This window comes from Triturus cristatus, chromosome 5_2, assembly GCF_964204655.1.
Source record: "Triturus cristatus chromosome 5_2, aTriCri1.1, whole genome shotgun sequence".
In the NCBI taxonomy this organism is placed as follows: Eukaryota; Metazoa; Chordata; class Amphibia; order Caudata; family Salamandridae; genus Triturus; species Triturus cristatus.
In genome coordinates, this window is record NC_140588.1 from 287,550,020 (window position 1) to 287,694,198 (window position 144,179).

Here is a 144,179-nt window from a genome sequence, read left to right on the forward strand (position 1 = left end):
CAGTGCATTGGGGGCGCACGAGTTATAGTTAGCTCAACTAACTATAACTGGCGAATTGCTCTGGTTTTATATGAGTCAAATGTCCAACTAACTATAACATCCCTGAAACCTATGGTTTTTCAGTGAATATATATATATATATATATATATATATATATATATATATATATATATATATGTATATATATATATATATATATATATATATATATATATATATATATATATATCAAAAACATTCAAAATATACGCTAAGTAGAAAGAGTTACATCCGTTAAGAACACAGGCAGGACTTGTGATGGAGGGGAAGCATGTGTTGGCTTGTTGTGGCTGTTGTTGCATCTTCTCTATGTACGAAGAGATCTGTTTCAATATGTAGAAACAACAAAAGCTGGTTGTGTTTACCATTTCACTATATGTTTATGGGCTATATAGGACATTGGGTAATTAGGTGTGGTATAATCTGTGTGCAAACAGATGTCCGAATTCCAAACAAGTTGCATTTATACGGTGAGGGGTATGGCTTCTGCCCTCAAGGTGATACGCACAAACTCTAATGATGAGGACTAGGATCTGAAGACCCCTTGCTATACTTCTCAAAAACAAAACAGGTCCTATACACTTGATTTTGGAAAACTGCGTGCTGGTTGGCCATTGGAGAACAAAGTTATAAGGAGCGGGGTCACACAAGTTATATTTTCCAATTGAAATTCAAATATGGAAATTATTATAAAGACTATGTGCAATATGTATCAGGAGAAAGAATGATTTTATGGTGTGGGCAAAAGTCAGAACATGTGACTCGGGCCCGCCAGGCATGATCGATGGCTATGCCCACTGTGCAGTGAGCTTGGGTAGTGCATGGTTGTGCTCTCCAGGCATTGATGGAAGAATAACTTGTCATGATCAAACGTCACATCCTGTACTTGGTAGTATGGGGAAGATTGTACACAGGAAAGGCCAACTGCTCCGCTAGCACCTGTGGGGGAGAGGTACTGAACACAGGACAAATCTGAAGGCCATGCCCTGCATCCAGTACCTTTTTGGCATGGCTGATGGGTATGCCCAGTAGCTATTTAGAGTTATTGAGATTATACACAGAACCATGGAACCGGCATGGGCAAAATTCACACCTTATGCTCTAAGAAACAGGCTTTAGGACAGGGAAAATTGGTGCAAAATATGTGAGAATATATATGAAAAGGCAACATCCTGCACCTAGAGCTCATGGTACATTGCCGTATGCAGGCTCTAGAGCCCATGGCATTGAGCGCAGGGTGTGTGGTAGTTTTGCCCTGTCACCAAAACCAATGCACACAAGAATATGCTGTGTGCAGTGGGCTTTTGAGTCTGGGGCACTGAGTGCCTACAGCCTGCTGCTCATGGATAAAGACTATGTACAATGGTCTCTTGGAAAATAGGCGCTGTGCAAGGAATGTGGTCAAATGTCATATCCTGCACCCAAATACCAGATCCTTGACCTAGAACTCAAGGATACTTTCAACAGGTGGCAATGCATATAACAATACTCTGTAAAAATCACTGAAAAAACATCAGTGAAGAAAAGTTACAGTTCTTGACTCAGACTGGAAAAAAGGCTCTGTTATAAAACATATATATAGACATTTCTTTAGAAAGTTCAGTTGAATCAATGTTATGGTTGTTAACATAAACGTAAAAACTGCTTACATTTACCAGGTAAAGCTAACTGCGCAAAACCCTAACTCCTACTCAGGTCCAGCTTTAGGGCGGTGCAATCGGTGCCATCGCACCGGGTGCTGACTTGGGGTGGTGGTGCCATGTTTATTGTTTTAGAAGCAGCTGATGCCGCATTCCTAGTTCCAGCAATAAAAATGTCACGATAACTCATCTGATTAATGTTGTTCCTGGAGAGAGACCGGAGCTCTGTCTAAGAAATGTTAACTCATAGTGCAGAGGGTTAATATGTCTGCTGCAAATAACGTGTCCCATTCATTCACAAAGTGCATTAAATATAAATTGGTTTACCGCTTTTGTCAGAGAGATCCTGTTGTTACTTGTATAAGTTAAAATCCTAATATATTAACGGTCATCAAAGAGCCGCATGCAAACTGCTAGGAATGTGTTAGAGCTATGTGGTTTTTTTGCCAGTCTTTTGTTACCCTAATGCAAAAAGGGTTAATTTATGTAGAAATCAATTCATATTATTAAAGAAAAACCCTAACATTAGTGTACCATTTTAAATTCTGAATTTATATTTTTCCAGACCAAGGACTCTTAAAATATACTGCCTACCAGAATGGATGGCATTTTACACCTTGTAGGCCCCTGACCCTGCTTGCAGGCCAGGTCGCTCCCTGCTGCCGCACAGCTCCACCAGTGCGCCAGTGTCTCCTGTGCTGCCGCTGCCCCCTAGACCGCGAGTTCGGTCCTGCTGTCTGCTGTGCCCCGGTATTAGTTTTGTATTGCGCTCTGCTTGCTGCACTGTGTTCTGCTTTGTTTTGTATTGTTCTCTGCTTGCTGTACTGTGTTCTGCTTGTTGGCCGTCTCTGTACTTTGTACTTTTCCTGTTTCACCACCGCTGCCCGTTCCCCCCTCCCCCCTTTTTCCTTCTGTATCCCTGCTGCTGCTCCCCTGTGGCCCCGCCCCCTCGCCGCCCCGCTCCCGCCTCCCAGCTGCTCCTCCCTCCCTTCCCGCCTTAAATGGCGGCCGCTGCGCGGCAGCTGGAGTGACCCCTGACTCTGCTTGCAGGCCAGGTTGCTCCCCCGCCGCCGCACAGCTCCACCAGTGCGCCAGTGTCTCCTGTGCTGCCGCTGCCCCCTAGACCGCAAGTTCGGTCCTGCTGTCTGCTGTGCCCCGCTATTAGTTTTGTATTGCCCTCTGCTTGCTGCACTGTGGTCTGCTTTGTTTTGTATTGTGCTCTGCTTGCTGTACTGTCTTCTGCTTGTTGGCCATCTCTGTACTTTGTACTTTTCCTTTTTCGCCACTGCTGCCCGTTCCCCCCTCCCCCCTTTTTTCTTCGGTATCCCCACCTCTGCTCCCCTGCGGCCCTGCCCCCTCGCTGCACTGCTCCCACCTCCCAGCTGCTCCTCCCTCCCTTCCCGCCTTAAATGGCGGCCGCTGTGCGGCCGCGCTGCTGGCGTGCCAGAGACGTACCAGAGGCAAGCCCGTCTACGCCCGTCAGCGCCGAGACCGCGCCCAGCGCCAGAACCCCTGGACCCTGAGGCTGCCACAACACCAGACTGCACTACGACTCCAGCACCCTCCACGCACTCAACCCCGGACGAGACCATTCCTGCTACCGGGCCACCCCGAAGCGCACCCAAGGGCCCTTCACCTGCCGGAACTGCAGCTTCATCAGCATCTGGCCTGCCAAACCAGCAACAAGAGAACCCAACCACCTCCGTTGCATCCTGCTCAACACCCGCTCCGCTCGCAAGCACGCCATCGAACTCTGGGACCTCCTAGACTCAACCACCACCGACGTCGCCTTCCTGACGGAGACCTGGCTGAACGCCATCTCGGCACCCGACATCGCCATAGCCATCCCAGAGGGCTACAAGATCTCCCGCAGAGACCGCACCAACGGAGTGGGAGGGGGAATTGCCATGATCCACAAAGACACCCTCAGAGTCTCGACCAACACCGACGACACCCTCACCACCGCCGAGCACATGCACTTCCACATCCACACCGACCCCAACACCACCCTCAGAGGAACACTCGTCTACAGACCACCCGGACCCCGACCACAGTTCAGCGACACCATCGCCGACCTCATCAGCACCCACGCCCTCGCCTCCACGGACTACATCCTCCTCGGGGACCTGAACTTCCACCTTGAGAACAACAACGACGTCAACTCCACCGCCCTGATTGAAAGCCTCACCAACCTCGGACTCAAACAGCTCATGACGACACCCACCCACGCCACTGGCCACACACTGGACCCCATCTTCTCCGCAAATCCTCACGTCTCCTTCAACCACACTACCGAACCCCACTGGACAGACCACAGATGCGTCCACTTCACCTACAGGAAACCCACCACACACCACCACACCCAACAGTTGCCACGCCACCGCTGGAGCAAGATCACCAAGGACCAACTGACCACCACCCTCGCCCTGGAACCACCCGCAGACCCCACCGACCCCGACACCGCCACCATCAACCTCAAACAGTGGATCAATGACTGCGCCGACACCCTAGCCCCACTCAAGACCTCCGTAACCAATCACACTAACAAGAAAGCCGCATGGTTCACCGAAGACCTCCGGACCTCCTAGCGCACCTGTTGGAAGCTGGAGAAGAACTGGCTCCGCAACCGAACACAAGACAGCTACACTGCCCACAAGGACGCCACCCACAGACACCACCAACTCATCAAGACCGCCAAGAGGACCGCCTTCAAGGACCGCCTAGACAACAACGCACACAACAGCAAGGAGCTCTTCAACATCGTGAAAGAACGCTCCAACCCCAGCTCCAACTCCAACGACATTCCACCATCACAAGACCTGTGCGATTCACTGGCCACCTTCTTTCACCGCAAGATCACCGACATCCACGACAGTTTCAACACCGACACCCCCACCTCCGCCGCCGAGACCACCACCCCTGCAACTCCCACCCGCATCAGTCGTCGGACCGCCTGGGCCAACGTCAGCGACAAACACACCATCAAGACCATGAACTCCATCCACTCCGGATCCCCATCTGACCCATGCCCTCACCACATCTTCAATAAAGCCAGCACAGCCATCGCATACCATCTCCGGAAAACAATCAACATCTCCTTCGAGACAGAAACCTTTCTGAAGAGCTGGAAGCACGCCGAGATCAACGCCCTACTGAAGAAAGCCAAGGCGGACCCCAAAGACCTCAAGAACTTCCGGCCCATCTCCTTGCTCCCCTTCCCGGCGAAAGTCACGGAGAAGATCGTCAACAGACAGCTGACCCGCCACCTCGAAGACAACAACATCCTGGACCCATCCCAATCCAGCTTCTGCAGCAACCACAACACCGAGACTGCCCTCATCGCCGCCACCGACGACATCAGAATCCTCGTGGACAAAGGAGAAACAGCCGCCCTCATCCTCCTGGACCTATCAGCAGCCTTCGACACGGTCTGCCACCGCCTCCATGACGCCGGAATCCAAGAGAAGGCCCTTGCCTGGACCACATCCTTCCTCTCCGGCAGAACCCAGAGCGTCCGCCTCCCACCCTTCTGCTCCAAGACCACCGAGATCATCTGCGGCGTTCCACAGGGATCCTCCCTCAGCCCGACGCTGTTCAATATCTACATGGTTCCCCTCGCCCACGTCGCACGACAACACAGCCTGAACATCATCTCCTACGCCGACGACACCCAGCTGATCATATCCCTCACCGAAGACCCCCACACCACCAAAACCAACCTCTACAGAGGTATGAAGGCCGTCGCTGTATGGATGAAGGACAGCAGGCTGAAGCTGAATTCAGACAAGACAGAGGTCCTCATCCTCGGCCCCACCCCATCATCCTGGGACGACTCCTGGTGGCCTAATTTGCTAGGAACAGCCCCAGAACCCACCGACCACGCGCGTAACCTTGGGGTCATCCTCGACTCCGCACTCTCCATGACCAAGCAAGTCAAAGCCATCTCAGCGTCCTGCTTCAACACCCTCCGAATGCTCCGCAGGATTTTCAAATGGATCCCCTCCGACACAAGGAAAACCGTCACCCAGGCCCTCGTCACCAGCAGACTGGACTCCTGGAACGCCCTCTACGCAGGAACAACAACCAAGCTCCTGAGAAGGCTGCAACGCATCCAGAACGCCTCAGCACGACTGATCCTCGACGTCCCCCGACACAGCCACATCGCACCCCACCTAAGAGGCCTACACTGGCTCCCCGTCGACAAAAGGATCACCTTCAAACTCCTCATCCACGCACACAAAGCCATACACAACGCCGGACCAGCATACCTCAACGACCGACTCAGCTTCTAAACCCCCACCCGCAGCCTCCGATCTGCCAACCTCGCCCTCACCACAGTGCCTCGCATCCAGAAAACCACCGCTGGCGGCAGATCCTTCTCCTACCTCGCCGCCAAAACCTGGAACATGCTCCCCACCGTACTACGGCAGACCCAGGACCTGCTGGCCTTCAGAAAACTCCTCAAGACCTGGCTCTTTGATCAGTAGCAGCCCCCCCTCCCCCAGCGCCTTGAGACCCTCATGGGTATGTAGTGCGCTTTACAAATGTAATGATTGATTGATTGATAGGCCTTTGGCTTATGTAACATTTACTATCCACTCATTTACAATGTGTGTGTGATGTAAAGTGTTCTGACACCTTAAACTGTTATGGGTGGCGCTATAAAACTAAATTAATCTGAGAGACAGTGATGGTTGAGACTTGAGGAGCACTGTCAAATGGTGGTAGTGTGGGAATCTGTGTGGGAGGTGGGTATTGGGGGGCGCCAACAAACATTGCAGTACAGGGCGCCACCAGGACTAAAGCCGGCCCTGCTCCAACTCATTTACTATTCTTCACCTCAAACACAATACAACAGATCACCTGATAAACAACATCATTGGTGATGAAATTAGTAACAAGTATCAGGAGGAACTTCCTTGTATTATAATTATTTTAACTCGTCAGGATGAGAAATAGCTATTTATATCATAATTTTTCTTTCTGTATCGGGCGTAACACCTTTTATGTTTATCACTTTTAGTTTTTTTAACCACATCGTTCGTAAGGGATGGTCTGTTTGATTCGGAACGCCGGGTTAAGAGAAATCGACAACTCGAGTGGGGACTCACCAGTAATTCCACAGTGATAACTCCTCTAAGACTGCTGAAAGCAATTCTTCATCGGTTGCAATACTGGAAGATAATTCATTTATCCACTCCAGATTGCACTGAGCTTTCCATTTGGACGATCCATTTATATGTCTACCCGTTTTAATACAAGGCTCTCTAGTCTACATATGAACCTTTAGTGCTGAAGATGGTCTTCTAGATGCTACACAAGATAAGACCGAAACGTCAACATTTGTAATCCACTTTCATCTATATTTTTATACAAGAGTCAATCATTGTATTTTAGTGATGATTCCATGTGCTGAGCAGTACAAGAAATGGGTTTTCACAAAAGTGATCATGAGACAAGATTATTGTAAAGTGTATCGATCTCAGTAATTTTTGTTAATGTGAACTGTATTTTGTACCCTTTTCTATATTATTTATTTACATACATTTGTATAAAAAAAATGTATACACCCATTTGTTTGTTCTTTTTGATGTACTCTGTTGTGAAATTTTGTAATTGATTTTAATAATTCATATATTTTAGTCCACTAATTTGGGCCTTCATAATTTGTATGTCAAAAATCAAGCTGGATTGTATTTAAAAGAAATTCCTTGTAGGCACTGTTACTTTTAGAAAGTAGGCATTTTCTTGCTTTGCTATTCTGTGTGCCTCTGCCTGTTTGTGTATTCACCATCTGGTTTTGGAGTGACAGGAGCTGGGGATGTGAGTTCATTCTAGACAGTCACAAGGCCGGTTGAGGTGGGTCCATTCTTTCCTGGGTGACTCATAGCCAGGCTGAATAGAGCTTTCTGCATTTAGAGTGATAGGAGGAGTTTTCACTAGCACCTGAATAGTCTGTGTCTCCTTTCCACAATGCTCTCTCCATCCCCTGCAGTCAAGCTGTACCAGGGAGGACAGAACTGGTTTGTACTGAGCTCAGGAACTCTGAAACAAAGACTAAAATGAGAAAATGGGATAAAAGTATTGGAACTAAAACCCAAGAACTTCAGACTACTTCTGGAATCAAGAGAAACCTTTGCCAAGCAGAAGAGCTGTAAGGAGGAGTACTGCCCCTTTGCTGTGTGCTACTTTTCTGGGTTGGCCTGAAGTTGCTGCTTCTGCCAAGGAGAGGAAAAGGACTGGACTTTGCTGTTTTCCTGCTTCTGAAGTTTCTCCAAGGGCTTGTGTGTGCTTGCCTCCTGTTCTGAAGTCTCAGGGACACAAAGACTTCACCTACAGCTTCCTTGAACTACACTGCTGGGAGTTCTGACCTGCCAAGGGTGCCTATTCCAGTTCTGAGCCTCTGGAGGTTGGTCCTGCTACAGGAAGCTGCCACGTACTGAAGAGCTGAAGAAAATCGACGCTTCTCCCTCCTTGCGGATGGATTTTCCAACGCTGCACCGCAGTGTGTGCGAACTTTCTGACGCACAGTCCCGGGCTGTTGAAAAATCAACGCAGCATCTGCCAGAGGCCAGAGAAACCGCCGCACGCCGAGTCCTGTGCACTGATTTTCGATGTCGAAGATCACGCACCAACTTTGACTCAGGCCCTGGTTGGCAGCAAGAATAATCAATGCATCACCAGCTGGAGTGATCAGCGCGGCACCTGGTTTGCCATTGCCGCATCGCCTCTAATGCATCTGGATTTTCCACACATCGCACCTGTGCACCGCATCTACAACAACACAGGAGCTGCAGTAAGAAACCAACACATTACCTCCCTGCACAGTAAGAAGCCTACGCATCACCTCCTGGAGCAAGGAACCGGCTCATTACCTTCCCTGCGTGTAAGAAACCGACACATCATCTTCCCTGTGGCTGTTTATGCTTGTGACTTTGAGGCATCCCAGGTAGTTTGCAACAAAAGTAATGCATCCATAGTTTCCTACAGACAGAACTATTTTTACCTTCTAAAAATCCTATTTTGATATCTGTATATTGGATATTGGTCATTTTGGTCTTGTTTGGTTTCGATAGAAAATACTTTATTTTTCTAAACTGGTGTGTTGTCCATTTGTGGTGTTTTCACTGTGTTATTGTGGGCTATATACAAATGCTTTACATATTGCCTCTGTAGTTTAGCCTGACTGCTCTGTGCCAAGCTACCAGAGGGTGAGCACAGGCAAACTTAGAAGTGTATGTTACTCATCCTGACTTGAAGGAAGGGTCCATACTTAGACAGGGTGCATACCACTGCCAACTAGAGACCCCTTTTCTAACACTGGTGGCCAGCACTGAGGATAAGACTTGCATTTGTACTTGACCTACAGTGATTGTTGTGCACTACTGCATAGTGCAGACCATTACACAACCTCATACTGTTTTTTTATGTTCTCTGGTTGCCTTCTGGATTTTTGTTGATACTTCGATCACTGGTTAATTGTTGTACCTGTGAGGCCTTGACAGAATGGAAGTTAACCACTGGTACCTGCATATTTTTAGTATGAGTGAACTGAGGGTTTTCTCAAAGAGAAGGGGTTGCCTGTGAAGAGGAGATCAAGGAAGGATCTGGAGACAGTCCAGTTTATCTATGAGGATAACCTCTGGCGAACAACACTATCAGAGGATTCTAAGGGGTAGGGCTTCTCAGAACATGAGGGCAGTGGCCCTGAGAGGGAAACAGGGAACAAAGGATGGCTTCTAGCTTGTGATCGGAGGCTGAGAGAGCTTGATGAGGAGCTCGAGAAGGCTGAGGCCATAAGCGCCTTGGCCAAGCAAAAGGAAATGTGTGTAGCTTGTGAACTGAGCTTAGCTGGGCTGGAGGTAGAAGCCATGAGGGTGGAGTCAGATGGTGGCAGCAAAAATGTTATGACCATACAGAGGGAGAAGTAAACACACCCAGAGACTTGGTGCCTAACTTTAAGGAGGGGGTTGACATATACCGGGGGTTCAGGTTTATGAGGTAGGTCCAGTGGTGCACAGGGTTCCTGAGGTGGATTGGAGAACTAGCACGGGGAATCATGTTCCAAGTGGTAGGAAGGACACTCTACTTACTCTAGATGACCTCATACCAGGGCCTCTACCCCATGGTAGAGGCCCTGCTATTAGGGTATGGAGACTACCCAGAAGAGTGTGGGTTGAATGGCAGAAACAGTCAGACACTGTTCCACCAGTCTCTTGAAAGTAATGTGGTGTACGTTTGCAAGGCACTGGATGGTAAGAAGAAGGGTAGCTTGCCTAACACCCGTGTGGGGCTTTGTGATCTAGTTGATGGAGAGCATATGTTCAGTCCTTATTTTCCAGAGCTATACCAACACCCAGTGGAGTGTGAGTTCTCTGAACCCTGGGAGCTCACACTGGGGGATGACCTTTTCGCAGATTCCAGAGGGTCAGAAGGAGCTTTTGGAAGTGATCCTAAAGGAGGTGGCATAAGTTTTACCCAACCAAGTGAGGTAGGGAAGTTGGTAGTGGCCCAGCTAGGTCCCAGTGTAGTGGAGTGTGTGTGGGGTCCCATCTCTGAGTAGAGGGGGTGGGCTGAGTCTAAGGGTGCCTGAAACCCAGTCCCAGAACCTGGTAGGTTCCATGAGTGAGCACCAGGAGGGGGGCCTAGTCTGTACCGGGCGGCCATCGCCTGAGGGGATCCCAGGGTGCAAAATGAGATGGGGGTGGCTGTCAGAAGCATCTCACTGGTTCTGGTGTCTGGCAGCACCACTCCAAGTGGGAGGGTGCATGAGTCCAGAAGAAAGGGGTGAGGGGGATACAGTCCCCAGTGGAAGGACCAGTGGGTCTAGGATTGTCAGCTCTGATGGTCAGAGCACTCCAGGACTGACGATAGTGGGGTCACTTCTGGATTGGGGGTAGTTATGCACAGTTAGGTGGACAGTGAGCTGAAGACTTGCACACGGCAGAGCCTCACTCAACACATGAGGTATGTGTTCCTTTTGGGAAGGTAGGGTTACTTCCCCAGAAGTCTTAGCACAGGTTCAGGCTCAGCTTCAGACCCTGGGTTGGAGGGACAGGTTCAGGGTGCCCCCACTGACCTGGAGGGAGGGGCAACTGATAGCAGTGTCCCTACTGTATTGCCTTCTAGGGGTACTGCTCCGGGTGGGAGGGTGCAGAGCCCCAGGAGGGACCGTAAGGGGAGGAAAGCCTCGCTTCTGACTCCTGTCCAGCCTAAGGGTACAGACCCTGGGCTGGGAGACCAGTTACAGGATAACAACCCTGAACTGGTGGGGGAATTATGCAGGACACCTTGCCCAGGTGCCCTGGTAGTTCTTTAGTGTCGGGGTACCTCTCCACAATGGAGGATACAGGGCCCCAGAGAGGACAGGTTGTAGGAGAGTCCACCCCAGTCTCCTGTTCAGCCTCAGGGTACAGACCCTGGGCTGGTGGACCAGTGTCAGGATGCCATCCTCGGCCTTGCAGGAGGGAGAGTGGACAAAGGGTGGGAAGCACCTGTGGCTACTGCCCCACACTCTCAGATGCCACAGAGGTTTGAGAGCCCTGAAAGGCATGAGGTCCAGCTCTCATCACTGACAGCTGTAATTGGCCTTGTGAGTTGTTGTCCTGGTAGACAGAGGTACCCCTGAAAGGGGACCAAAGTCACACCCCAGGCATGGGTGTACTGTCTGACCAATTGGATACAGCTGTGAGCAAAGTAAGGTTAGGTGCTCCACAGATGGAATCCACAGGTGAGGCGAAGGGGTCCCCATGGGTTAGCTTAGTGGGCCCTGAAAGTATGGACATGGGATCCAACTGGGTTCAGAGAGGCGTAGAACCAGAACATGCTCCAGCTGTTTTGGGCCAGGTCTATGTTCTATTGCCCTAAGCAGGGAAGTGCATCATGGGATTGATTAATCTACCCTGGCTTTAGGATGTGAGGGGATTGTGTTAGACCTGGCATTTTTAGTGGGATTACCCCCAGACATTTTGCCCTCTTGTTTTTGACTGTTTTTTCATTGGCTTTAGAATTCTGGGTACTTTACCACTGCTAATCAGCACTAAAGTGCATATGCTCTCCATGTAAATTGAGTTATGGATTGATGTATCCATGATTGGCATATCTGATTTACTACTAAGTCCCTAGTAATGTGCACAGGTGTGCCAAGGACCCATAAATCAAATGTTGCTAGTCGGCTGGCAGCACTGGTTGTACAACCCACACAAGTTGCCTTGCAAAGGTGTCTCAGACCTGCCACTGCAGTGTCTGCCCGTGCAGTTTTTAACTGCCATGTTGACCTCGCAAGTGCACCCATTTGCCAGGCCCTAACCTTTCCATATATCGCTAATGAGTAACTCCTAAGGTAGGCCCAAGGTACCCCCATGGGCAGGGTGCAGTGTATGTGAAAGGTAGGATATGTACTGGTGTGTTTTACATGTCCTGATAGTGAAATACTGTGCATTTTGTTTTTCACATTTGCCAGGCCCTAACCTTTCCATATATCGCTAATGAGTAACTCCTAAGGTAGGCCCAAGGTACCCCCATGGGCAGGGTGCAGTGTATGTGAAAGGTAGGATATGTACTGGTGTGTTTTACATGTCCTGATAGTGAAATACTGTGCATTTTGTTTTTCACTATTGAAAAGCTGTCTTTCCCATAGGTTATCATTGGAGCTGCCTTGTAACATTTTACAAGTGTAACTTGAAAAAATTGGGAACAGATAGAAAAATGGAGTTTAGGTTCCCTAAGCTCAGTATTTAATAACACATCTTTTACTACAGGTGGTTTTTAAACCATGTTGTGTGCCTCTGCCTGTTTGTGTATTCACCATCTGGTTTTGGAGTGACTGGAGCTGGGGATGTGCATTCACTCTTGACAGTCACAAGGGTGGTTGCAGTGTGTCCTGCCTTTCCTGGGTAACTAATAGCCAGGCTGAATAGACCTTTCTGCATTTAGAGTGGTGGGAGGAGTTTTCACTAGCACCTGAATAGTCTGTGTCTCCTTTGCACAATGCTGCCTCCACCCCCTACAGGCAAGCTGGACCAAGGAGGACAGAACTGGCTTGTACTGAGCTCAGGGACTCTGAAACTAAGGGCATAAGTATTGGAACTAAAACCCCAGAACTTTAGACTACTTCTGGCATCAAGATAAACCTCTGCCACGGAGAAGAGCTGATGAGCTTTAAGGAGGAGTACTGCCCCTTTGCTGTGTGTTGTTCCACTTGGTTGGCCTACAGTTGCTTCTTCTGCCAAGGAGAGGACTAGGACTGGACTTTGCTGTTTCCTGCTTCTGAAGTTTCTCCGAGGGATTGTGTGTGCTTGCCTCCTGTTCTGAAGTCTCAGGGACACAAATACTTCACACACAGCATCCTTAAACTCCACTGCTGGGAGTTCTGACTTGCCAGGAGGTGCCTATTCCACTTCTGAGCCTCTGGAGGTTGTTCCTGCTACAGGAAGCTGCCAACACTAAAGATCGGAAGAAAATCAATGCTTTGCACTCCTTGCATCTGAATTTTCTGACACCGCACCGCAATGTGGGAGAAATTCTCGATGCATAGCCCCGCGCTGCTGAAAAATCGCGCAGCACCTGCCAGCTGCCTGAGAAACCGCTGCATGCCAAGTCTTGTGCACCGATTTCCGATGTCGAATGTCACTGCACTAACTTTGACGCAGGCCCGGCGTATCAGCAAGAAGAATCGATGCATTACCGGTCGGCAGCTGGAGAAATCGACGCAGCACGGTTCTCCACTGTCTCCAGCATGTCTGGATTTTCCACGCATTGCACCGGTGCACCGAATCTACAACAATAAGGGAGCTGCTGTAAGAAACTTACGCATCACCTACCCACACAGTAAGAAACCAATGCATCACCTCCTCTCCAGTAAGGAACTGATGCAACACCTCCCCTGCGTAGCAGTAAGGAATTGACGCTTCACCTGCCCTGATTCATGAAACTAACGCATCACCTTCCCTGCATGCAATGAACCGATGCATCACCTTCCCTATCGCTGTTTTTGCTTGTGACTTTGACACAACCCAGGTACTTTGCAACAAAAGTAACACACCCATAGTTTCCTTTGGACAGAACTGTTTACCTTCTAAAAATCATTTTTTGATATCTGTATGTTGGATTTTTGTCATTTTGGTCTTGTTTGGTTTTGATAAAAATACTTAATTTTTCTAAGCTGGTGTCAAGTTGTGGTGTTTCCACTGTGTTATTGTGGGTTGTATACAAATACTTTACACATTGCCTCTGAAGTTTGGCCTGACTGTTTTGTGCCAAGCTACCAAAGGGTGAGCACAGGCAGACGTAGATGTGTACTTTACTCACCCTGACTAGAAGGAAGGTTCCCTACTTGGACAGGGCGCATATCTCTGCCGACTAGAGACCCCCATTTCTAAGACCAGCCATGCCACATTCACTGAGCCTTATAACTCTTGCAACTCTCCCTTTAATTAACAGACAGTTTATTCATGTATTTATTTATTTATTTTCAGTCCTTATTTGCCATTATGTGTTAGGTATCAAATGTTCCAAGCAGCTGTGACTGAGTAGGAAGAACTCAGCCTCTCCTGATAAAGAAGATTTGTTTCTTTCTTTTTTACAAGAAAGAAACACATGCCGAATCTCACATTGTACTTCCAGCTCGGAAATCGATGCCTTTTAACAGGTGCTGGCCTCTCCAGCTACCTGCTTATTTTGGTGGTAATCATTGGACCTTTAAATAATACCAAAAACACATATCTAATATAACATAAAAGAAAAAAAGAAGAGAAAAAATAGAGGGGAAAAAACATAGAAAAGGAAACAAAAAAGAAGGTACCCGTCAATGCCATATATTCTTTGCCCAATTATCCCAGATATCCCATATCTTCATTCTTTTAGAATTGGCTGTGGCTCGATTCAGTGTCTTTCTTCTCTGTATTGACGTTACCCACTCTATATCTACCGGGGGAATGGGCATGATCCACTTTATACAGAGCTCTAGACACGCAAGAAGAATTAACATAATTACCAGGGCTCTGTGTGCTTTTGTTAATGTCTTATCCCCCTCTCTCTCTACCATTAACCCAAAAATAACCAACTCCAAGCTCACCTGTACTTCTTGTGCCAATATACCGGAAAGTGTTGTACCTACTTTCTGCCAGAAAATTTGAATCGAAGGGCACTGCCAAAACATGTGGGCTTTGTTTGTGTTGGCCTCCCCGCACTTAGGGCACCTCTTTTCCACCTGCGTCCCCAGTTTCGATAGCCTCTTGGGAGTCCAATAAGCCTTGTGAACTGTGAAAAGATGATTCTTCCTGAGTGGAGCAGACTTTGCATAAAACCATAGATAAGACATAGATACTTGCCATATCCGATCGAGGTCTCTATCTAGCAATTCCCTCCTCCAGATCGACACCGGTAGAGCTTGTTCCTCCTTTGTTACCTGAATCAGCATCCAGTACCACTCCAATACTTACTTTGGCGAAAGGGAATGGGAAACTATCTTTGACTGCCAAAATGAATTTCCTTTCCCGTCTTTGCCCAATGTTTTAGCCCAACTTGTTAATTGATAGTACTTGAATCTTGATACCGTCCCTTCCAACATTTCCTGTCTGCGGAGCCAAGAAACTAACTCTGTGTCGTTTAGAAGCTGGCCCCATATGTGGATGCTGCACTGCTTAAGAGGGATTGCTTGAGAGTCTTGAAGACAGGCAGGCGTACCCGGTGAGTTCCATAGGGAAGCCTTATAACTAAATACGGTATTTGTAAAGACCGTCTTATCTGATGCCAAACCTTGCATGCACTCAAAAGAATATTTAGCCTAACTTTTTTTTTTATTTGGTGCCCAAATTTAAATAAGAAAAAGCCATTAATATCTAGGGGACTATTTGTAAGGAGCTGAATAAGTGGTGACATCTCACAGGTATCTCTCAACATTTGCCTAAACTTTTTTACATGAAAAGCCCGGTAATATTGCAAAAGATCCGGGCTGGCTATCCCGCCTGAGGCCTTCTTCGCTCTAAGTTTTCTCCAAGCAATTCTAGGCTTTTTATTTTCCCAAATAAAACTAGTGAAGTCACCCTGGACCATCTTTATCCAATCTTTTCTAAATTCTAATGGTATAGAGTTAAATAAACAGGTAAATTTAGGGAGAATGGACATCTTTATCAAATTTGATCTACCCAAGAACGACAAAGGAAGTGAGCGCCAAGCCTGTAATTGCTTCCGTGCGCTTGATTCTATAATGTCGAAATTCACTTTTGCAATGTTGTCTAGGTTTTGTACAATTTGAATACCTAAATACCTCATACTTTGTTTAACTAAGTTAGTTTGGTAATGTGTATTCCACTGCATTATTTCGTTTTTTTGTTGATTTACGGCATAGCCCAAAACTTTCCCGAAAGCCCCCAATGTTTCCCAGATTGTAGGCCAAGACAAAGATAGATGACCTGTGACTATCATCAGATCGTCCACATCCAAGCTCATCTTTTTCTCCCACCCATTACATGCAAAAGAAAAGATGCTTCTATGTGTCCTTAATTTTATAGCTAGAGGCTCTATATATAGGTTGAACAGAAGTGGTGACAGGGGACATCCCTGTCTTGTCCCCCTATAAATATGTACAACTCTTGACAAATTACCATTAATTAACAATCTAGCTGACGGATTTTTATACAAGGCTTTAATAGCTGCCAAAAAAGTTTCTCCCAGATTAAATCTTTGAATCACTTCATACAGGAATGGCCAACTCGCCATGTCAAAGGCCTTTGTCGCATCTAAGGTCATGACCGTCAGGGGACTGTTGTACTCTTTGGCCAGGTCAATCGCCCCGATTAGCTCATAGGGTCAGTTCATGCAGCTGCCTGCCTTTTATAAATCCTTTCTGATCTGAGTGAATCAGAGTTCCAACTATTTTATCTAATCGTTTTGTCAATATTTGCAAATAAGTCTTATAATCGCTATTAAGTAATGAGATGGGACGATATGACTGACAAACCCTCTGATTTTTATTAGGTTTAAGTAAAATAGTAATGGTGGCAAAATCCCACGAAGAAGGAGGATCATGGTTAGAGACAAAGATGGAATTACAATTTGCAACAAAAAAGGTGCAAGATCTTCTTTTAATATTATATATATCTCATTTGGCAGAGCGCCCAGACCTGCGGCTTTCCCCTTTTTTAGACTATTTATAATTTTAATCACCTCTGCCAAGCAAATCGGACTGTTCAATTTTTCTCTCTCTGCCTCCTGGAGGTGTGGGAGGGTTATATTTTGAAAGAAAGCCTCCATTTGGGCCCTATTTGCAGTTATATCTTCCGAATATAATTACTGGTAAAAGTTTACGAAGGCACTTTCAATTTCAGAATCTTCCGTAATAATTTTTCCTGTATTTTGACATTTTAGGTCTTTTATGAAGTTTCTAGATTGATTAGATTTTATCTCCCATGATAATAATTTTCCACACCCCTCCACCTTTTTAATGAGATAGCCTACTGGCTTCCCATTTCCGCCTTATTTTAGCTTCTAAATAGTCGGCTAACTTCGATTGTGCTGTATGTAGATTCTGCCCAATTTGGTCTTAGCTGACCGGATTTATGGCTTGTATCATCTCCCCTTCTAAGGATTTTATGGAAGCTTCAAGAGAATTAATTTCCTACTTAGACTTCTTGTTATGTGCAGAGCTAGCACTAGAAAGTATACCTCAGAGAAAAGCTTTATATGTTTCCCAAACAATATTTAAGGAAGCAGACCCAAGATTGAAAGAGGGAAACTCCTTTGTAGCCATTTTCAGATTTTCCACAACCAAGGGGTCTAGAAGAAACGTGCGATTAAGAGTCCAACGTCGCGATGATGAAGTTTTGTCTCCGATCATGTTCTCCAATAATACGGCTGAATGATCAGATAAGTGTTTGGGAAGGTGTGAGACTTTCCTTATATTTTTACTGATACTGGAGTCTACTAGAAAAATATCTATCCTTGTCCGGTGTCCATGTTTTTTGTTGTGAAAAGTGAAGTTTCCTCCTTCAACCTCTTCTCCATCACTCATTTTCGTCCATACATCTACCAGACCTGCATCAGATATTAGTTGTTTAAGGGCCCTCCTCATATTGGGAGTTGACGTTGCTGCTCTTCTAGAAGTAGAGTCTAGCATTGGGTCCAGGCACACATTGAAATCTCTCATTATAACAGGGACAACAATAGCCACAAACTGCAGAAAAATTGTGTGGAGAGGTGCGGGGTCGTCTAGATTAGGGCTGTGGTATCACACAAAAGCCAGCCATTCATTATAAATCTTGGCCTTAACTATCACCCATCTGCCTCGTGGATCTACCACACAATCCCCCAGTATAGCCAGAATGGATTTTTTGATAAAATGGACCACCCCTTTCACCGTACCAGACTGGGAGGTGTAAATACAGTGTTCGATCCATTGCTGACTTTTTAAAATCTCAGGCCATTCTTCTTTAGCTAAGTGTGATTCTTGAATAATGAAGATATCTATATCTTTAATTTTCAGATACTGTAAAAAAATGTTCCTTCTTGCAGAGACCCTAAGACCGTTGATGTTCCAGGATAGAATCTTTAGCAACCTAGGTTTATTAGAGTTTGCCATATCGTGAACCACCAACTAACATGTTAATGCTATTTGGCCTAAATCTTCCCATCAGATTAAATCTGTTATAAATGTTTAACAAAATAAGGAATTCTGCTCCAAAAATAGCAAAAGAGGACATATTTTTTTCTTTTTCCCACATGCTCCCTCACCCAGTGTATGAATTATCTATTTACATGTCCATGTGAACTCCCCCCCCCTTACTGAAACCCTCCCTCCCTGGGGAACCCTCCCTATTCACTAGGGACAGAATTATGTTTTCTGTGTCATATGGGCCCTCTTGCTGTGCTGTAGAGAAAAATTAAGGATTACATTTGTTGTGCTTTTATCGGTCGATGAATTTTCTGACTTCAGCTTGGTCCCGAAAGTTATACATTTTATTATGTCGCATTACCCTCAGTGAGGCGGGAAATCTTATATTTGCAGTGCTGCCCATCTCCCTCAATTCTTGAATAAATTTGCCCAGTTCCCACTGCCTATCTTGGGTGGTACAAGAGATATCTGATCCAGTCATCCTTTTTGAAGACTCCCACTTTTAGGGCACTAGCAAAGATTTTTTCTTTTAACGTGTAGGATTTAAAGTTTACGAGAATCCTTCTTGGGTTTTTCCTTTCCTGTCACCTTGTGTTTGGGTCTCTGTACTCTTTGTATATCTTCCTCCAAACTGCTCTGCTCAATTTCCATATTAACAGACTGTTTATTGTTTCAATGTGTAGTGTGGTCCTTTGGCCAATGGGATGATAATGAAATGTGAGCTGTGCAAAGTAATTGACTGGAAGCCAATGCCAATCGAGTTTCAATCCACTAAACACCATTCAACTGTGCATTTGTTCTTATTTGTTGTAATATTGGTCAACATTGGCCTACGGATCACATGCTTCATAACTGTTGAAGATTTGGTGTGAGGGTAATTGTTCTTTGGGTTCATCACTCTTTCACCAGGACAGTAACTACTGTCGAAATATCATTATGGGAATATGGAAAACTCCCTACAAACAGACAGTGTGAGAGCAGTGCACATGCCTATGAAACCAAGCGTGCAAACAATACTGAAATAGTGTATTTTCAAAATGACAGAAGACGCATGTTTTCCAGTGTATGAAGTAGTTTTCTGATTATTTCAATGCTTTTTGGATGCAGTCCACAACTCCCCTTAGCTGCAAATACTGAGTTGTCTGTAAAGTAGAAGGAATGTCCTGTCATCATTCTCAAGGTTTAATGTGTCTGATCCCTTTACAGTGAAGAATTTCTGCATCAGGGTTTGCAGAGAGTAAGTTGAAAATGTAATCTTTTTTATTGCGTAGCCAGCATTATAAAAAAAAATAGAAAAATACGGAAAATCTCAACCTTTAATAGTTTTTTAGAGTAAGCCCAAGAGCCACAGCCTACAAATGTGGGCACATTTGCTCCTAATGTGGAGCTCCGTGTCTTTATTAAAACAAACCTGGCTTCAGCACACATCACATAAACACAGAAAAATGCACACTGAGATCCCATTGCATCCTTCATAAAAATTCATGAGGGCTCCAGCTGAAACATTATGGGCAAAACGAAATCTGTAAAACTGTTTCACGGAGAGGGGTTCTTTATGAGCGGTTGCTTATAGGATTTTTGTTGTACATTTGATGTGATTTGCAGTCTCAATGCAAATGCTGAACAAACAAGAGGCGGTTTCAGAGTTGGAGCGTAACCCACTTTATTGGTCCCCTAACATTATACAGACCTGGTCTGTGGCGGGTCTGTTATTTTAACATTGTTGGCTCCAGGTCTCCCCGGGTTCTTGTATAAATCCATGATTCAGCAGCAAAGTTTCTTAAAACTTTATACTTAGTGGAAAAGCCAGATCATGTTTGAAGGGGGCCGCCATCTTTTAATCTTACACATAAATATATTTGTTCAGCCATGCGTCTTATTCTCCAATTACTAACTAGTATATAATTAGCTAGGTATATAGTTACAGTCTGCTCCAAGGATACCAGAAGCACTGCCCTTTCTGGTGAAGCTCTATAAGAAATTAGGATTCCCATTAATGAAGCCTGAAACTGCAACATGCATGCCTCATTTAAATTCTGGAGAAAACTGCAAGCATGACTCTTCCAATAGGCCCTAAATGGGAATCCTCCCCAGGGCTGGACTGGCTGTAGCGTGCACTGGGCGTTTTCCCGGTGGGCTGGAAGAGTGGATGGGCGGTTTTGGACCGCTGGGGGGCGTTTTTGCTATAGGGGGCTGGTTTTGCAGGAGTGCTGCAATATCGGTCCCCTGTACAAAAGCAGCTGCAGTGTTTTTTCACGTGCACTGCCCTGACCCCCCCCCCCCACCCTCTGCGGCCGGTCCAACTCACTTGCCAGGGCTGGTTTGCGTACCCAGTACGGCCCTGCTCCTCACTCTTTTCTAAAGTGTAAGGATGCCTACCTGGGTGACATGCGCACTCTACAAATACACATAACAAAACATACTGTAAGATAACATAACATGGCACAGCACAACACAACACACCACAACACAACATAACATGACATAGCACAGCACAACACAACATAGCATAACGTAACAACACAACATAGCAATTCTTTTAGATGAAGGCAGATTTACTATTGAGTTGTATCAAATACTAACCAAAGGGATCAGAATAGGAGTGCTAGCCTGCTTGAGTAGGGAGCCACAACTCCATCACAGCACACGGCTTGAGGAGGTAGCAGCTAGGCCTCTGGCAGTAAGTGATGCAAATGCATGGGGTGCACCAATTAAGAATGGTTAACTAGTTTCACTTTAGGCACATGAAAACAACTAAATACAGGTGTTGGTTAGAATATTCTAGGTTTTAAATGTGGCTAATAAATATAGTAATTAGCATGAAGCACAAATGTGTATGCCATTAAGACTCTGCCAACTGTTTAATGCTTGAAGTGGTACACTCCTCTTACAGAATCTGTGCCAGGGAATGCCATAGTCAAGAAAGGCATTTTGTTGTCCATGCCTTGGAAGTATCTAATTCAGAGCATGTTCAGCATCTGTTAGATTCGATGCATTCCTTGTGTTATATGGGGACGAACAAAGCAAAAATGCCCAAAGGAATAGCACTTAAATCAATTTTGCGTCTAAAGGTATTCCGCGTGCCAACTGATGTTGTGCAAAGGGGGATTTTGCACTTTAAACCGGTGTGTGCTCCTAAACACCTTTCGACACTTTTGTTGATGCTGCATTAAATGCAGGTTTGCACCTCTTTGTGATTTAGCACCTAAGTGTGCTTTCACTTTGAAATGTGATACCACAATGCTGCTGAAACGATGATTTTGCACCTTTAGTTCATTTTTATTTCATTTAATCAGGAGAGTGTGCATTGCACAGCCTATTTATTTTGCATAACCTACAGAGTAATGCCTCGATCCCAGTGGAAGATGTAGAAAGGAAACAGTGCCAATCAAGGCAGTTTTTTATTCTGTTTTCGCAGTGGCAGCTGGGGATCTTTGAAAGTGGCATAGTGTAAAATGTGTATTATACTGTAGCGGGCAAGCAAAGAGAGTGAGCATAACCTGCTCTGGGAAGATTTGGGGGGTTTTCCTCCCCACCTTACAAAATTAGGTCAAAACGTGGATATTTAAAGCACAATTTTCATATAAATTTGCTAATAAAAAAAAGGCTCTGAAAGGGTACTCCTTACATATTTAATCCCTTTGATGGTGTGCCAAGCCAATAAAGTCAGACTGTCTCCATGAGTCGACCCTAATGTTTTAAAAATGTGCTATGGGTGCCAACGTATGCCAAAGATTACTTCGATTATTCCAGGGCCAGCATTGTGTCATGGTTGCCCACTCTGGTATGCAAGGATTGCCCTCCCTTATGTCAAAAACTTCCTTTAATGTGCCAGTGTCAGCCTTTTGTTATAGGTGCCCGACTTGACCACAATTTCCTTAATTATGCTTGCATCAGCATTTTTCCAGAGGCAACTTCTGCTAAGAATTAACTCAGTGTGCCAACACCAACAAGTTGCCGAGGGACCTATATGCCACGTATTACCGCCAATATGCCTGTATCATTATTTAGCCGTGGATGCCTCTAAATGTCAAGAATATCATTCAGCATGCAAGGGCCAATTTCAGACTCTCAGGTATAACACCACATTCTCACTCACATTCACTTACCTTCACTCCTTCACACTCATCATCACCCAGTCACACAGACTCTCATTCATCCATTCTTCGTTCTTTCCTCATTCATCATTACCACTGTCATGAACTCGCATGTAATCTTACTCATTCACGCTCACTCACTCTTACTCATGCCTTCTCACTCACTCACACTCACTAGCACTCACACATTTTCACTCACTGAGTCTCACTCACTCTTACTCACTTATTCTCGCTCAGCCACTCACACTCACTCTTTCACTAACATTCACTCTTACTCTCACTCACACCCACTTGCACTCACTTATTCTCTCTTTGAGTCACTCATTCTGACTCATCATTCATTCTCTCTGACACTCACCCTCCCTCACACTCTCTAACATTTCTTCACACTTACTCTTATTCATTCATTTGAACTCTTATGTTCACTCTTTCAAGGACTCATTCTCACTCTGACTCTCATTCTAATTTACTCTCACACACACCCATATACATGATCACACATACAGACACACGCTCACAAATGCACACACTCTTTCACACACACTCTCAGGTGATCACATGCATACAACATACATTTCAAAGCATTTTATTTTATTTGCCCCAGCTGCCAGCAAATGTCCTGTTCAGGCTCTGTGTGCTCCACAGTTTATTAAATTAATGGTGAATAACAGAATATTATCCACTATTAGTGTAATAAAAGTGGGCAGAAAACAAGGAAGGTGAAGCTTGATGTTCACCAAGGAAAGCTGCCCATGTGATCTTGGCACTGATTTTGCCACATTTGAGGTTAGTTGTCACAAAGACAGTACTAGGGCTCACAGGGGGCAAGCCATGGGCTGCAGCAGCATCCTCTGGCAACCCTTATCAGGATCCAGCACCAATTTATGTCCTGCTTTATGGTGCCCAAACTTATTTTCTCTACCCTGAGCAAGAGGTTATGCAGGTGGAAGGTGGAATGAGGATGATGCTCAGCCTATACTGGTGCAGCAGAGACACTCTAAAATTCTGCAAACCTTAAATACCTCGACTTTACACAAATCCGCTCCCTTGTTCATACAAATGTATTTGTGCTCATGTTGGTGCCAGGTTCAGCGAATGACAGACAAAGCTCTTGGGCAACTTAGTTGGGAACTGTGTATGACAAGATTTACCACAGCTGGGAATGAAAATAAAAAAGGGAATTTATAATAAAACGTAACCAGTATGTGGAATCCACCACGCTATATTGGATATGTAAGCACCTAAGTATTGACCTTTCAACAAAATATGAGGGGCCTTCTCCCCCAGCTCAAAGTGATGCACCCTGACAAAATTGAATAAACATGGGTGTTTCATGGGCTGGTGAATTTTCTTGCAGACTTTAGAATGGCTTCAACACAAAGAATGTTTCCAAAAATAGAAAACAGGAAGTCAAAGACCTAGATTGTTACATATTTAGAATAGCATATCAAGCCACAGAGTCTCTCTTTTATTCTAAAATTTTCTGATGGACCACTATTTTTCACTTAAAGGTCCCCCTGGGGATCTTCCACCGTAACCTGTGACTAGATCAGGGCATATACAGGTCTGATTTGCTGCATTTTCTCCCAATTCTTCTTAGGCTTGAAAAATTATGTCATTGGGATTGTTGCCACCATCTCATATGTCTAATGACTTTATCCATTTGGTCGGGGACATCAGTATCCTGGAGTTATCCACACCTCAGAAGAAATGGAATGACCTCCATGGGCCTCATTTATGAAAACTGTTGCAGCGCTGTGGCAAAACAGTGGTGCGACAGTTTTCATTACGCCCTCCTTGCAACACGATGGATGCGCCGTTTTTAATGTATGGCGCTCCATGTCGAATGGAAAGACAAATACGTCAGGAATCTTGACGTATCTGTCGGCTCAAAAGTCACACATTGCTGGTTTGTGTCACAAGCATAATGCAACTCCAGCAATGCATCGTGTAGGCCTATTCCCATTGCACTGCTTCACCATTACACCTGCCATGATGCAGGCATAAGGTTTTGACGCAGTGGAGTCCTAGAGGTGTCACAGTGAAATCTCATAGGTTTCACTGCACTACTCCTACGACCCTTTTTTTATGTGGGGACGCCCACCCTGCATACATTATACCTGACGCAGATTTAATGTGGCGCACGGTTATACAAGGTGACACATCTGCCTAGATGCATCACCTTGTAAATATGTCACAACGTGGCGCATTGTTTATGCCGCCGCTGCGTCACAAAAAGTGACGCAACGGGGCGCGAAAGTGTTGCAAGGCCTTCATAAATAAGACCCCATCTTTACCCCTTGCTTTGTCAAAAACGATAACTGAAGGTCCCGATGTAGCTTATGTATTGCCTTATTTAGATATAATAAAACATTATATGAGGAAAAGAAATCTCCCTATACAATCAACATTCCATTGCCGCAAAAACTTCATTAGCTCACCCTGGTCACGGCGCTGGGGGAATATTACAGCTGGGGCCGTAGAGCCCTAACGTTGCATGAAGCAATCAAAAATGCACACCATGGGTATTGTGAAAACAAAATGATCCTCCCTGGACGCGAGCTTCTGTCTCCAAATTCAGGCTAACTCTCAGCAGGGCAGCTGCTGAGAATAAGAAAAACAGTAATTGCTCGGAAACTAAAACATATTCAAACGATTTCGCTAAGTTTCGTGAATATTTCCATCAAGCGGGGCTCAAGTTCTCCCAACCAAGGATATGTTTACAAAACTATAGACCAAAGAGTTTCTGTGAAGTCTGAGAGTTTATTTTCCCAACAAACATGAGTTTAATAAAAAAAAAGTCCCTTCACAAACCCACACAACACTGCATGTTCTGTCTGCAGATTCCCCAAAGCTGTTCTCGCGCCTGAGCAGGAAGAAACTCCGGTTGTTTGGTATTGATTAAGCTTCTGCTCACCACAAATGTTTAGAAAACGCATTGATCTCAGGTAGTCAAACAAGCAACGAGGTAAAAGAGCAGGAGATTGTAATAGTCCTTCATCTCTGGTTCCTGTTCCATCCTGTGCAAACATTCGGTAACAGATGTTCAGTATTCCGGTGGTGCATGGACCTACGCGGGAGTTCGACAGTGTGGAACAGTTTTTTGAGCTTATGTTTGTGAATTAATAATGAAGCTTAATATGCCTGTTCTATACTTGATTTTACATAAAATCACTGAATTAACATGACTGCAATTGATATTAATTTCCTATGATGTGTAGAATTGTGTTTATTAATGTGTTTTCGTTACAGGGCCGGACTGGCAGTAGCAGGCTCCGGGTGTTTTCCCAGTCAGTCACCTAGGTGGGGGCTGGGTTTGGACCCCTGGGGTGGTGATTTTGTTTCCGGGGGCCGGTTTTATCACGCCATGTAACAAAAGCAGCTGCAGTGTTTTCCACAAGTAACCTCCACACGCCCCCCTGCAACTCCCCCCACCGCAGGCGGTCTGACTCAAATGCCAGGGCTGGTTTGTGCTTTCCCAGCACGACCCTGTTTAGTTATACCAATTTTTCTCTGTTAACCTCCATTTTAGACAAAAAGGATGTCAACTCTGTCACTCACACCAGCTTTCTGTCTGCGTATATCCTCTCCCCACAGGTTCCACAGCAGACAGTCAAACTGAACTCACATTAGTTTATTTTCATTGCTGCATTATTTTGCTCACAATGAACTTTCTAAGGTGTGGATGTATGATAGCAACCGGCATCTATCTCGTTTGTTCATTGAATCTATTCACTGAGAGATAGTCTGATTGTTAAATGTTTCCATTTGCTCGAACATCCCCAGATGACATTAACACAGAGGGCTTTGAATAACTTTTAAAAGAATTGGGTTGGTGCTTATGTGTTAAGGCAATGATGTGTATTATTATTGCATTCTTGTTGTGCTAAAGAAATGATACTTCTGCCCACACCATGATGATTTTGCAATATTGCTAATTTTCTATGCAAGAATTGTGTGTAAGAACTCTTTGATTTTGGGGGTAATCAGAGATTTTTCTGAGCTTTCCTATGCTGATAGGGATGCAGACCGATTTTCTTATGATTTTGCTGCCCACTGGAACTTAGAATATTTTCTGATTTCATATACTCTGTATAACTTTGCATCTGAGAGCCTTCAGGGCATTGACTTTGCAATGCTTATTTTGAATTTTCAAATAAAACAGTGTAGCTTTTTATTGATCTAGAAATCTATTATCGAGTGGACTCCATTACTTGTTGATCAGTTTTACTCTGCTAATTTGACGTTTGGGGAGGTGCCTTAATATAGGGACACAATGCCTCATGAAATTGAGGTTTAACACCATCTCCAATCCAGTAAACTGTCAGAGAGTCAAATGAAGTAAATTTTGGGGTGTCCAAATTTTGGGATATGGTTTTGCTCCTGCGACAGTCCAAGGGTGTGCCGGTGAGGAGAAAGTAAGAGAGGCAACAATTCAGTACTCGTTTTCTGACAATCTTGGCTGACGCATTCTTTATTTAATATCAGCGTTTAGTTTCCTTGGAGCAGGAAAGAGTTGATTTAATACGGAAGGGTTGAGGGGAAGCCGGTTTTGCGGTCCGCCCACAGGCTGTTTGGACACAGTGGTGAAATCCAGGGGATTTCGACATCCTATTGGTGGGTTTTCCCTTGGTAGGATGGTCTATCGGTTTAAATCAGGCTAGGAGCTGAGACGTATGTTACTGTGATGTGCACCTGCTTCATTACAGCGGTCTTTTCTTCACATCTAGGAGTTGAGAGTATTTTGTGACTCCACCATTTCGTCCAAATGAAGACCACGCAGCTGGTGAACACAGGACATTCCTGTTTCAACTTTGTCTGAAAATGGCCAGTCAGTTGTGTGACTATCCAATGAAAGGCAATGGCACAGCATAGCTGTTTGAGTACCAAATCTGCTATTCATAACTCTCGGCCAAACATTTCACTAAGCGTTCTAGAAGGGATACCAAGAGTGCACAATTCTATTTTCGGCTTCAATGCGTGGCTAGAAATTGACAATATTCTTTTTTTTATCACAGGTGTTTTAACAGGCGAATAGAAAAATGAAATAAAGTGACACAAGGTGCAACAAAAAAGTTTCACCGGACAGATTATTTCATATGAAATCAACTTTGATTGCATAAAGAACAGTTACAATTCTGCTGTGTACATTAAAAAAGAAAAAATGTAAGCAAATGCAGTGTACACATTGGCTGCAGATGGAGGCCTGTCCTGCCACTCCCATTGGATAGCCAGTAAATGCCTTTTGCAGTAGATAGCCTGCATGTGCTGGGTACCAGTTCCTTCATCCTTCAGGTTCTGCACTGTGCATGTTAAAATCAGTGTAAAGGGCCTGGAGGGTGACAATCTATCTGCGACAAGCGCGGTGCAACAGCCAGCATTCATCATACAAATGTATTTGTTCTGAACAACTGCACATCATTTGTCTTCATGGACACCTTGGCCTGCCACTCATCTGCCGCCACCTTGGATGTGGCAGAAAATGAGATTCTCTGTCATGGCCCTGCTATGTACAATAGGTGGGACATGGCTATGAAATATCAGTTGTAATCTTCATGTAATTTTCATCCAGTATTGCTCCACATTCGTCTGCCGTGTCACCGAAATGGAGAAAAAAATATGTTGACATCTTTGTGGGTCCTTCTATTTATGCCACAGGAGATGACAGTGCAGAGGCTTTTAAGGCAGAGCCTACTGACCTCTGTAATGGTACAGACAGTGGTACTGCATGTTTCAGCCCCGCGGTGCCTACAGTAGGACAGTAGCACAGCCTGGTCAGGAATATAGAATGTGCTGCCATAAAGTCGTCTGAGGTTTAATAAATCCTTTGAGGCAATGAGTTGGAAAGGCATGGGGGTAAGTAATCTGCACGTATTTCTTTGAGACAGAAAATGTTCAAGGGCAGATTCTGTATCGCGCACTAACAAGCATTGGCAAATAAGTCTCTAAAAGTCTTACCCATGAGAGAGCGCTTGGCTTTGTCAATGTTTTTTAGCCATGTTGTACAGCAGAATGGCTACTGTGCAGCATGGTTGAAAGTAAAAAAAAAGAATTTTAACACAGCCAGCACTGGCTGCATCATCGGACTTTTTTATTGCTGGTTTGGCAGAAGGGGGCCAACAGGGGGTAACAGAAAGAGGGTGTGTGTTTATTCGGGGACAGGATGGGAGGTAACATGAACGGAGTTGAGTGTCAAGCAACACTGAGGGAGGGTGGGCGAGCAGGTGGGGAACATGGACAATGGAAGGTGAGAGGGGCCAGGAGAAAGCACAAGAACAACAAAGGGTGGGAGGGAGGGGCTGTGGCCAAGGAGATGGACAGGGGTGGGTTGGTGGGGGGGAGGAACATGGAGGGAGCAAGTAAACAAGGGAGACAGGTCAAAAAGACTAACTCTAGTGGAATGCCTTAACACTAATAAAAAAAGTAGTGCCTAAAAAAATGAGCAGTGGAAGGACACAAGTAATGCATCCATGCTGGAAGGGTAGGACAAGCACACAAAGAGGAAGGAAGCATACAGCAGATGAAGTTAAATTTAATTATGTAAATTTTTATAGCACAACAAATGCCCAAAGGGGTCAAGGTGCTCATTGCTAATCCTGAAAGTAGCCTCAGCCCATTGCAAAAACCAATAATGAGGTATATAACCTTATTACAGAGAGAAAAGCCATGTTGTTAAGGCTTATCTGAAAGGGGTAGGCAGCTTCTTGCAGGTCAAATAGAGAGGGAGGGAGTTCAAGAGTCTAGCTGCCGTAACCGAAAAGGCTCTACCTCCCCATCTCTTTCTTTGAATTCTGTAAATGACAACTGAATTGTGGGCTGCCAAGCGAAGATGTCTACAAGGGGAATACCATTGAAACAAGGTTTTCCACTTGGACTGGTGCATTACAATGAGTTATGAACAATGCACATAGCTTTACCGGAAGCGAGTGAAGATCAAGCAATCCTCTTGATTCTGATGGATATTTGGGGATATCGAATGTCAGCCTCACTGCTGCATTTTGCATAAGTTACAGCTAGGCCAGCGTTTTCTTACTAGCATCAAGATAAAGTGCTTTGCAATAGTCGATCCTGGAGGAAATTCGTGCTGAGGCTTCGTGTTTCCATGCAGGGGAGCAGATAAATGGAAAAATCTTCCGCAAGGTTCTGATAATCCAGAAACCGGTTGCCACAGTACGATTGATATGGAGATCCAAGGCCAGATCAGTATCCAGGATGACTCCTAGACTTTTAGCTGAGTTCCTTGGGGTAGGTAGTGTCCCCAGACTGTCTGTCCACCAATTCTGGTTCCATATCAATGGTGGGCTCCCAAACATCAGCACCTCAGTCTTCTCACCGGTCAACTTTTGGCAATTCTTGCCCATCCACATGCTACCGCCTTCACACAGTTATTGAATAGCATCAGTGTCTTGTGAGATAGGCACGATAATATGTTTGTCATCAGCATACGATATGGACTGAAGCCGGAAGGAACGAATATGTTTGGCCAAGGGAAGACAGATAAGTTAAACAGCATAGGGCTCAGTGCAGAAGTCTATTGAGCCCTCAATTTAAAAAAAAAAACAGGGGAGACGCAAGCTGATGAATAACTTTAAAAATTCTCTCTTGACCCTTATGCCCCTTCCTAGCCTCAACATTTCTATAATTGTGAGCCTCTCACCACAATGCTTTGTAAGCTTGATTGTTTCGACTGCAATATTCAAAATGTTTGCCCCGCCCTTGAATATTATGCTTTGTTTGTTGTATCTGGTGGTATCGTCCATTCTTTTGAACCTTCCAGTCCTCTGCTACAAGACTGTGGTAATAATGCCCGTGTGCCTTTTGATTTGTATCCTTGTTTTGAAAATTGTTAGATAAAGTTTTTGAAAAATCTTTAAAAAGTTGTTTAGAGGAGTTTGCAGACTCAATGTTATTAGCAACAAAAGAGAGATTTTCTTCTCTAGTTGCTCTTTTGTACTCTCTGATAGCATTTTTGTGCATTATTTTCTCCTGCACTTTTACTGTTTCTTCTAGATTCTTTCCAGCTGTTGGCAGGCCTGTCTCAGTAGCCTTAACCTTTCAGTAATCCATTGTGCTGTAGGAAACTTTCTGCAAGTTCGATTGCCCTAATGGGCACAACCTTGTCCGAAGCTGAGCTCAACCAGGCTGTAAATTCAGCAGCTCCCATGTTCACATTCTCAAACTCAGTGCAATGCTAGTGTCTAAGGGCACTAGAGAAGGATCCCACCAAGACTCCCCTTCCAGTTCCTTTTAATTGCCATGGTGGTGTCAATAGTATCTTTAAGCTGAGTCCAAGAAATATCGAAAGAGAAGACTACTGCCTGGTGATCGGATCAATGTAAGGATAATACCTCTTGCACAGACTCCCAGGCATCATTGGAAAAATACCATCTAGGGGGTGACCTGCTGTATATGTGGGGGCTCTAACTAGTTGTGAGAGTCTGAGAGAGTCCATAGTATCAATCAGTATTCTTGAGTCATTACTCCAGATCTCCTCTAGAAGAAAACTAAAGTCACTCGTCAGAGTGACTTTGTTTTTATTTAGGTATGGTTAAATCAGATTTGCAAAATCAGTCAGAAACATGGACCTCAGGCCTGGAGGTCTATATAGAAGCTCTCCCTCCACAACAAGCAGCTATTAACCAGCTGTGGTAGACCAAAGAGATGGTGGCAATTTCAATTTTAAAAAGACTAATGAGGCGCAGAGCAAAAAATAAAAAATAATTAACCATGGAATTAAAAATGTTCTGTAGGTGCCGGGGGTTAGCTCAGGATTAGCTGCGCGTCCGCACCCTCATGTGACTTAAGCAGTTGTTTCTAATTGGGTAAAACAACTAGCCCACTAACTTCAAGATGGCATCTGTAATAGAAGACCAGGTAGTTGGCAGTAGTTGCACCAGCTCTCCCTATGCAGCAAGCAGCTAATATCCAGCCGACGCAGACCAAGGAGACGGTAGGCGATTTCAATTAAAAAGCAAAATTGTGGTGCAAAGCTAAGTAACTAACTTCCTAACAAAGGGCCGTTCCAAAGATATAGTAAGTGATCACAGCACACGCACAGCTCTCCCTCCCTCCACAACAAGCGGCTACTAACCAGAGGTAGACCGAGAAGGCTGTGTCGATTTAAATTTTTAAAAGACTAATGCGGCGCACAGCAAAAATTACAAATAATTATCCAAGGTAATAAAAATGTGCAGTAGGTACCTGGGGTTAGGTTACGATTAGCTGAGGAATAGCTGGCCATTAAGAAGCAAAGAAAGGAGAGTCACAATGAAGCCAACCAATTGTAAGTAATGGGGGGCTCTAAGCCCACTGTAAGCTGACATTACTTCTCAAAGCTGGACCTCGCTTTCTGCAGTGGAAAGTTGTACAATACGGTCCTAATCAACAAATACGCTCCGCTAATGCCCGTTTGCATGTCCTTCCAAATTTCAAAGGGTGTGGGCGGGTGGCAGAGCCTTCTCTATTCAGGCTGCACCTCTCTGGAACAGTCACCCATCTGCTCTACGTGCCATTGATGGACTCTTCACATTTATGAAATCACAAAAAACATGGCCCCATACCCTGTAATTCTTACCCAGATTTTATATAGCCTTTTGATCGATTTGCAGTTATCTTTAGCACCAAGACACTTTTCATGTATGTTTTAGAATGCGCTACAAATTTAATTCATAACAATGAAAATAATAATTACAATAGGCAAAACCTAAAAATGACCTATCTTTGGTAGGCTATACTAGTCTATTGGACGAGAAAGCAAAAGACACATAATTGATGGATGGAATGCAGAACAAATCAAAACATTCACCCCCAGTCAAGAGATCCGGGTTAAATCCATCATTCTTTTGCTTACCATGCCACCCCAGTTTAGACATGGCCATATGCAAATTAGTCTTGACCCTGTGCCTCATGGGAACAGTCTAGACCGAACTGCCAAGCCAGGTCCTCCCTGGACCGGAAACAAGCATCCTAGGACCGGTTTCAGGATTTCACCCCTCTTCAGCCAAGATAGCTTGTTTCCCGTGGTCCATAGTGAGCCCAGGACCCACGTCTGGGCATACCTGGCGCACTTAGGGCGGGAAAGCAAAAGTCACATAATTGATGGACGGAATGCAGAACAAATCAAAACATTCACCCCCAGTCAAGAGATCCGGGTTAAATCCATCATTCTTTTGCTCACCATGCCACCCCAGTTTAGACCTGGCCATATGCAAACCAGTCTTGACCCAGTGCCTCATGGGAACAGTCCAGCCCAAACTGCCAAGCCAGGTCTACCCTGGACCAGAAACAAGCATCCTAGTACCGGTTTCGGGGTTTCACCCCTCTTCAGCCAGGACCTGGCCTGGCAGTTCGGTCTGGACTGTTCCCGTGGGGCACAGGGTCAAGACTGATTTGCATATGGCTGGGTCCAGACTGGGGTGGCGTAGTGGGCAAAAGAACAATGGATTTAACCCAGATCTTTTGACTGGGGGAGAATGTTTGCATTGTCAGCATTCCGTCCATCATTTGTTTGCTGTAACACTTTTCGCCCTAAGTGGGATGGGTATGGCAAGACATGGGTCCCTTGCTCACTGTGCCACTGAATTCAAGCTAGCCTGGCTGAAGAACGGTGATATACCCTGAAACCAGTCACAGGATGCTTGTTTCCGGTCCAGGGAGGACCTGGCCAGGCAGTTTGGTCTGGACTGTTCCCATGGGGCACAGGATCAAGACTTATTTGCATATGGCTGGGTCCAAACTGGGTTGGCGTAATTTCGGTGCTTCATTTTAATAAGGCACGCGGGTGGGCCAGGTCCCAGAGGCATTGTCAGTAAATAATAGCAGGGGCTTGCGGGGGCCCCTGCAGCCCCGAGGACCACCACCTCCCCGGGGCTATGCTCATTATGTGTGGGGGGCACGCGGCCCCCCCACAGCTCCGGGGACCGCCACCTCCCCATGACTGTCAACACTAATTAGTGTGAAGGGACTCAAGCCCCCCCTCACTGCCCCAGGGACCACAACATCCCCGGGGCACTTTGAATTTAAATATGGGGGTCCACTACGGACCCCCGTGCCCCGGGACTACCACTTCCTCAGGGCTTTTCAAACATTGGGAGGAGGTCGCGCGTCCCCCCTCCTGGAGCCTTGATGGCCCTGGGGTCCTGCAGTGTCCCAGGGGTGCCCACCCCGGCACACTGCTGTTTGCTATGGCAGGGCAGGAGCCGTGCGGCTCCCGCCCTGCCATAGCAAACTCTGCTTTGCTTCATTGAAGCGAGAGCAGAAAAACCTGCTTTCGCTTCAATGAAGCAAAGCAGGATTGGGTTTCCACAAGGGGAGCTGTATGTCAGCAGCTCCCCTTGTGGAAAAGCCATGCTCCCGCAGTAGATGGGGAGATGGCAGGGACTGTGGGGGCATTGGGACTCCCCCCACAGTTCCCAAAGGAGCAGCCAGGCCCCAGGGGACCCCTTCCCGTTTATTTTTAAATAGGGGTCAGGCCCTGGGTGATGGGGTCCCCAGGGTCCCAAACATGGTAAAAGAAGAGGGGCCACACAGCCCCCCTTCAGAAAATAAAAAGCCAGCATCGGGCCAGAGACCTCACCCCCTCCCTGCAGCATTCTGCAAACGCACCCCCTGGCGCGTTTTAAGTTGGGGAATTAATTCCCCTTGAATACTGAGGGTCCCTGGGGGCCAACTAGCCCACCAGGTACCTCCAGTTTACGCCAGGGAGCTGCATTGCAGAGAGGTGGTCCAAGGCCACGCCCCCTTTTTACACCACTCTGCAATGCAGCTCTGTGGCACTTACTAGAGGTACCTGGTGGGCTAGTTGGCCCCAGGTACCCTCAGGATTCAAGAAGACTTAATCCCCCAACTTGCAACGAGCCAGGGGGCGCGTTTCAACAGTGGTGCATGGAGGGGGCGGGGCCTGATATTACAAGTGTGTAAACACACCCCCTGGTGCATTGTAAATTGGGGGATTAAATCCCCTTGAATCCTGAGGGTCCCTGGGGGCCAAGTAGCCCACCAGATACCTCCAGTAAGCGCCACAGAGCTGCATTGCAGAGAGGTGGTCCGAGGCCTCGCCCCTTTTTACACCACTCTGCAAACGCGGCTTATGGTGCACTGCTGCTCGATTTTAAGATAGGAGCTGAATCAATTGATGATGAAATAGAAATGGATTGTAAATAATTTAACAATGAAATTGAATTGTATTATAGCTTTAAAAAATGGAGGTGAAAAGTCTTGCTTTTCTGTCCATGAAAATGCTGCACGTAAAACGAACTGTACAGTGCGTCTAGGTGGCCAAAACGCGTAATAGCGGAAGGCAAAATAAACTGAACTGAAGCAAACCGCATTTGTGTCTGCTCCGTTTCTGCTCAAAGGAGAGCTAACCCTGGAGATATATATATATATATATATACATATATTACCTACTGGCAGTCGCCAGTAGGTAGTTATAGTTAGGACCTATTTTCCATAGGAAATCCGCAACATTCTATTTGGAATAATGTTGGCGCCGATTGACGAATCTTTACGAAATTTTCCAAACTTTTGGCCAGCTCCAGTCTGCTCCTATCCTGAAAATTTCACGTGATTCGTCAAGCAGGGGCCGAGAAAAAAGGAGGGTCCCAAAACGCGTTTTCCCCGTGCATTTTCCCTTAGGACCTATTGACGCAGCTACAGCCCGAACTACTGAACGGAATTACACCAAATTTGGCAAAGAGGTAGTCCTCAGTTCAGACTCGTGCCTTTTACTTAAATGGTGTAAATCCGTTCAGTAGTTCCTGAGAAAATTAGAGTTAAAAAGATAGATATATCTGGGCGGAGCCTAACCACACATCTCATCGTGAGATCTGATTGGCTGTCAGTACTTCATCCAAGAAGTGTTGGCAGCCATCTTTGGACCAATATACATGCTAGCACCTCATTAAAAAGCATTGCAGTTAATAGTAGTTTTTAAGACTTTAGTTAAATTATAAATCATTTGTTGATGGTACCATACTCATTTTAAGAATTGTGGTGTGTTCTAAGGTGATTTTACCATGTGAAAAAGCCTTCTGCTGTGATATCATGAATCATGTTTGAGAGAAAACTATTTTCTCATGCTTTTCCCACAGAGGTTTGGAAGGTGATCTATAGGCTAAACTGAGAGCATATTTTCTGTAAATTCACATTATCTTTCTCAGTCATGTGAGAATGAAGTCTGACATTCTCAGTAAAACATGTACATCCAACAAGGGCAGAGACTGTCAGTTGATTACTTTGTGTTCCCAGAGTGTTCTAAAGAACAACTAGAGCGCAAACGGTCCTACTTATGACAAACGTATTGCACACCTGAAGCCATCTTGATTGGAATAAAGTGGTAACTCTTAAAACATTTAATTTAAAAAGGAACAAAATGAGGGGGTTCATTTTGCCATAGAAAGTATGATTAGTGCTGCAGAAAGAAAAATTAGGGCACATTTTGACTTCTCCAATCCTCTTCTATTTCATAAAAAAATTCGGACATGCAGACTGAAACATGCACTTTGAATACCAGCAGCAGACTTCCCTGGTGAGCAGTAGCTTTACTACAGTGATCTAATAAGCAACTAGAGTGCTAACATTCTGAATTTATGGCAAATGTGTGACATATCTGAATGCCTTCTTGATGGAATCAAAGTAAAAAACTGAAAGTATTTCCTACTGAGGAGACTGTAGTAAATGAGGAAATTAGGAAACTTCATAACAAATAAGTCTCCCAAAATGGCCACCAGAGACAAAAGAGCCCAAATGTAGCACAAATATCACCCAGATGTAGCCCAAGTATAGCCCAATGACAGAATGTCCCAGAGTGTTCTAACGAACAACTAGAGTGCTAACAGTCTTACTTATGACAAAAGTATGGCACACCTGAAGCCATCTTGATTGGAATAAAGTGGTAACACTTAAAACACATAATTTACAAAGGAACAAAATGAGGGGGTTCATTTTGCCATAGAAATTATGATTAGTGCTGAAGAAAGAAAAATTAGGGCACATTTTGAGTGACTTCTCAAATCCTCTTCTATTTCATTAACAAATTCTGATATGCAGACTGAAACATGCACTTTTAATACCAGCAGCAGACTTCCGTGGTGAGCAGGAGCTTTACTACAGTGATCTAATGAGCAACTAGAGTGCTAACATTCAGAATCTATGGCAAATGTGTGACATATCTGAATACCTTCTTGATGGAATCAAAGTAAAAAACTGAAAGCATTTCCTACTGAGGAGACTGCAGTAAATGAGGAAATTAGGAAACTTCATAACAAATAAGTCTCCCAAGATGGCCACCAGAGACAAAAGAGCCCAAATGCAGCACAAATATCACCCAGATGTAGACCACATGTAGCCCAATGACAGAAGTGTGCAAAACACTTATTTTTTGTGTATTTGCAGTTTTATATAGTGCAGACTTGTCAGGTATTGGAGTGCTTTACATGAGCATTGGTTACACCACACAAGATCAAATTCATTTTGGTTGTAGACATGGGGAGATTAAGTGATTTGATCAGAATCACAGAATGTTGAGCTGAAGCAGAAACTCCAACCTGGTTCCCCAGTTGCAAAGTCTGCAGCTCTGGAAGTAACACCACATCCTCTCCCCTAGGTGCAACATTTAATCAAGTGGTCAACTGGATAAAAAAACATAAAGATTACAACTAATTTAAAAGTTCTTTGTCGCTATTTGAAAACTCAGAAAATATGTCCTCATTTTAGTTTTTTAGAGCACTAACCATAATTTTGATGCAAATAAGACCCTCTCATATATGTAATTTAGGAAATGCTCTAGGTATTACAGTTTTGATTACATCAAGATGACGTCAGGCGTTCCACACTTTTGTAATAAATATAGAATGTTAGCAATCTAGTTGTTCATTGGGATACAGTTGAGAGGCAGAGGCCAGGGGCACGGACTCTGAAAATTGAAGGCATGTAGGAGAGTGCAGAGGCAACAATTTGACCACACTGGGCAGGCAGGAAGGGCAGTGGCAGCACAACAGACTATGGAGGGCAGTGGAAAGGGGGGCAGGGGCAACAAACCAACAATACAGGACTGGTAAGAGAGGTTGTGGCAATATAATAGACCATTGTGGGCAGAAGTAAGAGGCAGGGGTAGTACAACCATACATGCCAACAGACCCGTTTCAGCCAGGAAACGTCCAATGTTTTTAAGCTCAAATGGGCTTTATTTGATCTGTCTCCTGTCTACAATCTCCTCTTTTTCAATGTAACTCAAAGGGGAAAATCAATACCCCAGTTTTTTTTCAAAATCTCCCTCTTACCAAGTTCAAAATGTTCGCAAGTATGGTACATTGGATCATGGTAGGCAGGAGGAATTGGGGTAGGGACATGGACTCGGATAACAGAGGACAGAAGGGACATGGAGAGGTGCACCAAACTGACCCTAGAGGGCAGGCATCAGGGTTTGCAGCAGCACAATACACCACACAGAGCATGCGGGACGGGAGTGCAGCACAACAATCCATAGAAAGCAATAGGGAGGGGCCAGGACCATGCATATGAACAACAGAGAACAGAGGGGAAAGAGGCAATAGTAGCTAGCTGACCATCATGGACAGACAAGAGAGAAAGCTGTAGCATAACAGACCATAAAGGGCAGGGAGGACGATCAGGGGCATTACAATGGAAGAGACAAGCCAGGAGGGAGGGAATAGGGGTCTGCACATGGAAACAGAGGGCTGGGGGCAAGGGGGCAGGGCAGGAGCAGCAAGATGACCATGGAGGTCAGGCAGGATGGGCACTAGAAACAAGAAACACCATGGAGAGCAACAGTGAGACTATGATGGCATACACACAGACCGTGGAGGGAAGGTGGGAGGGGGTCAGGGGCAGCTAGCTGACCACACAGGGAAGGTGGGAGGGGCCATGGCAGCACAGAAGACCATGCATGGCAAGCGGGAGGGTTAGTGGCAGCACAATGGCTATCATGGGCAAGAAGGAGGGTGCAGGGGCATGCACAAAGGACCATGGAGGATAGAAGGGAGGGTCAGGACCTGGGCACAGACAAGAGAGTTCAGGGGAAGGAGCCTCACAACAGACCGCACGGAGCAGGCAGGAAGAGCAGTTGCAGCACAACAGACCAGGGAGGGCAGAAGGGTGTGTCAGTAAAATGGACCATGGAGGACAGGAGGAAGGGGATAGGGGCATGGCATGTGAACAGGCAGGGTGGAGGTGGCAGGGACAGGTTACAGTCATCTGACAATGCTAGGCAGGTGGGAGGTGAGTGGCAGCTCAATAGAACACTAAGAGTAGATAGGAGTGGCAGGTCCATGGAACATGGTGGGCAAAAGGATGGAGCAGGAGCAAGCACAAAGACATCGGAGGGCAGGGGGAAGGAGAATAGCGGCAGCAAGCTAAGCACAGAGGCTAAGCAGGAGGTCAATGATAGGCCATAGAATTGGGCAATGGAGGGCAGGAGGAGTGGACTGGTACATCATGCTAAATGGAGGGCAGTGGCAGCACATCAGACCATGCATGGCAGGAGGGAGGAGGCTAGTCCATGGATTCAGACAACAGAGGATAGGGAGGAGGTGGATGGGGCAGCAAGCTAACTGTTCAGAGAAGGTGGGTATAAGGAACTTTATTGTTTTTAAAATGTGTGTCTGTGCGAACTACTTAAAATATGAACAAGTATGCAGCATAATCTCACTTTTATTCAGGAAGAAGAGGACGTTTGTGACTGTGACTCCGGGCTCACTTGGCAGAAACACCCCCTGACCCTCCACCCCCATCGCAAAATGTAATGCCCGTGAAAAGGGTAGGTGGACGCAGTGTTATATAGAACATAGTCCTGAGAACATGATTGAAAATGAAAACTAGATATAGTATATGGTATAAACTATGCCCCAAAAAGTGTGATATAAGATGAACCGGGGCGTGAAACATAATATGTAATACATTGTGCGCAATGACAGATTCATTGGAGAGCGCGAGATAGCACAGGCACTAGCGCGTGCTATGCGATATGCGCCTTGGAGTGTAATATGCACAGGGCAGGGTTGTGTAACCTAACTAGTCTCTAAAGTTGTAATATAAAATATGTGCTGGGGAGTGTAATGTTGCATATGCACTGTGACAAAGATATGGATCCCAGATTGTAATATGTATGGCATAGCGCTGTGCGTTATAACATAGGCATTGAGGAAGGCACGATGATGGGGCAATATAACCCATGCGAAGGCAAGTATGGCATGACATATTCACGGGGTGGTGTTACAGTGCACATGGGCTAGAGAGTGTCATAGCATACGCACTAGCTGGTGGAATACAACACAGAGGTGTGTGACATTCGGCGGGCACTGGTGGGTGTAACACAGCATTGGGCTCAGCCAGGAGCACGCTGTGACTCTCAAGTGAGGTTCGTCGTCTTTCCAGAGAGTAAAATAAAAAGTATTACACATCCGGCGGTGGATGTATGTTTTATTAACCGTGAGGGGGGTTTCTAGCATAGTTTGGTCGAATTTTTGTCGAATCCCCTTTGAATGGCTCGGTGTGCATGTGTATTAAATGTGCCCGTCAATAGCTACCCATGTTTGTATAAATAAACCAAGGAAGAAAATGTATTTAAGCAATGGCATGACGCGTTCGGACAAATGACTTTCTCAAATGCCTGCTGCAACAGTGTAGTTCCTGCCAGTCCTCTTTGAAATAGTTCTGGTCGCTCTATCATTGGCTAAAATCCAGGTGGGCCGGGTTGAGATTCTTCACAACACTATATAGATTACCTACTGGTGGTCGCCAGTAGGTAGTTATAGTTAGGACCTATTATCTATAGGAAAATCGTAACATTCTATTCCCAATAACTTTGGCGCCGGTTGACGAATCTCCGCAAAGTTTTCAAAACTAATGGCCCGTTCCGCTGTTCCAGGGACCGCCACCTCCTGGGGCTTTTAAAAAAATAAATAATAAACCTGTGTGAGGGGCTCAAGCCCCCACACACGCCCCGGGGACCGCCACCTCCCCGGGGCACTAATATGCAAATGCATGTCAGCAGCTCTCCATGTGGAAAAGCAATGCCCGCTCCCGCAGGAGGCGGGGAGCTGGCGGGATTGTGGGGGAATTGGGGTCTCCCCACCATCCCCAACAGATACGGCCGGCCCTGGCGGATGGGGTCCCTGGGGCCAGAAGTGGCCTGGGAGGGGGCCACGCGGCCCCTCTCACCTAGAAAAAAAAGGAAGGCAGGCTGGCCCCGGGGGATGGGGTCCCCTGGGCCATAATTGGCTTGAGGAGGGGGGCCACACGGCCCCTCTCCAAAAAATAAATTAAAAAAAGGATGGCCAGACCCCGGGGTTGGGGTCCCCGGGCCAAGAGAGGGCTCAAGATGGGTGTCACGCAGCCCCCCTCCATAAAAAATTAAATAAATGAGGCCATGCCCCGGGGATTGGGGTCCCCAGGGCCGGAATTGGCCATGGGAGGGGGGCCCACGCGGCCCCCTTCCTGTTCAGTTTTTTTTTTAAAAGGGTCAAGCCCTGGGGGATGGGGGTCCCCAGGGCCCCAAAAATGCAAAAAGAAGGGGGCCACACAACCACCTTCTAAAAAAAAGAAATAAAAAAAAAAGACCGGCATCGTGCTGGAGGCCCAGCCCCCTCCCAGCAACACTCTGCAAATTCGACCTGTGGCACGTTTTAAGTTGGGGAATTAATTCCCCTTCAAAATTGGGGGTACCCTCCAGTATGCGCTGCAGGGCTGCCTTGCAGAGACGTGGTCAGAGGCCACACCCCTTTTTACACCTCTCTGCAACGCAACTCTGTGGCGCTTACTGGAGGTACGTGGTGGGCTAGTTGGACCCCAGGGACCCTCAGGACTCAAGGGGATTTAATCCCCCAATTTACAATGCACCAGGGGGCGCATTTGCACATTGGTGCTGGGAGGGGGCGCAGCCTGATTTGACAAGTGTGAAAATGCGCCCTGTGGTGCGTTTTAAGTTGGAGGATTAAGTCCTCTTCAATCCTAAGGGTCCTTGGGGGCCAACTAGCCCACCAGGTACCTCCAGTAAGCACCAGGGAGCTACGTTGCAGACTGGTGGTCCAAGGTCAAGCCCCTTTTTACACCACTCTGCAAACGCGCCTTCTGGTGCACTGGAGGTGGGGCGGTAAGGTCCTCTTGTGTCCTGAGGACCTCAAGACACAAGTGGACTTCATCCTCTGAGCAGCAGTGTTCCAGAAGCGGCGTTTGCAGCGTGGTGTAAAAAAGGGGCATGGCCTCAGAACACCTCTCTGAAACGCAAGTCTGTGGCTCTTACTGAATGTACCTGGTAAGCTACTTGGCCACCAGGGACCTTCAGGATTCAAGGGGACTTAATCCAACATTTGCGATGCAAGTGTCTCACAATCTGCAGGAACTCCTTAAGCAACGACAAACTACAACACCCATAGAATTCAAAGGCATGCAAAAGTGTTTGAACTGTGTACACTGCAACAATGTTATAGTCGGAAATAAGTTCATCCACGCAAGGTCATACAATAGAATTGAAACATTCAAGCACATGTGACACAACCAATGTTGTTTATGCTTTGAAATGCCCCTGTGGCAAAATCTATGTTGGCAAAACTGAACGAAAAGTCAAAACTCGCATAGGAGAACACAAGAGCAATATCCGGAACCAGAATATGAAATCGACAGTTGCAGCACACTGGCTTGAAGCAAGACAAAATATCGCGCAACTCCATTTTACCATCTTAGAAGTCTTGAAGATGAGACAAGACATTGATCCTTCAAAAGCTCTAGCGAGATCGGAATTCTTTTGGATTAAAAAATTACATGCCCTACAGCCTCAAGAGATGAACGACATAATTGAACTCCAATGTTTTCTATAATACTCATAGGTTTTCACAACATCTATTGTGTTATTGCTTTTTATGCTTTGTCCAGTTGTTTTGTTTATTATTGATATATGCTCTTTGTGCCCGCATGTGAACTTTTTCCATAGCAATGCATCGTGTATCACCTAATTTTTTTTATTTGATTCTTAGTCATTAGCACTTATACGTCAGCAACATCTCTGGCCTTAGGTTTCTGATCATGTAATCACGTTTGTTTAAACTTTATTCATAACGGTTGTCCACCGTTTATTAACACATTCACATCGTTATGTTTTATTTTGGACGTAGTCAAGACGTTAAACGTTAAAATTCCATTCACGTAATGACGGCATAACACCATTTGTCGACGGCATCCCGCGGGAGCGGTTGAAGGTCCAGGTAAAAGCATTGATCCTAGATATCACTGACCTTTAACTTGTTAGCGCATTATTGCATGACAGCACCTTAATTTTGGGTTTCATTTTAACGCCGGAACTTTTTTACGACCACCGTGCATGTAATCGCTGAATCTATTAGCTTGGTTACCGTCACTACGAGCTGCATTTGTTTCGTTTGTAGTCACTTTATTCTCTCGTTCTTGGGTTATTATTGATTTTCACAATGTATATAATAACACGATGGGCTACTGTCTATTTTCGATACTTTCACCGAGCACTATTTCCTTATTCGTCGTCATTCGGCATGGTTCACTTTGTACACATATAGCAATATATGCCACTGAATGGCACCCTGGTCCATTTCTTCTAGAAACGCAGGATATGACCCCTGAAGAAGGGTGCTCCTATGACCCATAATGCATTGGGTTTAATGTTAAATTATGTATTTTCAGTTTGTGAAAGGATTACGTTGTGATGTGCATGATGGTTAATGCATCCCAGGAATAAAACAACGTCATATTGAAGAAGAAAAATTGTGATAAGACTGCTCTCTTTTTACTGGAGGATTAATACCCAGCGGTATAGTCAACAGTGCTTCCACCGGCACGAAGGTGCTTCCCTTCCTGCACTCTTATTCAGCATTGCTTTTGAGCACCAGTGGACATGACGCATGTGGTCAGCACTTTATGTTTTAGAACTTTGGTCTGATTTATACAATAGTGTGCACGTTGGCAACAACCTTTGTTGACTTAATAGGGATGTCATAGTTAGAAATTAGCATTTAAAAAACCATTGAAATTCACTGAACAAACCATTGGTTTCAGGTACGTTATAGTTAGCTGGACATTTCACTCTTACAAAACCATAGAAATTCCACTGTTATAGTTAGTTCAGCTAACTATAACTCACGACCCCGCAATGCACTGCTGATGATGTCACATATTACATTATTCATGACATGGTCAGTGACATCACTGATGACATCACTGATGACACCTCAAATGACATCACTGATGACATCATCCACGTGATAATCTGAAGCACCTCCTCATACCCCAATATGTCCTGTCATACACCTACTCTACAATACAGACTACCATTTCTGAAACCATTTTTGTGTCTGGACAAAGCTATACCTCTCTGAAGAGCTATAATGAGAGCGAAACAGACATCTGGGGTGAACAAATTTAGAGTGTCACTGGTGTTGAGGGTGTTCTATACAGGAGCTGCTTTTCACCTGAATTTGAGAACTATCCAGAGTTCTCTGCTTCTTTTTTGTGTATATATATATATATATATATATATATATATATATATATATATATATATATATATATATATATATATATATATATATCGTGCTCTCTCTCCGTCTTGGTTCCCTGCACTCTCGATCGGGTGCTCTCATGCACGGTGACAGAAACCGTGCGGATTACGAATCCCCAGCTCACGGCAAAATACCAGCACTCACAAGAACGTACCTTTCAAATTTTTATTTGAAAGGATTACACACACAATATTGTTTCGGCTTGCCGCCTTTGTCAATAGAGGCCGGCGCCAGTTTCTCACAGATTTAAATACCATCACATTATGAGACATCCACATAGGACACCTACACTTCCTTCAGTAAAGGTGTCGTCCATCTTTGAATGGGTTAGTAAATATACATTGTTCCTTATAAAAGTATAGCTATTTTGCCCTGAATGGGCTAAATCAAAGTTGCCAAATGTAAAGAACATAATATTGTCCTTAGGTACCTGAAAAACAGAAAACATTACAATCATGCCCTGTATGGGCTTGCATCCTGTTATGTATTTTCATTATGGCTAGCCCAATGATCTCTCATATTTTAAACAAAAAAACAAAAATTCACAAAGTAGAGAATATTACAAATGTACAGCCATTTCTTCCCCGCTATTGAGGCCACCTGGTCTTTTGGGCTGGTTGTCGATAATGTGCCGTGATTCCAGTCTGCGTAATTGCAGCAGTCTGTTACCACCCCTCACGTTATTGGGTACTTGGTCCATGCAAAAGAAACTTAAAAGGTCTCTATTACTTTGATGGAACACCTCAAAGTGCCGTGCCACTGGATAGGTGGGATCTTTATTTTGTATGGCCCTGAGATGCTCTAGAATTCTGATCTTTGTCGGATGAATTGTACTGCCAATGTACCGCAACCCACACGGACATACCAAACAGTATACCGTGTGGGTGGTATTGCAGTTCATCAGACTTTTAATTTTCTTAGGTTCCTTCATTCCTGGTACCTTATATTCCAGTGTTTTCTTGCTATTCTTGCATGCCCTACATCTAAGACATGGGTAGAACCCTGCAAGTTTGCCAAAATGTGGAACTTTACTTTCACTGTCACAGTGGCTTTGAACCAATGTATTGCATAGGGATTTAGCTCGTCTAAAAGTGAGTAAGGGAGCTTTTGGCAAATCCTTCCCTATTGTTGGGTCTGATCTCAGGATGTGCCAATGTTTAGCAAAAAATTTTCTAATTGCTCCCGCATCCCCAGAGTGATCTGTAATCATCCTCAAGGTGTTTTTGGTACCTTCCGTTTGTTTTTTTCTTTCTTTACTCACACTGTTCTCATCTAGCAAGTTTTTTCTGGATTTCTTTTCTGCTTTAAGCATGGCTTCTTCTAGAGTCTCTTGACGGTAACCTCTCATTTTGAATCTGTCCATGCTCTCCCTTGCTGCTACTGTATAGTCACATGGACGTGTACAGTTCCTTTTAATTCTCAACAGTTCCCCGTATGGGATACTTGTTATGGTTTTCCCCGGGTGACAGCTACTTGCGTGTAATACGGAGTTTCCTGCGGTTGGTTTCCTGTGCAACACAGTGCACAGTCTGCCTCCCTCAGGAAATACCTTGAGATCTAAAAATTCTACACTTTCTTTGCTCACCTCCCCTGTGAATTTCAGGTTTAGTGCATTCGTGTTGAGGATGTCAATGTAATCCCTAGCTGATTGTTCGGTGCCTCTATAGATGATGAATAAGTCATCTATGTATCTACTCCAGCTTACAATTCTATTGATCCATTCTGTATTGTCCGCTTCTGCCCAGGCCACCTGCTCCTCCCACCAGCCCACGAAAAGGTTCGCGTAGCTGGGGGCGAAGCAGGTGCCCATCGCAGTACCGCGTATCTGTTTGAAGAATTGGTCTTGGAAGAGGAATATGTTATTGCATAAACAGAATTCAACAAATTCAATGATCATACTATTGTGTTCAAATAGACTTATAGATTTTCTTCCTAGAAACCATTTGATTGCCTCTAGTCCTTGGAGGTGATCAATACTTGTGTATAGACTCGAGATATCAAGTGTTATCATGACCATGCTGTCATCCCAGATCAGATCATCAATTCGCTTTAAAAAGTCCTTAGTGTCTCTTGTGTACGAGGCCAGTTCTTTAACAAAATCAAAAAGAAAAAAGTCCACAAACCTTGACATATGTTCCGTCAAACTTCCTATCGATGAAACAATAGGGCGACAAGGTGGGCAAGTTGCATTCTTGTGTAGTTTCGGGAGATGGTAAAAAGTTGGTACGCGGGGATATTTGCACTCCAGATAGGTAAATTCCTCCTTGCTCAGCATTCCTCTATGATACCATCTGTTCAATAATGATCTGTATGTGTTCACACTTTCTTTGAACACTTTTCTTGTCACTCGAATGTAGCTTGTCCCATCATTTAATTGTGTCATCGCTTCTTTGATGTAATAGTCTTTGGTCAATAAAACCACGTTCCCTCCTTTGTCGGATGGTTTACACACAATGTTTCTGTCTTGTTTCAAATCCATAATTGCTCTTTTTTGTGATTCCGTAATATTTCCCCCACTTCTATTCCTTTTATGTGTATGGCGGAGCTTTAGGAGATCCTTCGTAATCACATCCGTGAAGACGTCGATGGCGTCAGCTGGCATCAATGGGCAGAATCTTGACTGCGGTTTGAAGGGACTTCCGGGATTGATTTGTTCTTCTCCTGCACATCTTATGGATGGTGGAATCAATGTTGTCGGGTTCCCTTCATCTGCCAAGTCCTGCAGAACTGCTAGAGTTTCCACATCACTCGCTGTCAGATTGTCTTCTCTCCGTGTATCGCATACATTTCTGTCCAGAGTGATGCGTTCTTTTCCTTTGAAGAACTTAAGCAGTTTAACTTTTCTGCAAAATTTAAAAACATCGATTTTTGTTTGTGTGTACTCTGATGTTTTCATAGGGCAGAAACTCAAACCCAATTGCAATGTTTCCTCTTCTACTTTACTTAATTTCCTTGGTGTGAGATTCACAACGGTAAGAGTTTCCGTATTCATCTCTTGTTCCATTGTTTTCTGCTCCGAGTTACTCTCGGCGATGCGTTGCTGCTGCTTGCGCCACCCTCCTCTCCTCGTCCGACGTTTGCTCTTCATTGTCTCTGTTGCGACTTCTCTGGTGGCTTGCCTCTTCCTCCTTTGCTCCACGTTTCCCTGATTACCTGAAATTCCTCTAAAAAAGGTGCCGATGTGGGGCCAGCACTGTGTGTTGGTTTTGAGGCTCTGCGTTCTCTCAATCCTTCGTCCTCACTTTGATCTGTGACTTCAGACTCCGAGGTCTCTCTATGTTCCACAGCAAGTTTGCTTTTATCGGTTAGTAACTGCTTTCTTGATTGCTCATATCGTTTCGCAAATGTCAGGATGCGACCTTGTGAATAGTCTCGCTCGTCTCTTTCGAATTTGTCCAGTTTTCGTTGTTTAATCTTCTGTTCGTAGACTTTCAAACGCTTCTTCATATCCTCGCGTAATTCATCTTGTTTGTTGGTGTCGGTGTTTTCAGTGATTCGTTTTTCCAGTTCCTCGATCTCCAACAGAATTTGCTCTCTGTCACTCCAAGCAAATTTAATAAGGATGATTAACATCCCTTTTGATGATTCCACCGTATGTTGTGCCCATTCCTCCAGTAATAGCGGGTTAGGATTTTCATACGCGGGGACCGTATAAATCCTGAGCCCCCTCGCTGAATCTATTAGCTTGGTTACCGTCACTACGAGCTGCATTTGTTTCGTTTGTAGTCACTTTATTCTCTCGTTCTTGGGTTATTATTGATTTTCACAATGTATATAATAACACGATGGGCTACTGTCTATTTTCGATACTTTCACCGAGCACTATTTCCTTATTCGTCGTCATTCGGCATGGTTCACTTTGTACGCATATAGCAATATATGCCACTGAATGGCACCCTGGTCCATTTCTTCTAGAAACGCAGGATATGACCCCTGAAGAAGGGTGCTCCTATGACCCATAATGCATTGGGTTTAATGTTAAATTATGTATTTTCAGTTTGTGAAAGGATTACGTTGTGATGTGCATGATGGTTAATGCATCCCAGGAATAAAACAACGTCATATTGAAGAAGAAAAATTGTGATAAGACTGCTCTCTTTTTACTGGAGGATTAATACCCAGCGGTATAGTCAACAGTGCTTCCACCGGCACGAAGGTGCTTCCCTTCCTGCACTCTTATTCAGCATTGCTTTTGAGCACCAGTGGACATGACGCAGGTGGTCAGCACTTTATGTTTTAGAACTTTGGTTTGATTTATACAATAGTGTGCACGTTGGCAACAACCTTTGTTGACTTAATAGGGATGTCATAGTTAGAAATTAGCATTTAAAAAACCATTGAAATTCACTGAACAAACCATTGGTTTCAGGTACGTTATAGTTAGCTGGACATTTCACTCTTACAAAACCATGGAAATTCCACTGTTATAGTTAGTTCAGCTAACTATAACTCATGCCCCCGCAATGCACTGCTGATGATGTCACATATTACATTATTCATGACATGGTCAGTGACATCACTGATGACATCACTGATGACACCTCAAATGACATCACTGATGACATCATCCACGTGATAATCTGAAGCACCCCCTCACACCCTAATATGTCCTGTCATACACCTACTCTACAATACAGACTACCATTTCTGAAACCATTTTTGTGTCTGGACAAAGCTATACCTCTCTGAAGAGCTATAATGAGAGCGAAACAGACATCTGGGGTGAACAAATTTAGAGTGTCACTGGTGTTGAGGGTGTTCTATACAGGAGCTGCTTTTCACCTGAATTTGAGAACTATCCAGAGTTCTCTGCTTCTTTTTTGTGTATATATATATATATATATATGTGTATATATATATATATATATATATATATATATATATATATATATATATATATATATATATACATACATATATATATGTTTACTTCGGAGTGAAGGAAATGTGAGGAAGATATATATGAATATATTTGTGTATATATATATATACAAAAATATCTGTGTGTTTGTGTGTGTAGTTAGGTATAGTAAGGTCTGTGCTTTCATAGGAAAAGCATTTTTTGGTTTATTTTTGCTTATAAGTTACTTTAACTGTTTTTGTCAGTAAATTTCACAGGTTTTTAAACATATATATTATGGTATTATGAGCAAAGCTAACCAAAACTTCACTTCAACCTTTGTTTTTGTCAGTGAATTTCTCAGATGTGTTTGATCATATTCCACATGCAATGGAATTTTAGAACTGATCCTCTGATATGGCTAACCCACACTGCACATGGACTTTGGTTGTATCCAGCTGGGAATAGCTTCTAGATCACTTCTCAATCTACTACAGATAGCCAACCCTTGCAGTGCATGTCTTTAAGCCATATGAAGCAGAGGTTGGCTATGGCCTATGGCCAGTTCCTACACCTCACTCTCCACAAGTGGCCAACCCCTCTGTGCACATCTTTAAGGGGCACACCATGATAGTTACCTTCACAACTGTCCAACGCTCCATGGAAGGCCATACCCCGCTGCACATGGCATTCGGTCACGTGCCCCATTGGTTCATCACAGGACTGCCCCAACCTCAATGTTCAACCGATGGCCACTGCGCATTAGCTTCAGCCTTGTGTATTGGGGGTTGACTGCAGGGCCTGGCCTCCACCCCAGTGCTGTGAACAACCCGCTACTAACAGCTAACCCATGCTGGACACAGCAGGGGTTGGCTGCAGGGCCAGGCCTCTGGCCAAGTCCTGTCTGTGTAAACCCACCACATGCAGCCTGTTTCCTCTGCACATGGCCTTTGCCTGTGTGGAGCATGGTTTGCATAACCTCCACTGCGCACATACTTCACATGTCTGCAGCAGAGGTTGACACTGGGCCTGGTGTCCGGTCAGAGCATGTTTTGTGTTTTTTTACATTCTTATAATGGAACCCTTTTTTACTTTTTTGCTTTTTATGCTTAGAAGCTTTTTATGTTGAGGGAAGTTTCCACAAGTCTCAGTGGCCAAATGCTGTAAATCTGATGATGGATGCATCATTACAGTGGACATCCTGAAGTATTATGGTGCTTGTCACCTCCTTGTCACTAATGAATGGATGTTTTGTTCCTAGGCAGATCCATCATTCATGACAGAAAGGCTGGCCCTGGCAGAGGATAGCTCATTGCAGTCTAGATATGGAGAAAAGCATCCAAGGCACACTCCTGCATCCTCTGAATGTAGATCAGTTAATGGGGGGACACTTTGTGCTATTCCGTCGAGTTACAATCTGACAGGAGAGACCCCTCTATTGGTCAGAAGGTGTCTTCTTGGGTGGTAGTGCTTCAAGATTTTTCAGAGTGGGGCACTATTGATATCCCATGGGTAAAGGAACTAGTACTCCAAGGTCATGTATGTTTTTCAGCTTGAACTCTATAGGACTCAATTTAGATATTTGAAGCTGAGACGTGAAATCCCCCTGTACCTGCAAGACTTAGAGGCAACAGTTTCAACTTGTGCATTAGGGGATCAGGTGATACCTTAACTCTACAAATCAGATGCTATTCCAGCTTTTTATGTGACTTGAGAGTTGGATATAGGGGTCATCAAAGGAAGAACGAAGGAACACTTTCGGCCCAGATTATCAATCATTTTGCTCTAGATTTGCATCACAAAAAATATGCAAACCAGTGCAAAATGTTTTGGGGGGATTTACTTTCCAGTGCAATACTTATTTTGTGTTAGAAAGTTGCCTGAAAGTAACACCAAGCATTGCAAAGTGCTGCTTTGCATTACTAGGCATCAATCGGGCATTCCATGTGTGGTACATAACATATAACATAACATAACACGTGTATTTGTAAAGCGCACGTTCACCACTACGGTATCTTGGCGCTGAATAACAGATGTTTATTGTTACCCAACTCAATGGTACTCATTTTATTGACCTCAGATGGATGAAAGGCTGAGTGGACCTGCTGGGATTTGAACCTGTGACCATGAGGTCGAACACAGGCCCCTGCAGCAGACGTATTAGTCCACTGAGCAACCAGACCCGGCCATTTGGCCAACCCGGCCAATTGGGTGTTCCAATGCAACCACACATGGTTTTCAATGCAAACCCTATCTACTAACAATAGTACACTGAGTTTTGCACCAATAAATAATGCCATTTGAAAGCAGATGTTAAAAAGGGAAAATGCATTTATTCCTCCTAACTTTTCCCAATTTTCATGTGTGCTTCATTGTACAGCTCACATCCGAAGTGGGAAAAGTGATAAAGTTTGTCTAGCCATAGTATTTTGCATAGGAAGGGCACCCTTGCAATACAAAATCACTATGCTAGACGTATGCAGACACCTTTGCACTATGGTGTACGTGTGTGTGGTGCTAGGCAGCCTAATTGTGCACCAGCGCTGGGGAGAGAGCAGGATAGTGCCATATCTCTGTAGATATGATGCTTTCCTGCTCTCTCCCTCTCACGCAACGCAGCGCAGCACAGCAACTTTCAGACATTCATTGTGGGTAAAGTGCTTGGAGAGCTTGTATCTCTTCCTCCTAAAATAACTCCACTTCACTCACTTGGATGCAGCTGATACTTGAAATGTATCCTTAATTTGGGCTCGCTAGTCGTGCAGCTAAATAAATTGCTCAACATTGGACGGCTGCAGATGCCTCCTGTCTGGAGGGTTAGATCCCAGGTATGAGCAGATGCAACATTCTGAAAAGACCTATCTGTGAAGCCTAGGAATAGACATATATTCACAAGAAGATTTGATGTCAGATAGTAGTGAGTGTTTTGCTGAAACTGTAAATTAATATACCTGGTCTGCAAATGGGTGGAAAAATGGCATGTACTAGTCTTCCTTCAGTGGTGCCAGCCATTGCCTTGTAATATGAAAAGGAAGGCGCTATTTTTTGTATGTGTAACATATCTTGGGGCATATTTTCAAGGACCGGCGATAAATATGGCAAAGCGCGCTTAGCGCTTGCATATTTATCGCCAGCTATCTCTGGAATTTATCGCCCGGTTAGCGCGTTATCAACAACGCGCATCGCCGAGGCGATAAAAACTCCAGAGATAGTTGGGATATCACCGTTTTCCATGGTGGAAAACAGCGATATCCTAGATGATATGGCCTGTGGTCTTAGCCACAAAATCCACCCCCCATGTTAGGTATGCCTTAGTCAGGAATTTAACAGACGTTAAATTCCTGCGTTAAGGCATACTTAACGCGGTTTTATATATCACTAACCCTCCTTTATAATATCGCGTACGCAGCTTCGCGATATTATCCCATGTTGTTTCCAAAGCCACGCCTCCTTTGCATCTCATTATCGATGCGAGGCGTGTGGAAAAGGGGCGATATGTCAAGGAATCACGCGCTAGCGTGCCCTTGATGATAATGCGATAATATTATTGCCGCTTTTCACCCGAAAACGGGCTCTAAAGCGGCGATAATATTATCGTCGCCCCTTGATTATATGCTCCCTTGTCTTTTCCATTGTAATGCATCACGAGTACGAAAGTCTGTCATACAGACTGAAACGTTTTCTTTTCTCCACAGAAATAGAGTAAGTGTGTGAAAATAATCATGGACATATTGTACATAAACGCATTTTACTTAACGTTATATGTTTGATCAAAAGTATAGGTTAATATATAAATGAATGAATTATGTATATCATTTTTTACTTCACTTGTATTTGTGTCATGTACTTTCAAGATGGCTGATTCCTAAAATGTATTTCTTTCTGCCTTGATGAAGTGACACAATGCTAATAGAAGCATATTATACTTGGGGAAATAGTATATAGACAGTGTATGCCATCTTCCAAGGGAAAGTCTCCGTTTCATATATTTCTAATGGGAGGAGTTACATTAGTGGCCTTCTCAGGTGACAGTTTAGTTATGGACCTCGCTGTTCTTAAGCATCTCCCATTGTCCCTCCAGTGAGCTGTGCACTGCACTACAGGAGCAAGGGCTGACTTGCACCTTAATGGCTGAGTAAATAAATGGCCCCATTCCAACATGGTGATCCCTCAGCTTCTTCTCAAGCATCCAGTTTAACATTTCCACCATTTTACTTTATGCAATACACAGATAGGGTTAACTTACAGGCGATCCGAGTGTTCAGCACTGTTAAGGACTAACTGCTGACACCCATCCTGAAACCAATTTAGCTTCACTGGGAATCACAGTAAAGAAGCATTTGCCATTCTGTACCTTTGAATTTGGGTTGCGGCCCATCCATTTTTGAGTTGCTGCACCTGTACCACCACATAGCAAATTAAGGCCAACCCCAAGTTGGCAGGATACCAACTGCCCCATGCAGGATAACAGGGTCACCGCTGTGTTCTCATGGCCCCTTACGGACCAAGGATAACATAGTTTGCAGCCCATCTTTTTTGGGTTATTATTCGCTTTTTTGCATTATGGTAGCCCAGTTACTCCGCTTGCAATGCTGCAGAGCAGCCGGTAGTTCTTAGGTGCATATTAACAACGAATAGCGATAAACATCGCTAAGCGCGTTTAGCGATGTTTATCTTATCGCCGGCTATCGATGGATTTCATCTCAGTGATAGCACTGTATCATCAATGCTTATCACAACGGCGATAAGAAATCCAGCGATAGCGGCTAATAACCCTATTAACTCTAGAAATCCGGAGATGAATTATCGGCGATAAGAGTAGAGCTCGCTGAAACTGAAGTGTGGTTTCAACTTTCTAATCCACCTCCCATATGACATAAGGCTAAATCTGCTTTTTTGCAGACATCAGAATCGGCGATAACGGGGGCTTAGCGCGAGTTTAGACATCACTTCGCGGGTCCGCTGCCGGCTTGTTAATATGACTAAGCCGTGTTAGCGCGTATTTCAATGCTGTTTTCCTCAGGAACACCTACCTTGCATCTAATTAGTGATGCGAGGCATTAGGAAAACTGCTGCTAACATGCGCTAATGCATGTTAGCAACACATTGTAAATATCGCAAATTTATAATCGCTGCTTTTCCGGCACATAGTGCCGGAAAAGCAGCGATATGTCTGTTGTTAATATGCCCCTTACTTCGTACAGTGCATGCTGGGTGGGTGGTTAATTCCTCTGCTACTGCACGAAAAAGGGGGAGCATGTACCTCCTACCTAAGCGAATAGGAATTCATTCACCCGGGTTTGGGGGCTGACCTCTTGTGCTGGCCGTGGCTTGCATGCTTAGCCTGGTGGCCACTATAAGTATTCTACTCCCATGCACTGGAGAAACACGAAAAAACAGACCACAATCTATTTATTGGGGAAAACTGTCACAAGTTTATTTAAACTTTGTGCAATACAGAGGGAGGGTTACCTAGCGGGCAATCTGAATGTTCAGTGCTGTTTAGGACTAACTGCTGACACCCATCCTGAAACCATACAAACCCACTGAGGATCCACAAAGTCTTGGTAGATCTAAAATTAACCTCTTCATGCACAGCCCAGAACATATTTTAAACGCCAATTTCTTGAAAAACTGCTGAATGGATTTACACCAAACCAAGCAAAAGCACTCCCTTGAGTAAAGTTCGACTTCTTTTTCCAGTTGAATGTAATTCCACTCAACTGTTTCTTCTGTATTGAGGATAAGAGAATCCTATGGGAGGTTAAAGGTGAAATGCCACTTCTGAACTCCTTTTGTTGGCCCCTTTGATGGATCTATAGGAAACTTTCCATGAAAAACCCAAAGTGGATTGAGTTTTTCATTAGAAAATTCCATGCAGATTTGGCATACAGTACCAAAAATATCAGCAAAACAAAAATGCCTTTTCAGTAAAATTTCTGTACTAACCGTAACTATACAGGAGTTCTCGACACTTATGTAATGTATGGATGAATTGCCTGTAGTATGAGCCAGAATCGTGTTTTTCGAAAACTGTCTTTGTGCAATGACTGGGTTTTCGCGAGATTAGCATACAGGATATTAACACTAAATATTATACAGGCCTCCATGTTGATATCACACACAGAGACATTCGAAAGTAATATTGTGGAGATTGCTGAATATTCATAATTCTTTCTGTTTCTTGAGCACATCTTTATAACTGCATATGCTGTTACATTAACTTAGCACTTCTGAAAGTGCTGTTTGATGATTACTCTTTCACATTACATACTTCACATTCAATATTTTTCACAGCGGTCTAGTGAGAAATCATTTAGTACAATTTGTGAATATTATACATGTTTGTGTTACTTATAGGGATATCGGGCTTAGGTAACAATTCACCTTCTCCAAGTTTCCATGGGCATTAAAGATGTGCAAGTTTTTGTTCCAATATTTAGAATCAAGCATTCTTCCTTTCCATTGTTTATTACTGAAGCAAAGAAAAAACGCATCAAATGGCAAGCTCCATTTTCCATAGCAACAGGCGAGTTTTATCTACTTGCTTTGTATTTGGTAATGATTTTCGTCAATTTAGGGTCCACCCTAATTTAGACACCACCCTTATATGTAACGAGTAAGTAACTATATATTCATAACTGGCATTTTATTCATTGTCTGGCACATGCATCAACAATGCCATTTGCGATTCCTTAATAGCGAAAAATAAGGATTCGCTAATAAGGAATAGCAAAAGGCTATGCATGTAGAAATCGCTTACAAAATAGCGATTTCTAAACATTCCTTAATTGCGACTCGCAAATTGCGAGTCGCAATTAAGGAATACCTCCCCATTGATTCCTATGGGCCTAGAGGCCCATAGGAATGAATGGGAGGACTTTCTCAATTTGCTAATCTCAATTAGAGAATCGCAAATTGCTCATGCTATTTCAAGGGTGCCAGGGCGTCAAAAAGACACCCTGTTGCACCCCTGAAATCTGCATATGAATACATCTTGCACACACACATGCCCCAGGGGCATGTGTGTGTGTAAAATGGAACTTTGAAAAATGCACTTTAGTGCATTTTTCAAAGTTTTTGCAAATTACCATGAAGTTCAACATCATGGTAATTTGCTCCCCCTATTAGCGAAATCGCAAATTTTTAAACTTTCATGCATTGCATTTAAGGAATCTCAATTTGGGATTCCTTAAATGCAATCGCAATTTAAGGAATCGCTATTTAGAGATTCCTTAAATAGCGATTTTTGCATTTGGGATGATGCATCCCAAATGCAAAAATACCGGTCGCAAAGGGGCAGATTCTGCTAATCTGCCCGTTTGCGAGCAGTTTTCTCGTTGATGCATGTGGCCCTGTGTGCCTTAACTTTATTAACATGTGTGAAGCATTTAAATGTATTATTGAAATGTAATCATTGTAGGGATTAGAGAGTTTTATATATGTATACAAACGTTGTGAGAAAGTGCCTCTTTTGCATGGTTAGCCCCCCTTTTTGCCTGGTTTTGATGCGGTTTCAATTGTAGCGCTGAGGCCTGCTGCCTTTGTAATGCGACCCCCAGCCTCTGCTGCTAGCAGTAGATGGCTGCCCCTGGGTTACACCCCCACTTTGGGTGGGAAAACTTAAGAAGAATAGAGGGGGTGCCCACCTCTGCTAATTCCACCCCTAAGGTGGGGGAGGCGAGGTGAAGCACATCTTTCAGTCTCCGCCATTGCACTCAGTGTTGGTCTGAGATGCCCGAAGAATCTACTAGAACTGTAAGTGGCACACTGCCTGGTACACCACCTAACTGTTTTCCTCCACTGGATAATATTGAACTGTTCTGAAATTGCACTGTCGACTTCCGACCTTGAAAAGTATTTTTAATTGAAAGTGTACTTACCTAATTGCGAAAACCTTGGTCTTGAAATAAAGTACAAACAAAGTATATATTTTTTTACTAAAATTGGTCTGGATCTCCTTCTTGACTCATGTGTCCATTAGTGATCACTGTTGTGCAATAAATGTCTTATACGCCTATTGCTGCTCGCCCACACTACCACTAATAGAGCACTTTGGGTTTTACATTGAGCCCTGTACACTTTTGGGGAACCCCTCAATCAATCAATCAATCAGGGTTGGTAAAGTACAACGACTCACTTGTGACAGTCTGAAGGCACTGGGAGGCAAGGGGGGGTGGCTTCATTGAGGGCTGGGGTCACCCGAAAAGCCAGGTCTTGAGGTCCTTTCTGAACTGGGGCAATGTGGGAGATTGCGGGAGGTGAAGTGGGAGGGTGTTCCAGGCTTAGGCTGCGGGATAGGAGAAGGAGAAGGACTTTCCTCCTGTTCTAGTCTTGCTGATACGTGGGACGGTGGCCAGTGAGAGCTGGGCTGATCTGAGGTGTCTTTAGGATGCGTGGAAGGAGAGGCGGCTGTTGAGGTATGCGGGTCCGATGTTGTGAAGGGTATTGTAGGCGTGGGTGAGGAGTTTGAAGGTTATTCTTCTTTCGACTGAAAGCCAGTGGAGATTGCGGAGGTGTTGTGACTGCGACGGGGGATGTCGAAGATCAGCCTGACTGCAGCATTCTAGATAGTATGGAGTATGCAAAGGATTTTCTTGTTGATTCCGGGGTAGAGAGCGTTGCTGTAGTCCAGTCTACTGCTGATGAGTGCGTGCATGACAGTTTTTCTAGATTCGGTTGGGATACATCTGAAGGCCTTTCGAAGCATGCAGAGGGTGTTGAAGCAGGTCAAGGAGACGGCGTTGATCAGTCGGTCCATTATGTTATGTTATGTTATTTAAATTTATAAGGCGCACAGCTACCCCAAGGGGCTTCCCGGGTTTCCTTGTGAGTGATAAGTCCAGTATGATGCCGAGGTTCCCTGCGTGCTCCATCGGGGTGGGGGAATTTCTGAGGATGGAGTGCCACCAGGAGTCGTTCCATGCGGAGAGGGTGGAGCCAAGGATGAGGACTTCTGTCTCTTCTGAGTTGAGTTTCAGGTAGTTGTTCTTCATCCAGGTGGTGAGGGCTTTCATCACTTCTTGGAAGTTGTGTCTGGTGATGTTGGGTTCGTTGGTGAGGGAGAGGATCAGCTGGGTGTTGTCAGCATATGAGACAATGTTGAGCCTGTTGTTCCTGACGATGGTTGCGAGGGGGGTCATGTAGATGTTGAAAAGGGTGACGCTGAGTGAGAAGCCCTGGGGCACTCCACAGTTGGTCTCTGTTGGTTCTGAAAGGTAAGGAGGGCATCTGACCCGCTGAGTTCTGCTGGTGAAGAAGGAGCCTAACTAGACATGGTGCATTGTAAAACCACCTAGTGGTAATTCTATATACAGAGCCAGCTTCCTACAAACGTTCAGATGAAACATGTGATAATGTACTTTCCTCAAATTTTACATTTGATCTTCCAGTTCCACATTGGTATGGACATTCATGTATTCGAGTTCATATTAAATGCTCAGTTTATTTACCCTGACTACAGTCCTCCATTGAAATGCGCTTTGCCTTGCCAGCATATTCTTTCTTTCTTTGCAGATGAATTATCATGATTCGCGTTAGTTAGAGAAAGGCTTATTGTTTGTATTAGACTGCTGATAGTGATGCTTGGAGGAAAGACCTTGACAGTGAACATTGAGAATTAATGGTCGAAAGAGGCCTTTTGTTCATCATGTACCAGGACGTAGAGATGTTCAAGGTTGAGAATGGCAGTACAATACGATGGGAAACTAGAGGAAAACGGCTGATGCTCTCTCGAGTAACAAGTTAGTTGGTTCCTAGTGGTGTGAAGGGAGCTAAGTATGCTCTTGATTCTCCTGTTACATCAATTGGTGTTTTTACAGTTAGAAGGCAGAGATTCCCTTTAGACTTAGAGCGGTACAGACCTCTCAGCTTGCATTATTCTTGCAAGTATGAAGCTCTATGTTAAGCATTTATTTCCCTTTTCCCAAGATTTCTAATGAAGTCTATTCATGCTGACACCTACTATGCTCCCTAAATAGAGACCCTAGGTAGATGATCCCATATCTGACTTATGTTTAGAAGAGAGAAGGGAGGTATGTTTATGGAACTCCTATTTGTTTTAATCTGTTTCTTTACAGATGTGGCTATCACAATTTTGTATCTCATGCTAGTGTGACTTAACTCACTGAGTTATTTCAGCTTATCTGTTGTTTTGCTGGACTTACTGAACTTGTTCTTTGTTTGCTTTTATACTGAGTTGATTGGTAATCTAAAATAAATCCCTTTAACCTTATTTGGTGATTCCTAGTCCTTATTGTGAGACACACTGGCTTCACAGGATAGAAATGTATTGTTGATGTCTTCTCCCTTACAGTGCTTGACGTCAACCAACAAAGGTCCATACGACCAGTGGGAAAAAATCTTTGATGACTTTACTAAGAGATTGAAGTGTGAGTACCAGTGCACTGTCACTACTTTAAACCTAAAATATTCAGGGAAGGGTTTGTAAATAAAGTATCAATTTCCCGAGTTTTAAGCTCAGTCTTACAATTTCCTACAAAATGTGTTATAAATTTCTACAAGGCTACAGACCTAATCTACGTAAATACCTTAATGTGTGTAAACAGAACCCTAAACTGGTAGAATATGCAGCTGGTCAGGGGGTGGGATATCAGATGGTTTCAAGTAGGGGTAAAGATTTGGTTCTTCACTTATTTCTTTTCCCCACATGAAAAATACATTTTTATCTGCAGAAATCCCTTCGTATTCACCACTTGAATATATGGAGGCAACTTTCCACACTAAATTTGAAAATTGTCGTGGGAGCGCAATTTGAGTGCAATAAACCTTTGGGAATGTTGATGTCTTCTCACAAAGTCGGGACATTTTGGATGTTCACAATATTTCCGATTGCCACCCAGATGCACCCTCTTGAAAAACTCTGTGTTTCCACACCTAACTCAAAAATTTGTGACGGCTGTAAATCTGCCTTACTTTTAGAGTTGGTGTGGTCCTATTCCATCTGTGAGCATATATTCAGATTATGATTTGATGAATCAGGATCTGACACTTGCACAACAACATTTGATAGAAATTTACATAGAAAGTAAGTGAAACATTTAGTTATTAAGAGGCATAACGACAATTAATCTCTTCTTTTGTGAAACATGAAACACAGGATTTGCATTTTGCAATTGAAGGTATGTTCAATTAAGCAATTTGAGGATCTCATGTACAAAGATGCAAAATTCGAAATTGTAAATTTTGACTGATCACGGTTTTGCAATTCGCAAATTCTTATTTGCAATGTACTAAAAGTGATTCTGTAACAACAGTCGCAATTTGCGCACCAAGTTCTACAGAGTGGATTTGTATTTTGTGAACCGGCCTATGTACTATGTATGTGTAGGTTTCCCTAGATGCCGGGGCCCAAAATCCACAGACACCCAAATTGCAAAATAAAGGGTTGGTTTTCAGTGGAAAAATGTGCTGTGTCCATGTTGGGTTTTAGGCCATTACCTGTTGAGGGTACTAGAACTATCCACCCAAGTGAGGCACCATTTTTATCAGGAAACTTTGGGGAATGCTGGGTGGTAGGAAATGTGTGGTTCCCCAGAGATTTCAGAACATTCTGTCACAGAAATGTGGGGAAAATGTGTGTGTTTAGCCAAATCTTGAGGATTGAAAAAGTTTTATGGTTAAAATGACCTGGTGAGAGCCACACAAGTAATGCCACCCTGGACTCTGCCGTTGTCTAGTTTTCTGGATTGGTTGGTCTCCCTAGGTATCGGCTCAGCTGGGGCCCAAAATCCACAGCTACCCAGATTGCAAAAAAAGGTAGGTTATCAGGGGAAAATGGTGATGTTTCCCTGTTGCATTTTAGGTCCATTCCTGGCGCAGAAGCTAGGTCCACCTACACAAGTGAGGTATCATTTTTATCGAAACACTTTAGGGAAAGCTGGGTGGTAGGAAATGTGTGACTCCCAGCAGAACTTTCCATCACAGAAATGTGAAGAAAATGTGTATTTTTATGTGTAACAGATAAGACATTTTGCAAAATGAATCACATAATAGTATGGGTACCCACAAATTCTGAGAGGTACAAATTCTACTACTTTTCAATTCAGCATCTAGCATAAATTTCAGAAATACATAGATTTCTTTCATAACCATTTTTTTCTATGACTAGGAAGGGGGGTGGGTGGATTGTTTCATCCCTTCCGTGGAATTGGCAGACTTTTGGCAATTCTGCATTACTCTTGTAACGTGGAATTCTGGCCAAATTCCGCCAATTTCCACGTGGCATATTTTTTTCCCGCGAGGCTCTAGAAATGCGAGTTGTCAACCACGAGCGAGATTTGGCATCTCCAAGTGAGATTTTCTAACGCGGGCAGTCACAAGTGGTCGCTGTCAGTGGGCTGTTTATTGAGCAGATGTGCTGCTGCTAAGGTAGATTTTTTATTAGAGCTGTAAGAAAATCAACTCGAATGGCCGCTCGCTCTTGCGCACAGGATGGTGCCATTTGTGCTGATTTTTCCGTGCTGCTCGTAGTACCAGCACTAAATTGCAGTACGAGTAGCGCAAGGTGTATCATTTCCTCCTGGTGGCGGAACTCCACAGACTCTCACAGAGTTTTAATGTAACTCTGCAGGATTCCACTGAGTACAACTTCGTGAGTTTCGCCCACCCCGGCTCAGAAAAGGAAGGCAAACCACCGAGCCATCAGATAAACACAGGTGTTGAAGGAACAAGAGCAGCAGAGGGATGATCAGAAATGACAATACAATCACTTTACAAGGAAGAATAAAATATATGCATAAATCTTTGTAAATAATATTTTTAAATGGTATTCATAAATATTATTTTTTTGACAGGATGAGGGTAAAAAATGAAGAAGCAGTGCAAAGATGTATAAATGCTCAACTGAAAATGTCAGGGGCTGTGGTGCAAAAGAGCAGAGGTACAGGTAGCACCACCCATTAGAAGCAGGTGCAATGGGGGCACTCATGTAAGAATATGGAGCACACAGGTCATCTACATGGGAGCAAGGCATCTGGAGGGCACCTCCCATTAGAGGCAGGGCATAGAGAGACCCCACTCGTAGACGGACATTGGAAGCCATAGTCAATTCCATGTCGCGGTTTTCCCACAACAATAAGAGAAAGGACACAAAGAAGAGCTTCTAGAGATTAAAAAGGTACACAGGGAAATGGGGGAGGGTGGTAGTGAAAATGACAGTGATGGAGAAATTACCTTGGGGATACACACCAGGGTATAGATGTTGTTGGTGAATTCCCACAGTGAAAGGGCCGTAAATTGTTTATACAGATTTACTATTTGAAAAATGATTCATTGCGGATAATTTCATTGCTCTGCACATGTACTACAATTATTCTAGTTGTGTGATACACAGCCATTGCATGACTGTTGATTACATCATTTGCATATACTGTATACAGCCTGAACTTTGTCCAGATATGTGAACATCTTCAGAGTGTGTAGAGTGTATGCCTCTCTTTGCAACTATACAATATTATGGGTGAAGGCCAGACATATCTGGGCCAGTTCCCAACAGCATTTATAAATATGGGAAGTTTTACTCCAGGAGTAGTCTTTTACATACTCTCATATGCCTTTATTAATAGGCCCAGAAATGTCCAAATACCATATTAGAAGACGTGCAAAGATGGCACAGTTCTCTCTATTTGTACTAAATGCATAAAATATTCCCCAAATATTTCCATTTTAAGAGCATGTGTAGGAGTACCTGAAAGAGTACTACAGGAGTATGTACTCCAAAATACTTTTCCGAAGAGACCCCATTATTTCTACAATTAAATGGATTCAGACATTTTTGGCTCTACTCATTTTTGGTCTTTCTTTCCATTCGTAGGTTTCTTTCCTTCTTGACCTGCTACACTGGCTACCTCTGCAAAGCATGCCATTTTAAAGCCTTTGCCTAGTTCACTGAGCCTTACAACCAGCCGCGGCCCGTGGAGGGAGTTCTGTGGGGCAGTAAGGCGGGGCGGGGGAGGGGAGGGGCAGGGTGGGGGGTTCTAAAAACCGGAATATGGATAATTACAGGTAAGTAAACAATTAAATAAATAAAACGAATTTCGTAGCGCCCGCTGCCTCGCATTTTGCGATGCAGCGCGCGCTACGAAATTCGTTTTATTTAGGTAATTGTTTACTTACCTGCAATTATCCATATTCCGGTTTTTAGAACCCCCCACCCTGCCCCTCCCCCACCCTGCCTTACCGCCCCACGGAACTCCCTCCACGGGCCGCGGCTGCTTACAACACACTAGCCCCAATTACCTTTAAATATATTTCCAACTCCATGATCTACAACTCTCCTTCAGATCTTCCTCTCTTTATCTTCTTAGACTCCCCCAAACAGAACAAATGCGGTTGAGAGGACACATTTATTCCTATATGGGACTCAAATACTGAAATGATCTCCCACTTATTCTTCGCATGATAGGTGATAATTTTGCATTTTGCACATTTTCAAAAACCTGGCTTTTTCCCACAGTCTGAAGTTAAATCCTAAATCTTCGAATTTTTCATTCAGTGCATTCCGCCATGGGCCAGGATACTCTGCTATCATGATCAGAAAGTTTGTTAAATTATTTCTAAAAAAGTATATTAGACTGTGTAAAATAGGTTTGGAACCGGCACGGTTCTGCAGAGTCTATTTCTGCCTCAAAATATGTCCTTGGTGCCAGATTCTCAAGAAAGACCTTCTAGGTTACAGGACACATGTATGTCCAGATTTGCCTCAGAAACATGCTGTGTAAGGAAGGCACTGGGCTATGGGAAAATGTGACATCATAGGGACATGCTATATGGTGACATGTTAAAACAAAATGCAAGAGTAGGGAGTTCATATGAGGGAAGACATAGAATGTCTTCTTATTGATCTTTCAGAAGGCAAGAGGAGAGGATTGGGAATGGTACCTGATGTAAGTGCCCTGTACTTTCTTATTTTAAGGGTGAGTTCCCAAGCCAACAATGGCATGCTGAGATTCACATGAGAAGGCCCTTGAACTGACATACCTTAGGGAAGGTTTTAGCATCCTTCAGACTCTTAACTCCAGGTCCTGTCCAGTGAAACCACCTCAGTGGAGCTCATCTTTCCATTTTGGAATTACAAAAATGTAGGTGACCACAGTGTGTATTTCTTAACAGCATTGTAATTACACACAGATTTCCCTAATCACTATGGGGCATCTTTATGGGAATGGTGGTGCAGGGCAGCGCAGCAAGTTACCTTGCTGAGCTGCTATGCATCACAGGGAAAAGGCGGTAATGCACAGTATTTATCTGATACGGTGCATTCCTGACCTCCCCCCCCCCCCCCTGCGCTCGTGCCATTTTAGCAGTCTAGCGCTAACGCAGGCACCCTTGCAAATGGTGCAAGAGTGCCTGTGTTGTAGGCAGGATTGTTTTTGTGCATGAAGGTGTACCTTTCTGCAAAAAATAAATCCATAGAGGAGTTTTCCTCTTTCTATGTGTGCTGCATAATGAAGCAGAACACATAGAAAGAGAAATAGACAAGGAGAAATACAGATATTTCTCTTTGTTATGCCTCCCTAGGGGAGTCGTAGCATTTTGACGCATACCCAGATCTACCAGTGGTGGTAAATCTGGGAAGGTGCCAAAATCAATGGGTGGATACGCGGGAACACACACGTTCCCCCCATGGAATGCCTCCATGGGGCGAAGTAATGCAATTTGCGTTGCGTTTCGTCAGTCTAAATTTATCAAGCCACGCAAGGTGGCCTTGCGTGGCTTAAAAAAACTGACTTAATAGTTGCATCACCCTTGTGCCCCATTGAAAAAGTGACATTACTCAATGATTATTATGTCCCTTACTGTCACATGAGAGGTGTTCCACATGGGAAATGGGCAGGTTTAGTGTGAGTGGATTTTTTCGCTTTACATTACGTTGGCAAAATGATCTGCCATGTTAACCCTCTTCTTAGACATCTGAAATAATATGGGGCCAGTAAAATGGGCAAAAGTAACAATGGCTACCCACAGCCCTGAGAAACAGCAGCGGTGGGGTAGAAACTAGTGTTCTATAAACCACGCTATTTCCTCGCTGTATATTCACTGACATTATAAATAATATTTTTTAAAGATCCATATGTGACTTGATCTGGAGTTACAGGGAATAGTGAAGTATACGAGATGGAGAGAGGACTGACGGCATGCAGTTGAAAGCAGGTTGAAGGCAATAATGTAAACACACTTGTCAAATTGAAATATCACATTCTGAAATGCCTTACTAAGTGCAGCTTCTCGGGAAGGAGGGAAATGTTCACATGTTATCAAAAATACATAATTGGTGAGTAACCGCCGCTTCCACTTACCGCCACCACCTCTGTGAACATGTATATTAAAATCAATACATAAATGGGAAATAAAATGTTGTCTGCACTCAGGAGGTGGAAAACAAGGTTGGAAATCTACATAATGCCGGAGAACAGCTCTCTAATTCCCGTCAGCTTTTATCATTCAATCAACGAGTGTGCATGCACCAAAATTTCATGCTAATTCCCCCCTAGCAACAGCTTTGCCCTATCAGGGCCCTCCACGCGCACAGTGCAGCTGCCAGCAAGCTACGAAAACGACTTAAGTAGGTCAGGCCTGTATTTCTAAAAATGTCACGGTCTAGTAACCCCACTGTCCCGTCTGTCTGCCCTGCCCCATAATAACCTCAATTGCCTGATGACACAATGACATACTACCCTGCTAGAAAGCAGTCAAATCATGCTGCATTTATTCTGCTGCGAGCGTCACTGCTGCAGGAAGGCTCCTTGGAGGGGCAGCATTAATCAGGCAGCCATTCATGTCCACTGGCACTCCACTCTGGAGATGGGTCTTGCATTAATGACCAGCTGTTTGAACTAACACAAACAAAATAACGTCCGCCCGCAGTCGGGGGGCAACGAGTATGCTTTTTTTTTTTTATCTGACAAAGGACATCAACTAAATTCGAAACATAAATAACAGCTAAATACGAAACATAAATAATAGCTGATAGGACCATATCGTTTTTGTGGCTTCCCTCAATTAAGTACAAATATAGTTATCTTTGTTTCACGCCATGGAAAACAGAGAGCTGTTGGCACGTACATGGCACGCGTCCCGCTCGCGCGCTTCATTTTGTATTCCTCGGCCGCGAGTTCAAGGGGCCTCGCGACCTTGTCTGGGAGATGAGGTGCTGCTGTTGAGTCTGGAACAGAAAAGGAAAACAGGACTTGTAGGGACGGCGCATGCATACAACGATTCAAAACGTGTAATGTTGTACCTTGAAAATGAATTTATGCAATCTCCATATCACGCACCAACCTGCACTCTTTTTAACATATTTCGTGCTAATATGCGGTACAGATGGGCCCTTAAATTCGGAACTCTTCCTTGTGGCACCCAGGGTCGGAATGGGCATCTAAGAGCGGCACCGGCAAAAATGTCGGAACCAGCACCACTCCCTTCGTCTTCTCACACTCTCTCCTTCTTCCCATCGATCCATTCTCTCTCTCTCCTTCTCTTCACCCTCTCTGGTCACTTTCTCTCTACCTTGCCCTTCCCCTCGTTCTGTCTCTCCTGCAGCCTTCCCCTGCCTGCTGCAATTAACCTCAAGAAGCTGAAGGAAGTGACAGAGGCGCCAGGAGAGGCCTCCAAGGGCTCCAGCCCACTGGGGAAATGCCCTGTGGAATAAAATGCCTGTCTGCCCTGCTAACACTCGACCATGTTGTTCCTCCATGCACGCCATCTGCCCCACCCCTTGACCCTCGTGCCCTCGTGTCCCTTCCCCAGCGCAGTGGAAGTACCAAGCTGTCCTCAGGAAACAATGTGTGGGATCAAGCGATCTCAGGACCAAATGGGTCTGCTGGAAAGGCAATTTATAAAAAAATAAAAAAAACTTGCAAATTGGTAGTTGTGCTGCAAATGGGCTAACTAGCTGTATTAATCTGTGCGTGCCATTACTTCCCATAATCAGAAGATGTAATGAGATCAATAACCAGGGTTGGTGGGAAAATCAAAGTGGCAACAGAGGGTGAGGTATGCTTCTCGTTTGGAGAATCCATGGACAGTGCCAAGGGCACTTCTGAGAGTGAGAAGAAACCTCAAGTCTGGCACCCATATAGGATGTAGTTAAAATACACCAGTGCAACAAACTGAGGAGCCACTGAGCTGTCTTTGATGTTTACACCTTTACAACAATGCTCCTGATCTTCTTCTACGCGGCGAGGGGGAGCCTTGAAATTGAATTTCCTGGGCCGTTGGCCCCTTTTAACCTCCCCCTTGCCTACCTCTCTCGCCCCCTGATTGGGGGGGGGGGGATCTTCCTTTGCTTGTGGGCCTATCATGCCCTCCCCGGCCTAGCCGGGTTTTCCTAATTGCGGGGGCGTGGCGTGGAGGGGTCCCGCCGCCGGCCGGCGTTCTACCCTAGGCCTCTATCGGGTCCGGCTTTGCCTTCCCCGGCCTGGGTCCTAACCCCGTCCAGGCGGCGAGCACTCCCTCCCCACTCCCCCCTGGTTGTTGCCATCTCTGCGCGCTTTTCCCTTAAGTACCACTTGACCACTTCTTGGTGCCTGAAAAGGTCGCAGTTTTATTTTTTTACAACAAACATTTTTGTAACATGAAATCTTCATATTTCAAATTTCAACATTCATGGTCTTACTATAGTCCTTCAACGACCATGTTTCACTTTTATCTATTGTTCATTCTTTTCTCTATTCCCATTCTGGACCCAGCCGCCCCAATTGCCTGGGAGAGGAGGGAGGGGCCCCAATCCCTGTGTTTCGGTTAACGGGTCTAGGCTTCAACTTGCTACCGATTTGGAGGGTGTCCCTTTCTGGGCATGCCCGGGCTGCAAGTGCCGTCCCGCTCGTCCTGTATCCTTTCGGGGCCCTCCCTTCTCCCAGGGGTCTCTGCCGTTTGGCATCCCAAGGACCTTACTTGAGCATCTACTCTATTTTCTTGTGGCTGGGTCCTTGTCATCTTCTCCGTCTGTACCCCTGCCGTAAGGCATCCCCGGGGTCCTGCAGGAGTGTCATCTCTGTTCTTTCTCTGGCGGCACGCCGCCCAATGGCTCCCCCAGTGCCCCTGGCGTGAGGCATCCAAGGACACTGTGTGAGCCTTTCATCTATCTCCTAGTACTTTCGTTCTCTACTAGGTTCCTCGTGTCAGCTCCGCCACGCTCTCTACGGTTTTTCGATCGGAGGGAGCTCCCCCCTTAGCTCGGCCTAACCTCGCTACCTACTCGCCACCTCCTAGCTCGAATATGCCCACGATGTACTGCATGAACTTGCCTCCTCCTGTCCCCGTGTGGTATGCCCTGACTAATACCAGTTCATGCGCCCGTGCTGCTTGACATCCGCCCCTGGGCCTTGTAAGCTTCGTCCCTGTTGGTCTTCAGCTCTCTTCAGGGTTTTTTTTTTTTTTTTTTTTTTTTTTTTTTTTTTTATATCCTCTGGCTTTGCCTCCTCTAACTATGCTTGCTGCGTGGCGCAGGTATACCGGGCTAAATTCTCGGAATTGACATTGGGGAAATTGGGGGGGGGGGGGGCCTCCCCTGGCCGAAAACGCGGATTCCCCAGGATCTTAACTTGACCATCTCCCTGACCACGGGTAGCTTTTGCACTGCCCTGTCCGGGTTGTGCTCATTTCGAAAAATTATAATCTGCAATATGACAACAACAATTGGGTTGTCCCACACCCCTCGGGGACCCATATCTATCATTTCGTTTATGCCCCAATATTAATGGTACCACCGCTATGCGTCTTTTTTTTTTTTTTTTTTTTAGTTTTTTCTTTACCAACACGCCTTTTAACTTCAGGGACCTGCAACTCACAGATCTTCGTTTCGTATCGAAAGTGCCGTTGCACACCACTGGACCCTATACATCTGGTTTGTTCTAGCTGGGAAAGGTCTCTCCAGAGCTAAATCTCCCTGTGTACTCCATGTAATTGCGTTTATCGCTGCTACTTGGGCCACCTAATATGGTGGTGCCGGTTGAGTCCTTACTGGATGGTACTTTGTAAGGTACTGGGACTTGTGAGGTACTTGGGTCGTTCGTCATGGCTGTGCTAAGCCAGCATGGGATTTGTTGTCAAGCCTCCCATCTCATATGCTTAAGGTTGGCCTTGCTAAGCCGGCCATCCTTTGAAACCTGCTATCTATCACTGGAGGTGGATGGATTGGTTTGGCATTGCGCCTCTGGTGGAGCGCAGCAGGGTGGGCACCTTGTAGCATCGTGCAGACATAACCACTCGTGCTTCTGGGAGCCCGCCTTTGACAAGCCAGACAGTTTTCCGTTTACGATCGCATTCCTGGCGCCTCTATGCTTGCACTTGCCAGGGAATGTTTGTCCCCACTCTGCCAAAAAACCGCTCCCGTCAGACGAATAAATCCTTGTCATCACCAAGCTTCAAGTGATTTCGACAATTAAAGCCGCCTCTGCATGCCCGAACCCTAGCCCGTCTATTGCGTCGCGGGGAGACTGCATGCTCTGCTCAGCGTCCCGAAAGTTGCCAACGCTGTATTTGTGGGCGGCCCCCCCCTCCTGGTTCGACCTATATCTGGCCTAAACGTCAATTCCCTGCCCTCGAAATCGCCCTGTACGCGTTTATCGCCTCAAGCGCGGATCTTTCTGACTGGGAGGAGACTGCCGCTGTCTCCGTGACTCTCGCGCGCCCGTTCACGGGGAGATTCGACGGTGTCTGCGCCCCTACCCTGGTTCCTCCGCACCCAATGCGACAGGGGGTGTACGCCCTGTTCTATCGAACTCCCGAAAAGAACAGCACACTCAGGCCAGTCAGCCCTCTCCGGTCTTTTAACCGATACAGTTCTCCCAACCTTCTACCGACCTTTTGAAGATGACTACTCTCCAAGTCTCCTATTCCAGTGCAGTGCCTTGGGAATAACATGGTGGCTCTCTAGCTCGAGGACACCTACTTCCACATTCTTCTGTACAGCACATTACCAATAGGTTACGCTTGGCTGGATATAGAGTGGAATCTGCTATTCACATTGTGTTCTGTTTTAACACGTTGACCTTGTTTTCTGTTAAAACACGTAAAATGCAGAATGATCGTTACGGGGAATAACGGCCAAAACAGGAGCGAAAATAATCCACTGGCGGTTAAATCTCCTTAAGCTACGCCGCCAAATGTTCCCTGTATTATCTTTCCAGGCAAATGCAGCCACGGTTTCTATGAAAGCAGCGCGCAAGGGTTGTGCCATTATTGTTGTCAAAATAATCATTGGGCATGACTAGCTCCGAGACACGGTCAACGCGACCATCTTGCTTTCTTAGTGAAATACATTTCTTATCGTAACGCTTTTATCACAATGGTGTACCTTAAATGAAATTACCGCTTTGGCAAAACCTCCTGCAGTCTCCCGGCTCCGAACTCCGCCCACACGGGACTAACATGGAAAATGTATCTCGCCGGAGCATGCCGCGCACAGATAACTGAAAATATTACTGCATCCAAAAGGGACATCTTTTGCCACTTGCGATTTATAACTTAAGTCCTATTATAGAATAGTGAGCTATTAACTTTCCTCCCAGAACTGCCTATACGCCGCAAAATATACTAGTCCCGTTCCCATTCACCCGGCCTCGCAAGAATGTCAAGAAACTGGGGGGCGACACCCAAATCGCAGTCACCACCAGCTGCAGAACTGCTGAGCATAACGGCTTAATTACAAAAATATGCACCCTGAGGCTTTTCCACAGTGAAAACAGAGTCGCCTTTAATGTGTGGGATTTGTAACAAGAAGCTGGGGACGGGTAAAGGGGGGAGGCCGACATAACTCGCCTATCATCTCCCAAAGTGTGTCTGATGAGTAAAATAAAGGGGGAACCACTTGTCAAACACTGATAAACACCGTTCAGAGCATCCAGGCGACCCAGTCAAGCATGATACGAATGCACCTGCGAGCGCAGGTAAAGAGGTCAGATCAGGAAACCGAAGGCACTGGGGACAGGCAACTACACGGATTAACAAAAGTCAAACACGAGGGAAAACAAATACTCCGAAGGTCAAGCCCATGTCCGTTCTTTATGTTTACACCCAAGTACTGAAAATGGGGGAACATCTATAACTTATGAAGAATAGAAGAGGCGCTCAACACAGACCAAATGCACGCGCACTCACCTGTAGTCACCGTTCCATGCCACCCTCGAGAGCGAATACCGACTGTTACGGTGTTCTCCAGTATAGCATGAACGCAGATAAACATGTACAATGCTGTACATTGTGCGAGGGAGTGGACACGCTCCGCTTCCATGGAAAAAGGCACAAACAATAGAGGGTCCGCGGCTCAACAAAGGTAGAGTGAGTGATGCGACGAGAAAACGGTCCAAAGAAACAACCCGAGGGTGTCCACGGCCGCCCGGCTATATGACTCTTGAAAAATACCGCCAACCTTTCAAATGCCCCAGGTTTCCGTTCTGCGCCCTATCCGGACTACAAACACGCCCCACCGGGGTGCTCCATGTGAAGGGATCCGGCCGGAAACACCACCAAGAACCCCAGATCACCCGAGACCACAAAGGAACGAGGGTTGGGGGGGGGGGGGGCAAAGGGAAATCAACCCTGACAGCACCGGCTCCGGCGCGGCCCCTTCACCGAACAGCAAACTGTGGCTGCAACCAAGTGAATCACCAAGTCGTCCTAGCAACTCCCTATGCAACCACACTCGCCTACAGTGCAACAAAACCTTGTTGCACGGGGCGCCGCCGGCACCAAAACCGGCCCTGTCTACTTCCCAGAGCAGTTTCGAGCTTGGACCCCAAGCCGGGAAGGCTCTGTACTGTTTACCCTTTCTTCCCAGATTGAGCCGGTCGTCCCCCTGCTTCGCTCAGCCCCGCTCCTTACCTTTTCTTCTTTTAATTTAAGCTTCCGGGCTCGCTGTGGGGGCACTGCCGCCCGCACCAGTCTTCCTCCGTTCGGGGGCACCGCCGCCCACACCGACCCCCGCGTGGTCCGTTTACTGCCGTGATTTTTCACCCTCGGCTTGTCTAAAATCTGCAAACCTCCCCTGGGTCCGTTCTTCGCAAACCACCGGCTGTTGATCCGAGCACCGCCGTATTGGCTCCAGGTGCCCGGGAGACCTGAATCTGTGGTGGACCCTGCCCGTATCCTCGACAACAGATGAGGCGGGGGTGAAGGCCGCATTTTGTCGTCCGCCCAAAGGCGCGAAATGCCCCAAAGCGTCCTTGCGTCGTCATCTGCTCCGGTCAGCATCCCCACAATCATTTCTTTCTCTGCCCTCTGTGCGATGGCGTGGCCTTCCTTCCCGTCTTCTCTGTTACGGCGCGAAAAACCCCCGCTGCCGTTGTTCCCTTCGTATTTCCTGCCTTAGGGATGTGCGGGTAACCGGGCACTTCTCTGAAGGCAGGCAGCGCCCGACGACACTTGTAGGTCACCACGTTTGCTCACGCTCCCCCGGTCTTCCGCCGCTCACGATCTCCCCCGTCGCTCCTGAAGCGTGGGATCCGAGTTTTTGAAGCGCTTGTTTCTTGGCGCCAAAAAAGGGGGATGTGATGGTCGCCTCCAGGTCTGCCCCCGTCTTCATTCCTTCCATTCTTCCTGCAGCTCAGCTCCAAACACGGCGGTTTCTTCTCTTCTTCTTCTACGCGGCGAGGGGGAGCCTTGAAATTGAATTTCCTGGGCCGTTGGCCCCTTTTAACCTCCCCCTTGCCTACCTCTCTCGCCCCCTGATTGGGGGGGGGGGGATCTTCCTTTGCTTGTGGGCCTATCATGCCCTCCCCGGCCTAGCCGGGTTTTCCTAATTGCGGGGGCGTGGCGTGGAGGGGTCCCGCCGCCGGCCGGCGTTCTACCCTAGGCCTCTATCGGGTCCGGCTTTGCCTTCCCCGGCCTGGGTCCTTTTATCTGACAAAGGACATCAACTAAATTCGAAACATAAATAACAGCTAAATACGAAACATAAATAATAGCTGATAGGACCATATCGTTTTTGTGGCTTCCCTCAATTAAGTACAAATATAGTTATCTTTGTTTCACGCCATGGAAAACAGAGAGCTGTTGGCACGTACATGGCACGCGTCCCGCTCGCGCGCTTCATTTTGTATTCCTCGGCCGCGAGTTCAAGGGGCCTCGCGACCTTGTCTGGGAGATGAGGTGCTGCTGTTGAGTCTGGAACAGAAAAGGAAAACAGGACTTGTAGGGACGGCGCATGCATACAACGATTCAAAACGTGTAATGTTGTACCTTGAAAATGAATTTATGCAATCTCCATATCACGCACCAACCTGCACTCTTTTTAACATATTTCGTGCTAATATGCGGTACAGATGGGCCCTTAAATTCGGAACTCTTCCTTGTGGCACCCAGGGTCGGAATGGGCATCTAAGAGCGGCACTGGCAAAAATGTCGGAACCAGCACCACTCCCTTCGTCTTCTCACACTCTCTCCTTCTTCCCATCGATCCATTCTCTCTCTCTCCTTCTCTTCACCCTCTCTGGTCACTTTCTCTCTACCTTGCCCTTCCCCTCGTTCTGTCTCTCCTGCAGCCTTCCCCTGCCTGCTGCAATTAACCTCAAGAAGCTGAAGGAAGTGACAGAGGCGCCAGGAGAGGCCTCCAAGGGCTCCAGCCCACTGGGGAAATGCCCTGTGGAATAAAATGCCTGTCTGCCCTGCTAACACTCGACCATGTTGTTCCTCCATGCACGCCATCTGCCCCACCCCTTGACCCTCGTGCCCTCGTGTCCCTTCCCCAGCGCAGTGGAAGTACCAAGCTGTCCTCAGGAAACAATGTGTGGGATCAAGCGATCTCAGGACCAAATGGGTCTGCTGGAAAGGCAATTTATAAAAAAATAAAAAAAACTTGCAAATTGGTAGTTGTGCTGCAAATGGGCTAACTAGCTGTATTAATCTGTGCGTGCCATTACTTCCCATAATCAGAAGATGTAATGAGATCAATAACCAGGGTTGGTGGGAAAATCAAAGTGGCAACAGAGGGTGAGGTATGCTTCTCGTTTGGAGAATCCATGGACAGTGCCAAGGGCACTTCTGAGAGTGAGAAGAAACCTCAAGTCTGGCACCCATATAGGATGTAGTTAAAATACACCAGTGCAACAAACTGAGGAGCCACTGAGCTGTCTTTGATGTTTACACCTTTACAACAATGCTCCTGATCCTCAAAATGACATCCTTGACCCATCTTGTGAAGCAGAACGTAAGTATCTTTGCATTTCAGTGTCATCACCTGCTCTGACAACTATCCTGACCGAAGAGCAGTGCTTAATTAGAACCGGTGGTTTGCGGTTCTCAGCACCAGCACTTAATTGTCTATACCAGTGCTTGTGACAGTCTGCCACAAGGTAGCACAGTCTAGCTAGTTTAGAGATGACCACAACAACAGTTAATTAATAATTCAATATACATTAAAAATTACTGTTACCTGCGGCAATGCCATTCTTATAGCTTTGGTGACATGAAATAGTCCAAATTGTCACACTTGTGGGAGTGTGACGGATAATAGTTGTGTTGTTACTATCACTGGCAGCTGCAATGTGTAGTGCAAGCTGCAGTGGCCTCCTGAAAAGTCCCCTGGCACTTAAACTTTTTACAAATTAAGCACTGCCAAAGAAACACCAAATCAAAGCAATAATGCCCATGCGCATGTGAAGTTTCTGTTTGTTTCCAGCCTGTAACACCTCTTTCCAGAATTGCCCATGACCAAGTCACACGGAACAACTGAACTCCTTGGCTGCATTTTGTGGGTCAACAGTTTCTGTGCATATGGGGGCATATCAGCAACAACCGGCGATAATTATCGCTAAGCGCACTTAGCGCTAGGATAATTATCGCCGGCTAGCGTGGATTTTTATCGCTGAGATAGCATGCTATTAGCAACAGTTATCTCAAAAGCGATAAAAATCCTCACGCTAACTGCCTAACGTGTGATTATCGCTGGAAACCCAGCGATAATCTCACGCAGTGGCGTTAGCTTGATGATAGGGACTAACAAACATAGCCATGATATCCACCTTCCATAGGATATCATGGCTAAGTCAGTCCCGAAGCAGGCGTAAGGAAAGTAGCGATAACAGGGGTTATCGCTACTTTTCTTGCCGCTATGCTTCATAGCGTGGGGCTTGATGATAGGAGAAATGTCGCTTAGCGACATTTCTCCTGTCATGTCAGGTCAGGAACGCCCACTTTGCATCTCATTAGAGATGCAAAGCTGGGCGTTAGGAGTTCCTACGCTAACGCAAATTTTCACGCATTAGCGTGAGCTAGCTAATTAGGCGATAAAATTATCGCCGCTTTTCGGCCGAAAACGGCCGTAAAAGCAGCAATAATTCTATCGCCTCGCCTTGCTGATATGCCCCATAGTTAGTGAACTTAGCATAAATGATCTGGGCTAATCCAACGACCAGAGCTGAACTGGGATACCTGACTTAGCATGATGGGACAGCTCGAGCACCCGACAGGATGGCCTCTTCCTCATGCAGCCCTGCAGTCTCCACATGCGCCGTGCAGGAAGTCCAGTGAGGGGTCTGCATGTGTTTACAAGTTGACTGGGGGTGAGGGACTGTAGCACAGAAACATGTTTTATCTTTAGAGATGTTAACCATGAGGAATGTGAACACCCAAAATGAAGAAGCCCTAAGGCAGCAAGTGACTGCCCCAAAAGCCTGTAATGCAGCCAGACCATCGGACTTTATCCAGATTGAGTTCATGATCAGTGTGCACCTCCAAGTGAAGTTTTCACTCTCGAAGTTCTGTTGGTTAAATACATTGTCACACAATAATAAGCCACATATATATCGCATGCACATATAAATAAATGTATAGTATAAACAGATAACAATCACCGCATGCCTGATGTCTGGCCATTGACCTACCTCTTGCTGTACTTGAAGACCTTACTTGGTCCATGGCCTTTCACCAGCTTCTACTTCCCCATGTGATTTTTAGATCGAGCCTTTTAGCCAGACTCTTCTTTTCCCCCAAATTTAATGCATAAAATACATACATACAGAGGATTTTGGTCATCAGGCTTCATGTTCAATTGTCATTCACATTTTACCTACCATAGCATACTGCATGGAGAATGGGTCAGCCCCCTATACCCGTTGGATCACTTAACTCTGAGTGGCTGAACAAACACTGTGCGCATTGGTCACGTCTAAAATACATCTGAATCATGGTGCAGCAGTGGTCCGCGCAGGTAAGGGCGGTGGGGCCGGTGGGGGGATTTCGACAGACAACGAGGGAAAATTAATTATTTATTTAGCTTTCCCTCATGGTTGTCTGTCGAATACCCCCACCACCCCTCCCCCCCCCCAACGGCCCACCACTCTTACCTGCACAAGCCGCTCCTATCAAAGTGTGCAATTTTTAATACATTTTTTATATTTCCTACAGATGCATGCAGCGTAGGCTGTGCTTAAGGGTGCCTGGGCCAAAATGGCTACTGAATTACAAGACTGTTTAATGCCAAGGCTGCATAGTCCTGATTTCACCTCTTGCTTCTTTAATACACGCCAGATACTCCCTGCCTTTTTGCCTGACTCTCTCAGGCTCTTTTAATCACTGCTTTCTTACTTTGTCACTGGTTTTCCTTCTTGCACTTCCTCCCTATTTCCCTGTGTGTTTTTCCCTCTCTTTCTTTGGATCAAAGTCTGATAAGGAAAAATAAGTGCCAGTTCCCAAAAATGAGTGCCAGTGGGCGCCATCTAGAGCCATCAGCTCAAATTAAGCACTGGCTTCAGGTGTCCAGTTGGATGCGCACTATATACGTGATTTTAATTACTTCGGCACACATTGATTTATTGACAATCCCTCATTAAGTACACATCTTTTAAATGCGAGGGAGAAGGAAGAATATAGTAGATGTCCTAAAACAGAAGTAAAACACAACAGCACCCTAATCATATCCTTTAAATATCAACCAAGTGAAAAATCTGCTGACTTGTATAATACACCATCTGCAATCTCTTAGGGAAATGAGATGGCAACCAGTGCTTAGCAACCAGTGCTTAATTTGTATAGGTGGTTGCAGATGGTGGCACAGGCACTAAGTTTTTTGAGACCAGAACTTATTTTTCAGCATTAGACTTTGACCCCAATCAAAGAGAAAGGAAGAATGGGGAGAAAAAGTAGAAAGATGAATATCAGAAAACAGTGACAAAGGAAAACAACAGGGAGGAACAGCGACAAGGACAATAAGTCTCACCAGCGGCGCCCCCACCCCCCATTACGGTGGAGGAACATTGGCATCCTGCTGACAGTGCAGCAAAAGTGAAAAATAAAATGGTAATAAAAAGAATTACCAATTTATTTTTCACTGGTCCCAGACCGAGCAGTGTTTGGGGGTGAGGCTGCTGCTGGCTGGCAGCAAGGATTCGTGCTCACTCCACCAGTTTACACTTCACAAGTCACTTTGGCCGGCTGTCTGGCGGCAGCCAGCCTAACGTGCGCACTAGAAACCACTCCACCCAGCTGTCTTAGACAACTGGGTGGAGAGCAGGCACGTGCCCCCAGTGCCTGTGGAGCATTGAGGCAGCCTGCTCCAGCCAATCCTGGTGCTGATCTTATGCTGCTCATCTGTAGCATGACAGTAGCATTGGGTTTTTGAGGGAGGAGCTGGCTGAGGCTCCAGGAGGATGTGCACTAACTACAATCAAGAGGAGGCAGTGTGGGTAAGGTAAGTACGCTTTTTATTTTATTTTTACCTTTTTGGCCCACTGTGAGAAACTCACACTGTCTTCAGCCTTTATCCCAGAGCTCTCAGTCACTGCCCGTTATAAAATCTGTTAATGAGCCATGATTGAGAGCTTTGGAATTTGAGCCTAAAGGCATTGTGATTTATTACGGTGCCTGCCACTGAATTTGGCACTCTGCTCTACGACCCTCCACTGTTGAGGGTCACTGCCTGCCACTGTATCTCACCTCTAAAAGGTGAGTACTGACCTACTGGCTTTGACAATACCCGTTTGCATTGGTATTCCCCCGCACTTTATTTTTAATTTGTAATTGACCCTTCTTTGTCATGTTTGAAGGGTTAATTAAAATGCTTTTTGAGTAAAAACATTCAAAGATGGCCACCATGTGTGTGCATGTGTGTGAATGCACTGTGATGCACCAATTTGCATGTGAGAGACAAAAAGAGGCAAGCACTCTGGTAGCGCATTGCAGCTATGTGGCACTCGAATCAGGTAAATAAATAAATGAACAAAAATCAGTGACATGGAGGGGCAAGCGAGGTGAGAAGCAGTGACCCTCAGGACAAAAAATGTAATAATTTTTTTTTAACAGGGCCTGTAATTGGGACCCACTGCAAGCAGGGGCAAAAACGTGGAGAGAATTTAAAGGCAAGGATAGTAGGGAGAAAAAGTGGTTGAAGAGATATCAAAAAACATAAGACCTGCTCCCATGTAGTGCTGAAAGAAAACTAAAAACATAATTGGCAAAGCCAGTATGCTTCGCCTATAAAGCCTTTTAGCTTTGCTAATGGTTTAGGCATTCTGTTCAGCTTTACAACACCTGACCAGCCTGACTAAAAAAAAAAAAATGCAATGATGGGGCCACTGCACCATTTTTTAGTTGCACATAAATGTTCAACACCTGGAAAAGGGCATTTTTGTTTTACTGATTCAAGATGAATTTGTATTAAAAAAGTAGCAAAAAAGCACTTTTAAAGCGTAGTGTGGAAAAAAAATAATGGATAAGTGGGTTGCGGTGTGTGTTGGGTTGGGGAGGGGGCGAGGGTGAAGGAACATGGAGGGTGGGGGAGAAGCAACACATCGTATAGGGGAGAAGCAACATGGCGGGCAGGCAGATGGAGAGCAACAAGCGGGAGAGAACATGAGCAAGAGAGAGGAATTTGTAGTATGAGGGGGCAGAAGCACACAAGAAAGAGAAAGCAACACAGGTGCGGTTGGGGGAGAAAATCACATGGGAATGTGAAAGAGAGGGCTAGATCACACAAGGGAGACAGCTGGAAAACACATGCACTCTCATGGAGTGCTTAAACATAAAGAAACAGGTAGTTTGTTAAAAGCGAGCAGAGGAAGCACAGAAGCTAGCCACTCAACGTGACGGTAAAGAGGCTACACTCCACGGAGAGACAAACACAAGATTGATAATAAAGCCATCAAATAGGAAGCAGCCAAATGAGAGTGAAAGGAAAGCCCACCAGTGTTAAGCAATAGGCGGACTCAAGCCGCTTTCTTTTCTTGGTAAGCTCACAATATGTATTTTGCAACTAGACAGCTTGTGCTGTCTATCAGGCTCAACCTAAAAAGAGCCCTCTTAAGTCAGCAGCAGGAAACAACTCATCCAAAAAGAAGCAAAGCAAAACAGCAATGCTCCAGTGGTGTGACAAACACAAGAATGGTAATGAAAACCATTTAATAAGGAACAGAGAGTTGAGGTAGACGAGGAAGCCATCCAATCATGACCAATACAAAGATACCTCTGTTTGTATTTTAGACAACTGAGCTTCAACCACAGTCTGCGAATGCCAAAAGCTGTCTCTGGGTGAGACCTAAAAAGAACCTTTAAGAGTATGATAAGCAGAGCAGGAAGTGTAGGGTGGTGGAAAAAAGAGGCATGAGGTGGAATCCAAACCAAGCTACCTGGGTATTAGGCAATCACAGCATTCAGCGGTGCCGATGGAGGACTCCTAAAGAAACGTTGGCCCCACTGCACTTATATATGCTACAAATTAAGCACACACCCAGCCTTCACCTCCGGCCATCCCTTCTTCATCTCTGTGCGGTCCAGCTTTTGCCAGCTCTCCTTGCAGTTGGAGGCGGGACGAGGGAGCACATGATCTGGTTGGCTGTGAATAATCGTATTGGTCTGACACTTTGCATCTGCCCTTTGCGTGAACGCATATACCGCGTGAAAGGGTTCTGATCGTCACATCCAGCAAGCTTTGAACCACCTGTATCCAGGATTTATTTGTAAAAGAATTGTTTGTGTTTATAGCTTTTGCGTCCCATTTTGCATCTCACTGTGCACTCCTATAGAACCTACATAGGTTGATCGCTGGACCACGCCGCAGCCCCGTTCCCCATCCCCCACTTTGTAAGACTGTTGCAAAATTAGAATGGAGGTGCTCGCTACATTGCTGGGGGTCTGCCCTTCACTGTGCTGCTGCTCCGCAGAGGCAGCAAAGGCGTTTTCTATGGTAATTTAATCTGCGTTTTCCAAGACGTTTGCATTTTTCAGTCAGTGACATGTGCCCTCTGACAAGTTGATAATTTTGCCTTCACTTATGCAAAATTGAGCACAGTCTTATGCATGTAATCTATCGTAGCATGATTTATGAACAGAGAAGCTCTATTAATCTGTTTGTCCTTGGCTGCGAGAGGCTCTCTGTCTCCAGCACGGCTACCTCCCTTCTGCTCTGTCTGCCAAGCGTCGCGCGCGGTTATTCTTGGAAAGATAGAGTCGCTGACGTAACCATGATTCCGCTGTAATTGCACGCTGTTGACATTTCGCCTATCTCTCCGCAGTTCTCAGGCTCCGCGAGTTAAAGCCTCTCGCCCTCCCCTTTGCTCGCAGCCCCCCTACTGGTTGGTGCCTTGCTTCGGTGATAAAGCATTGGACGGAGAGAGAGGGCGGCGGGAAAGTGTCACCCTCACAGACTTTTTTTTTCACTTGTTTATTCAGAGGGAAAACTGAGACCAGCATTAAACCACATTTTTTTGCCGGTGCAATGCTATCTATCGCCTTTGGAGGAATGCTTTTTTTTTCAACAGCTGTTCACGTGTATTTTAGACACACAGTGCAGCTTTTACCAGCAGCCCTGGAAAGGCCAACTCGACCTCTTGCAAGACAGAAATCCTTGGGTCGATGACAGATTACTCCATCCATATTTCAGGACAGTGCTGAAAGTGATCTTTTTTTAATTTTTTTATTTACATTAAAATAAATAAACGAAACAGTATATTACAGTGTCAGCGATCAGGCATTCAGACGTATTAGAGAAAATACTGTGTAGTGAGGGGTGAATAAGCGTGCAGAACACAGTGACTAATGGGAGGATGCAAGCGTATTTTAATTTGCATGTTTAACAGGGACCATGTACCTGATGTCTACTTGTTTTCAATGCATTAACATTAATCTGTTTCCTGACAAATGCCTTCCAGCTGCAAGCACTGTCTCTCTGCAGAGAAGCATGTAAGTGGAATGCTTTCCTTGCGGAATACCAAAACCGCCTGCCTCTACTCCACCAGCGCAGTCACTCGCTTATTCTTCGAGCTGTGCATTTCTTCTCTCCTTGAATGATGCTTGCAGGATAAAGTAAAGCAGAATCAAAATGAACCAATGTGGTTGCGCGTGGACCTCTGAAGCTGGTGGCGGTTGGCAGTCGAGCAATCCAACCGGGGTGTAAGTCTTTGGATCCGACTGATCATAGCTGCATCTACGACGTTGAGCAGGCTACCATCGGTTCAGCAGCGTTGGCTGACCGACTGAAGGGAATGCACCGTCCTTCTTCGACGCCAAGTAGAAGAGTGAGTGCTTCAAGGAATTTATTCAGAGGAAAACCTGGGACCCAATCACAAAGCGTGCCCTGACCAGTTGTAGAGCGGAAGCCACAAACATAGACTGCCGTCAAGTAAGCAATCAAAAGAAGCGGGAGATGTTATGCTTAAATTAAAATTTTGCTTTTCTTGTCTGCACATTGATTTGTGTTTGGGTGCATGAGTGTGGGTGGGTGTGGGGATATGTGCTCACCTACGTGTGTTCGCATGAGTGCATCAGAATGCCAGGGCTATTGTAGTAATTCAGAATGTTGGTGCAGCAACTGAGAACATGAGTATACTCACTGACTTCAAGTTAATGACCAGATCCCACTGCTTGGTCTCTTTGTCCAGACCTTCTTTTTAAAGACCGCCATCTTGTACCAGGAGAAAAAGCATGCAGGACCTGGTTCTAGTGCCACTTGATCCTCTCCTCTCATTGCTTATCCTTTTTTCCAATGTGCTTTGTTTTGTTTTCTTCTGGCTTTTACCAGCTCGAGCACAACACCGAAGAAAAACCTTGCTGCATCGCAGCAAATTTACCAACACTAATCCTGGGGAAGAGAATTGTTACCGCTAAAGCCTCTGTCGCTCATTGGAGCACTCTTTCCCTCGTGTTGTTTCCTTGTAGATATGCAAACACACACTGCTCCTTCTTCTGTTCCAAATGTCTCGGTCATCCTTATTCTTATGTTTGACTTTCCATCGTTCTTCCTTAGCGCCAGTCAGATTCTGGGAAACAAAACAGATGTGAGTCAGCATCTACTCTTACTCCCACCCTACAGGTGAACTAAGATAGCCAAAGAAGCCAACGATATTGCATTGATGCAACACCCAGGTACGAGGTACGCCTCCAAACGCTATTGCGTTTGGCACGCAGTGACGGATATGATAGAAGTGAACATTACAAAAGGCTGTGGATAAAAAATTGTAATGTTCGTTTTTTCAAGCACATCTACTTTACCTTTGCCTCCTCTAAATTCCCTATTTTCTTTTTTAACTGTGATCCTTCAGGTTATGCATGCTGCTATCTGCGCGTCCAGAGCCCGAATGCCGCTCTGTGCACTGTGCTGTGGGACCAGCACCATGTGGAGAGTCATGGCAGGGAACATGAATTCGTAGCCCTGGTGGTCACCATTTTTTTGCAGAGGATATACCATAAATATTTTAATACATTTTAAGCAAAGCACATGCTCCCACTCTAATGGCGGGAAATCATTTCCTTGTCTTCTTTTAATTCCTAGGCAGTACAGTCGCACAGTATTCAGACGGCGCGTGGGATGCTGTTCCACAGACATTAGCTGGATGGCAGCAATATTACTTCTTGGCAGCCTCATTCTGAGCTGATTCGACTCATGTGAATTCCTAAAAAGCATACGACATGCCTTCATAGCACAAACCGTCTTGGAAAACCAATTCCATTATCTTTCCCTTCAATCTGCTTCCAGCCCTGCATTCTGAATAATTTATTTTAGCCTAATAAGATATCTGCCGAGACTGTTCCTTCCTCCCCTGGTTAGTGCCACGGGCTATATGTGCTAAAGTGTAGAATGTGTCCCAGAGCAATGCTGAGGCAGGCTTCGGTGGATGGGTAGCGGGAGGAGGAATTCATCATGCTCGCCACTGCCTGTTCCACAATACAACCCCTTCCTGCAAATATCATTAGCTGGCACAAGCAAAGAGGGTTTGCACTTTATTGAACATGACAGTGTGTTTATATGCATATAGGAACTGGAAATTGTTCTCCGCACTACAGAAAGTTGAGTTAGCACTACACAGTAGCAAAGAAAGGACACACTCTGCTTGCATTGTGAGTGAATGGAAGAGGGGAAATGCAACAAAATGTACTTTGATTGTTTTAGTGAGAATTTGCCCTCAATCTTTACATTGCTCTCTCCTGCTGCAATCAATACTCCCTTCCAGGCCTTCCCTGGACAGCCTTGCAAATCATCCATATTGCCTGTCAGTGTAGAGAGGCTAGGTGGGGTGTCTGAGAGCATGGCATGTGTGGGGTTTGCAGCAATATCTTGCAGGTCAGAAAATTTGAGTGCCTGGAAAAAGCATGAACTAGGCTACGGTCAAAGAGTCCCCAAGTGGAACAAAACCACCCAACAGACAGAGTTAACCCAATGGGCCCAAATGAGGAGCAAAAACATAATTCACGTGGAAACTCATGACAAATTTGCGAAAACTGAACTTGCTGCTATGGTGAAGACCAATAAAGGGGAAGTGCAAGAATCATTCAAACAGGAGAAGCAAAGTACAGAGGCAATGATTTTGTGATTATAAGGCATGCACAGTAAATCAAGAACTATTACTGCTGAAAGGCTAGCCACTACCAGCCCCCATTCAATAATTCAAGATGTGGACTGCACTTCTAGAAATGACCATAGATGGGAAGTGGTGCTGTTGATATACATTCTATCCAGCAAGCGAATATAAGAGTCTATGCACCAATGTGGCAAAAGCACACAACCTCAACACCGCAACATCCTGCAAGCTACAGTCCCTGGAGAGCACAGCAGAAACACAGTGGATTTGTGCGTATGCCTTTTGGGCACCAGAAAGCTGCCTGCTGTCTCATCTATTGTGCATATTTGTGAACCAGTTCAAAGAAGTTTCATCACAATGTTGAAGCACTGTGCATATGTATGTTGCAAGAACATGATTAAAGGCACAACTAGTGCAGGTGCATGCATGGGCCTGCTAGGGAGGCCAGTCATGTATATAGCAGCATATATGATGTATGGGGTCAGAAATCCATGGGATAAGGTACACACTGGGAACAGGAAGTGAATCACCCAACTTAGTTCAATAGAGGAGGAACAACATGACCAAATTGTACACAAGAGGTTCACACCACTTCCTACATATGAACAATTCAACTCCTGCTGATCCATGATTCCTGAGGCTGAACTGACATACTCTGATTCCACACACCCATATACAAAGCAGGGTAACTAATGGGAACAACTTATGTGGCTGCAACAAGTAAACAGAATGCAATATGCAGCAAACTAGCAGGGCACAAGCTCAAGGATGCTGTAACCTATGAATGGATCTATCGGTGCAAGACTGCAAACGGTCACACGCCTACGGCTACAATACAGGTTTGCCACCCTGCATTCAATCAATCAAAGAATCAGGATTTATAAAGCGCAGCTAATCACCCCGATAGGGTATCCAGGCGCATACTTGTGTTCATTAGGAATGATCAAATAAGGGGACCGCTCAAACTGGAGAAGGATATCCAATCCGAATCGCAGTGATGAGCTTTTCTCCCTAAATACACATGCATGCCTCCTGTATGCACAAAGTCGTAAAAGCGCCCCAATCATAGATAACACCAGCACCTGAACTGCAATTTTCACTCAGAATCCTGTGATAGGCTACTGGAAGAGAAGCTCCACACACAAAACAAGACACACGCAACATACGCATGTTCAAAGAGGTCCGCGGCAGCAGCTCTTGTGGCAAGTGGCAAAACAGAAGGCAGTGCGTAACACAGGGAACATCACCTTCATGCAGTGCATCAAGACTTACTAGTAAACAGGACACAGATTGCCAGAACCAATTAAAACCTGCCAACACAAGCAACCCACTCAGGCCACGGAGTGGCAAAGTACTGGGCTTCTTGTGCCTGGTGGGATAGCAAAATAGGCAGGACATCAGAGGGGAGGCTCATCATACTCTGGGGTAATCACCACAGCAGCCCCACATTGTAGAAACATCAGAACAGCATAGTCCCATGGCAAACAGGGCACAAACCAAAGCAAACACACACCACAAGTTGGCGAACATGTAAAACACGATCAAGGGTGACCTGAGTTCCCTGATGGTGCTACAAAGTTGTCCAGTCCTTCACAAAACACCATGTTGGGTCACTGACCACAACAACCTTGTCAACCAATAAGAAGGCAATAAAGGATGAAAAGGAATATCGTTAGGAGGCCCGCCCATATCTCCTTGCAGCCCCCCCCCCCCCCCCGAGTCCTTTCACACTGCATGTGCAAGCAAGGAATCCATACCTTTAACATTATGTCTTAAAAGTCCAAAACGGCACACTGAAGATGGTGCCTTGCTCCACATGGGCTGGCGGCAAATTCGGTAGAGCCACTTTACCGGAAGTTAAATAGGCCTGCACCCACTGCTCACAAGATGGCAATCTTGACAGGAGCAGGTGTACGCACCTCCAGTGCCGCTGTTTCCAGTCAACCCGACCAGCGTGCCTTAGGCCTGAATGGCTCTTTTACATGAAGGGGAGCTCCCATAAAGGGGCCTCGCAAGACGATGAGGGTGTGTACTGCTGCCGACACAAAGGGGTTAGGGGTTCGCTGACAAGATCCATACATCAGAGGGCAGGTTTCTGCCTTTCGATCCGTGCACCTGGCCTTGAGCCTGGGGTTAAAATAAACAGCAGTGATCAAAGGGCTCTCGGCAGCCTGTGTCTTCAGACTTCAGAAACGACGAGCACGGATAGATTAACGCTGGTGTACGGTAGCACCGTGAATGGGGTTTTGTTACCCGATCCGATGGACATTTACCTCAAAGCTGTTGCATTTCCTGAGGCAATCTCGCTGAGCAACCTGTCAACGCCGGAAGTATATACATGCACATCAAGCGAGTCTCAGCTGAATGGCGACTGAAACTCAGTCTGACCGGAAAACATGTTTCCTCTGAATTTATAAAAGAATGAGTCGCTAAGGGAGCTTTGTAAGGCATCTGAGCGCTATCGTGTGCAGTCAGACACTCACTCAATAAGACACACGAGTTGGGTCCTAGCAGGTCTGTTCCATAAGAATCTCTTTACCAACTCCACTGACAGTGAAAAGAGTGCTTTACATGTGGGGAGGAAGTGACGATCGTGCGCAATGTAGATAAGCCACACCCGTACAGAATAGCACGTGCCACTCAAGAAAAAGCATTGCAGTTTTCTAAAGAATGAACTCCAAGGCCTTTCCTTGGTAGCAAGAGGACAGTTCATATCCTATGCCCATATGCAGCTAACTCCAGCCTTGGTGCCAACAACTGTGCTAGCACCCGGACTGGCATCAAAGCCACTGACTCGTCACAGGACATACCCCGCTCGTTGGCAGTCCACACAGAAAGGCCACAGTTAAACTAGAACCTCACTCTTTCAAACCTAGCGAGGATCCACGTGCCGCGGTGGACATTATAAGAAAGCGCTCAGTGCTGTGCGGGACTCTCTGTGACCCTACATTTAAAACCCAATATCACACAGGGGCATACAATCTATTTAATTCAGAGCGGGGGTTACCACAAGATAGTGTGCTAAAACTGTGGACATTTGTGGAGAGACTTCAGATAGACGATTGTGTCCTTGGTGATGGTCACGTCCCTGGAAGTATAAAGACAATTTGGCGATAGTTCAAATGAGACAGTGCGAGACTGCCAACATGGTCCAAATCCCCCTTGAGAAACCTTATGTAGAGAAATGCAGTGGAATGTACTCTCTAGAACAAATATCTACTTCTAACGCCACCAAAGATCCTTAGAAATGAAATACCACGCGAGATCAGCATGGTTTCCCTCTCACCACATGCACCTATACCACTGCCGACATGCCAAAGTAAGCGCCTTGTCCAGAATTGAATTATAGTTATGGTGGTGCAAGCCATTGCGTGGAGTGGTTCATGAGCTGATACTCAATTGAGTGCCTGGTGAATTCGCTTGTAGGCACCTGTGTTCTATAGGCGACACATGGCTGGTGTGGGGCCTTGTAGGAGTGTGTTAGGATGCAGTGTAACTACTGCAGTTTAGGGCCCATGGAAAGCAGAATTATATACTTTCTGTGCCTTTACCTATTTGAAAGCAGATTGTGTCTGTTGTTGCATTACCATGAGCAATCCTAATGGGATGTCAACAGGAATTGTTCTCTGCTGGAGAAGGTCTGCATGCGAGGCCCCGCTGGCAACATGCGAGATGTGGCACATGTCAAAGAGAGGTACATGCTCTGGTTCAGGGTGAGGCACACATCTGCCATACAGAAGGCTGTCCAGATTAGGGCATTAAAGTGACAACATGAAAGTGGTGACTCCTCCGCAATGGCGGAGGAGAGTCGCCCCACTGGCTCAGAGCCAGCAGCTGAAAATTAAAACAATATTTTAGTATTGTTTTATGTTTCAGCTGCTGGCTGAGCCAGCCTGTGGGGATGGGCCGGGCCATGGCAGATGGTGCAGAGTGATGTGCACTGATAACTGTGTATGTCTGTTTGTCCGTCTGTCTTAGGCCGGCCAAACAGACACGCGCAGTTAGATTTCTCCAACCCAACTGTATTGCACAGCCGGGTTGGAGAAACAGCACAGACTCCCTGTGCCGGAGCAAGCGTTAAACAAGCCCTCTCAAGCCAATCCCATGTGTTGCTCTCATGCTACATGAAAGCAGTGCAGAACTTACACAGGGAGTCTCTGATGCTGTCCAAGGGGCTGCTGGGACCAGGAAGCAGAGGAGCACTGAGGCGCGAGGTGGCAGAAGCAGCATCAGGTGAGTTTTATTTTTTTATCCCCACACATTTCCCTCCCACGTTCCTCTAGTGCCCCTCCACCCGCCCGAGACTGTTTATATGCGTCAGCCGCTGCAGCATGGTAGTTGAAAGGTAATCTTAGAACTGGAAGAAAAATGACAGGAAGGTCACTGCCATGGTTTTACATGTATGCACTTCTGCCCTGAGTTACCCAACTTTAAATCTCCACGGTATGTTGACATTTGTGTGACCACTGTGCATGGCAATCATACATGTGCATTGGGAACTGGGTTTAGTGAATGACAATGAAGACCCATGGTGTAGGTCTGTGGTCTGGTGGTACCCACCAAACAACTCTTGCTTGGTTGCACAACTGCTGTCTTCATACCCGCTGACACAAGCTTGGCAGTGATGGCAGAATAATACACAGATACAGGACTGGACAGTTTCCCACTTCCCTTCACTGAGTTGCCAGATCCTTTTGCTACATACTGTACGCATCACTGTTTCAAAGCTGAGATGATACTGGTGTGAATGCTGAAGAAGATGGATGTTGGATGAAGCCTGCAAGCCCAGCATTAGGAATTGCTGCCATTCCTAAGACTTTGTAAAGCACCAGACTCTGAAGTATGGGTGGGTTGGCATATGGTTCCATTTAAAAGTGCAAGAGTGGCCATTGGTGGTGTCTTGCATTTTATCTCTTCCTGGCACATTCCCATTACTCTGAACAGAGGGTGAGGGGGGGAGGTGGAGGCAGTGGTCTCTTTTGTATGACAGGATGAAGTTTTGAGGTCAGAACATGCCTTTTGTTCACTCTGAGGCGCTTCTCTCAAAAGACTGACAGCTATCAGGCGTGATGGCTTCTGTCTCGGTGCAAATATTGTGGGTGTGCTCCTAGGAGACTCTCCATGCCAGCCTGCTGCATCGTCACCTAAAAACAAAGATTGTTTCTGCTCTGGAGGGGAGCGATACACAAAGTAAGGACACCGCCTCAAACCAGTTCTAGAAAAGAAGATGAGGAATCAACAATCCCTGTCTGGAAGAATAGTATAAGAGGAAGGCCTCAGCCAGACACAAATCTTTCCAAGATCACTCAACAGAAAGTCAGGGAAATACTTGTGATCCAGGACTGTTATCGCAGACAGTCAGGCTACTGAAGGTGAAGGCACTGCACATGATGAAGTCTGCAAGGACTTTCTGAGGAGAGCTGGTATCTGCCTTACAAGGAAGTCTGCGTCTCCTGCTGGGAGAGGAGTGTGGAGGGCATCCGTGCAGGATGAAGTCTGTCCAGAGGAGAAGTGCAGCTACAGCAGCCTGGCAGACACACTTCCTAGAAGAAAGAGACTGAACTTTACATAACGCAACTTAACTCACATCTACATCATCTGTGCCGCTTGCAGCTGATGAAGTGCCCTATCGACATAGTGGGTGCTTACAACAACCTTCATGGGTCTCAAGTGTTCTCAGTCCTCTGCCTCGCCCCTTCACAATCCCTAAACATATTTTCAAAATAAATCAATAACAGCAAGCCCTCAACTTCTAATGTCACATTCACAGCCAATGGCACCTATCTGTATTCTACTACCACACGAATCACTTAGAATTTTGTAACAGGTGTGAATTACTTCTGAGTTTCCAGGTGTAAGTCGCACATGCTCATGGAAAAAAGCTATGCGAAGCAAAGAAGTAACGTAGCGCAGCAAGTGATCTTGCTGTGCTGCGTTACTGGGAAAGGGCAAGAATGTGCTGTATTTATCACAATATGGCCCATTAGAGCCATTTCCCAGGGCTTGAGCACAATGTGCTGCCTAGCGCCATTTCAGGCACCCTTGTACCATGGTGCAAGGGTGCCTAAGTTGCGAGCAGGATTGTTTTTGTGCAGTCTACCAGCAATGGTAAACCTGGTAATGCATCAAAATCTATGGGTGTTGCATGGGTAACACCCACACAATGCCCATGGAACCCCTCCCCGGGGCAGAGTAACGCAATGCAGAGATTAGTACAGATTTATCAAGCCACTCAGGGCCATGCAAAGTAGTCTTGTGAGGCTTAATAAATCACATTTTAGGATTGCGTCGTGCATGCACCCCATTGCAAGGTACAAAAGCGGCGCAGCCCGTACATAAATATGCCCCCCCCAAGTGTATAGTTACTTCTCACCATGCCCTCACATTGAGGTCTGTATGTCTTGTAAGCCAAGCGCCTTGATACCTGTGTCTTGGGGCTTCGTAACTATAAACTAATGCCACTGGATTTATGTTTTTCTGTGGCGTTTTCTGAAAATTACGGATTTGCCGCAATTGCCACATAAACCATGAACTGCTACATAATCCCCAAATGTAAAAAAAAAAATAGTCTCTAGTTGAAACAGGTCAAAAGTGATTGAAAATGCGTCAGCATGTGTTTCCACAAAGTGGAAGGACTTCTACAAAGGTTGACTGGTATTCTTCAGTTGTTTATTTTTCTGCTTGGGTGTTAAAATAGAACTAATGAGATTACATTTTTGCCCAGATAGTGTTGACATGTGTAAAAATGACAAAAAATAATTAAGTAAACGTATCACAAGAATTGCAGCATTATGCTGTATAATTTGCCTTTTCTTGCCACATCATTTAGTTAACGCTGTCACATAATGTGGTTTTCGTCTGTAGCATAATTGCAGTGGCCCTGCTCAAAGGCCCACATTACATGTTTCCAGATAATTCTTTTTTGGGAAGAAAGGAGAATTTAACCCCAAATCGTGATTTTTGAGCTTTGTGGTAAAACTTGCACCGCCACATTATTTTCCAGATAAATTTTACTGTGAGAAGCACGCAAATTTGTCCAACAAAAAGTGTTCGAAAGAAAGGAAAAACCTTTAGAAATTCACTATTCATACTCAGATTCCCACATTCAATGCTCATTCTGAGGATTTAAAGTGGTAATGATGAGGTATTACTGCACTTCATTATTATCACAGCCAAGAGATACTTTTGGATGCACCATTATAGAATTTGTTTAGCATGTGCAGGGGCGTAACAAAGGCCCCCGCTGTCCATGCACAGTAGGGGAGCCCCATCCCTTCAGGGGCTCTCCAACCCTTCAGGGGGCCCGCATTCAGCCCAAGGCTAATGAATATATGCGAGATATTGGAGACTCAGGGACATATCTTCATAATCTGCGGGGGGGGCATCATTTTGCGTTACACCTCTGTATACACAGGCTCGTAATGAGCCCCACATTAATTTCTGGCATTCTTGAACCTGCTAATGCTGCATATATATGTATAAAATGCACTACAAAAAAGAACTTGTGTCATATGTTCATGTTTTGTATTCTTGTTCTATAACTGTGGATTTGACTGAGAGACAATAGTAAAGTTTGTTTTGTGTACAGTGCTGTTTTCCATAACAGAATAAGCTCATAGAAAAACCAGGAAGATAATTAAGTTTCAGTGCAGTCTGGCATGTGGTTCGAAGAAAAGAAAAATATTGAACAGCATCCTTTAAAACGTGATGAACCATGGTGAAGACAGTACATCTGGCCACAGGTTGCCCTATAGCTCCATAGGTGCAGAGGTTCCATAGCTGCTAACTTTCCTGTTTTTACAAGTTGGAGACTGTCCTGGGTAATTCATTAACCCGGGCCAGTCCCAGCAGTTCAGTTCGCACTAAAAGCAGAGGTTACCAATTGGCTAAATCAGAAATTAGCTGAGGAATATCAGTCGCACCGTAATAATGTTTACGAAACCGGAGAACAAGTCGGTCGGAGGTTAGCGCTACGCACTAGGCAGAATACAGCATTAAGTGCCATATCGTTGATTAAAATCGAGTATCAAGCCTATACTGATCCGGAAGACATAATTAGGGAGTTCCAAAAATACTATCAGGCACTCTATCAAGATGACATTAATAAAACTCGAGAAGAGGTCTCCCAAGGTATGGCATGGTTGTTCCCAGGCACCATTCTTGGCGAAAGGATGGCCGGATCCATGCGAGAGGAGCTAGAGGCGGAAATTACAGATGAAGAAGTTCAACTTGCATTGTTAACGCTGGCATCAGGTAAGGCGTCAGGTCCCAATTGTATACCCCTTGAGGTTTATAAAATCTTGGCATCATCCATTACACCTCTGCTTTTAGACTTGTTTAAGGCGGTACAATATAGTGTAGCCCCCCCACCCCGAGTCTTGGAAAGAGACCACTATTGTCATCTTTCCTAAGAAAGGGAAACCGTTGGATAATCCATCGTCCTACCGCCCGATCTCCTTGATAAACTCAGATATTAAAATCTATTAAAAAATCTTGGCCATTAGACTAGGGCGGGTCATAGGACATCTGGTCTCCCCATGGCAGCATGGGTTTATCCCTGGTAAAGGAAAAACGGACCACACTCGTAGAGTTGTTTCTCTTTTTGACATTATGTCTGGGATGGGGGGCCAGATGGCTATGATCCTTCTCGATGCCGAAAAGGCCTTCGATCGGGTGTCGTGGGAGTTCTTATGGTTGATACTAGAACAGAACGGTATTGGCCCGCACCTAGTAGAGGCTATTAAGGCAATGTATCACCAGCCAATAGCTCGATTACAACTACTGGGGGGGGGTATCAGGCAATATCAAAATATCAAGAGGGACTAGACAGGGTTGTACCTGTTCCCCAATTTTTTTTGCCCTATATATCAACCCATTAGTTGATAAATTTCTGCAGTCCAGACGTATTGCACCAATAATTACGGGTGGATTCGAGACAAAAGTTTTGGCGTACGCCGACGACATTGCGGTCCTCACTCCCGATCCTGTCGAGGCGATTGAGGTAATTGGGGAGATTGCCGAGGCCTTTGGTCGTTTTTCTGGTTACGCCTTAAACTCTGGGAAAACAATAGTAGTATGTACAGACAACCTCGAGTTTATCGACTCCAGGAGAGCAACTTCAGCAGTCTACCTTGGAGTTCGAATAAGCGCCAAGGTAGATGAAATTAGCAAAATCAATTTTATACCTTTGATCAAAAATATCGAGAATGACTTAAGGAGGGTTAACAGGCTGCACCTATCTATCATTGGGAGGGGGAACTATTTAAAAATGACAATATTGCCGAAAATATTGTATCTGTTTCGTTCTATACCACTGGCAGTTGACGATAACTTATTGAAGATATTGGAAACAACTTTCTCTAAGTTCATATGGCAATACGGGAAGATTAGAAGAAGCCTCAAATATTTAACACTGCCCCAGGAAAGGGGAGGCCTAGCAGCTCCTAATATCATAAAGTATTATTGGGCAGCCCTTTTATTCCAGATGACCACTCTCTTATCGGTGAATAACAATAAGGAATCAGCACAGGGCCCAAATATACCTACAATTTATGAACTCTCGATGGGGAAGGAAGCCTCCGGGTTGTTATTGAGACAACTGGAACCTAGGTATTTTAAAAAGGTGCGGTTCAAAGTAATTATGGCTCATGGAAAATCTGGAAGCAGGTCTCTAAGGCTATGGGTATTCCAAGATTCTCTATATACACCCCTCTATGGCATTCATCATTGCTGCCCTACTTGGCGAACGATGATATGGGGAGAAGGTGGGAAAAATATGGGATACGCATAATAGGTGACTTCTGTGGGGGGGTCCAAGAGGTCCAAGAGGCTCAATTCCCTAGAATACAGTGGGTCTTTGGTGTTCTTGATAACCAATATTTTAAATTTCTCCAGATTAAGAATGTCCTTATTACACAGAAGCCAAAGATTAAATTGGAGGAGATTCCGCTATTAGAAACGGTAACCAGGGAAATGAGTAGAATTAGAGATTTTTATAAAATACTCAACGATAAAAGCCCTGATGACCTGGAAAAAACTGAAGCATCTTGGGCAGCTAATCTTAGTAACCCCGATGTGGATATCAGCATGAGCCTTTCCTTAACAACTTAAATTTTTTTAACTTCGAATTTAAAAGCTCAAATATATAAAACGATATTTGATTTATACTTTACCCCTGCTAAACTTTATCAATGGAGGATGAGGGCAGACGACAAATGTCCTAGATGTGGGGCTGGACCCGCCACCCTGGTACATATGTTTTATGGTTGCGACAAACTGGCACTACTTAAAGAAGGCTTGTCGGGTTTCTGGGAATTATTGTTTGGTTTTAGACCAGAATTAACTCCGACCTTGCTGATTCTTGGCCATGATAGTACGCTGGGTCTTAATACCGAACAAAAATATGGTATGTTCCTTGGGGCAGCGGTCTACAGGTTATTATTGGCCACAAGATGGAAAGATCAGGACTCACCAACCTTTCATATGTGGCTCGCTAGGCTCCTTGGGATATATAAACAAGAGATGTCTATATATGCCTGTAGAGGCAGACAGGCAAAAATTAGGGGTAGGAAGATCTGGGCGTATATCGCCGATTGGTGTAGAGATGTGAGGGTGACTTAGTTGTGCCCCTGTATGCATTATTATAAGTTTTCCTCTGCAAACTGTCATCTCCTTGGTGTAATGTATCTGTATGTATTTGTATTTAACTTTCCTGGAAATGCGCATAATAAAAATTAATAAAAAATAAAAATAAAAAATGAAAAACTTGACGAACCATGGTGAAGACAGTACATCTGACCACAGGTTGCCCTATAGCTCGATAGGTGCAGAGGTTCCATAGCTGCCAACTTTTCTGTTTTTGCAAGTTGGAGACTGTGCTGGGTAATTCACTAATTACTAATTACGCTAGTCCCAGCAGTTCAGTCCTGCCAAGTACCACGCATCAGCCACGTTAGAATAACGCATTTCAGTGTGGTGCTCTGCATCACTGCACTGAAACGCTTTGTCACGCATATATGATGCATCTGTATTATCGTGTCTGAAGTGCTGCAGCCTGTGTATGGCAGCGCATCGCCCGTGGCCTGCACGAGACGCTCCTGCTGGCTTGGGGCAGTCGCAGCTGAGATATGCCATTGGCTTCTGGCAGGCAGTTCACTGCTCTGCAATAATGTATCTATCTCATGATGAGATTCCGGTGCCGGCTGATTCAGACAGCCTGTTGCCTGAGTAGTGCCCCATGAGACAGCCGGGCCCAGTCAGGTGGTAAGTCTGGCTGTCCTTGGTACTGCGGGGGGTCTTCACGTCTTACTGGGGTAGATAAGTTGTGAGCGGGCCTCTGCTGGCTACTGGTTTGCCGCAGGTTCCTCCAACCGCAATCATGGTGCTCTGCTAGCAGCTTTGCCACTGCTCAAATGGGGAAAACTCGGTCCCTGAAATCGACCATCCCCAACCCTGCACTGTATGTGGAGACCGTGGCTTGGCCCGGAGGAAGCACACCTGGGGCACGGCATGGAGACCTTGGAGTGGTAAAGGGTGCAGAGCTGAGTGGGAAGGGAGAAGCCTGGAACCTCAGAGGCCCTCAGGGATGGCTGGGCTTAACTGTAGCTGCAGAGAAGGCAGTATAAACATTCTAAATGATGACCTTTATGCAAGACAGTAAGTAGGTTTTACATCAGCTTGATTATTGGCTGCCATTGAGCGTGGCACTGTGCCTGATTATTATGGTCGCCGACCATGGCGAAAATTCTATATTGCCGAGCCGACGAACCGAGCCTGCGGGTCCGAGACAAGTGGACGGTACTGAACATGTTACAAGTAAGTATCTAGCCACCACAGTACACATATACTATGATAGCCGCACTTACACGCTTGCTTTATTCTTATGATGTGCCATTTGTAATTTCTCTAAGACGTGCATGTTTAGGATGTTCAGAATTATATTTAGGCAGCAGCTGGTATTCCTGTCATAGGCTGGGTGTCAGCCTCAGTAGAAAGTTAACTCCGCTTAGCACAATATCCCACTACCTTTTGGCATAGGTATTTTCCCTTGTTTCTGGAATGTGCTGACTGCTGTGAATGAACCAGAAAATGATAGGCGTGGTGCCGGTGTCACTTTGTTCACTAGAACCAGTGTGCAAGAGTTATGTGTGGGGTGAGGTTCTGTATGCATATATGAACTTTAATAGCACATTGCTTATTTTATAATGCAAGTGACAATTTATGACAGTAATTTCAGCAGGCGGCGCTAAATTATGCTAATTATGTGGGTTGAGCAGAGTGGACGGAGCTTTGGGGCAGTGGGTTTGGTACAGTTTCAAGTAAGTAGTTGATAGCTGTGCTGCAAAGAGTCCCTGGCAAGAATTTCACATTTTGGCAACTATGAGGTTCACAGCAAGAAACGTACATCTTTGTTGCTCGGCAAATGCAGGCTGCACCTGCAGGACAAATGAAAACACTGCCGTTAGTTGTCATCTGGTTGTCAGTAAAAACAGCCTACCTTGGCATATTCGTGCGCGAGCGGGGGCCGCGTCACTACCGCTTCCTGACTCACGTTTGTTGACGCAGCGTCTTCTGTTTATTTGGTCGGGCCTGGGCGCGTTTCACCTCGGTTGCTTTCCAAGTCTCGCCCTGGCACTTTGCTCAGGGAGCGTCGCCCATCCGAGGTGGCAGGGCTGTGTTTGTTCACCTGTGAAAAGGTTTGGCCTTAGGCTTCAGCCTCGCCGCCAGGAAGCCAGTTCCCCCCGTGCCAGTTATGTAAACAAAGACAGCGTGGCAGGCCTCCAAGTGTTACAGAAGGTCAGCAGGGCTCCGTCTGGATCCGAAACCCGCGGCGCAGCATGAAGTCATATGACTGCGCTCCCTTCTTGCATCTTTCAGGCAGCCTGGCAGCCGCGAACATCATAAGCAGATTGGAGATGATGAGGCCCTGCCACGTGAAGAAAGAGCAGATTGTCATTATTCACCAGCGCGCAGCCAACGGTTTTCAAATCTAGTTCTGGAAACTTCGCTTTGCAGAGGGCAAAGAAGTTCACCAATCTGCCGCAGAAATGAGAGGACACGTCATCAGCGACCAATCTGCAAGGCCCGTAAAGAAACCGAATTCTACCTCAACAGTGCTTCAAAGGAAGGTCTGGAGGTAAAACAAACTCGTTTCATTATAAGGATGAAAGACGGAGGAAATGACGTCGTTTGCATTCAGAGGGCCTGAAAGCCAGCAATGCTGGAAATGAAAAAATATACTTTATGTGCAAGGAAAACTTGTGGGTCTATTAAATGGTTTCATTGAGATTTATACCCTCATTATGATTTGGGGTATATTGGCCTGAGCAATAACACCAAGTCACAATTATGAGTCTCGGAGCCCAGAATTATGAGGAACAAAAATTCCAGACAACAGGCCTGACAATTTAGATGCAGGTGTAGCAGGAGCTGTCTGAAGAAACATTACCCGGTTCCCGCACACTCCATACAGTAGTATTGAGGTGATACAATCAGGGTCGGAATGTGAACCCAAAGCAGCCCTGAGAGTTTTGTCGGTCCAACCCCCTGGGGAGAGAGGAAGGGGCGCAAGTGTGAAGCACTACTGCTTTTGTCACTGGGGGCCCATATTGTAGCACCACTGCAAAACCGGCCCCAGTAACAAAACCAGCCCTCAACCTGAAAACGCCTGATGCCTGCTATGGCCAGTCCAGCCCTGGATACAGTGATCCCCCTGGACAAGAACATGCCTGCCCTGTAACCCCGACTCCACTCCACTCACCATCAGCATCCCCGCCGACAATTTTCCCCTGCTCAGAGCAGGTGGAAAAGGTCAGTGGGTTTTTTATGAGTGGAAATAGGGAAATACTGCCTGTAAAAGAACCCCAAGCAGTTATTCCATAATTTCAGGGGAAACACCCTTAATGGCCGGGCTTTGGTGTGGAAATTAGGACTGGTAATTTGAATTCAGCACCAAAGTCTCGTCAATTTATGATCAGGGCCTTTGAGCTAAGTGGTTAAGGTATCTGCTGCAAAATTCTATATATATATTCAGCAAATATCCGCAGGGTATAATACTCTTGAGGTTAATGCATTTGCTGGCGATATCTCTGTGTTCTCGCTATTAACAGGTATCTCACCATAAATTCAGAGGTGGCCTGTATAGGTAAGCACTGTGGGCAGGCAGTGACGGGGGGAAGTCGACAGACGATGGAATAGGTATAATTTATTTATTTAACTATACCTATTCCCTCATCTGTCGACTAGTCACCCTCTCACTCTGCCTCGCACTCCACTACGCTTACCTGTGCCGGCCACCGCTTCATAAATTAGCTCAGATGATTAAAGTGCCTGCTGCAAAGCATAGTGCATATTTGTAGGTCATAGAGTGCTGTTTTATATAAGATAGCTTGGTGGGTTAATGTTTTTGTCGGAGAGATACTAATGTTACCTGCAGGTTACAATCCCATTAAAAGAGCTCCAGTATTCAGCTTCTTGGAACAGCTTCATGTTACCTGCAATGCATATTTGAAATTTTGAAGGTTTTAACACAGTCTTCCATTATTCTAAGGATGATAAACAGGTTCCAATGACTGGAAGTAAACACTTGGTATTAAGTACCCAAAATCAGTTTGTAGTATATATTATTTAATAAAAACAAGCCCTGGCAAAGCCAATAGGCCCAGCTGATATAATGCAAGCGCAGAGCTGTTGGCATTGCTAATATGTTTGTCTGTACAGTATTGTTCAAAAAATCTTAAAGAAAAAAACATTTCAAAATACCAGAGGAAAAGCAAACAAATATCTTATGGTATCTCAAAACTGTAAATTAAAATCAATGTGTTCAATCTTCATGAATATATATCTAGTATAATAGTATAATGGGGTGACCTTCATGAATGGCATGTTTTATTTTCAAATACGTCCAGGAAAAGTGTCTGATAAGGTGTACTTAGCATGACATCTGTGAGTGCAGCAGATGACTCTTCTACCAACATCATGAAGGTCTTGGTGTGCCAAAGCTTGTACTTTCATGCAATATTTGGAATGCAGGAGTTAAAACAAAAACAACCCTCAAAGTCTGCTCTTCAATCATTCCCCAGCAAAAATATGCCTGTTTTCAGTGCTTTTACGCACAAGCTACCGGGATGGGAAGCAACACTGTACTTATGGGGTATTTGAAGGGGAAGAAGCACACAAGGGAGAGGGCTAGAAAACACACGCTCTCATTGTTTGCTGAGTGAAGAAGAGAAAAAACTGGTTCCCTTATGGTTGTATGATGTTACAACAGATTCCGTTGCAACGCATGCCTTTACCACGCATGCGTTACAACGCGAATGCCATTCCCACTTTACCACGAATATTCCTTTACCGCGCATATTTTTCCAACGATTTTCGTTGTAAATTCATGCCTGGTAATGGCATGCTCTTGGTAAAGGTTATTTCCCCACCACTAAACCCTTCTTACAAGTACCCCTCCCCTGCCCCTAACCCTAAAATCGGACCCCTGCGTTTTTTTTTAAAATCTAAAATTCCCCTTACCTCTCCTCGTCGTCTCGTCTGTCCTCTCTTCTCCATGATCTTCCTTGTTGACGGAAGTATCTTTCCGTTTCCTCTAACGACGTTGATTGCCTCCATTCAGGTGCGCTTTATTGGGGGGGAGACCCCCAAGCCCCCTTTCATTCCCGCACGCATTTGGGGGGGAGACTCCCCAAGCCCCCTTTTTTAATTTTTAGCCTTTACCACACATGCCTTTACTACGTATCTCATAGTAAAGGTATGCGTGGTAAAGGCTATTCGTGTTAACCACGCATGCGTTGTAATGCATGCGTGGTTAATGTTATGTGTGGAAACTGCCGCGTTGTAGTGGCCGTTTCCCTCCCTTATTATGAGCACTGGAAGGATAAAAGTCAGCCAGTAAAAAGGATCAAAAAGAGTATGTGCTCAACTGTAAGAACAAATACTAAAAGACTCAGACAGACCATAGAATAAGAAGCAAACAAACGAGAGTGAAAATAAAGCCAACAATGGTAGGCAATATGTGGGTTATAACACCTCTGTAAGTTTACAATAGCTCTTGGGCACTTGACTGATTGCACTGTCTGGTAGGCAAGACCTAATGATTATTTTAAATTTTCTTACACATGCACATAAAGACAAACCTGCATACAAGTCCCAAGGCGTTTAAGGTAAAAACAGCTTTCTTTTAGGGGACTGTGGGGTGTAGCGATTAGATTTCAAGCTGTGCTACATTTGGTCTTAAACTATTACCAGACAGGACAACACTTGTACAGAAATGATTTGCTTGTCCATGAATCAAGACCTGTATAGTCAGTGTTGCTGGAAAATAGCGCTCTTCTGGATCTCAAAGCACACTGAGTGTGCGAATGCCCAGGCATGTGCCCCACTGTCGACACACGACACTCAGACACAGGCAGGTTAATTTGCATGAGCCAGCCTGAAACCCAGGTCGGGCTTACAAATACCTGCTGGACCACATATCTAGCCAGTGCCCCTCTCTAATCCAGCACTAGGCTCAGGATGAACATGCCAAGGAATGAAGGGAAATGGCAAGCATCTAGAAAGGACTGGTCTAAAAATACACTGTAAAATTTCCCATTGGATCAGAAATGCAAACCCAGCTACTGGTGGGCAGTCCTCACTTTATTCAAACTTCTGCTTAGAAACGTACTAGAATACATTGTAAGGGAAAATTAAGCGTTGGCTACCATTTTAACTAGAACTTACCCTCATCACAAATTTGTAAAAATGTATTTATACCAATGCCTGAGTCAGTAGCTAAAATTTCATCTGCTGTGTCAACCTTCCAGGAACTCCAGCATGCAGAACATTTCACACTTACACTTTGGCATAGTTTGCATCTGTAATCATCATGAAAAGGGCCAACACAGCAACTTCCAAGTAACTGCTGCTGGCCAATTTTTAGGGTCTGGCTTGACAGCACAGCTGTCACTGGACCATTATGTGAGCCCTACTAGAGAGGAGCTTTGGCTTCGCCCACATGTTGGGACCCAGGAGTACATGTCTTGATTGTGCAGAAGTTATGTGCTCTAACAAAAAAGTCCTTGTTCTCCACGCCACTGTGATTATTTTGTATGTTTATCCAGCTGCCTAATCTTGAACTTTCAGGGGCACACACACGACTCTGGGATGCTATTAAATTGTCTTATATAACGTTAATGTATGTTGGTTTTTGCTGGTAGAAGTACAGATGGGAGGAGGGCAGTCATTTACCCACATAGGTTTTTAGGCTGCCTTGACGGCGTCCCTGACCTTTTAACCTACACCAATTTCATTCTACAGATGTTTGCTTCCGCACAAATATATGTCTACTTCCATTATATTTATCTGTAATGCTTCACACTACCATACAAACAACAATTGGAATTAGCACCCATCATTTAGAAGATCTCATTAAAGTTCATTGAAACATGACATGTCCATGACAAATAGTAGAAGAAGCAGGTCCAAAGTTTGCTTGTGGTCGAAATAATTGTTCTTTATTCATATAATATACTCAGACATTTAAAATCCAAAGATCAAACAAATGATTCTTTTAGCCAACGCGTTTCGTCTCTGTCGAGACTTCTTCAGGGCTCAGAATTCAATATTTGTGGTTCAATTATATTCCACTAGCAATAAAGAAAGTTTGACGACACAAACAAATATAGGGCCAGATGTATGAAGACATTTTCCCATTGACACAGAATGGGTAAAACTGTTTGATACATCTGGCCCATAGTGTCACAATAGTCATCTGAATTAGATGTACGTGGAAGAAATAACAAGAATAGGCAGGGTGGCCAGCAGCGATCAGAGACGTCTGTGCTCGAAAGTCAATAGGAAGTGGAGAGGGGTGCACTTCCTGGTTTTTCAAGCACCATCGCAACACTATTAGGCCACTACAAGTAATAGGTGCAGGACTTTTGCCTCAACCCTCTTTGTGTTTTGCTGATTACACTACCATACAACATTCCTTTAAAGCCAGACCCATTGGCATTGCTAATGCTTGTTATTTTATTAATTGGGTTGAAGGCTATGAATTGCCAAACATCTTTTAGACAGACCAATGAAATCCCTTCAGTACCCTCATTATTGAAAAATTAACAGTAATTTCTTGACAAGCTAACAGCCATGTCCTAGAAACTTTTTTTCAAAATACAGAAAAAGAACCCCTATAAATAGAATGACGTCTCCATTCCACAGAAGGAAACAGAATTTTTATATAGCTTTTTCTTGCATTTTTTAAATTATAAAAATATAGAATTTAATCAATTTTTAGTTTACACATACATAATTTAAAATATTCTTGGTATTTCAAAATTGATTATTAGGAGCCAGCTATTCGTCAGGCTACAGTGAAAGAGGCAATAAAGTTTACAGAAAAAAAACATATAAAATGACAATTGGTACAAAAAATCAAACAAAGTATCATATAATTGTATAAACCATGCACAAAATACACAAAAAAGAAGAAAGACAAACAGACAATTTGGCCTATCAACAGGTACGCCGACGCGCGTTTCGGAGCATTCCTTCTTCAGGGCGTTGATGGCATTTCAAAAAACAAAAAAGTATTTTTCTTATATACAACTGATCATAACATATAAACAATCATTGATAATAAACATAAAAAAAGTGTGACTTTCTGTGCCTCGAAAGTGAAATCTGTGGAGGAAGAGACATCTGCATTATCATTTTATACAATACAATAAGGAATACATAATAGCATACTATAGAGCGGAAGCTAATGCACCCAGGAGAGTAAACAAACCAAGTACGTAGGTGATATTATATATAGATAGTCAAGGGAAAGGAATTGGAGAAAAAAAAAGAGAGAGAAATTCAAGAGAAATAAAGCACTCTAGAACCATAAAAGAGTGTCAAACAGGAATGCAGAAAACACCATGTCGTGTGACCCAAGAAGACCAAAAGAATGATAAACACAATACACACTTCCGAATATCAGAAGACCAGACGCGATCAAATAAACCAGGAAATCAGATGGGCAATGGATATTTCGGAACCACGGTAAACCAAAAGATTATCAATATCAGGGTGGTCGGTCAGTTCAACAATATATGTCCGAGACTGAAAGGAAGAAATGTGTACAAATTAATCACAGGGGGCCTTCATAGCAATCAGCCTATGAAGCTTTAAATAAATGTGAACTCGCCATAATAAGCGGGCCCTCTAGTGGGAGTTACACCACCAATACAGGGAACTTACAGGAACAATATAGAAGTTCAGAGGACAAAGAAAGCCTCAGTTCGTCTGGTCAGATATGGTAGACAAAGATAAGAACCGTCTTGCTCAAATATAAATCGTAGGTAAGCCTTAAAACAGGATAATCTAAAAGAAGAAAAACACAGAGCCCTGATAAATGAACACAACAAAAATATGACAAAAAAATAAATAAAGATAAACCCGCAATGCGATAAATCACGCATACCAAAGAAAAAACTAACTTAATGGGCTCATAAAAAAATATATAGGCTCACTTGAACTTACATAAAGCAGAATAATAATTCAGGGACACATTGGAACCTCTGCAGATCAAGTACCCGCAATGCGATAAATCACACATACCAAAGAAAAAACTAACTTAATGGGCTCATAAAAAAATATATAGGCTCACTTGAACTTACATAAAACAGAATAATAATTCAGGGACACATTGGAACCTCTGCAGATCAAGTACAGGTACTGCGGACAGATATGGAAGCCGTCTGACTCTAATGAGAATCAAAAGTCCACTGTAGCTCAGGGTCATCTATGAAAAAAGGGATAAACCCTGGTAAGTAAACCCTTCAAAACTAAAAAGAAAACAGATGATAGAAACAAACCCACAGAACAGCGCATAACAATCGCTGAAGAAAAGCTTACTTGGAGTTAATGTAGAAAGAGGAGGATCTTGTAAGACGGATTCACGAGCAGCAACCAGTCGATAACAGCAATGGCGGATCTGACTAGTATAAAGTGCAGGGACTTCTTAAATAATGAAGTTCAGCTGAGTGAAAGGCAGAATTATTCTCACTTGATAGTATTGGAACGGGAACCGAATTACTAAAGCGGAAGATAATGGCCGCCATGTTGGAGTAGAAAATGTGACTAAGAAGCACAAAAAAATGTATATATACACAGGGGTAGGAAGACCTAATAAAAGCGAAGCTTACTGCTCGACCTACCAAGTGCAACAGAAAATGATTGCATGATTGGGAAATTCGAATGTAGATGCTAAACCAATTTAGAGATATGAACTGGCTGCGGGGGCCATCTTGAAACGGGTAATCAACAGTATACTATAGATAATAATCGGTCGCGAAAAATTAAAATAACCAAGGAATTGACCGAAATTACAATAGAAAAAGACAAGAAGTATAATCTTAATACAATTAAGAAATCGAAAATACCAAAGGATGGGGTAATCTAGTAAAATCGAATGTAACGAAAATAATTATCAGAGGTCACCATGGAACACCAGGATAAGGCAACTCCACAAGAAAAATTAATTCAGTAAAGAATAAAGGCTAAATTAGATAACAAAAAAGAGACACTGCAAATGATATGGTAAAATAGCACCCCACTGTAAGAGGATATGAGGAAATGGTCTATCATTGAAAAAAATAGTAAAGTTAAAAAAAATGAAAAAGTTAAAAAAGAGAGATGACCGGATTTTCCATGGGAAAATATCTCAGTAGTTCGCTTTTTCCCAATGGAGGCATTCATTGAGACCATCATTGAACCTCCGAAGGGTGAAAATCCAAAAGACTTCTCGTTTCTTTCTATATGCTTCAAACTTTTTTTCCAATGAAAGTGATTAAATATGGACGCTTTCCAACTTTGTTTTTCACTGTGATGTATTCTGAAAATAAAGTGAAGAAGACATGCACAACACTTCCTTTTTGGATGCCATTATCTTTTTCTATTCCTGTTACTGCTTAGTAAGAGTCAGTGTATGGCTCTTACCTCTAATATCAGCTCAGTTGGTATACGGTTGATGTGGGAAGTAGTACATACTGCATGCTGAGACTAGGGGGGAGGAGGTACTCTATGCTGCTAAATCTCCTCAGCATAGTTTTAGTCAACTTTGCGAAAAAGCTTTTAATCAAATGGTAGTGCATACAACTTCAATAGATGAGATTGTCACAACAAACACCATACCTTGCTAGCTGTAAAACATAAACACTCCTTTTTGGCATGCACTGGCACATGGCTGAAATTATTGCCAAAGGACTGGCAAAGCCAATTGGCCAAGTATTCGCCACCAGCCTTTTGGATTTGTCAATGTTTGTTTTGTCATGGTTTTTGCAAAACTGTATTGTTGGGAAAACTGCTCGGCCCCCATAAATCTTAAAAATAAATTGGTAAAAGCTAAGATATTTTTTGGTCTCAAAAAGCCAACATTACATTTGTAGTCCCTGCCATGTATGGGAACTGTTTTATGTGTTGATATGCTCCTTGTGAAAGGGCAGAATGCCTTCACTCGGAGTGAGATTAGCCAGTGTCTGAACTGGGCTGACCAACTGACCCATGCTATGTGCTATTGTGGGTGGAACAAAAATGTGAATGACACAATAACAGACCAATGTATGAAGAGGGCTGGGTGGTCACCCCTACAAGTAAGTAAGTTATACATATAATTTTAGTAATACCAAAGGTGGCGAAGAAGCCGACCTAAAAAGAGGAAGGTGGCTGTCTATGATCTCTTCCTTTTTTGTCCCTTGACTAACTCCCTTTTGTTCTGTGTGTCTTGGGTATGTACTCACGTTGGCAAGGATGGGAATGAAGCTCCCCAGCCTGATAAATGCCAAAAGCTGCAGTAGGCTCATTGGGTACTACTCTGCACACACTCCATCATCTGCACTTCGACTAATGTTTTCCACCCAGCAAGGACATTTAAGAAGTCTTCGATAAATATTCAGGTTGGCAACTGCTCAATTTAGTTTGACAGCCCATTCGAATTACAATGTGCTCACAGCTGCCCACCGGCCATGGCATCCCAACCATCAGGGGTTGCTAAGATGACATCATATGCTTACCATTGACACAAACGGGGAATAGGAAATGTGTGTTTAATATTGAATGTCACCAAATGCCAATTTTTCAAATCACAAAAGCACAAAAGGATCGGACTCAGCATATGAGCTATTCACACCTCTGTCACTTCTGCTTCTTTTGTATTTTCTATGACACCTTTTGTGCTGTCCGTACCCAAATCATCTATGGTTGTCATTCACCAACCCTATGACATTTCATTCTGGCATGACTTCCACTCTCACTGACATTCTTGACAGCACCTGTGAACAGAAAGTAGCACAGGCACAGACCACTGGCATTGCATTGTGTTCCTGCCACATGACCCTCAAGTAGTAGGCTTTTTTGCCACATTTAGGACAGCCTGATCCCAGCCGCGGCCTGTGCAGATAAGAGCGATGGGGCCGGGTTGGGAGTGGGGGAGATTTCAACGGATGATGATGAGAAATAATACATTTTCCCTGATCATTGTCCATCGAAATCACCCCCTTCCCCCGCCGTGCCCCACCGCTCTTAGCTGCACAGGTCACGGCTGCCTGATCCACACCTCCATACCATTTAGCAATGGCCAATTGTCCTCAACCTTAGAGACGAAAACCCTACCATAGTTACATCCCAGCAATCACTGTGGTGAGGGGCTACATTTTCATCCATCTGCTGGCCCACACCTGCACACAACATATGAGACCATTGACACACGCGACCACACCAGGTCATTGTGCTCACTGTTGACGCCACCGCATCCCACCACACTGGCCAGTCAACTCATGTCACCATCATTCAATTGTATTGTATTCTCCCTCACTAAAAAACATAATGTTTGTAGCCCGTAATGGCTTTGTATTATTTATAGTAGGCACATATTTTAAAAATAATAGTATTAATTGTCACATTAACGATCACGCATCCACAAGCAGTGTTGATACAGGGCCACCGAGGGACCTGTGCTAACGCATCAATCAAAACCCCAAAGCACAGCACCCCAAACTTTGATTTATTTCTATTTTTTTGTAATAAAAAAAACATTATTAATTCACAACAATGTCCTTCTCCTGGTTTAACCTTTCACGAAATTACGTGGAGTTCACGACGCTGCTGAATCCCACACATAACCGGAGCAGTATTTGAATAGGGAATCAAAAAACATCTTTTACCAGGACGAGTAAAATTGACACATTTGTAATCACACGAGCCCCAGGCCATGTGCAGTCATCAGGGAGAATCGGCGTGATTGCCCGAAATAGAGCACAGCTGCATTGTTGCAATCAAAACAAATGAAGGTGATTTTCTGATGGGCATCCTTCTGGAATATTCCATTTCAGACTCAGGCTAAAATAACGCCTGAGGGAAAGGCAGCAGCTAACACCAGTTTCACGAACTGTCTACCACAAGGCGAGAGGTGTGTGTAGCTCTGAGCGTAAAACATGCAAAATCATGTAGGGGTTGTTTTCAAGCGAGACTATTTTTTCTTTCATTGCTGGAGCCCGATACTAACAGCACGGAGTAAATGTGCTCTGCTCAGGGGGCTAGTTGACAAAAAGCACAATTGTCCTATTTAGATGAATGGAAAGCGCTCTTTACTAGCAGCGAGGTAATGTACTTAGCGGCAGATTTAAAAGCCCCTTGCGCCGCCATTGCGTCACTTTTTTTGACACAACGGTGACGCAAACAATGCGGCCAATTTACAATGTGACGCATCTAGGGAGATACGTCAAGTTGTAAAGCCCTGCATCACATTATACCTGCGTCAGGTATAATGTATGCAGGGTGGGCATTCCCACTCAAAAAGTCATGTAGAACTGATGCAGTGAAATTTACAACATTGCACTGCGTCACTCCATGCCTTCACTGCGTCAAAATCCCTACGCCTGCTCATACCAGGCGTAAGGAATGACGCAGGGCTTTTTGAATGGGACTCACCTATCTGTTGTGGCGCATTGCTGGACATACGTCACTTTCATGAGCAACTCCAGCAATGCGTCACTTTTGGGCCAACAGATGTGTCAGAATTTCTGACGCATCTGTTAATCCTTGCGCCATGGAGCACTGAATTGTAAATACAGCGCATCCATGGTGGAGCAAGGACATTTGACGCTGGCGCAAGGAAACTGACGCATCTATGCAGATATGTCAGTTCCTTGCAAATCAGCCCCTAGAATTAAAGCGCGCGTTCAACTTCAAAAACATATGGCGCTGAATTACATGTTTATTGTGAAAAGATGAAAAGTTTCACGGACGCCATAGGATTGGAAACTGTAATCATGGGGGTCAACAAAAAGATCCTGATCCACTGAGCCATCCGACTCAGGTTTGATTAAGATGGTAACACTTAATCATATATGCCAACAGACCCGATTCCGGCGGTAGATTACCGTTTTCTTAGGCCAAAAACGGCTATATTTTAGAAATCTTCCACCTAACATTGCCTCTGTTTAAATGAAAGTGCATGAATGAATGAATAATAAAATGTATAACCCGCTTGACTATTCCTGGGGGTGTCCGGGCGCTAAGGGAAAATAATTTACAGATTCAGGGAACCGTCCCATGAAGTTAAAAAGCCATGTTTTAAGAAGTTTACTGAACTGAGGTTTCTTGCTGATGCTGCAGAGCTTCAGTGGGAGATGATTCCAAGCTTATGCTGCCAAAAGGGAAAGGAGGCACCCCCTTTCTTAATCTGGTTGATTTTGGGAATCACTGCAAGCAGAGCATCAGATGAATGTAGTACACGCTGGGGGCGATAGTGTGTAAACCTATCAATGAGGTATTGACATGCAAAGCACTAGGGGTGGGAGGTAAACTTTGCTCCACCAGTGGAGTTAGCCGAGTTTTGTCCACTTTGCGCCCCAGCTTGGAGCACAGGAAAAACTCCATGTGGAGGATTTTTTTATCATGCACGGCTCACCAACTTTAAGTTAACAAGCACGAGTGAGAAAAAAATGATTGCTAGACCTCCTCCGTGCAAGATTTCTTAATATGGGCAGTCGCAGTAGGTCGTTACTGCTCGCGTTAAGAAAGTTGCTGCTCGCATAGTGAAAGCTGCCACTTGAGTAGAAAATCTACTCGAGCATTAGACAGAAGCAGTGCCCTTTGGTGCGCTGTGTGGTGCCATTCTAGCTGATTTTACAGCGCGAGACAAGCTCCCGGAATTAAAAATCAGCAGCACGAGCAGCATGACAGACTGGATTTCCACCCCTTGTGCAACTCTGTGGAATCCTGCAGAGTTTTTAGGTAGCTCTGCAGAATTCTGTGGAGTAAAACTCCGCAAGTTCCACCCAACCCTATCAAACACCAGATGTTCAAATACCAAAGTTTTACATAAAATCCTTTTCCTTATTTACAAACAATGGAAAGCAGTAAAGTGATGAGAAAAATTATTGCAAGGAGGATTTTTCAACAACAAGCGAGCAGCTATATTTTGTACAATCCATAGCTTGTTGAGTATTGAGGCTGGTACACCCAAGAAGAGAACATTTGTGTAGTCCAATCTTGAGGTAAGTAGAGCATGGACCACGGTTTTCCCAGAATGAAGCTGTAGGAGAAAAATACATTTTGTTAGTGACCGAAGCAGTGCAAAGAAAGAACTCACCACTGCGGCCACCTGCAGCTGAAATGAGAGCTGGCGATCTAACGTGACTCCCAAATTCCTAACCACTATGGAAGGCAGTGGAGAATGTGGCATAGATACTGGCCAACATTTCTCCCACTACGGATGGGGAAGATCCAAGCAACAAAATATCGGTCTTGTCAAAGTTTATTGTAGATTGCTGTCCCGCATCCAGTCCAGATCGAACCTGAGAAACAGTTTGAAGACTCCTGAGCGACAGGTACTTTGGGCATATTTATCAATGTGTTACATCGCCCTTGAGCAATGGGGGCGCAAGGAAGATGCATAAGTAAAGTAATTTTTATCATGCCACAAAGGGCCACCTTGCGAGGCTCAGCGTGGCTTGATAAACCTAGAGTAATGCAACACATCACAAATCGCTGCGCTGTGTTACTCTGCTCCAGGGATGTGTTCCCATGCATCCACACAAGTATTTTGCCTCATCTCCAGATTTACCAACACTGGTAAACCTGGGAATGCTTTAAAATGCTACGCCTACCCAAGAGAGGTGCAACAAGGAGAAATATCTTTATTTTTCCTCCTTGGTTCCTTTTTCCAAGTGTGCAACATTCTGCAGCGCACTTAGAAAGAGGAAAAAACCTCTGAGTGGTGGCAATACTAAAGCAAGATTTAACAAGCCACAAAAGACCATCTTGTGTGGCCCTGCATGGTTTTATACATCTAGAGTAACACAAAGCAGTGCAAATCACTGCATTGCGTTACTCTGTCCCAGGGATGTGTTCCATGTTTGAGAATTGGTGTTCCTGCACATCCATCCATGGATTTTGGCACATCCCCTGATTTACCAACATTCTGCAGCACACTTAGAAAGAGGAAAATACCTCTGAGGATTGTTTTTGTACAGGAAGGTGCCCCTTCTTACACAAAAACAATCCTGCCTACAATGCAGGCACCTTGTACCCAGGACTTAAAGTGGGATAAAAAAACTGAGGGGTCTCTCAAAGGGGCAGGCTGATGTAATTAAGGGCGTGGCTTAAAAACACCTATGCTAAAAATCTGTGCTTAGCATAGTATGCCGCCCAACTGTTATTTTGCTGTTTCTGTCATTGCATCCAGAAATATGATACATCAAGTAACATTATAATTACAACAAGCCAGGACTATTGTCTTTGTCAATGGATGTTAGTTGCATAAAACACATAAGCACCAACTATGGCTTTGTTGTATATAATATTGAAAATGCTTCAGTTCTATAATGATGAGACTGAAATAACTAAAATGAGTCTGTTTGAAGTTACATCAAAGGCTTTCAGCAGTGGTACTGCTGCAGAGTTAAGATTTTTCATCATGAGGGTAAAAATGGAGAGCCCGTTAGGGACCCGTCTCGGCACCTGCTTTTAAGAACTGCCGGTGCTGAGTACCAGCAGGATCCGTCTCACTTAAACAGGGCCGGACTGGCTACCGGGCGTTTTGGTGTGCTGCCAAGCTGGGTGCTGATTTCATTGATGGGGACCTGCATGTGCTTAAAACCACTTGTTTTGCTTTGTTTATTTAGAAGCACACGCAGGTCCCCATCAACAAATTCAGCACCCCCGCAGTGAAATCAGCCACCAGCTCAGCAGCACACCAAAACGCCTGGTAGGAAGTCAATCTGTACTTAAAACCCTGCTTGTACCACAGTGCAAAAGTGCCTGTGTTGGCGCTAGGCAGCCAAAAGGGCGCCAGCATAAGTTAAGGACAGGAATGCGCCTTATAATGTTAAATACGGCTCATTCCTGCCCTTTCACACAGCGCAGCACAGCACAGCAAGGAGGCTTGTCCTCCCTCTCCAATATCCACTTGTCTCTATAGAAGGCCCATGTATCCTTTATATGGGGAATATACAGTGCCTCCGTTTTTTTTCAACATCTGTCTCTTTCTAATTTAAAAATATTGACATGTATGCTGAACAATTTCAGGGAGACACTCAAGACTTGGCTCTTCGACTGAATTGAGCTGTTTACCTCCCCCCCAACACCATGAGACCCTCACAGGTGAGTAGTGCGCTTACAATCCCCTGATTGATTGATTGATTGATTGAACAACTAATAAGTGGTGAAGAAAGCATACCATAGGACGAAATCCCAGCAAGGAAAATAGACACTTCTATACCCTTGTTTTAGTACTGAAACACAATTATAAATGAAGTGTGTGGGCCCTGGTGCCACTGCATCTGCTGCACTATAAACTCTCCCTCTCTATAAATATAGATATCTCTCTCGCCAATAATGGGTTGTACTTTGGATCACTTTACAAAGTCCATTGCTGCGGGTCCTGCTCTTCTTCATCAACTTTTTTTCTATTGGCCACATTAAAGAGCTATGTTATTTGTTGTTATGTTGTTATGTATTCTTGGTATAGCGTACAACTCACTCCCAAAGGAGTATCTCGGCACTTGGCTGTTCAGAACTAGTGAATCATGAATGACATTAAGAAGCATCTTCGGATCCTTCATAAGGATCAGGAATTAATTCCTCATGCTATGTGGTCGATTTATTTTCAATTATACTTCTCACATGATGCTTCAAGAAATAAAAACTAAGACATGTAATTGTGTGGCTTGCCTTTAGTTTGAATTGCAAGACTGGAAAATGAAAAAGGACTATATGATTTAAATGAAGATGTTCTGCACAGGTACTCCTATATATAAATTAACTTAGATTGTATTAGCTTAATATGGAAATTTGGAAAAAGTTGTCCTCTTTCCAAGGAGAAAGGATCCTCTCTGTATATCCATTTTGGTTGCTTTTTAAATGTTATCAGTCATATACCTGAAGATAGTGGAGGAAAAAAAGATGACTCCACCAAACCCGGAAAATTGGTTGGTAATAGTGTTAAGTAATCAGAGAACAATGGTATAGGACAATGAAGGCTATAGATGACCACTATATGTGCTTTGAAGGTAGTATGATGATAACAATTGCGTTTTCAAGACAGGGTAACAAAGTATAACCGGAGTAATCAATTAGGGGGGCAGAATTTGCGAAATTAACTTTCGCAAATTATCGTGAAAATGCTAAAAATCTCCGCAAACACGCCGGAAATATCACGAAGACGTGGAAGTTTTTTTCCCGCCTGTTCGCAGTAATTTTTGCGTGATCACGGGTCGCCAACTTACCCATGCGGTTGCTCTCGGGCGCGGCCATCTTGTTTTCACTTGTCCCGCCCTCTCGCGATGCTTACTTCCTGTTCCGGGTCGCGCAATACATGTTCACGCCAGTTTGCGGTAGATATTTCCTGTTCGCGACCGCTTTTACTTGATCGCGTTGCTTTTTGCTTGCTCGGGGAGAAAATATCGCGCGAACTTGCGCATGTGGTCGCAATGGGCGCGGCGATCTTGTTTTTCACTCTATTGCATGGTTCTGGGGCCTGATTATGAATCCTCCCTACATCTTTTCAATCCTTTGTTTAAACCCACTTTTTTTTTATCTTTCTTATTTATTATTTCTCTAACTATTTTCCTACTTTTATATTTTTGTTTTTTGTCTCCTTTTTTTTTGTTTTTTAGCTACTTTTCCTCTTTCTATTGCCTGCTATTATTTATTTCCTTTACTTCTTTAATTTTATTACCTTTTCTTACCCCAGAACCATGTCTAAGGGTAGGGCTGGTCGCCGTCGCAGCCAGAGCCGCGACCACCCACAAGGGGTGCAGGCACGGGCCTTATTTGGGGAGGTGGAGTTGGCTGCACTGATTTTCTTTGTGCAGCGCCACCTCCCCTCAACCCTGGCAGCAGGTGGCATGCCTGGGTCCGGGTACGGCCTCCGGGAGCGTCGGCAGCGGTGGGGGAAGGTGCGCCGGGCAGTGTCGCGCTTCTCTGGGGTCTGGCGCACCCAGGCGCAGCTGGTGGTCCGACATCCTGGACCGTGAGCAGGACCTGCTAGGAGTGGAGGTCCCGAAGCTTGGTGAGTAACTATTTAATTATTACTACTTTGTGTCTGTTCTTCTGCTCTGTGTTATATATTGCGAATATCTTTTTTTTCTTCCAACCAGCTAGAATGTTGCTGCTTACATTCCAGGTTAATTACGTTTAAAAGTCTTCTGTGATTATGTGACACAGGTGCTCTTCTGCACTACTACTAATCTTACTTGTTTGCAACTTTGCGTTTGCACTCGCTTAGCGTGATTCATTCTGTACGAGTTTATTTTAGAGAAATTAAGTTACGTAATGCTACAGTGACTCTAGTCCACTCCTTACTTTGTCCTGTCACTAATAGATAGGGGCGGATTGATACTTAGGTTTAGGTACTTTGTATGAGTTTCTAATTTGTTAGTGGTATGCGTGATGCCCCCTCAGTTACGTGACGTGCTGCTAGTATGACAGTCTTTATTAGAACCTTTTCTAGTTTGTTCAATGACTGGTGGTAATTGGCTTAGCACTAGCAGAACATCAGCATCAATCAATCAACCCTAAATTTGGTGTATACAAAAAATTTAGTCATGTGTCCTCCATTTGACCATAGGCATTGTTGAGGAATAAAAGTGGAAATGCATATTTAATGTACAATTGGCATTCCTGGAATAGGTGGGTTAGGTTGGGTGGTACGTCGTACTTAGGCTTAGTTGCTTGTAACTTAGTATTCTGGAATCAGAATGGATTACTGTTGATAAATAGTAACTTAAGTAGTCGATCCGCGAATCCCCCGATACTACTTGTTGACCGGATTAGATCGGTCAATTTAGTTATTGCAATTGTTGTTTACATAAGTGTTTTTTGACCGTTGTTGAAAAATATTGTATTTGTTTGACACCATCCATCAATGTTTGTCTCTTTCTTATATCTTTCCTGTTCATCAGCACCCAGGGGCAGACAGACAGGGAGTGGGGAGTCGGCGGGACAGCAGTCCGAACAGCACCACCAGGAGGACACCAATGAGGGCTCCTCTGCTGGCCCCAGTAAGTCTTCTTGTTTTTAATAATATTACTTATTCCATAACTTTTACTGCACCATATTTTTCACAAACTATTGTTTGTTTCCAAATGCTATTTTTTTTACCAACATTTATCCTTCAATCTGTACGGTTTCAAAAATCTTATCCCTGCCTCTGCTATGATGACTCTCAGTACTACTACTACTATCAGTCTGTCTGTACTGTAGTAGCTAAGCTTGCCCAGTTGGTCAGTGCCACTCTTTATGTGAAAGGTTGTAATATAAAACTCATATTCACCAGTAGCTCTAGCCATTGAGTCCAATCCTTTGGGTCGTCCTCTTGTACTACTTCTAGTCTTATTGATCTTGAGTCTTTGTTAATCTTGAGGCTTTAAAAATTCACAGCAACAAAAGCCCAACCAGATTTATTACTATTTTGATAGGATAGCCTATAGGACATACTACTACTGTTGTAGGGAACTTGCACATACACAGACCTTTGCACAAGAAAATAGGATATTGGTGATGGTAGGTTGAACTTTCCTCACACACCTCAATCAGAAATTCAGAACCCACCACAATCCCCTGCTCGACTATAGTACTGTCTTGTCATAACTATTAGGTCTCCGAACCCTCCCCCCAAGATACCCAACAAGTACACAACCCAGAACATAACACACCCAACCTCTCAGTCATGGAAGCAATGCACATGCACACCCTTACTTTAATTTGCCCACTCGTGTAAGTTACTCCACACCAAATACCACCAAGTCTATGTACGTTCAAAATGTTTATTTTGAATTGAGAAGCTCTGTACATTGTTCTATTATAAAATGCAGCACCAACTGGAAAATCAATAACATTAAAACAATAAACATTGTTACACTTACTTACAGTTGGGAATTAAATCATGATAACTGAACAGTGGTGGAAGGCAGCACCACCATCCCCTAGGAATTTAGTTTATATAAATTTATAAATGAAGATGTGAGTGAAGGGACCCCTCACCTTAGAAGAACCTAGTACTGGTAGTTTTTGCATCATTCAGAAGCTCTGCAAAGCTCTGGTGCGTAGAAGGGAATCTTCCGTCTGTAATGCGAAAAATGAAATGGTGCGCGTTAGTATATTGCAACTTGCAAGCATTTCTCAGCCGTGCCAAAAAGTGTAGCATTTATTGATAAGCAATATGGACTAACAGTACACCAGTACTTCCTAAAAAAGTGTCTTGTTAATGTTTTTGTTGACCGCTTGTACGCAGCGCGTAGACTAGACAGTAGCAGTGTGAGGCAGGTCATGTGGGCTCAAAGGTGTCTTATACAAAAAGCTGCAAGGTAACGTCACATGTGCAAAAATAAAAGAGACAAAGGTAAAATGGTTTCATGGCTCGGGCTAACTAAGCAAAGGCTAGAATGACCATATATAACTATTAATGTCTACTCTACTACTACCTGATTTGTACTAGTGATTTATGTTAGTATTAACTAATTTTTCAACCTTGCTACTGATCAATAGGGGGGAGGTGTATATGACGCCTAATAAATGTGTAATGTTTTCTAGGCGCACTACCGACCACCATTGCCGGGGCCTGCGAAGGCGACGCGGAGGGAGAAGATGCGGCAGTTGCAGCAGATACCAACGGAGCGGTAGGGGGAGTGGCAGCACCAGTGGCGGGCGGTGGTAAGTTAGATTCATAATCCTTAACTATTGTTGAACTTGACAGTACACTCACTGCAAGGGTGTACTGTATGTATATGTATACTGTACTGTTGAGACTTAGGACCCCGCCGACACCGCAGGGGCAAACCTCCCGCCATCCCTGTAGAAAAGAGTCAGACCCCCACATGTCGACCATGCGGAAAATGGGTTCAATAAGGCGGTGGTGTCTCTCTGAACACACCGACAGCCATATAATCTGTATTTTGGAATGCCTTTGCGTGGCGGCAATGCCATCCGACACGGAATGGCATGCAGACATTGCAGAGTATGCTTGGGGGCCCCCATGGAGGGTACTACCTACCTATGCTATGGTACCCCCCTGCCTTTCAAAGCAAAACGTGACAGGCTCCGTGCGGGGCCTGTCATGTTGTGCTTGGAAAAGCAGCGCAACATGTATTTTTAGCATTGCTTTCGGCACCGCCAACCAGAATGTAAAAAAAACAGGATGCGCCTGCCACTGTGCCGGGCGCATCATCCTAATTAATTGTCCCCACGGTACCCCTACCCTTTTAGCATGAGGATGGTGGGCGGACAAAGTCCGCCCGCCATCCGAAGTCGTAAGTAAGTATGAGTTGTTGGGAACGTTTGAAGAGTGAACTAGAAGACTAGAATCCCTTTAATTGGCATAGGAGCGGGAGTATTGAGTAACCAATGGCCTCATCTATCTGATTTCAACTCCGCTCTGAAAGTTTTATGGAGAAGATCACAAGAGTATATTTTACAAGTGTCTTGTTTTTTTCTTTTTGATACACAGCTACTCCTAAACTCAACCGGAAGGAGTTGGCCGCCAAGGCACGGCGCCGGAAGCAGGAGGCAATCCAGCAGGAATACCGGCGGCTGGTGGTCATAGCAGAGGAGGAGGAGGAGACAGCGGCAGCAATTGAAGCCTCCTCCAGGGCCCCGGGCCCCAGCCACCGCCCTCCAGCGGTACGGCGCCACCGTCTGGCAGCTGCCCGCCGCCACCGTAGTGCCATCTCTCGTGCCCCCCCACTGTGGCTGCAACTGCCGCGCCCTCACATGCAATGTTGTTAATGTTTTGTAGGTGGGGTAACTGTTTTACATCACACTGTTTCCTTGCTGGTGCAGGGCCATAGCCTGTGTTTGATTTAAATAATTGGCTGACTGTGTAAGACACAAACAGATAGATGCGACAACCTCACTGATTGACTTGTCCTTCTAGTACTTTCAGTCTGTCCTCTAGTCTATGCATTCTTTATCTGAACTGGTGTGTGAAATTGAAATCATTGACAACATGTCCATTATTAATTCTGCCTCCCCCAAACTTCTCTCTTACCTGTGCTTGATGTTTATGTTTAACTTTGGCACAACAATGGCTGCATGGTGAAGATGGTTTCCTTTTTCTAACATGCCATGATTGGGGTGGTGGTGGTGGTAGTATAGTAGTAGTAGTAGACACTGGCAGGGCAGCAGCATTTGCAAAAAAAGAAAAGGAGACAGTCAATCGCCTTTGAGAGACTGTTAGAGGAGTAGTAGAATGAAGTACAGTACAGAACTTACCGAGCAACAATAATATGCTAAAATATTTTACAGCAAAACATAATGGTGGTTGGGATAGCCTACTAGACAGAGTTACAAACTACAGTTGTGTCGAGTCACTTGACTAGGCCTACAGCCTAACAGTTAGTGTTGTATATGAGGAATGACAACAAACAAATCCAATCAATGCCGGCAATTAATGATGAGGTAGATGTTCCTTTGTTAAATAAAATAACCTCTAAAATATCCTACTCATGGTGGGTGGGCAAGCAGAAGAAGATCATCGCTCCGCCTTGAAATTGAAGTACTGTTGCTTTCGCCACATCCGCCCCAGCAAGTGTGTGATTAAGTATTGGTGTACATTTAATTTAGTCACACCTCGACATTAAGTCACACAGCCTGGCGGAAGAGGGTTAGGGTATGTTGAATGGATGGGAAGGGTTTTTTTGGGAAAGGTTTGACATAGAAAAACAGTATGCATGGACAAACAAACGACAATCATTGAAGACTACCATATCCATATGTTAAGGGAGAAAAAGGAAACGCATGCATGATGATGAGAGACCCGGATTACATACACTTCTAGTTCTTGTTCTGTTGTTCCGGCCTTAATACTTTTACAGATAGCAAATAGAAATTTTAAATATTGGTAGGGAAGAATTGTAAACAGAGAGCAAACCTAATGATGATAATAACAACTCCAAGAACACACTGTTGTAAAGATTGTATACAAAATATTAATCAAATTATTTAAAAGAAGATAAAAGTGGATACTGTTACTGTGTTATCCTGGTAAAAAATGCGGACTGGATTTGCATCTCGGCATTTCTCTTGGTCCTCCTCTCGTCCATCAATCTTGGGTGTGTCGCCTCGCCACTCGCCACTGCCCGGCTGGAAAAAAAATGTTGATTTATTCGTAAGGTAAGTGTGCATTGTAATGTTTTCCAAAGTATAGGGCAAGGCCCGGCCTGTAATTGTAGATGGAAAACCAAAGGGGATATTGAGAAACAAAGTTGAAACAAATGCACAAGTTATGGTGTAGTGCAACAAGAACACTTTCCGAGGTGGCATGTATGCATCATCTCTACTCTAGTCTGTTTCCAGCATTGACCTCCAACAATAACAGGAGAGAGCAGGCCCACAGTGCTTAGCAGTAGCACATCCTACGTTAAGACTTTAGAGTACTTTTTTTGTTATTGTTTTTTTTAAAGAGTTGGACAAAGGCAAAGCACATTATCCATTTCAAACATAGCATTTTACAGTTTAAGCTAGTAAATCAATGCACAGCAGTCATCCCACCGCTACACTCTATTCCACTTCTACAGACATTTGGGTCTGCTGTGGTTGTTGTTGACGTGTTTACCTTTAGCCTTTTAAGTTTATGCCACTCATGAAACATCCTCCTGACTTCATCATCATCTCCGATACTTTTACTGACTGTGAAGATCGGCCAGCAGTAGAAGTAAAATTGTTATTACACAACAAGAGTAGAAATATTATTGACTTGAGTCAGTCTTTAGTGTGTACAGAAAGATAGATTACTAGTACACTTTGACTTCACTTTGTGCACAACAAAACAAACAACGAAAACACAAAGAACAATCGCTCAGAGTCAGGTGTCCAATGCATGCCATTAATTGTCATTACCTGTTCCTCCTCATCTTAAGTTAACGGGCCGTCTATTTCGTCATCATCATGATGGACGGTGCTGTTGTGTCAATCATACTCATTGCGCAGATAGAGTGAGTCCCCTTCCTGAATTAAAAGCAATGTATCACCAAGCTGCAGGAGAATTACAAATTTCTTATTTGCAAGAAGGGGAACATTGAATTCACCTTGAGTTAAGTTTAGTGTGTTCTGTAGAAAGTTGATTAGTGGCAGTGCACAATTACATAAATTCATGCACAACAAACACAACAAAATCATTCAGTCTGCGACTCTGCGTCCAATGCATGGCATCAATCATTACCTGTTCCATCTTATTTTCAGTTAAGTGCCAGTCTCTCTTGGCTCTAAAAGGAGGATAGCTATAGTAGTCATCTGATTCATGCTCCACTTCTTTTGGCAGGACTAGGAAAGTTTGAATTTTTTCTTGTAGTATTTTACCATCATCCAATCATCATTCCTGAGGGCAATGGATTTGGGCGGGAGATTCAGTATGATGGAGCAGAGGAGCTGGATTCGGAGGACTGTACTGTTAAATTGCAGACACCTGAAAATTGTATATTAAATAAGAAGAGTAGAAGACGGTGGTAATGGATTTGTTGTGATTCACAAGTTTGTAACCAGAACGACAGACACACAAATAACAAGTGGAAAAAAGGGAGGAAGACAGTAAGTGCAAGCCTAATTGTCAGGGAAGTATAGCTTGTCCTAAAACTCTGGGGGGTCAGCCAGTAGTAGGTAATCATCATGTGACACACTACTTCCGTCACCTGAGCCGCTGTCCTCATCTTCCTCCATTGCTTCATGTATTGTGTAATTCGGTGGTATGAAGTGCTGATTCATTTTGATCATTGTTAACCTCTCCACGTTTTTGGGCGAGAGACTGGTCCTTCTCAATGTTACAATGGAACCAGCAGCACTGAAAACATGTTCAGAAGAGACACTTGCAATAGGGCAAGCCAGATAGCTTATCGCCAGCCTGCTGAGCTGTGGCCATTCAGACCTTTTCCTATACCAATACTGCAATGGGTTTTGATCAATGTACACCTCTGTTGGGTCGTCCAGATAGGCCTGGACCATCCGTTCAATGTTCAGGGTTGCTGCTGGTAAGCTTTCGTGCTCTTTTCTCTGTCCATCAGCACTGTGCTTATTAATGCCTAACTTTACATACCAATCGTGTAATGATTGTACTCGGCCTAATGATCCAGTTACTGTTTCTGTGGTCGATAGTGATGGTGAGTGTTGCGATCCAAACGCACTGCCCTCAGCCGATGAAGTTGCACTTGATCCTGCATGGCCTGCTGCAGTACTTCTTGTGGGTTGATCTTGCGGGCTTTTAATTAGCAGCCGTTCTTTTTCCAAGTTACTGGCTGCTTCAGCTAGACAAGTTTTGTAGCGGGCAACGTCAATCTCGGAAAAAGCAAAGAATGTCTTCAGTCCAAGTTTTGCACGTGGATCCAGAATTGTGGCACAAATGTAATGTTCTTGTGACAAAATTTTATTTTGTATCCTTACATTTTCAGCTAAGCGACGGGATAAGCTCTCCACCAAGTCATGGGCTTGCCTTTTGTCCTCTACACCTTTGTATGATTCAGACACATTATTCAGCTGATGCTCTAGCATTTGCAATAATGGGATAGCCTGGCCCATTGTACAGTCCTCCTTGCTGACTTCACGTGTAAAGACCTCAAAAGGACAAATCATCTCAGTAAGGCATTTAATTAGGCTCCATTGCTCCATGTCAAGGTTCATGCCTTTAACAGTAGCATCCCCTCTTCTGTTCGAAACATATTCATGGAGTGACCTGTACTGCTCATACAGACGATCAAGCATGTAATACGTTGAGTTCCAACGTGTTGCCACCTCCTGGATGAGTGCCTTGACTGGCATCCTATGTTCACGTTGGATGATCCTCAGCTGCTTCCGAGCTTTAAAAGAATGGCTGAAATGAGTGCATATTCTTCGGCAAATGGCCAGTGTTGGACTTGGCCCTTCTGGCAGGTTCACCCCTGAACTTTTTTGATTTTTACTGGTGACTTGGTGTGGTGATTGTTTGGTTTCTGCGCACTTTCCCTGTGTCCCAGGGTAAAGTGCGTGCGTGCTCTGAGTGCATGTGGTGAGATAGGCCTGCCCTCCCATAGGAATGCATGGGGAATGTATGTGTCCCTAGTAGTTCCTGATGCGTGGGGTGTGCAGGCCCGAGTTTGGTATGTGCGGACTCGTGGGAGTGAATGCTGCGCGATGATGTGTGCGGCGTGCATGTACCTAGTGTGGAAGTGCCACTTCTAGAAGTGGGCACTTCTGTGTGCAGTGTGTCTGTCGCGTGATTGGCTGGTCATGTCATGTGACGGGCTAGGGATTCCCCAGTGTCAGGATGAGTCACCCAGTGGTGAATGGGGAGATCAGCAGCTAGATGGGTGGGAGGAGTACACCTGGGCCCTGAATAGGGCAGGGATTTCCACACACAATGCTGGCTCCGCCCTCTGCGGTGCGACTGACGACCCTAGCCCTGCCAATGAATAGAGTGAGGGGCTGAGCACATCAAGGGTGCTCCCCAACCAGCTGCGACTGGTTTTCCCCCTCACCCTGAATCAAGAACAAAGGGTTTCAGTGTATAAAAATGGGGCTGTGTCCCCACAGAAACTGTTCTCTTCCAGGATCCACTTGAAGGAGGCCTGCTGCTGCTGGGCGCCAGGAGAGACCGCCACTGGGGACTGCCTCCCTGTTGGAGGGCCCTGTGAGCTGGCCCCTGGGCCCAGTCCTTGCCCCCTGCCCTTGCAAGACTTTATTGCTGAACTTTCCTTTGCTTATAGCGCCTGGGAGCGCTTTCTGGGCTTCTTGTAGCGCTGGGAGCGCTGTTCTGCTATATAGCGCTGTGAGCGCTGGGATCCTGCAAGCCGGTGCCCACCCGGCATTTCCCCCGTGCGGCGCCAATCCTGAAATCCCCTGGCAGGTGCCCACCCTGCCAGGGACCTTGCCGTGTTCGTTGGCGGGTGCCCACCCCGCTTATAACGTAATATTTGCGGGAGCCTACCCCGCGTTATTGCCGCCATACAGATTGCTTGTCGATCCTCGTGGGTGCCTACCCCGCTTATTTTAATATTTCCATAGCGGGAGCCCACCCCGCGTTCGTGTGTCCGATAGCGGGTGCCTACCCCGCTTTTGCTATCTAAGGAATCACCGCCGCAGCCCGAGATCCGTATCATCTGCCGCTCCGGCCGGAAGGCAGGCAGCCTTCGTTGGGACGGGGGGCGGGACTTTGAACCAGGAAGCAGCCGGGAGCCTACCCCGCGCTGTCCCGGGCAAAACAGGAAGAACCCCAGAGAGCGAGAGAGCCCCGAGGAGCGGGAGCTCTCTTGCGCCGCCTCGCACTGCCCCGGTGGAAGAGTATGGTGTGACGGGAGCGCCGGAGGCTCCCTAAAACGAAGCAGACCGGCAGCGCGAGGAACAGAGTCCCCCTGCGAGCGGCCCGGTGAGTAGGGGAGGGCCCGGGGGGCTCCGTGGTGTCGACATTCTCTGTTCTAGAGCGCTTGGATGCTCTAAACGTTTCTGGGGGCATTGTCCATTGGCATTGCAGAGCGCGAGTGGCGCTCCAACGTAGAGGGTCATTCTTGTGTTTTGGCAATCAGAGCGGCCCCAGAAGGCAGCGGGCCGCTCCCACGTTCTAGGGGCACCATTCCTTTCGAGCCCACGAGGCTCTAACGGGGCACATTTGTTTATTGAGCCCACCAGGCTCCAACGTTTGGGGGCATTCTTGTTGGCAGAGCCCAGAGAGGCTCCAAAGTATGCCACATTTGTTTTGAAAGGCACAGTGGTGCCCTCGCTCCCTTCTCCAGCTGCCCAGCACTTCGTGGGCAGCTGCAACGTTTAGGTTGTCCCTTGTGCGCGCTGGCTTGCGCAGCCTGCCCAGTCGCGCCCTGACATTAGTGGATTGGTCATCTCTGCACCCCTGAGAGGCCAGTTGGCCTGGGGACAGTTTTTCTGTATTGTGCCCTCCCTTAGGGTACCTGGTGATTTTTATATATGTACTTTTGCGCCTGCGCAATGTCTTTATGATATTCTCCTTCCTAAACTGTGTTTATGCATTGGAGATTGTTTTACTAGTAGTAATTATACTAGTGTGTTCTTGTTTCCTTGCCCTACACCTCTGAATGTATTTTATGCATCCTGTGTTTATGTGCTTAGACCCCTACAGGTAGAGTGATACTTAGGTGGTTGATTTCTCCCTAGCACAGGTGGTACTAGTGAGGTCCTAGTTCCCTGCGTGATATTCCTAAAGGTGGTTAGGGTTGCGTAGGTGGTACGTTCTGATACCAGTAGTTACTGGTTGTGTGCTATATGTTCTATTTTTAGTGCTACAGTGATTGTATGTGCTATGTTCTAAAATATTATTCCTACGTTCTAAGTGCTATTTCTACAAAGTGCTAATTCCTGACAGTGGTCCATGTGGCCCTGTCCCCTGTATATATAATCCCTTGTAAATTCTGCCCGTGCCTGTTGGCACATTGTAAAGTGTGTGTTTTTATCTAATGTGTTGTGTATAATACAAAGGTTATTTTTATATAATACCTTGTGTGGAGTTTCCTTTGTGGTGGGCCTTGGGTGTTGTTGCTGGGTGCGCGCGCAAACGCTTTACACATCGCCTCAGGGATAAGCCTGTCTGCTCGTGCCAAGCTACCAAGGGGGTGAGCAGGGGTTATCTTTGGCGTGTAACTCCCCAGCCCTGACTAGAGTGGTGGTTTCTGTCTGGCTTTGGCGCAAGCCCTAGCCAACCAGAAATCCCATTTCTAACATTGGTGGCAGCGGTGGGATTTGGACTTGCGTTTGCGCTGTACCGCAGCGGCAACTGGCCGCACTACAAAACTCTGCATTTAGATAAATCACATGGTATAGGGATTATTGTTTTAAAATTGTTTTTAATTGTCATTTCTTTGGAAATGTGGTTTTGTGCACTGTGAGTTAGGTGTCCCTAGCTCGGGAGGGTAGATCATACCCCTTAGTGCATTGTGTTTCTGGATTCACCAGAGGGTGGGATCCAGTGGTGGCAGCGTAATAGTGTCCTGTACATTTGTCCCCCGCCCTGCGCCCAGAGTTGGTACCTGTGTCACGTGGTGGTCAGGTTGAGGAATCAGGGGTGGTAGAAACTGCCTTACCAGTCCGAGGGGAGGGTTGTGTGTGGATGAGTGGTGAGTGGCACTAGGCAAGTGAGTGTGAGTTCTCTGGGTTAGAGAGCTTGCTGAATCTTTTTGTGAATTGTGTACTCCTGTTAAACTCAGACCCCTAGGTTCCCTGTGTGATCTTTTCTCTAGAACGTCTGCCAGAATGGAGCCTGCTTTTGATCTCAGTGATCTAGTTTATTACAGTATGCAGGAGTTGGAAAGGTTCTGTAGAGAAAGAAACATAGGGGTGAGAGAGTCAGACACTGTGTACGAATTGAGGAACTACATGATTGGATGTCAAGCAGATGAATGGAAACGTGAGTGCAGTGAGGACGAAAGGGCCCGGGCCTCACACCTGGAGGGTGGTGGGTCTGTGGGGAGCCCTGAAGACTCAGAAGAAGATGACAGTACCTGGACGCCAGTAGAGAGTGAGGACCCCGTAGGTAGGGAGTCCCTTGCTGGGTCCAGCGTAGAAGATAGCGCCTCACCCCTTTCCCTGATCCCTGAGCGCAGTGGTAGTTTTCTGGATTCCCCAGTGAGGGTGGAGTCCAGGGGGGGCAGCAATATAAAGTGCAGTATAGAGAGTCCCAGTCCCAGTTCCCCGAGTGTGGTACCTTGTTCCCGAGAGGAGGAATGTAGGTTGAAGTTCAGGGGCAGTAAGAAGCTGTCTCACCAGTCTTGGGAGGAGGCTGTGGCGGAATGTCATGATGCCCTGGTGGACTGGTTGGTGTTTAACCCGGAGCAGGATTTGGATGGAGTACTAAATATGATTATCAAGGAGCAGATGCTCAGTAGTTGTTCTCCAGGGTTGCGCCAACACCTGTTGAGGTATAACTCTTTTTGTCCATTTGAACTTGCAGAGGAAGCAGACCGCTGGGAAAGGGCCAGAGGTTCTCTAGTGTCATTAGTGAGTGATTCCAACAATAGTGGGTCAGAGATCCTCCAGCCCAGCGTGGTGGAGGAGGCTCAGTGTAGCCCAGCTAGGTCCCAGGATAGCGAGGAGGGTGTAGGGGCTCACTGCCTGGCTCAGTGGAGCAGGAGTGAGGGGGTGACCGAGGGTCCCCAGACGCCCGAAACCCTGCCTCAGGACTTGGATGGTTTCATGAGGGAACACCAAGTTGGGGACCTAGGCTGTCCTGTTAGTCCACTTGAGGAAGATCTCTTAGTGAGTGGAGGACCTGGAGCACCTGTAACCAGGGCTCCTGTGGTTCTGGAGTCTGGCGGTACCGCTCCGGTAGGGAGGGTACAGGAGTCCAGCGTGAGTGATTGGGGGATGAGTTCCCCAGTGGAAGAGCCGGTGGGTCAGGGACTTCCCAGTTGGGCTAGGTTCCCGTGTAGTGACCAGGGTGACACCACTTCTGTTCTGGGGGATCTCCGCGCACTGTCAGGTGGACAGGGGACGGGAGATCAGCGCCAGACAGACAGTCGCTCAACATATGTGTCATTTGATAGCCTCAGGGGGATGGAGTGGAGATCCCCAGAAGTCCTGGAGTGCCAGGCAATTATTCCACCAAAGGTTCTAGGCCGGAGGTTGGAAGGCCAGGTTCGGGATCAGCCTGACCTGAAGGGTGGGACGTCTGTAATCAGCGTCCCGACCAGTTCTTCTTCCAGAGGTACCGCCCCAGTTGGTAGGGAGCAGGGTTCTGGAAGGGGGTGCAGAGGGTGGGAGAGCCCACCTCTGCCCCCGGTACAACCTGAGGGGTTAAACCCTGGGTTGGAATGGCGTTCTAGGTGTACCCCTCGCCAGAGGAGGAGGAACCCTAGGAGAAGAGGTAGGGGGAGGAGAGCCTTCCCTGAGACTCCTGGTCCGCCTGAGGGTGTAGACCCTAGGCTGGAGAACCAGTGGCAGTCTAGTCCTGTCTTTCAGAGAGGAAGAGTGGAGAATGGCCGCTATGTGCCAGGGGTTACTACCCCCCACTCTGTGGTTAGGCAAAGACCAGTGGCCTAGGGCCTGGTCTTGGCCGCGGACAGCTTGGGAGTACCAGTGGGGTAGCCCAGTTGGTCCAGACAGTAGTGTTAGAAAGAATTCCATGGGTTCACCGTGGCGTAGAACCGGAGGGTGTCCCTGCAGGTGCGGGCCCGCGTCCGTGTTCTATCGCCCCAAGCAGGGAAGTCCATCACGGTGGTGATTGGGCTGCCCTGCGTTTTGGCTGGAAGGGGGTTGTGTTGGACTTGGCCCTTCTGGCAGGTTCACCCCTGAACTTTTTTGATTTTTACTGGTGACTTGGTGTGGTGATTGTTTGGTTTCTGCGCACTTTCCCTGTGTCCCAGGGTAAAGTGCGTGCGTGCTCTGAGTGCATGTGGTGAGATAGGCCTGCCCTCCCATAGGAATGCATGGGGAATGTATGTGTCCCTAGTAGTTCCTGATGCGTGGGGTGTGCAGGCCCGAGTTTGGTATGTGCGGACTCGTGGGAGTGAATGCTGTGCGATGATGTGTGCGGCGTGCATGTACCTAGTGTGGAAGTGCCACTTCTAGAAGTGGGCACTTCTGTGTGCAGTGTGTCTGTCGCGTGATTGGCTGGTCATGTCATGTGACGGGCTAGGGATTCCCCAGTGTCAGGATGAGTCACCCAGTGGTGAATGGGGAGATCAGCAGCTAGATGGGTGGGAGGAGTACACCTGGGTCCTGAATAGGGCAGGGATTTCCACACACAATGCTGGCTCCGCCCCCTTCGGTGCGACTGACGACCCTAGCCCTGCCGAAGAATAGTGTGAGGGGCTGAGCACATCAAGGGTGCTCCCCAACCAGCTGCGACTGGTTTTCCCCCTCACCCTGAATCAAGAACAAAGGGTTTCAGTGTATAAAAATGGGGCTGTGTCCCCACAGAAACTGTTCTCTTCCAGGATCCACTTGAAGGGGGCCTGCTGCTGCTGGGCGCCAGGAGAGACCGCCACTGGGGACTGCCTCCCTGTTGGAGGGCCCTGTGAGCTGGCCCCTGGGCCCAGTCCTTGCCCCCTGCCCTTGCAAGACTTTATTGCTGAACTTTCCTTTGCTTATAGCGCCTGGGAGCGCTTTCTGGGCTTCTTGTAGCGCTGGGAGCGCTGTTCTGCTATATAGCGCTGTGAGCGCTGGGATCCTGCAAGCCGGTGCCCACCCGGCATTTCCCCCGTGCGGCGCCAATCCTGAAATCCCCTGGCAGGTGCCCACCCTGCCAGGGACCTTGCCGTGTTCGTTGGCGGGTGCCCACCCCGCTTATAACGTAATATTTGCGGGAGCCTACCCCGCGTTATTGCCGCCATACAGATTGCTTGTCGATCCTCGCGGGTGCCTACCCCGCTTATTTTAATATTTCCATAGCGGGAGCCCACCCCGCGTTCGTGTGTCCGATAGCGGGTGCCTACCCCGCTTTTGCTATCTAAGGAATCACCGCCGCAGCCCGAGATCCGTATCATCTGCCGCTCCGGCCGGAAGGCAGGCAGCCTTCGTTGGGACGGGGGGCGGGACTTTGAACCAGGAAGCAGCCGGGAGCCTACCCCGCGCTGTCCCGGGCAAAACAGGAAGAACCCCAGAGAGCGAGAGAGCCCCGAGGAGCGGGAGCTCTCTTGCGCCACCTCGCACTGCCCCGGTGGAAGAGTATGGTGTGACGGGAGCGCCGGAGGCTCCCTAAAACGAAGCAGACCGGCAGCGCGAGGAACAGAGTCCCCCTGCGAGCGGCCCGGTGAGTAGGGGAGGGCCCGGGGGGCTCCGTGGTGTCGACATTCTCTGTTCTAGAGTGCTTGGATGCTCTAAACGTTTCTGGGGGCATTGTCCATTGGCATTGCAGAGCGCGAGTGGCGCTCCAACGTAGAGGGTCATTCTTGTGTTTTGGCAATCAGAGCGGCCCCAGAAGGCAGCGGGCCGCTCCCACGTTCTAGGGGCACCATTCCTTTCGAGCCCACGAGGCTCTAACGGGGCACATTTGTTTATTGAGCCCACCAGGCTCCAACGTTTGGGGGCATTCTTGTTGGCAGAGCCCAGAGAGGCTCCAAAGTATGCCACATTTGTTTTGAAAGGCACAGTGGTGCCCTCGCTCCCTTCTCCAGCTGCCCAGCACTTCGTGGGCAGCTGCAACGTTTAGGTTGTCCCTTGTGCGCGCTGGCTTGCGCAGCCTGCCCAGTCGCGCCCTGACATTAGTGGATTGGTCATCTCTGCACCCCTGAGAGGCCAGTTGGCCTGGGGACAGTTTTTCTGTATTGTGCCCTCCCTTAGGGTACCTGGTGATTTTTATATATGTACTTTTGCGCCTGCGCAATGTCTTTATGATATTCTCCTTCCTAAACTATGCATTGGAGATTGTTTTACTAGTAGTAATTATACTAGTGTGTTCTTGTTTCCTTGCCCTACACCTCTGAATGTATTTTATGCATCCTGTGTTTATGTGCTTAGACCCCTACAGGTAGAGTGATACTTAGGTGGTTGATTTCTCCCTAGCACAGGTGGTACTAGTGAGGTCCTAGTTCCCTGCGTGATATTCCTAAAGGTGGTTAGGGTTGCGTAGGTGGTACGTTCTGATACCAGTAGTTACTGGTTGTGTGCTATATGTTCTATTTTTAGTGCTACAGTGATTGTATGTGCTATGTTCTAAAATATTATTCCTACGTTCTAAGTGCTATTTCTACAAAGTGCTAATTCCTGACAGTGGTCCATGTGGCCCTGTCCCCTGTATATATAATCCCTTGTAAATTCTGCCCGTGCCTGTTGGCACATTGTAAAGTGTGTGTTTTTATCTAATGTGTTGTGTATAATACAAAGGTTATTTTTATATAATACCTTGTGTGGAGTTTCCTTTGTGGTGGGCCTTGGGTGTTGTTGCTGGGTGCGCGCGCAAACGCTTTACACATCGCCTCAGGGATAAGCCTGTCTGCTCGTGCCAAGCTACCAAGGGGGTGAGCAGGGGTTATCTTTGGCGTGTAACTCCCCAGCCCTGACTAGAGTGGTGGTTTCTGTCTGGCTTTGGCGCAAGCCCTAGCCAACCAGAAATCCCATTTCTAACAGCCAGTAAATTGCTGACTATGGGTTCTTTTTTCAGAAAGTCTTGAACTATAATGTTTATGCAGTGCGCCAAACACGGAACCCTGAAATAGGAACCAAGTTCCATGGCCTTAAATACATTACTGCCATTGTCTGTGGCAACAAAACCAATACCAAGACCTCTTGGCCGCAGCCATTCCAAAACCTTGCTGCGAAACTCGTGTAAAATGTTTTCAGCCGTATGAGATTTCTCCATGGCGAACATGGCTACAGTTGCATGTTTCCGAGTACCTTCAAAAATCGCAGCTGTGTCAACAGCACCTCGTGCAGATAGCTTATCTCTAACTCCCACAAAAGAGATCCAGTGTGCAGTGATGCACATGTAATCTGTGGCTTGGCAACTGGTCCACATGTCTGTTGTCAGGTGGATATTGTGAACAGCACTCTGCTGCAAAGCTTGTCCAACCAATTCCAGCACATCATGATGTAGTGCCGGAACAGCAATTCTTGCGAAATAGGACCGGCTGGGAACCTTCCATTTAGGGCAGATGGCAGACACAAATTCAAGGAAACCCACCCCTTCCACAAATGAAAAAGGAAGAAGGTCCAGCGCTAACATTTTAGCCAGCTTCGCATTGTACAATCGTGCCGTTGGGTGGTTGCGTTGGAACTGCTCCTCCAACCTAAACATGCTCTCAATGGTAGGCTGGATTACTTTCCTTTGTGGTGCTGTTTTCATTAACCCACTGAGGCTCAATGACACAGATTGTCTCATTGCGGTACTCGGTCGCCTTGGTGTCTCACTCTCAGCCTGACTCAGAGTATGGCTCTTACTGCGGTGCCACTCTGATGTTACTGAGGAGGATGTGGGCGTTACCACTGCACTACTGGGGACAGGGCTAGAAATGCCTCCCTCTTCTTCACCTTCCACCGCAATAATATCGCTCCCTGATTCATCCTGACCAACTTCAATGGGTTGAGTTTTTCTACTTTCTTTTAACTTAAGTAGGTGATCCTTCCACACGATAGTGTGGTGTATTCTGAGATGACTTGCTTGTCCTCCGGTACCATTGTTTGTACCAAGCTTACCACGCCGAACACCTTGCCGACAAATTGAGCATATAGCAACGTTCTCCTCCTTGGCGCTAACAGAAAAGAAGTCCCAAACTGGGGAGGAGAACTTTCTGGCACTGCTGGATGTGCCACTTTCAATACCAGATGAACTGGAGAGTGTGCTTGAAATGTGACCCTGTGCACCTAGACTGTGACATTTACTACCACTACCTACTGAGATGGTTGAGCTGGATGTAGGTCCCTGCCGGGCCTTGGAAAATATGGCAGCTGGAGGTAGTGGTGGTGTAACCTGTGTTGGTGATATCCGTGCTACATCCCGCTCAGTAGCAGCCTTTCTGGATAGGGTGAGAATGTTGGTCTCCAATCCCTTTGGGGCGGGAGTAATGTGCGTGATGACTGGCTCGTCTTCATCAACATCATCACCCCCCTCTTCTACATCTACCACCATAACTCTAAGTTTTTCTGGGACCTTCCTTTTCAGAAGCATTGTCTTGTGGTGTATATCACTCTCAGACTGAGTTGGTGGGAGCCAAGTGGCATCACGATCATCAGAAGCGGGGCTTGAAGAAGAAGATGATGGACTAAGCCTCCTTTTCCTTGCTGGTGGTCTGGAAGACAATAGATCTTCTGAAACAGTGGTTTGACTTTGCTCCACTTTGTCTGCAGGAAGCTCGATTTCCTGAAATGGCCCTAAGTCAACTACTATGGTGGGCTGTTGCGGCCGCTGCTGTTCTTGTTGCGGCCGCTGCTATTCTTGTTGCAGCCGCTGCTGTTCTTGTTGCAGCCGCTGCTGTTCTTGTTGCGGGCGCTGCTGTTCTTGTTGCTGCTGCTGCTGTTCTTGTTGCGGCTGCTGCTGTTCTTGTTGCAGCTGCTGCTGTTCTTGTTACGGCTGCTGCTGTTCTTGTTGCGGCTGCTGCTGTTCTTGTTGCGGCTGCACTTATCTGCTGAGTTTGCGCCTGCGTTGAACTTGATTGTGTACTACTTTGCGGTAATGATATTTCTTCAACATCGCTGCTCGTTAGTAGACTGGCTACCTCTGCGACACTAAAGCCCTTGAGCCTAGGTTGGTGGGGTTGGACCGCTGTGCTGCTCCCAGCTTGGTTCCCGGACAACGCTGCTGCAGGCGTAACTTTTTTGGTGCCAAAAAAAACATTGGCTGGCACACCACCAGTCGTGGTTAATGGCACTTCTTTTTTCTGTTCCTTCTTCTCACCGGCAACTTTCTTGGTACTGGACCTGGTACCTTTCTTTGGTGCCATCTTCTTCAGATGTCAGGCAGGATGCAGATGCACAACAAATTCTGGTCACACGTGGACGTGATGCGCAGCAGGACTTCTGTCTGGCTGGCAGTACAACGGGTAGCCGGGTGATGCTGATGACACCTCCTCCTCTGTCTTTTGTGCACCTAAAAGCAAATAAGCCAGGAGAAGGACATCAGTGAAATGTTGCATTTGTTGTTGTGGTTCAGTTACTTAGTACTGTACTAGTGAAAACAAAAGATATAGTCTAGCCATTTATGACTTTTTTTTTTAACAACGGCTATGTTATACTACTGTGTACAGTCACACACTACACTCTCAGGAAAGATAGGAAAGTTAATAATAACCACCAAAATAAAAATGTAATGGAAGTGGGGTGGACCCTATTTGCCATTAAATTATTTGAGCATCTCAGCCTCCAAGGAGCTGCTGCTGGTAAAGGGGGTGGATGGATGGAAGCAGTAAGCCAAATAGCCAATAGGAAAACCATGCAGGCCTATGGTAAAAGCAGGACACTAATAACTCCCAGTCCAAACACAAAAAAAGGCCACCAGCCACATGGACACTCACAAATCACAAACAAGCAGGGAGCCTGGGAAACACCAGGAGCTGACAAAAGGCCTATAAAAGCCAGGTAAAGGATGCATGCTAAAGCACACTGCTCTGCCTTTTTAATGCAACAAAATGGAAATACGAACATTCACAGGCCCCAAAAAGGTCTACAGGGTGCATGCATTGCACACCAACACACCAGACACATACAACAAAAGCATGTCTTTAAAACAACCAACATCAGAAAGGCCACCCCAAAAACACACACTTCCCCAACTCAATCCAATGCCATCCATGCCCTAAATGATGTCTAACAATTCAACAGACCACACAGAAAACACTTGATTAATAAAGCTGTGGCTACCTGCTCTGATCCTAGTGGATGAAAGCAGGCCTGTTGGCAGACAAGGCCAGGCAAGCTTGTAGGCCTAGGCTTCAAAATGGCCACCAGCCACATGGCCAGGCCCAACAACATCAGAAAGCCCACCCCAAAACAACTCAATCCAATGCCATCCATGCCCTAAATGATGCTTGAAAATGAAATACATTCAAAAAACACCAAAGGAACAGTTGCTTTATCATGCACACACCCATTATGAGGCCATGCCCATGACTAGCTCGGGCCTACTACTGACTACTGCTACCCACAACATTTAAAAAAAAAGGAATGATGATAGTTACCAAAAATAAATAGTAGTTAGAACAACTGGAATGCCCACAATCAAACAGACACAACAACCACTTACTTGTAAAATATCCAAATCAAAAAATCCTCAAATCCAAATGCAATGATGCAGCAGACAAAAAGAGTGATCTTTCCAGCTCAAAATCCAAAGGCAGAATGAGCAGGAGATGGACAAAGCACTGGGAGGAGCCTGCTGCACATGAACATGAAGTTGGAGATTCTGTGTCACTTCCTCCCTCTCCCCACCTTTTTTTGTTTTAAGTTTTAAAAAGAATTTTATTAGGTAATGAAAAATGAGAATGCAATACAGAATATCCGCTAGGAAGGGGAGAGAAGAGGGAAAGGGAAGGAAAGGGAAGGAAGGGGAATGCAAAATATAATAGGTAAGAGAGAGTGTACAACTAAAGAATAATCATGGGCATTTGGAAAGAAGCGAAAAAATTGCATCAATCATATTTTAAACAACTAAGTACAAAAAGAGTGAAAACAAAACAATATGTTGGAAAATTATGGATGTGGGAAGGGTATCACGGGGGTTTAGGAACTTCTTGTTGAGCAGGCGATGGACGAGAGGAACGGGCAACACAATTATCTAAATATAGCGTAATGGGGAGCCATAAGTCCACACGTTTAGTTGCTGCTTGAATAGGAAAAACAAAGGCATTATCAAGTCTATGATTGTGACAGACATTGTGCCACCACGCTTTGAAAGAAATATTAGACGTATTTTTCCAATTAACAGTAATCTGTTGAAAGGCAACGGCCAATAACAAATCAACAATGCGAACATACATATCTACATTATCCCAACTAGAAGATAAACTTCCCAAGAAAAGGTGAGTGAGAGAAAAAGGGATACAGGTATGAAAAATAACATTGACTTGAGCCCACACCTGTAACCAAAAAGCATGCACATGCTTACAAAGAAATATCATGTGAAGTAATGTAGCATTGGGAGAGCCACACGACCAGCATTTGTCTGAGGTATTGGGAAATCGCTTGTGTAGTGTAGAAGGAGTGTGAAGTAGTCTGTTATAAATAAAAAATAAGGATTGTGTCAAGGAAGCCGCTCTAGAAGTTTTACGTAGTTTTGTCCAAACTTTGTCCCATAGAGATATCGGCCAATCTATTTCGAGATCGATTTCCCACTGAGATTCAACCTTGGACTTAGGTCTGAGCAGTTCATGCATGTGAAGGTATTTATAAATAAGAGACGCTGTGGGAGTGGTACGCAGGAGAGAATGAAGTTGAGAAATAGGGGTGTGCGCAACAGGGAAAAGAGGAGAAACCGAGAGTCGTTCATGAACCTCCAGAACCGCAGCTTTAAGTAAAAGATATTTGGAGAGAAAGGATAGGGGTAGATCAAAAGAAGAATGGAGATCAGGAAAAGAGAAGAAGGTGGAGCTAGAGAAGAGCTGCGAGATCCAAATCAATCCTCGAATTCTCCAAGATTTCCAATAAAAGGGCTTATGGCCAATTAAGAGATATTTATTATGCCAGATAGTGGAAGAAAGGAAATCAGCAACGGTCTGAGGGGGACCAGCGGCAGCAGACAATAAAAGTTTAAGGGTGTACTTGTGAATAGAAGTAGGAAGCAAAGAGGGTTTGCGAGAAAAAGCAAGATACTCTGCAAAAGAAAACGGAGAAAGGAGAGCGCGCTCAACCTTAATCCATAGAGGACAAGGGGAAGTGGAGTCTTGTAGCCAGAGGGAAGCTTGACGTAATAAAAAGGCCTTCTGGTACGCAGGGAAGTCAGGAAAGTTGACACCACCCTCAGAGGCAGGACGGATAAGTCTGGCAAGAGACATTCTGGGTTTTTTGGAGTTCCACAAAAATGAAGATAACGTTGAGTTGACCTTTGTAAAGAATTTCGTCGGAATGGGTACAGGAATATTGGAAAGCGTATAGAGAATGATAGGGGAGAACATCATTTTAATAGTGTCGAGACGACCCCACCAGGATAGGTATAAAGGATGCCACCTTGCAGTGAGGTCAGCAATCTTTTGCACGCATTTGGACATGCATAAAGAGACAGTGTCCGAAATGGAGGGGGTGATATATAAACCCAGATACTTAATATGAGAAGGACACCAAGTAAACTGAGAATCATGAAATTCTTGCTTGAAAGTGAATTTGGTCAGGGGAAGGATCTCGCATTTGTCATGGTTAAGTTTATATCCAGAGATAGAGGAATAATTTCGGACTTCATTCAAAAAGGCAGGGATAGATTCTGCAGGGTTGGAAAGAAAGAGTAAAATATCATCTGCGTAAGCAGCAAGTTTAATATGAGAGTCTGCAATCTGGAAACTATGAATGGCAGGATTCTGACGCAACCTGGATAAAAAGGGCTCTAAAGCGAGGTTAAAGAGAAAGGGGGACAGAGGGCAACCCTGGCGAACGCCTCGGCCTAGATCGAAATAAGAGGAAATTTGACCATTCGCAAAAACTGCAGCTCTGGGATGCGAGTATAGCAGGGAGACTAAAGAGATAAATCTAGGGCCAAAACCAAACCAAGTAAGGGTGTGAAAGAGATAATGCCATTCAACCCGGTCGAACGCCTTTTCAGCGTCGAGGGCAAACGCTACAAGCGAGTGTTGACAACGGGAGGATTTCGACAGGATGTTAAATAAAAGTCTAGTGTTATCCGTGATATACCGACCCTCGACAAACCCGGATTGCTCTTCGCCTAGAAGATCGGGGAGAAGGTGATCCAATCGGATCGCCAATGCTTTAGCAAAGAGTTTGTAGTCAATATTGACTAAAGATATGGGCCTGTAGTTTTTGCAGTATTTTACATCTTTCCCAGGCTTAGGTATCAGGCAGATATGGGCATCGTAAAACGTCCCTGAGGAAGCACCGTGGGCAATAAAAGTATGAAGAAGGGAGTGCAGTCGTGGAATCAACAATTTAGAAAAGTGAAGGTAAAATTCGACGGTGAAACCGTCAGGGCCAGGAGCCTTATTGGGTTTGAGATGTTGCAATGCAGTGAATAATTCCTTTTGTGTGACGTCAGATTCTAAAGAGGAAAGATCAAGGGGGAAATTGGATGGTGTGTGAATGGTGGAGAAAAAACGAGCAAGGGAGCTGGGAGAGGATTGAGTTTCAGGTGTATACAAAGTCTCATAAAAACGCGAAAATTCAGCAAGAATATCAACATCCGTATGCTTCAAGGTATCATCAGAGTCATATACAGATTCTATATTTAACTTATTATGCTTGATCTTCAAATAATTAGCTAAGAGCTTTCCTGCTTTGTTCCTACCCCCATAGAATTTAGCAGTAGACTTCAGCAAGTACAAGGAGGCGTCCTCCGTAGACTTCTCATTAAATTTCATTTTTGCAGCAACAAGGGCAGTCAAGCTATCAGCAGAATGAGAGGTAAAATATGCATGTTCCAATTTCTTAATGTCAGAAAGGAGGTTTTTGGTGAACCTTCGCGCAGTCTTGCGTTTGTCCGCAACGTAACTAATAATGAAGTCACGTGCAGCTGCTTTGAAAGCATCCCAGATAATATGGTCAGGGAGAGTGACGTCATCATTGATCAGAAAAAATTCATCAAAAAAAGAGGTGAAAGTGGTTGTAAACTTGGGATCGGCAAGGAGGGAGTTGTTGAACCGCCATCTTCTAGGGCCAGTAGTTTTAGGGAATACATCAACACTTGTAAGGACAGGAGCATGATCAGAAAGCAGTATTGGGCCTATCTCAGAGTGTAGAAGTGATTGGGCGAGATTGTGGGAGACAAAGATGTAGTCGAGTCGTGACTGGGAATGGTGACAGGGAGAATAAAAAGTGTACTCCCGTAATTTTGGATTACAAAGGCGCCAAGAGTCTACTAACTTATGCTGCGAAATAGCATGGCTGAACAACTTATGAGGTCTGTTGGGAATGTGGGGAGCCCTAGACATCCTATCGATAAAGGGATCAAGAGGTTGATTACAATCCCCCGCCAGAACAAAATTGTGATCCATAAATTTGGTTAAGAGTGGAGAGAAATCAGCCCAAAAAGAAGGTTCACCCGTGGTTGGGCCATAGACATTGAGCAGAGAAATTGGAACACCTCTGAGTGATAGCTTGGCAAAAGCCCATCGACCAGAAGCATCCGATTCGTGGGTAAGGACCTGAAAGGGGAGAGACTTGCGACACAGGATTGCCACACCATTTCGTTTGCCATCACCCTGTGAGTAAAACAGTTCACCCACCCATCCACGTTTAAGCTTAACAGATTCTACATCAGTTAAATGCGTTTCTTGGAGGAATGCAATATCAACATTCAATTTAGCTAGGTGTGATAAAATCTGTTGACGCTTAATCGGAGAATTGATACCCTTCACATTCCATGACAATAAATTCAATGACATAACAGTAACTTAGCCATAGAAAATGTGGAAAACATGATTAAAAAAAGAAAGACTCCTGAAAAGGAGGGAAGACAGAAAAAGAGAAGAGAAACCAATGGAGATATGCTGAAGTAAAAGAAAAGAAATAAGTAATCGAAAACATGAGCACTAGTAAGAAAGGGAGAATAAAAGGCAACAGTATCAAGATTGAAATAGAGAGTCAGAAATAAAGAAGAGGTTGAGAAACAAATGCACCGAGAAAAACAGAAAATATAACTCTTACACAAGCAAAGGGTTCCAACCAGAGGTAGGAAGACAAGATATAAACATGTGAACAAAAATGAGAGCAAGGAAAAGGGAGAGGGGGAGGAATCGAAGAAAGGAGCAACGGATGCATAGGGAAGACAGATAAGGAAATAGAGAAGGGACATACCTACAAAGGAAGGGTGCAAGAAAGGGTGGAGGAGGGAAGGAGCCACTTGGGTGAGGCGACACATCCAGGAGCAACGAGGCAAGGACCGGGAGACATCATCAAAACACGAAAACAAAAGTACCTGTAGAACGAAAAAGGAGAAAAAAGGATTAAGACAAATTAGGAAATTATGATGAGACCATGAGAAACATGTAAAACAAGGGACAACCAGCAAGCATAAAACAGTGAGGACTGGCAAAGTGAATATCCGGAGAGTCAGAAAAACTCAGGTTAATTACAGCAAGAAAATCATAAAATCACTAGTCAACCAGGAGCAGAGGAGAATGGTCCAGAGGCATCCATAGCAGATGATTTGTGCGCATTGATGAAGCTTTGCAAGCGCACTGGATCTTCATAAGTGGTAGTATGATTGTTATAAGTAACTTTGAAGAGACATGGATGATAGAGGCCATATCGCGCTCCCATCGCACGTAGATCATTTCGAAAGCTCAGGAAGACCTTACGACGATTGGCAGTAGCCTTAGCATAGTCCTGTGCGAAGAACAGGGACGAACCAGACCAAGTCAGATTTGGAGAAGACTTAGCCGCTGTCAATACCATCAGGAGATCTGTATATTCCAGAAAGTAGAGGATGACCCCTCTAGGTCTTTGTGAGGAAGATGCAGAAGAGGGTGGTCGACCCAGTCTATGAGCACGTTGGATGTTGAGGGCTTTGCCCTGTGGCAAATGCAGGATCTTGGGGAGGAACAACTTAAAGAAAGTGATTGGGTCAGACCCCTCAACCCCTTCAACTAGACCGTAAATACGAAGATTATTGCGCCTACTCCTGTTTTCCAACTGCTCGACATGTTGCTGAAGATCCGAAACTTGAGATTTCAGGTTTGAGACAGCAGAGAATGTCTCTTGGAATGGCTGAACAGATTTTTCAATTGAAGTAGCCCTTGTTTCCATTTGTGACCAATTATCTGTAAGGACCTGGAGCTTAATATTAGTCTCTTCCATAAAAGGACGCAGGGATCTGATTTCCTCTAACAATAATTCCATAGATACTGGCCCGGATGCTTTGGGGGTGAGAGGGAGTTCGACTTGAGCCGCTTCGTATTAGATTTAGAATTATCCTGCGTAGGTCTGGAAGGATCCATTGGTGTATCTGAAGCAGATGTGTTAAGTGAGTCTTCCAATTGCGAGAAAGCAGAAAAAACCTTGGAATTCTTCACAATATGAAGTTTGGTCGAACGGGGCAAATGCGACATTGACTTGAGCCTACCCATGTAACAAGGCCGTAGAATTATTAGCCCAACCAAAGTGCAAAAGGTCAAAACGTGGACAACACAAGACGTGGCACAGCAGGCGTATGAGGGTAATTGAGTATGTTATGAAGGGGGACGCAGCCAACTCCATACAACTCAAATGTGTATAGTCACCAGGGCGCTCTCGAAATGAATATATTCTGGCCAGTGCTGTCTCGAATTGCTAGCTTACAAGGACCGAGTGACTGTTGGTATTGTTCATTAATGACAGAAGACACTGTTTGGTTACTGTTACAAAAGTTCAGTGCTCAGTCACCTCGTACCATCCTGCGCAATACCTTTTCCCTTCAAACTTCTTTGAAGCCCCCTGGAGGTCTCTAGAACAACCAAGTGAAACCTTGTTAGACTGTTTCTTTAGCTTCAGAGTGCTTGAGGTGGCTACCTTACGTTATCAAAAAGCCCCCAGAATGCAACTCCCCGCGCTCTCCTAGGGTTTCAGTTACAGACTGGAAGGTGACAATGGAATTTGGAAGCAAGTGCGAGTCGCAGTTTTTTCATAGTAGCCCTCAATACAAGATGTACCGCTGTAGTGTAGGTGTAGCGTGGTCACAGCAGGTAGGGCCCTGCAACCCAAAGCACCTAGCCAAATTTGTGTTTTAACAGAAAAAAGTCCTCGTACGTGTTGTATCACTGGTCTAGCTAAGGGTCCGTGAGGAAATGTCTCATTTGAAATATCGTATATATTACATGCTGGGTCTCAGACGTGGATATAACAGTCTCTGGGGCCACACCTTCGGTTATGCTTAAATATGGGAATCCTGCACTGCCATTTAAGAGCTGACGGCGCGGTATCCGCAATGTACCGCGCGTCGTTCGAGGAATCTAAGATGGCGGTCGTCACCATGAAAAAGCCTGTCAGAACTTACTGGCGGCAGTTGTAGCGTCACGGAGGCAAAAGAAGGCTGCCATCGAGATTAATTAGATTCAGGGCATATTCCGACGCATCTTCAGCTGTTTTCCTCCATGGTTGAGAAGCAGGAACCAGCTTGTCTCTCGGTGCCGTCCCGGAGCCTCACTCGAGCGCCGCCATCACTCGCGGGCGCCAAGCCACGCCCGCCCTCTCCCCACCTTTTTAAAAAAGGACTCCTTGCACAAAAAAGGACAGCCAAATGTCAATCTGAGGAGTTGTTTTCATCCAAAATCATCATTTGCAGAAGGTTTCATGCTGCTAGAGCTGATATTCTTCTCCAAATTGAAAATTTTACATGTTCGAGTTCTCGAGCTTCACAATACTTCCGCCGGATGTCGATGGCGTGTACAAAATGACTTTATCGCGTTCTCTCGCTCCCTGTCGCGTTGGATATGACGTGTTCGGGGTCTCTTTCTCCTTTTCGCGCTCGATTAGACGTGCCCGCGTCCTCACTCTCTCGCTCGCGGTGGAGAATGACGTGTTCAAGATCTCAATCTTCTCATACTCGCACGGTGCATGATCGCGAGAAGAACGACGTGCTCGCGCGACAAATGACGTGATCGCGCGACAAATCACAATAATGCGAGCTCGAACTGTTGCGAGACAGCGCAAAATGGCTACCAACAATCCAATATCTCGTGGAGAACGCGACCGGGTCGGAAAAACTTGTCAGCGAGCGCGGGGATTCAGGTAAGGCGATCGCGCGCACGCGAGAATGTAGTTTTTTTTACAGCGCGAGCAAGAAACAAATTATCGCTAAGCTGAGGATTGCGGAAATGTTGACATTTTCGCGCCTTCCGCGGGACGCGAAAATGCCAAATCATCACAATTTCCGCGAACGGAACGGAATTTTGGCCCAGGCCTATAATCAATGCTAATCTTTTATTTGGAACAAGGCACCCCCCCCCCCCCCGGTTGTGGAGTGAGTGTGATAATGCGAAACGTTGGCATGTCTGCTAGCGAAAACAGCGTGAGTTGTTAGGATCACTCCTGGGGATTGTGATGGTGGTGAGATGAAGCCAAGGTGGGAGGGCATCAAACAGGTCTTGAGACTGGTATAGCATTCTACAGGCATAAGTTGGGTCTGGTATTTGCAAGCCTTCACAGTCAAGACACTTTGGGTGTTGAGTCAAAGTGCCAGAAGAGATAGTAGGGGGAAGGTTATTTTTAGGTTATGGGGGTTCTAAGGTGAAATGGGTAGAGTAACTGTAGAAGGCAGGATATGGAAAAAGGGCAGGGCCTGGTGAGGGGTGGGAAAGGGGAATTACCCAGGACACCAGTGATTCTAGGGAACGGCGAGACAGAGAATAAGAACCAGTGAGGTCATGAAAGGTATCACTTTTGAGGCTGGTTGATCTCTCTCTTTGTTAATGGTTAATAACACTAGAATATGTGGATCATTTACTACACAGTGGAGGTAAATAAGGGTGTGGAGGGAAAAAGGATGTTAAGGAACAGCTAATGCTTGAATGGCTAGGGCTATTTCATATCAGAAGATTTAAACATGGGGTGCATCTCTGAAGCTGTTTCAATTTAAGGAACTAGGAAACATGAAACCACTGCATATATTTTTTGATTTTAGATTTAGGAACCATTTTCAGAAATGCTTCCTTTCCTTACCGGATGAACCACACATACAGATTTCACTGTTGCAGCAAACAGTATTCTCCATGTTGCACTATGGTATAGCTCCAATATATAATGCAATGGCTAGCACTAGGGTGTTTAGGGGGTAGAATGCCAGGTGTCAGAGAGGAGTGGACTGGGCGATGGAGCTACTGGACAAGGGTAGTCTCCCTCAATAGGCGGCACAGGCTGTTGCACTATAAATATCTGCATCTAAGGATCTCCACACTGGGAGAATGAGGTCTTTTGGGCAAAATATAGACACAGACTGTTCTCATTACAGTCAGGTGGTGGCTGATTTTTTGTCCCTGGATTGGGTATGCTGGATATGTGGAAGACTGGGTGAAGGATTTTGGGTGTTGAGACAATATGGTGGACATTTATGTAACACTGCAGCTGCCTACATCAAGGCCCTAAGGACTTACAGAGTCCCCTCTGCAGACACCTGCTTAGTGGAAGCAATGAGAGTGAATTGAGGTATGAGGAGTCAAGTTGCGAGAAAGCGTACACAGGTAATTAATAGTAAGATGGAGCTAGGCATGAGTAGGGGGCTTGGAGGATTGATATTCTCTTATGTCCAAGGTGTATTGCTTTCTCTTATTGTCACTTGCATGCAATTTTATGTCTTGGTACGTACACGTTAGTGTAAAGTTTATGTGTTATTGCATAAGAAATGGATTCTGTCTTGCTAGTATATATTTTGAAAATGGCCAATAAGAAAAATAACAAAAGAAAGACTATTGAGGTAAGAAGCAGGTTCAGCTCTAGGGTAGTTCAACCAGTGCAGCAACACCTGTCGCTGACCTCTGCAAATGAAATGCATGCTAGAAAGGGGCCATGGACAGATGAGTGGTACTGGTGTATCATGGTAGCGAGAGAATCCATGAAGGAGGTGGTGTTTGGGGGGCACCAACAAGGATTGTCGCACTGGGTGCCACCAGCGCTAAAAGCAGCACAGGTAAGAAGTATCATTTGAAAGTAGGTTACGGGTCATTTTTAACAGTGCAATGGTGCAAATGTTACAGTGCTGGGCACCAGTCACTCTGATGCATGTTGTACAGTGAGGAAGGTTCAAATTTGCAGTTATCATTAATGCAGGGCACCTGTAACTCACATACATGGGGTATAAGGTATAGAACACAGTTTATGTGTGAGTGAGAAACCGCTCACTCAGGTGCTTAGGGGTACAAGGTAGAGCTCACTGTTCACAGTACATCACTTTATAATGGTGAAGCTTATAAGCAACTTAGCTGGAGATCCCAAGAAATGAAACACATTCCTGAAGTTCCATGTGAATTTAATGCTGACTTAATTATTTAGACAAGGAGTCCTCTAGATATATAAAACCTTATTCTCAGAAAATTAGATCATTTTATAATTTGGAGATAGTCCTTTTCTTACATAAGAACATTAATAGTGAATAAAGCATTGTTCATAAGGATGTTAAAAAATAAATGGAAGACATTGTCCTAGATTATGATGATACTAAGAAAACAAATACATGAATAGGGGCTGTCTATTGGTTGCAAAATCCCATTGGAAATCTTTACCCAAGACATCTGTGCACTCTCCCTTCTCTCGATGAGCTCAAGAGAGAATTCGTATGTCATAACTTGCCATAGATTACTGTCCCAATCACCACACACACACCTTTAAATATGTACATTCCATGCCTGTATGTCTTATAGTTAGAAATGTTCATTTAGATGTGTCCTGCGTGCATGTGTCTTTGACATTCATACAAAGGTTAAACATGATCAAATTCACAAGCGTTCTTTTGGGTTTAAAGTTAAGTAATTTACCCTCATTGATTTATATATTACCCTGCTTTCACATGCATGCAATATAGTTCTGGTCTCACTCTTAGTGTAAATAAATAAACACATGCATCACTTGAAACCAGAGTGACTCCAAGGGCTTGCTGGATTGCCTCCTGATTTTAAGTCTCAGGGACACAGAATACTTACAACCCTCCTGCTTCAAAGCTTGGGCTCTACTGCTTGTGAGTCTGTCCTGCCAAGTGGTCCCATCTCAGTCCTGGACCCTTGGAAGGGTGTTGGCTCCAGCAAACAGACACATCCTCTGCTGCGAAAGCAAAATCAATGCATCGCCACTGTTGCGGAAACAGGATCGATGCATCACATTTGAAACTGCTGCATGACCTCCGGAAACAACACATCGCCGCCACTGCAAGGAGAAGATCGACACATAGCCTCTACAGCGTGGAGAAAACGGTGCATCGCATTCGGAACCGCCGCACCTCGGAACCAAAGCATCGTTCATGGAAGCGTCGCATCGCTGCCATTGCATGGAGAAATCCGGCGCATCACCCCAACTGCGTGGGGATCACTGATGCATCGCTCAGCTGCACCCTGCATCCTTGCCGATGCAAACCAAGGATCAAGGTACTTTTATTCAGTGGACCTAATTGGGTCCCTGTATCCGGCCCATGCTCCATTGTGGTTGGCCTGAACTCTTGGCTTTGTCCTGGTCTGGCATGACCAATTAACTCTTTAGGCACTTTATGCTTCTGAGCGCTATTTTTGCATTAATTCTTTGCAAAATTCATATCTGAACTTCTACTGGTTGGATTGTTGTCATTTTGGTCTTGTTTTATTCATAAAATGATTCTCTATTTTTATAATCTGGTGTGGAGACTATTTGTGGTGCTTTTACTATTTTACTGTTTGAAGTGTTGCACAAATACTTTACACCTTACCTCTTCAGTTAAGCCTAACTGTACTCTGCCAAGCTACCAGAGGGTGAGCACAGGATAATGTAAAGTGTGTTGTGACTTACCCTGACTAGGATTGTGGTTTCTTCTTGGACAGGGTGCATTCCTCTGCCAACCAGAAATGCAGGGTCCTATATATGAGCTGGTTTGCGTCACGTTTGCACCAGGCAACGTGGCACATGCGTGACGCAAACCTTAAATGCGATTTATGAAGCCAAGCAAGGTCACTTTGCATGGCCCTA